General features: G+C 43.6%; 2 protein-coding genes across 9 annotated transcripts; both read right to left on the reverse strand.

The window, feature by feature from the left end:
- Positions 1-6542: 6542 nt before the first annotated feature.
- Positions 6543-7963, reverse strand: CCDC89 (coiled-coil domain containing 89). The gene has a single exon (XM_074981360.1). It carries the CDS (start codon positions 7840-7842, stop codon positions 6760-6762), a length of 1083 nt encoding a protein of 360 aa, XP_074837461.1. The 5' UTR covers positions 7843-7963; the 3' UTR covers positions 6543-6759.
- An 8237-nt stretch (positions 7964-16200) lies between these two features.
- SYTL2 (synaptotagmin like 2) lies at positions 16201-106728 on the reverse strand. Of its 8 annotated transcripts, XM_074983692.1 has the most exons (20): positions 106638-106728; positions 83358-83821; positions 63399-63547; positions 60386-60521; positions 53153-53213; positions 51785-51887; positions 48110-48994; positions 46844-46915; positions 40591-40692; positions 39061-39114; positions 36568-36618; positions 35165-35259; positions 33477-33596; positions 32467-32636; positions 30814-30916; positions 29087-29257; positions 23468-23546; positions 21171-21270; positions 20283-20488; positions 16201-17539 (listed from the first exon to the last, which is right to left on the reverse strand). In XM_074983692.1, exons 2-20 carry the CDS (start codon positions 83456-83458, stop codon positions 17394-17396), a joined length of 2904 nt encoding a protein of 967 aa, XP_074839793.1. In that variant the 5' UTR covers positions 83459-83821; positions 106638-106728; the 3' UTR covers positions 16201-17393. The 8 variants fall into 8 exon arrangements, with proteins under 8 accessions (XP_074839793.1, XP_074839745.1, XP_074839738.1 ...); XM_074983644.1 differs by lacking the exons at positions 46844-46915; positions 48110-48994; positions 51785-51887; ... (3 more) ...; positions 83358-83821; positions 106638-106728 and adding an exon at positions 42296-46821 and having other exon boundaries at positions 36568-36615; XM_074983637.1 differs by lacking the exons at positions 46844-46915; positions 48110-48994; positions 51785-51887; ... (3 more) ...; positions 83358-83821; positions 106638-106728 and adding an exon at positions 42296-46821.
- Positions 106729-134520: the final 27792 nt, after the last annotated feature.

Raw genomic sequence — 134520 nt, forward strand, 5'->3', positions numbered from 1 at the left:
TAGCATGGAAAGAAGGGAAGGCACCTAAGGAATGGCTAAGATCTGTGCTATTGACAATACAAAAGAAAGGAAGTACACTGGAGTACAAGAACTACAGAACAATTGCCCTAACGAGTCATCTAGGCAAGGTGCTGATGATGTTACTGACAGAGAGACTAAGATCACAGCTAAAAGAACATCTAGTGGATGAGCAAGCAGGGTTCAGGAAATATAGATGTACCATACAGCAGATATTGGCACTAAGACTGATAGTGGAGAAAGCTCAATGAAAAAACAAGAACATCTACACTTGCTTCATCGATTTTCAGAAGGCATTTGACAGTATAGATCAGAAAGTGACTTGGGCGGTGCTGGAGTCATATGGAGTGGGTAACAGACTGGTACAGCAAAAGCAAGGAGGGGTCCTGTGGCACCTTATAAACTAACAGAAATGTATGAGCATAACCTTTCGTGGGCAAAGACCCACTTCGTCAGGTGCAGGTCTGATACAGTTGTTGGAGGATATCAGTTACAATGCAGAGGCAGTGGTGAGAACACGCAGAGAGTTGGGAAGTTGTCTTTAGAACAAGTGGAGGTACGAGACAAGGAGATCCAATATCACCGAGTATCTTCATCACACATCTAGAGGGGGTGATGGACATGATCAAGGAAGAGGTAGAAGGGATATCTGTGCACTGGAAAAGAATTAACACCTTGAGGTTCACCGATGACATAGTTATCACTGAGGAAGATGACAAGAAGCTAGCGAAAATTATGCAGGTTCTAAACGAGGAAGGGAAGTAGTACGGACTGATTATAAACATTGATAAAACAAAAACAATGGTATTTGGAGATAAGGATATAAGAAGGAAGATCAGCATAGATGAGATTGAACTAGAGAATGTAGAGAAGTTCACATCTGGGGAGTAACATAATGTATGAGCTAGACTGTAAGAAGGAAATAGTGAATAGAATAGAGAAAGCAAGAGCGAGTTTGAAGGCAAGGGATAAGAGCTGGAAAAGCAATGCAATTCACTTAGGAATGAAGCTGAGCATCTTGAAAACGAGTGTATTCAGCAGCATGTTGTACGGATGTGAGACATGGATGATAAAAGATTCAAAGAGAAGAATATTGGTCTTAGAGAGGAGTTGTTATAGAAAGATCCTGAGAATAGGATGGATGCAGAAGGTCACCAATGAGAAATTATATAGGAAGACAGAGTCAAAAGAGAACCTACTGCAGAAGGTTATGCAACAGAAGTTACAGCTTATTTACAGAACGAACGACGAACGAAAAATCAGGACCTGGTATTTGGCATAATGAATGGTTTGAATAGGAGAGGCAGACCACACAGAGAATGGGTAGATGATATAGTAAATTGGTGCAGAACTAGTCTACAGAAACTAAGCCACTCCACACTGGACAGGGAAAGATGGAAGGAAATAGTGAGAGGCATCAGGTGAGCCCTAGTAGTAGTAGTAGTAGCAGCATCCTTCAGTCTACATAGACTATGGAACGCGCCATTCATAGTTCCGTTTGGCATCCTCATTTGCAGTGTCAGCTGTGATTGTGAAGACCCACACGAGAGTGACAGTCCTTGCTGCATCTGTTGCATATGTAATGGGTGTCTGGCAAGTCCTTGCTGTGCTTTCTGTGGGCTCGCTTCTCCTTTGCTAGATGTCTGATCCTCAACTCGCCCTTCTGAAGGCCCTTGTATAGTTCCTGCCTCCATCTGCTGTGATCGTCTGCCAGCTCCTCCCAGCTGTCTGGCTTGATGTCTACTTCCCTGAGGTCTCTCTTGCAAACATCTTTGTAGCACAGCTGGGGGCGCCCGGGAGGTCTTTTGCCAGAGGCTAGCTCGCCATACGGGATGTCTTTTGGGATCATTCCGTCATTCATCCTGTGGACGTGGCCAAGCCAGCAGAGCCGCCGCTGCCTGAGGAGGGTGTGCGTAGTTGGGATTCCAGCTTGCTCAAGGACGGTAGTGTTGGACACTCTGTCCTTCCATGATATTCCAAGGATGCGCCTGAGGCAGCGCAAGTGGAAGACGTTCAGCCTCTTTTCCTGGCGGGCGAACTACAGGGTCCAAGTCTTACTGCCGTAAAGGAGGGTGCTGAGGATGCAGGCTCTGTAGACTTGCATTTTGGTGTGAGTGTACAGCTTGTTGTTATTCCATACTCTCTCACTGAGTCTGGACAGAGTTGTGGCTGCTTTACCGATCCCCCTATTTAGCTCAGTCTCCAAGGACAGGGTGTCCGTGATGGTGGACCCGAGGTAAAGGAACTCGTAGACGACCTCTAACGTATCGTTGTCAATGCTGATTGATGGAGAATCAGCAACGCCCTGAGCAAGTACATTTGTCTTCTTTAAGCTGATGGAGAGCCCAAAGTCCTTGCATGCTTTGGAGAACCGATCCAGCAGCTTCTCAATCTGGTCTTCTGTGTGTGACACGACAGCAGCGTCATCTGCGAACAGCATATGTCTGATGAGGACTTCCCACACCTTAGATTTACCTTTCAGCCTTGCAAGATTAAACAGTTTCCCGTCAGATCTTGTGTGCAAAACGATGCCCTCTGTTGAAGATCCAAAGGCATGTTTAAGGAGGAGTGCGAAGAAGATCCCGAACAGTGTCAGAGCAAGGACGCATCCTTGTTTGACGCCGCTCCTGATGCTGAAAGCATCTGATAATGTGCCATCGTATTGGACAGTTCCTCTCATGTCTTCGTGGAAAGGCTGGATCATCTTGAGTAACCGTGGTGGACAGCCTATCTTGTGGAGCAGTTTGAACAGTCCATCCCTGCTGACCAAGTTGAAGGCCTTGGTTAGGTCGATGAAGGCAATATAGAGTGGCTTCCTCTGCTCCCTGCATTTCTCCTGCAGCTGCCTCAGAGATAAGACCATGTCAACGGTAGGTCTCTCTGCGTGAAATGCGCACTGTGATTCAGGATACACCCTCTCAGCAATCTTCTGAAGTCTGCCGAGGATGACACGAGCGAACAGTTTACCAGTGATGCTTAGGAGGGAGATTCCACGGTAATTGTTGCAGTCACTTCTGTCTCCTTTGTTCTTATACAAGGTTACGATGTTAGTGTCGTGCATGTCCTGTGGAACCTCTCCCTCTCTCCAGCACGGGCACAGTAGCTCATGTAGGGGTTCCAGGAGAGTGTCTGTGGCACACTTGATTAACTCTTGTAGTATACCATCCTGGCCCAGGGCCTTTCCTACTGCAATGCTGTCAGTGGCTTTCTTCAGTTCATCCTCAGTTGGTTCCTGATCCAGTTTGTCCATTACTGGTAGGAGTTCGACGGCATCGAGGGCTGACTCGACCACAATGTTCTCGCGTGAGTACAGCTCGGAGCAGTGCTCAACCCAGCGCTCCATCTGTTTGGCTTTGTCCGTGAGGACTTCACCAGATTTGTATTTCAGGAGGTGCCATCTTGTTCTGGGTGGGTCCTAATGCCTTCTTGATGCTCTCGTACATTCCCCTGAGGTTACCAAAGTCAGCACTGGTCTGGATGCTGATGCATAGCTCGAGCCAGTAGTTGTTGGCACAGCGCCTGGCCGTCTGCTGTACTGTTTTTCTGGCTGCTCTGAACGCTTGCAGGGTATTCTGGCTCGGCGAACATTTGTACTCCAGGAGCGCAGCACGCTTTTTTTCGATGGCTGCAATCATCTCATCGGAGTTAGCTTCAAACCAGTCATTTGTGTTTCTAGCTCTTCTTCCAAACACCGACAAGGCCATGTTGTACATCGTATTCATCAGATGCTGCCATCTGGATGTCACATCGGCACCCCCAGGGTTGCTGAGCAGATTCTCCTCGAGGGTCACTCTGAACTTCTCAGCTCTCTCTGAGTTAGCCGTCTTTCTGGCATTGATGCAGTGCCTTCCAGTTGGTTTAGAGCGGTGCAGCTTCTTGGGAATCACCTTGAGTTTGGAGCAAACTAACGACTGATCTGTATTGCAGTCAGCACTATGATAACTGCGTGTCAGAAGGACATTTCTCAGGTTATCACGTCTAGTGATGACCACGTCTAGTTGATGCCAGTGTTTTGAGCGTGGGTGTCTCCATGACACTCTGTGCTGTGGCTTGGTTTGGAAAAATGTGTTTGTGATGCACAGATTGTGGTACGTGCAAAGTTCAAGAAGACGCTGACCATTTTCATTCATTTTTCCCACACCGAAGTGGCCTAAGCAGGAAGGCCACAAGTCACGATCGGCTCCAACTCTTGCATTAAAGTCTCCCAGAATGTACAGTTGTTCGCGAGCAGGTATTTGCACTATGGCAGCACTAAGCACGTCATAAAACTTGTCTTTTACTTCCGGTGCGGCGTACAGGGTTGGGGCATAATCGCTGATCAGGTGGACGGGCCCGGTGCAAGTTTGGAGTATGACCTGAAAGAGTCTTTCTGATGCACCCATGACTAATTCCATGATTTGTAGAAGGGTGTTTCTGAAGGCGAAGCCAACACCATACTCCCTGGGTTCTTCTCGGGCTTTCCCCTGCCAGAAAAAGGTGTACTCCTTTTCCTTTAGAGATCCCGAATCTGCGAGACATGTCTCTTGCAGAGCAGCAATGTCAACTTGGAGCCTCTTCAGTTCCTCATCGATGACAGCGGTCTTTTCGGGTGTCGCTGATGTCCTGAAGATCTTCAGTCACACCTGTCAGTATGGTCTGCACATTCCAGCAAGCAAGCTTAAAACTTTGATGGTTTCCTTTTCTTGTTGATTTTCTTATTGGTTTGCCTGGTGCTCAGATTTCAGGTCACTTGTCAGGTTTGGGAACCTTAAGCCTCACGCACCCAGTGAGGCAGGTGAACTGTGGCAGTACAGTACCTTATTGGCTGGGGGCTGCCCAGCTTGAGGCAGGCGGCGACTGTCCAGTGAGATGTGACGATCTCTCCCACCGTCGAAGGCAACCCCTGGTGCTCGTTCTCTACGCCAATCGAGCAAGAGCTTATAACTGGTATCTGTTACCTCCTGTGTTGGTTCAACGCTGTTAAGCGATGCTGGAGCACCTCTCCAGGCACGAGCCTGGGCAATTTTTTTTTGGGACCCTGGGTTGCCCAGATGCCAGTGTCCCCCTCTTGGCTTTACTGATATAGTCCAAAGGAGAGGATAACCTCTACGTCTGGTACCAGCTCAGCTGCAGGACTTGCCGGGTCAATGCCAGAAGTTGGCACAGAACCGCCTTAGGACTCCCCTCCCGATTTTCTGTCAGGGTTTACTCCCTTAGCCTTGCTCCTTTCCAGGATAACCCACAAGGCAGTGGGGCATGGAGAACGTGGGTACGGTCCCACTACCTCTTGCACCTCCCTGGCACCACGTCCCCAAAGCTCCCCGTGATGACCTCCTTGCCTCCCCAGGACCCTCCTCCCCACCCCTCTGCCTCTCATCGACTATCACCCCCAGATCCTCCCTCCCTGTCCCCCTTTCCCCCATCCACTCCCATGTCTCCCGACTGCACCACACAGCCCCCTACCAGTTCTCGTTGCCCCCAGGTCCCCCGGCCTCTCCACACCTGGCCACACGCTGCTGCAGCCCCACGTCCTCCACGAAGGCACCGATCTCGCAGCCCAGCCGCACCCTGGGTCCCAGCCAAAGCTACCAACTCCTCATCTGGCTATGGCTGTCCCTGGAGCCCCACAGATCTGGTGTGGCGCGTGCATGCAGGGAGCGCAGGACTGGGCCTGGAATCCATGCAATCTGAGCCAGCACGCTGCAAGGAGCCTCCATGGGTGCTGCCATCCTCACAGCCGTACCAGACGCCCCCAAACCACTTGCCCACCACTGACATCCCTCAATCTCGCCCCCCCTGCTCCTCATACTGCAGCAGGTCCCTCAGCTCCAGCCAGCAGTTGGGGATGATGCTGCCCCTTACACCTGAAGAAGTAACTAGCTCCCTCTAAGCTCCCCCTCTAAACTCTCCTCTCAAAACTCCCTCCTGTTAGCAACCACCCTGTTCGCATGCTCCCTGGTCGCTTGCCAGCAGGGCTTTAGAGCTCTGGCCTACCTGAGAGAGCCCCTCCTGCTGACTACCGCTCAGCCAATCGGCACGCAGCCTGAGCACATGGCCTTTCAAACAGACAGACAGACAGCTCAGCACTCCAAACACCAAATAAACAGACAAACCCAGGCCCAGAACCCCCAAACCCAGGCACCCACACACTCCAGAGAGCCACTTACCCAAAAGGTGCTGTAGTTTGCCCCCTCCTTCCCCAGGAGAGCCCCTCTCAAAACTCCCTCCTGTTAGCAACCACCCGGTCGCAGGTGAGCCCATGGTTGATGATAATGATGGTGGTGTACTGATGAATTTTGTTCTCCGTAAGGGTAATAAACTGATCTTGGTGCACTCTCTTTTTCCTTTTCAGTTCCATTTTAGTGTATGTTACTTTGTATCAAATTAATCTCTTCCAGTCAGGAGCTTTTTCTTTTTATTTCAGATGTAAAATGCTTATTGTACTTTTAGACACTGTAAAAATTACTAAAAACATGAGGCAAAGAACCAGCTAGAAACTCAGATAAATTATGAATTTTCCACACTAACATCCATTGTTTCTCAATCTTTATTTACCATAACTTGTTCTACTGTTCAAAGTGCCACATTTAGGCTGCTATTTCAAATCAATAGCACGAAAACAAAAAATGGGCTCCAAATCAGCCTTCAGAAAAAGTTTGTAAAGCCTTGGGGGCACCATAAAGAAATCTGATAAAAATCATTGTAGTTCAAAAAGGGTTACTAATAAGCAGGAGTGTCCTATAAGTGCTGAACAGTGAGGTGTTATGACATGAAGTGCCGGAGTTTGTTGTTTAGCTCTTTTTCTTTATTTAGTAAGTCCATGCTGTGTTTCTTGTAAGCATCAAACTGTATCCAGAGCTCACTGTATGCTTGTTCGCTTCCCTCCAGGCGTTGCTGCAGGTCTCGGACCCTTAGGTTGCTGTTCACTGCTGTTACCTCTCTCACAAAGCGCTCCTCTGCTGTAAGCCTGGCTCTCTCAGCAGCCTCCAGCTTCTTTTCCAGCTGCTGAATTTCCCGTTGTTTCTCCTGCAGTGCCTTGCCCCTCTCCATAGCCAGGTGTAGCAGCTCCTCTTTCTCACGGCTCACCCTCTCCAACTTGGCTTGCAGCTCGCTGCCCTCAGCCTTTTGCTGCCTTTCTGCCTGCTCCAGCTGTGCAGCAGTTTGGCGATGCTTCTCCTCCAGGCCGTGCAGCTGACTTCTCAGTAAGTCAGTTTCCCTGGCATGGGCATTGGCTTGTTGGCTCTGAGCTTCCAGTAGCTCCAGCTCTCGCTCCTGGGCTCTGCAGCTTTCTTGAGCACATTTCTGCTTTAAGGAATCTACTTCCTGAGAGAGTCTCTTCTTCTGGGAAGCAAGTTGGAGGACTTCAGACTCTTTCTCCTTCAAAGCCTGGCTAAAAAGGCTTTCATTTTCCTGTCTCAGGTGCTTATTTTCCTCCCTCAGCAGCATGTTTTGCTGCTTGTGCTCATCCTTGAATCGGATCATGTCCTCATGGTTGGCAGCCAAATCCATAAAGCGCTTTTCCAACTGCTGGGCCCGCCGGGTCTGACTTTCAAGCCTTACACTATCTTCCATCCTCAACTCCTCCAGCTCCCTATTGAGCCTCTCCAATGCCTTGCAGCGCACTAGGGAGTCATCTGCTCTCTTCTTCAATATGCAGATGAGCTGAGATTGCTCATGGAGGCGTGAGCGTAGCAGAGCTTTTTCCCCCTTTTCTCCATCAGAGAGCCCACGGAGCTTCTCCAAGACCTCATAGAGATCTCCCATGTCTCCTTCTGTCCCTGATTCAGTCTCCTCTGGATCACTGGTGGGACAAGACATCTCTGGGTCCTTCTCATCCTGAGGCATGGAGCTGTTGTCTTCTGCAGGTTCTGTAACTAAAGCTATATAACAGCCTAAGTAACATTCGAATTTGTTTAATTGCACCCAACAGTTCTAGTTTCCCAGCCAACAGGGCTGCTATTGGTGGAAGTGTCCTGGAAGTTCTATTATATCACTAGTCAGGAGACCCAGACATTCCAAAACAGATAGCATTTTGCCAACACCACAAACATTTTCCTTGGCTTTGCAGATACAAAGCATGAGTTCCTGCTGCACAGTGCAAAATTAAGGAAGCAGCCAAAGGAAAACCTGTAGCCCTCGCCAGAAAAAAAAAACAAAACAAAAACTAATACTCATTGAGGTCCAGCTACCCACTGATGACAAATCCATGATGCATGATTCCAGGCAAATATTTTCGTTTACTAAACTATAACATTAAGACACATACACAATTCTCTTCCCATCTGTTCCCCATGCAATATCTGTTATTAGAAATGCAAACCAAGCTGGAGTTATTAGACTGGTCTTTTAACCGATTATAAATTACTGTAAACAATACATCGCTCCCTATTTAATAGCACCTTTTTGGACCGCCTGGAGATATATGAATGAAAAGGGCTATTTGAGTATTATTGGTACTGAAGGTGATGGACCTAATGATTAAAGCACAGAATTGGAGACTTGGGGTCTAATTTTATCTTTCCTGCTGATAATATATTTATTATCTTGGGCACGTTACCTGTCTGTGCCTCAGTTTCTTCATCTAAGAATGAGAAAATATTTGTATTATTGGAGCAACAAAAATCCTTAATCAAGATCAGGACGCTGCACAAATGTGTGTGAAAAGACGAACTGCACTGAAGAGCTGCCATTCAAGAGGGCACGTGAATAGAGGCAGGTAAAACACTCACATAAATAAGCACGTTGAAAAGCGGCACATTTTGTTAATGATAGGATTTATTTTAGACTGTGAGCAGTAAGAAGAGGATAACAGGAAGTGGGGAGTCAATGCAAAAGGAAGGAAGGAGGAAAAGGGTGGAGGGCAAGGGGAATAAGGGAGGAAATCTGGAGGAGAGAAGTAAGGGCATACAGCTGTCTGCAGAGACTGAATAGGCTCAGAATTGTGTGCTGGTGAATTTCTGCCAAGAGTGCCATCCCCGTAGTTACCAGGCCATGCAAAGCTGCCCCTGCTTTCTCGGCCTCCTGACAAAAGGAAAAAATTGGACTCAGGAGGGAGGCCCAGGTTTGGGTGGGCTGTGTGCAAAGAAGGCAGAGAACAGGCTGAAGAGGGTGGAATGAAAGAAATGTGTAGGAAGAGATCAGGAAAACATTTCCTTACCGGATATTCTCTTTGCTCTGGTTTGTCTGCCACTCCTGCTGTGGAGTTTGTCTCCATGGAAACAAGGGACTAACCCGACTGTAGTCATGCCAGGGTTCATACCTACTACTTGGAAGACTGCCAGGTCAGTTGTCAAGCCAGTGAACTAGTTGGGAGTGCTTCAGAGCAAACAGATGCCACTAACATACTTTTTAAAAGACCCTGTAAAGAGAACCAAATATTCCTGAAGTAGGAATATTGAAATGAACTGCAGCAGGCCTGAAGTCACAGAGAGCTGGAGAGGTCACATTGTCAGGCTGTAAATATCAGGGAAGGGGCCTTGTCTTCATGATGAAGATAATGAGATATGGATGTGGTGGATTGGACCACAGAAGTCCCCTTGGGGTTGTCACCTGGTGTGCTGATCAAGCCACTGAGCCTGCCTTCCTACCCTCTGGGGCTTCCCACCACCTTGTCCTGCTGGATCAGAAGCTCTCCTCTTCCCCAGCTAAAGCAGAGTTGAGGTTACCACCCCCATGCAGAGCAACACAGTTGCTGGACAAGCTGAGAGATCTCAGCTGTAGGGCCATTGAGAGTACCCACAAACCCAACACCCAAAAGGCACCAAAACCCCAAATAATTCACGCTTCTGTATAAAAGTTTTGCACAGGGAAAGCTTCTAGGTTTTCCCCTTTATTAAAGGAAGAATGATAATAAACCAATGTGTTTTTATATAGCATAAAAAGTAGGATTTAAGTGATCACAAGTGAAAACAGATCAAAGGAAGTTACAAAGCCAAAATAAACAATAGGTTTGTGTATCCCAAATGGTATTCCATGGAACCTTGGGGTTCCATGAAGTGAAAATGTGTGTTTCACAAGAAAATTCCATTACAAGAGCATTTTATAATTTAAAAATTTTTAAGCATTTATGAATTTTATTATAAACAATTTTTGCTACAATAAGCATCCCTGTGTAATGTCAGCTTAGCCAGACAGCAGAGACGATGATGTCACTACGCAGTGCTGCACACCAACAGGTTCTGCACCCCATCCCTGTGAGCTTGGTGTACCAGAGCTATGTCCAGCTGCTTGCAGCCATGGTCAGCCTCCACTACTCACCCACTCCATAATGTGGAGGGAACAACATGCGGCCGCTATTTGTGGGACATTGTGCTCCCCCACATCCAGATGGGCAAGGAGGCACCTAAAACATGCCTAGAAGTGGCTGAGGACACACAACCTGGTCCTGGGTTGGGTCCAGGTAGATCACAAATGACCTCATGAGCCAGGGCATGAGGGGTTTAGGCCACGTCCTCCACGATGCAGAGTGGCATCTGCACGTCCCTGACCACCAGCTCTTGGCAGGAGACGTAGATGCCTGCCTCCATCCTCCGACACAGACTGGTGTCGCAGAACACCCACGCATTGTGTGCCTGGCCCAAGCACCCAACATACACATTGAAGAACCATCCCTGATGGTCGACCAGGGTCTGCAGCACAATGGAGTGGCATGAGGAGAAGCTAAGAAGATTGGGACTTTTCAGTTTAGAAAAGAGGAGATTGAGGGGGGACATGACAAAGGTATATAAAATTGACAGACAGGTGTGGAGAGAGTGAACAAGGAGAAGTTATTTACTTGTGCCCATAATACAAGAACTAGAAGACACCAAATGAAAATCAATGGGAGCAGGTTTAAAACTAATAAAAAAGTTCTTCTTCACGCAGCGCACAGTTAACCTGTGGAACTCCTTGCCAGAGGAGAATGTGAGGGCTAGGACGATAATAGAATTTAAGAAAGAGTTAGGTAAATTCATGGAGGTTAGGTCCATAAAAGGCTATTAGCCAAGGGTAGGAATGGTGTCCCTGACCTCTGATCATCAGAGGCTGGAGATGGATGGCAGAAGACAAATCACTTGATCCTTGTCTTCGGTCCACCCCCTCTGGGGCACCTGGCACTGGCTACTGTCAGCAGACAGGCTACTGGGCTGGATAGACCTTTGGTCTGACCCACTATGGCCGTTCTTATGCAATCCCTTCCAATTGATGAACCTGGATACGCTGTGGTCTGGGGCATGGATGGGGATGTGGGTCCCAATCAATCACCCCAAAGCAGATGGGGAACTCCAGGGCAGCATATCTGACCAGAACCAAATCCAGGTCTGCAAGGCAGATAACCCTCTGGAGCTAGATGGTGTTGATAGCCATCATGACCTGCAAGGGGAGGAGACCAAACACACACGTCAGTGATGGAGGGAGGCCTGCTCCCCATCCCCTAGCCCCTGAGCTCTCTGCCCCACCCCCAGGCAAGACACACACCCCCTTGCAGCAGGTCAGAGAAGCTGGAACTGCATGGTTCCCCAGGGATGGGGCTCCCCACCCCTCAAGGTTTCTCTTTGGGTGGGACCTCCCTCCTCACCCCCCATGCAGGGCACGTGGCCTAAGAGTGCCTTACCTGCATGAAGACCACCCCGACGGTGGACTTCCCCATACCAAACTGGTTCCTGACAGACCAGTGGCTGGCTGGCGTGGTGAGCATTCAGAGCGCAATAGCAACCCACCTCTCCAGGGAGATTGCGGGCCACAGCTGGGCGTCCTGTCTCTGGAGGGTAGGAGCAAGCCAGGCAGAGCTCCAGGAAGGTGTACTTTCTATTTCTGTAGCCACTGCTGGTCATCCCACTGCCCCATGACAAGAAGGTCACACCAGTCTGTAGCTCCAGACCCACCTGATCACCCTTCGAGAAAGGCATGGACGGAGCCCTTGGGCATAAAGAGCATGCTCCTTGAGACTGGTGTCAGAAGATGGCCATGATCAGGGTGAGCAGCAGGCTCAAGCAGATGAGAGCAGGTTCAGTGCAAGCCTGGGGGATGCTCTGGCACCATGGTTATCTGGAAACTGTAAAGTCTCTCTCAGAGAGCATGGGAGCCTTGTGGTAGCTCTGCTGTATCTCAACAAGGTAGGCAAGCCTCAGCATGGGCAGGGAACATGGGCTGGGGGGGCCTTTAAGGGCATGCCAAGCTGGGGCTCCCAGAAGCGCTTGCCAGCCATGCAATCCTGTCTGATGGGGTTCCAGGGTCCATTCTCTTGAAAGAGTGGCTGGGCAGTCTGGCCGATCTCCGTCAACAGAGCGGATCAACATAACAATCCACTTTCGTGTGAACATGCTGTCAGTAGAAGTTCTCTCAGATCTTCCAACAGTAACTGTTGACAGATGACTCTTGCATAGACATAGCCATAGAGCGTAGCTTTTTCAGTAGAGTAAGGGGGTAGTGTGGATGGGTGGCTGAGAAGGCTCTGGTTTATAGGCTTCCCTGATGAATTCTGTATTTTCAGGTTCAACTTTATGGGTTAGAAAAGAACACATGCTATCTACAGAGTTGCATGGGCAGAGGCCTGAATGAGAGTAGGATAAGTATAGGGCGCTGTGGCTTCTGTGGAGCAAAGATGGCAACAGAATGAAACGAGAAGAGAGATCTGCAGGAGCCAGAGCTTGCAGACATAGGAAAAAAGTCTCTTTTCCACTTTATTCATGTGCCACATTACTGATTTGGGAAGAAGGAGATAATTATGTCTAGTCATATATGTGGGAATTTATTCCCAGGAGGGAGGATTATATGCAAAGAAATATTTTTAAAATGAAGTGTAGTAGACATTTGAGATTCAGAGGTACTGATGTACTATTGCTCGTGACAGTTTTGCCAAAAGTACATTTCATTGGACTCACAGCTCTCAGGTGTATATTATCTAGAAAAGTGATGGACATTTAACTGCTTACAGATTCTGTTAAATGAGAGTTGGAGTTTAGTTCAAAACAGCTATTGACTGACCGGCATTTGCTTTCCTAGAAGGTAGTCTTTTGCCTTCTTGTACCGTATCTCAACGACATGCCCTTAGAGACCTAACTATTGATGACTTGGAAGCGTTCTTCCCTGTGACTGCAGGGTGTTTACATGTGTATTGGTAGAAAGTCATATTGGGTAGGTGAAGCAGTTTCAAGTGACTTATCAATAAGTTAAGAATTCTGTTAATGATACTTTTAAAATACTTGGTCTTTTCACCACAATTATTACTTAAGTGTTAAAATTCTTCCAGCCTGCACGGTAAGTGCATTGATTTTAAAAAGAACTGAAAGGGGGAAAAAAAAAAACCCACCTCTTTTCCAGAAGAATTTCTGTAAGTAAAGCTATACACCATTTTACTGTCATATGTTTTCTAAAGACAGTTGAATTCCTCCAGTAGTTGATTTGATTTGTTGAGTTCTTTTCACTGCAGTATAGTCCATGGAAAAGGATGAGTGAAAGCCAGTGCATTTTCCTTTTATAAGGTTATGCAGTTAAAAAAAAACAAAACCACACACTAAAGATTAGTAAATTTAGTTGTTAAAAGATATAAAAGTAATAGCCTTTAGGTTCTAAACCAGAACCAATCGGCTGTGAATCAGGGCTTTCATGAAGATAGTAATACAGCCTTCTAATACTGCGCTACTGAGCGCTGCTGTATTTTTAAAGGATACTGTTGCAACTGGCTCAGTTGACCTTGCTTAAATCACTGTAGTCTTAAAGGTGGAAGAGCTTGACAGTTTCATATAATGACTCAGTCTTGCCTTAGTGGGAAAAAAAATCCAGTGCACGGGTCTGGAAAAAGCACTTAATCTTATAGAATGCTACAAAAGCTATTTATTTTCCAGGGTAATAGGGGCAGTTTGATGCTGTATTCCTCACAAGGCCAAAAGATTCTGTTTTGGTACTTTGATTTATTGACCATCCAAGTTAATTTGTACAGGATTTTTTAATTCTGCTGGTTAGCCATGTGATGGCAATTGCCATCAATTATTTGGGCATAGAAAGCTTCTGTATCAGTGTGTTTTTTTTAAATCTAAATCTCAAATAAAATTGTGATAATGATATATTTGGAATACTGGTGAGGACTGGCTTTCATTGAACATACATCATACACCAGTACACCACAGAATCTTAGAATATTAGGGTTGGACGAGACCTCAGGAGGTCATCGAGTCCAACACCCTGCTCAAAGCATGACCAATCCCAACTAAATTAATCATGATTTAAGAAAAAAATGGGATATCCAATTACTATTCTAATTGAACAAAGGTTTGCTTTATCACAGGCTACATATTTTAGTGTGATTCTATCCTAATTTGAGCACTTTCAGATATATCTGTTTTGTACAAAAGGTTACACGGCTCTTGCCTGATGAGTTTCAGTCCAAAGATGACCTGTTCCAATCCTAAATCAAAACGTATGAATTCCTGGAACTATTTCTAAACAAAAGCAATGTATTTAAGGAGTTGTATATATGGTGCATTATTCTGCCTCAGCTGAAGTGTGAATTTTAGTGTTCACAAGCCTGCCACATTAACATCTGTGTTGACTCTGTTGGCTAATAGTAGAAGTTCCCTAGTGTGCACTGATAACGCTTTTTCAAACAGTACTACCTCACTGGACATCTGGAAGCTTGTAGCGCGTGCACACACGCACACACACACACAGGCTGTGTTTACACTGCCCCCCCCACACTTTGAAAGGAGGATGGTAAATAGGGTGTCAGGAGATTATTCATGAAGTGCTGCGCAGTATATGCAGCACTTCACTAAGCTAATTCTCCCCCACGGCAACTCTGAAGAGTTAAAATTTTGAGGAGTAAAGCGACTTCGAAGTTGCCCAGGCACTTCAAAGTACTGGTGGGTTAGCTGCGGCTACACGCAAGCTGGCACGTCAAAGTTGCCACAGGGGAGAATTAGCTTAATGACGTGCTGCATATGCAGTGCAGCACTTCATGAATAGTCTCCCAACACCCTACTTACCATCCTCTCTTCAAAGTAGGGAGGTAATGTAGACAAGCCCAAATATAAGTTAGCCAGTGGAAAGTTGCAGATCACACACACACGAGTACTCTTTTGAAGGGTCAACCTACTGTATAAAAATATGCACCTCCTCTTGTCAGCTTGTCTTGTAGCATGAATACAAAGAAAATAATTATGCTGTGATGGGGATGGGACTTACCATCATAGCACCTCCTGCTGGCACTCCCTGGAATGAGCTCTGCTTCACCAGGGCAACTTCATCTAGCAGTGCCTCACCAGCTGTTGCTTCTGTTTCTAGCACCTGTAATGCCCTCTTCTGGGCACAGCCCTCTGGCTGTGCACCCACTCCAGTCTCACCCGCCTTCCAAGGGATCTAATGTCTTCAGTCCAACCACCTGCCCGGCAAACTGCAGTCCATGCCCCTCCATTGCAAGTGGGGCAAAAGGAGGACCCCCCACCCAGACCTCCCTGCCATTCTGGCACTCTGCCCAGGGACTATATAGCTAACAGCCACACACTGCTCTTCCTCCAACACCCTATCATTTACTGGCCCACTTCCTCGCAGCCCCAGCCCATTCTGTACCTCTGGAATCATGGCCTCAGTCAGGGAGCCATCAGCCAAGAGCTCCTTCATACTCCACTAACCCTGTCTAGCACTGCTCTGCCCATGATGCTTCAGCCCTCCAGACTGCCAGTTCTCACCCTGCAAACTTCAAAGAATTACTGACTCTGCTCAGCAGCCCTTTCTTGTATGGCCCAAGCAGGCCTTGATTGTGTGTAGCCAATAAGCCTTTCCCTAACTAACTGTCTGCCTCTATAAACCTTTTCCCTATTGGCTGCCTCCTCAGGCCACACAGCCTCCCTCAGGGTTGCATTAATTCCTTACATGCTAGTGAGGAGTAGCCACCCCCTCACATATACATATACATTCCTCAAATTCAGAATTTTTTTTAAGTAATAAGCAATTATTGTGCCTCTAAGCTTCATAAATATCCAGATTTCCAAATTAGTAGGAAGTACTACAATCATGACCTTTCGTGGGTGCTTTTGAAAAATTCCACCCAAAACACAATGCACTTAGCTGTTCAATGTCTGTTGAAAGTCAATACAAATTAAGCACTTAACTCCATCTGAAATTCTCAACCCTCCCCCCACTTGCTTCAGATTTGTAATTTGATAAAATATAGGAAGCATTACCAGATTCTAGATTTACATTAATTGCAATAAACAAACAAAATAAAGCTAATGTTACATATACATTTATTTTGAGGGCTGTGACTTTCAATAATACAATATCAAATTTTTTCACAGCTACATGAAGTGTAAATGTATAATTGATCAAATGTGTATTTTAATTGAACATTTCCATCTCTGAACACAACTGTAGCTTTAATAGGCTGCTTTTAGTTAAAAACAGTAAGAATTTGTATATTTTTTACATTCAAACTTTTAGTTACAATACTACAGGATTGAAATTTCTTTGATATTTTGTATGGCATAGGGTCTTTAAACCAACAACTACACAATTTCTGTTGTGTTGGGTTAGTGGCACAAAAGGTACACACAAACATCTGGACATACCCAAAAGAGCAAACCAACAACAAATGAGTACAGATAGCGTATACATTTAAAATAAATATCCAATGTATTCATCAACAATAAAATCAGCAATTTAATGGATAAACAAAATCTTAACATTTAAACACAGTAAATTTAACTTCATTGCTCCATACAAAAGCCATAATTTAGAAATAAGATAACAAGACTACTAGTATATGTTCTCTGTATACAGTCAAACCCTCTTCATAGCCCTGAGCCCGAATGCGTGGAAATTCAACACCTTATAGGATTGAAATCAACATCACCATTAAAGCTCTCCCAAGCCCTGGGAATTTAAAACTAAAGATGAAATTCCCCATCATGAACTCTAGCAAAGGATGTACCAGAGAGACTTGAACATACCATTAAAATTAAGCTACAAAAAACCACACACAGTGAATATGAATATGGGAACTTATCATTTAATTAAAAATACCCCACAAAACAAAGTTGTTGGTGCTTTTTTGGATTTTGTTTTTGGGTGCACTAGTTAGCTTATTTAGTGAATCACCAACATTTTGCACTATTACTGGTGATCACACACAGAGCACACTCCTTGTAATTGGATCACTGAATTTCCATAGTATATTTTTTATTTAATTCATTTTTAATAAGCAAGTAGTAAAAGGCCTTTAATTCAAAATAATCTGAAAGCAGAAAAGTTTAATTTGCATTATATAATATTTAGCAGCACAAAATAATATAGATGAACAGAGGCCATCTACAGATCTACTGTAGTACACACTTTTATAGAATTCCTGCAAGTTCTCTGTATGTCCTCACCCTCCCAAGATCCAATAAGTAAACATTTTGGATACTCGTCATTAGACAATCATCTTATTTTGTCAGCTTTGCTACCATTAACATCCTGAGTGGTAGGGTATCTTCTACCCATGTGTTTGGCAAGTTCATCATTCTCTCCCATAGGCTGATTTCATCTAAAGTGGAGTCCATCCAGTCCACTGCAGTACCGTAGCTTTCACCTTGGAAAAACAATGTATTATTTAAAAGGAAAAGCATAAAAATCACTTAAAAACTGCCACCAGCATGAAGAGTAGACTCTTAGGCAAATCTCTATACATCAACAAAAATCAGCAAATTCCCCACTCTTCTGGAAGCTTTTGAACTATCCTACAGAGTTAACTGTCAATTTGCATGGTGTACTTCTCTATTTTCTATACAACTCCCATCAAACCATTAATGGGAGTTGTGCCTGCATAAGAAACTACATAATCTCAGTATTTTCATTTATTGGTTGGGTGCTATTTTTATTTTTGCTATTTACTATCTCACCTTCTAAAGATCCCAAGTAAATGTGAAAGCAAGCCAAGATTTACAAAAACTTTGGTTCCTAAATTTCAGCATCTAACTCAGTGGCCTGATTTTCCCCACTGATAAAAGCTGTGGTTACTTACTGCCCCAGGGAAGAAGTAAAACAGCACCAGGTCATTGATTTGGACACCAAAATATAAGCTTAGCCACTTAATTTCAAGAGCCAAGTTTTAAATTTGCAATACCAATTTATGTTTATTTTTAAATTTACTTTTAACTACTATAATCCTAATGAACTGTGCTAAGAAATTCTCTTCTCTGGGTAAAGTCACTTTTCCATGAGTTTTCTAAAGAGACCTTAAACACTTTTATTTGTCTTCAGTTTAGGGAAAGAATGCACTTCTCCACAGGTTGCATCATCATTATACTGTGAAATGGCTTCCCTATGAAAGTGACAATATGTATCAGAGTAACAAAATTCTTACTTTTTGGGGGGAGTATTCATATATTTTAATTTCAATTATTGTTTATCAACACACTTTTTAGTTTTTACTGTCTAGAAAACATTGAGTGTTTGGGAGCACATTAGTTTAAGCATAACTGATCATTTCACACAACTGCGATGAAAGGGTGTACTCAACACCAGAAGCACATACAACTATTTCAACACACATTGACATTAAGCTTATTGCACTAATTTTTGATCAGGGGAAACACCAAGATTTGGTAAGTGGTCAAGGGCCACACTATTCTATGGAGGGGGTCTGGGATGGAGGTTGGGTGAAGAAGGGAGCTTGGGTGAGGAGCTGGGGTGGAGGAGTGGGTGTGAGGTCATAGAAGGTATTTGCACAAAGGAGGAGGGTGTGACTTTGGGCAAGGTATTGGGGGTGCAGAGTCCAGGAGGGGTCTGGGTATAGGAGAGAGCCACAGGGAGCAGCCAGCCTCTCTGAATGGTGCTGCTATGTGTGACAGGAGCAGGCTGCAGTTGGATTAAAAGGCTTGATGGATGGGATTTTGCCTACCCCTGCCTTAGTGTCTAGCTGGCCCAAAATTTTAAAAACATTAAGATTTCTGAACATTAAGGCTATGTCTACACTAGCCAAAAACTTCAAAATGGCCATTTCGAAGCTTACTAATGAAGCGCTGAAATACATATTCAGCGCCTCATTAGCATGCGGGCGGCCGTGGCACTTCGAAATTGATGCGGCTCACTGCCACACGGCTCGTCCAGACGGGGCTCCTTTTCGAAAGGACCCCGGCGACTTCGAAGTCCCCTTATTCCCATCTGCTCATAGGAATAAGGGGACTTCGAAGTAGGTGGGGTCCTTTCGAAAAGGAGCCCCGTCTGGACGAGCCGTGTGGCAGTGAGCCGCATCAATTTCGAAGTGCCACGGCCGCCCGCATGCTAATGAGGCGCTGAATATGTATTTCAGCGCTTCATTAGTAAGCTTCAAAATGGCCATTTAGAAGTTTTTGGCTAGTGTAGACATAGCCTAAGTGTTGACACCAATTTTATTTTTAAACTGCAGTTTTTACACGTGTGCTCCAGTTGTCCTTGCTTTTAATTTATACACTGAACATCATACTTCAGTTGCCATAGGAACTCTCTTTGCCATGTTAGATCAGACTGTTAGTGCCACTGAGTTCTGCTTCTGTCAGAAGCAAATACAAAGTCAACTCGGAGGATGGTAAACCCTGCCACAGTGTACCTACTCCCATAGTATAGGTTACATATGGATGTAGATTAGAATTTACTTCCTGACTCCACAAAGTTTGATTTGATTACTCCTATTTTAGCATGAATAACTAATAATTTCAAGACTCTCCAAGCACAGTTAACACTCTAAGACAGATTTCCCAAATGGGGTAAATATCAGGGAAAATTAGTGGGTTCCCCCCCCCCAACTCAAAGATTTAGCAACAAACTTGCAAAGATCTTACTTAACTGTGTTTCCATGCAGGGTAGGGGAACTGTCATGCTAATGGCCAAGAGATGCACACAGGAAGAGTGGAATATGCCTCAAACTATTTTCTTCTGCTTTATATTATAAACTAAATTTCCCATTCTTTCATGAACCCTGCCCCCCAGTCCTGGTATCTTCACATCACTGTGTCTGAATCAGTTCATAAATTGATAGCAAGTTTTTTGGTGCAGACACAGTATATTCTGTGTCTTTGTAAAGTGTGATGTATGTTTATGGAAAAAGAGTTTCTTATCTAACCTGAGATCTTCTTTAACTTGCATGTACCCTTTAACATGACCCTACTGCTAGTCTGCAATTGTACACAGCAATTTGGGATCACCATTGCATGAAAGGTGACTTTGCACACGAAGCCTCACACCTGCAAATTTGCTCATTGACATGCCAAACACAGAGGGGAAAAAAATCAGAGGCAAGTGAATGGTAATGCAGATTGTATTTTGCACGCTAAGAATTAACAGATGATCAGTACCTGTTCCCATTCCTATTCTGATACCACCAAGAAAGTGATTGGCTAGCTTGTTGTGGTCCCAGACTGTAAGTTCTATGCATGCTTCTTTCAAGTCATCAGGTCTAAAGCCATCGTAAACCATTGTGTGGTTGAACACTGGGTTTGTCGTTTTCGCCACTGCTCTTGTTTTTTGGCGGCTTTTTCTACTAGTGTCTGGAAGGACGGTACTTTGGAAAGGGAAAATACTGTGAGATTATATTAGAACACTGAAACCTACATGAACAATATATCTGCAGGTTAACAGACTCATATATATATTATGCACAGACTTGGGGATGGGGGAAGGAGGAAGAACAAGTGCTTATCTCTTCAGAGGATATGCCATCTGGCTAATGGGGCTTATCACCCCTATCTCAGAAGTTGAAAGAAAGATGGACAGGTCAGGGAGGATACCTAAGACAACCTGATCATTGGTTTCCAGCCATAAAACAGCGAGTGCCCTGCTTGTCTTGCTGGGCAATCTTTGGCAGCAGCCACTTGCCTTTAAGGCTCTCCCTATGGTTTTATAATCTGCTTCCAGGATGGAGGAAGGAAGAGGAGTGCCACATGGCTTCCCTCCAAGGAAGGCATCCACCCGCCCCCACCTAGTTTGTTTAAAATGCATGATAAATACATCTAGCTGCATTTAAGGTAGCTCTTGTGCTTAATGGGAGTGGTAGTCGGTTTTGACTAACCAGTCAGTCAACCAGGAAGCTGAGGCATAAAAAGTGCAAGGTTGGAACTTGCCATATTCAGAGTGTCTGATGGGTGGATGAAATGCATCAGGCCTGCAAAACCCTGCAAGGCCACTTCTGGGAATTCTCTCACCTGCACCCATTAAGGGAGGTTTAATCTTACTATTGGTGTTACCATTTAACAAAAGAGTTGAGGCTGCTGCCCCTCAGGATTGGGAGGTCATTGCATTCCTTCACCCAGATGTGGACCTCCCCAGTAGACAGGGTCTTGTTACCTTTAGAAGAGACAAAAACAGGAAACCAATATTCACTCCATTTAGAAATTAAATGCGAGATGCAAAAGGAGGGAAGAAGTAGTCAGAGAGGGTGGCCGTACAAATTTGGGAGGAAATAAATCCACTGCCATCATACCAAAGAAAGGCATGCCCCCACCATTGCATTTGTATCATATGTACACCAAACAAATCCTGAAGAAAGCAGAACTGTTAGGTGCTTGATGGAAGGCAGTCAGGTGCCTTCCCCTGTAGTTTCAGTTGGAGGAGGTTGTTCTAGATTTCCTGTCCCATATCCTCACATAGTTATACTTTGCCACATTCCACCTCAGAAATGCTGAAATTTCAGTGATAGGTGAGGTAACTTCGAGCTGCTACCCCCTTCCCTGTCTTTTGTAGGCAGGGACTAGAAAATAATAAATAGGCACACAATTTGCCCTTATTTTACATACACATTGGCATAGTTGTGGCCAGAATCACACTTGGGCAAACTTACCTGCAAGTATATGGTACAAAATAATACTCAGTGAGCACTGAAAATAAGATTTAAATGCACACTGCTAAAGCACTCAAATGGTCATTGATATGATCTTCAAAGGATTCCTTTACTCTTCTTATTACTCCCTAATTGCTTCCACAGTGCCCAATTCCTCTATAGGAGCTTCTGACAGAAAGGAAGGAATCTGTTTATTGGCAGACCTGTTAAATTAAAACTCCTTTGTTTCACTGCCAGCCGATTCCAGCCAATTATTAATTGTCATAACAACTTGACTCAGATCATTAGTACTATTATAAACTATGTACTAAGCAATTGTCGCTCTTTCCCATATCCACTGCCTAATGACCCCGACAGCAACTAGTGGCAAGGTAAGATCTCACTCCTCATGCTCTATTCAATATGTAATCCAAGTAGTCACTAAAAGCCTAGCTTTCATACAGGTGTAATTCCTAAAATCATGTATTAAAGAAAAGCTGAAAATAGCTGAGACTTTAAACTGAATGGTAAAAGACTGATTCCCAGTGATGACTAAGCTTGATAATATTGTAAACAAAGAAGAGCTCTCAGCCATGTGTATAGTGGCTTACATCACTTCATTCTGATTCAGACATTCTGAACCAGGGCTAGGGAACCTGTGCCCGCACAGCAGATCTGGCCAATGGGCTCTGTGCCAGGAACAGCAGCACAGGGAAGCTCTGTCCCCTGTGCTGTTTGCAGGCTCCACCCAGGAGCTGTGCCAGGTAGGTGCCCTCATCCCCTGCCCCATGCAGGCCAAACCCCACACCCCCACCCTGCTCCTGCACACCTAGCCTGCACATTAGCAGCCCCTACCATACACTGAAACCCTCATTTTGGCTCCACCCCAGAGCCTAAGAGGGCCCCACAAAATTTAGTGGCTCTGAGCCCCCAGAATTGTTAATCAAGCCCTTGGGGGAAGCTGTGAGCCTCAGTGCCGTGCCCTACCCCTACCCCCATCCTGGGACTGGAGGGCCAGGGAAACCCAGGTGCCTGAAGCTGCATGAGTGAGTGAGGTGAGTGTGCTTCTCACTTGCATGCGACCCTGACTGATGTTTCTGTGACTGAGTGGCCCCTGACCCAATAAAAGTTCTCCACCCCGTTCTAAACCTTGAAGTGACAATCTTGAAATCTTATTACAGGTTGAACCTTCCTAATCCGGAACACACTCATCCAGCAACATCTGTAATCTGGCATGATTTTTAGGGGACCAGACAACCACTTATCATGGGTGTGGCCAAGTCTCCCATGGTCCCATCATGTTTGTTTACAGCCACCAGTCCTGCATCTCAGTGCTCTGTGCTGTCATTTAGCTCTAACTTACCCCAAAATGTTTTCTAGGAACCCAATAAGCAGTGGAAATGCTGGTCACGCAGCTAGACAATAGTAACCTCCCATGATTTGGCAAATGCTCTCATTCAGAACCAGTCAGGTCCTACGGGTACATGAGAGGTTCAACGTGTACACAGATTTATATAGTATAACAAGTGTCTTTGCTTCCTTAATAAAAAACACTGAATAAGTTATGGTCCTGAAGTGAGTTCATGGTCAGATTCGCTTGAATCTGTAGACAATTTCTACTCTTTATGAAGAAGACCGTTGAACTTTGGGTTTCCTAGTTTTAATATCCTCATGGGAATATTTTTCCACAAGCAAGCCATGAAGAATGGAAGAATGAGAACTTACCCCCGACAGGCTGTGGGACATACCGAAGAGCTAGTTTAATCTCTCCTCGGTTCTCTAGGTCAAGAGCTGATGTTGGAGTCTGAAAATTAAAACCAAAAAAACCTCGGTCACTTCCTGTTGCAACACAATACTCCTTTTTAATAGCATTTCTTGGGTGTCTCACTTGTAAGGCAGTGATGCCAGCAAGCAGGAAATTCTGCTTTGATTACTTATTAGAAATTCTACTTGACACATGGGTAGGCATTGGAGATGACAGGTAAAAACTGTTGTACAAAAGTTTCCTGCAGGAGCGATACATTTTACAGAATTCTGATGTGAAGCGGAGATTCTCTTCTGCCAACTGAAGATTTTCTTGCATTCTTACCTTTAGATCTTCCACAGTTTGCAGACAAGCAAGAGAGTTTATAAGAGGAGAGCTTCACCCTACAGCGCTCCTTCAGGTGTAGATAGGCCTCTTTTGCTATGGTACTGATAAAGCCCTGTGAATGATTGTAGATCATCCTCGAGAGATTTCTCCAGAGTTTTGCTGCCCTCCTACCCTTCACTGTGTCATGTTTTTTATGGCTACCAAAATAAAACTCAATAGTAATGGGGGATTTCAATTATCCTTATACTGACTGGGTACCTGTCACATCAGGACGAGATGCAGAAATAAGATTTCTCGATGCCGTTGATGACTGCTTCTTGGAGCAGCTGGTACGGGAACCCACAAGGGGAGAGGCAAGTCTTGATTTAGTACTGAGTGGGACACAGGACCTGGTCCACAAGGTCACTATTACAGGACTGCTTGGGAACAGTGGTCATCATGTAATAACGCTTAATATTCCTGTGGTGGGAAGAACACCTCAGCAGTCCAACACTCCAGCATTTAATTTCAGAAAGGGGAATTATGCAAGAATGAGGAAGTCAGTTAAACAGAAATTAAAAACCAGAGTGACTAGAACAAAAACCCTGCAAGCTGCGTGGAAGCTTCTCAAAGACACGATAATAGAGGCCCAACTTAAATGTATACCCCAAATTAAAAAACATAGTAAGAGACTGAAAAGAGAGCCACCATGGGTTAACACCCACGTAAAATAAGCAGTGAGGGATTAAAAAGGCATCTTTCAAAAAGTGGAAGGCAAATCCTAGTGAAGTAAATAGAAAGGAACATAAAACACTACCAAATTAAGTGTGAAACTAATAAGGAAAGCCAAAAAAGATTTTCAGGAACAGCTAGCCAGAAGCTCAAAAAGTAACAACAAAACGGTTTTTTAAATACATTAGAAGCAGGAAGCCTGCTTAAAAAGAAAAAAGTGGGTCCCCTAGACGATACAAATACAAAAAGGAGCAATCAAGGACAATAAAGCCATTGCGACAGACTAAATGATTTCTTTCCTTCAGTCTTCACGGCTGAGGATGTTGGTGAGATTCCCAAAACTGCACCATTTTTTGCGGGGAAAGAAACAGGAACTGTCCCAGACTGAAGTGTCATTAGAGGAGGTTTTGGAACAAATCGATAAACTTAATGTTAACAAGTCACCGGGACCGGATGGCATTCATCCAAGGGTTCTGAAAGAACTCAAATGGGAAATTGCAGAACTATTAACACTAGTTTGTAACTTGTCCTTTGGCTCAGCTTACATACCTAATGACTGGAAGATAAATAGCTAATGTGACACCAATATTTGAAAAGGGCTCTGGACTTGACCCTGGCAATTACAGACCGGTAAGTCTAACGTCAGTTCTGGGCAAATTAGTTGAAACAGTAGTAAAGAATAAAATTGTCAGGCACGTAGAAGAACATAATTTGATGGGCAAAAGTCGAGATGGTTTCTGCGGAGGGAAATCATGTCTTACTAATCTCTTAGAGTTCTTTGAAGGGGTTAACAAACATGCAGACAGGGGAGATCCAGTGGATATAGTATACTTAGATTTTCACAGAGCCTTTGACAAGGTACCTCATCAAAGGCTTTTATGTAAATTAAGTTGTCATGGGATAAGAGGGAAGGTCCTTTCATGGACTGAGAACTGGTTAAAAGACAGGAAACAAGGGGTAGGCATAAATGGTAAATTTTCCAAATGGAGAGGGGTAACTAGAGGTGTCCCCCAAGGGTCAGTCCTAGGACCAATCCTGTTCAATTTATTCATAAATTATCTGAAAAAGGGGGTGAGCAGTGAGGTGGCAAAGTTTGCAAATGACACTGAACTGTTCAAGATAGTCAAGACGAAGTCAGACTGTGAGGAACTACGAAAAGATCTCATCAAACTGAGTGATTGGGCAACAAAATGGCAAATGAAATTTAATGTGGATTTAAGTGTAAGGTAATGCACACTGGAAAAAATAACACCAACTATACTCACAATATGACGGGGGCTAATTTAGCTATAACTAATCAGGAGAGAGATCTTGGAGTTATCGTGGATAGTTCCTTGAAAACATCCATGCAGTGTGCAGAGGCGCAGTCAAAGGCAAATATGATATTATTAAAAAAGGGATAAAAAAATAAGAGTATCCTATTGCCCCTATATAAAACCATGGTACGCCCACATCTTGATTACTGTGTACAGATGTGGTCTCCTCACCTTAAAAAAAAAAAAAATAAGATATGCTGGCACTGGAAAAGGTTCAGAAAAGGGCAACTAAAATGATTAGGGGCTTTGAACAGGTCCCATATGAGGAGAAGCTAAGAAGATTGGGACTTTCCATTCTATAGAAGAGGAGACTGAGGGGGGACATGATAGAGTTATATAAAATTATGACAGGTGTGGAGAGGGTGAATAAGGAGAAGTTTTTACTTGTGCCCATAATACAAGAACTAGAAGACACCAAATAATCAATAGGAGCAGGTTTAAAACTAAAAAGAAAGTTCTTCTTCACTCAGCGCACAGTTAACCTGTGGAACTCCTTGCCAGAGGAGACTGTGAGGGCTAGGACGATAATAGAATTTAAGAAAGAGTTAGATAAATTCATGGAGGTTAGGTCCATAAAAGGCTATTAGCCAAGGGTAGGAATGGTGTCCCTGGCCTCTGATTGTCCGAGGCTGGAGATGGATCTCAGGAGACAAATCACTTGATCATTGTCTTTGGTCCATCCCCTCCGGGACACCTGGCACTGGCCACTGTCAGCAAACAGGCCACTGGGCTGGATGGACCTTTGGTCTGACCTAGTATAGCCATTCTTATGTACATGGGGAAGCCCCTAATAATGAACACTTTAGAGCACTGTGAAAGTGAAAACATCTAACCTCATTCAACATATAGACCAAAAAGAAAACAAAGAAAAAAAGTAACCCTCAAAAATAGGTTGGCTCTAGGAACATAAGATGCTTCTTACTATACTCTAGAACTACTTTAATTAGAAGACCACTTGCTACCTCTGGCTTTTGGCTAAGGCCTTACCTAAAATTTTAAAACACCTTAGTTAAACCAATAGTAAAAAAGGCTATGTGGATACATTTTAATTTAGAAGTAGTGGATGTGATATCTTGACTTTAGCAAAACCTTTGATATGGTCTCCCACAGTATTCTTGCCAGCAAGTTAAAGAAGTATGGATTGGATAAATGAACTGTAAGTGGATAGAAAGCTGGCTAGATCATCAGGCTCAACGGGTAATGGTCAGTGTTCTGAGATCTGGTTGGCAGTCAGTATCAAGTGAAGTGCCCTAAGGATTGGTTCTGGGTCCAATTTTATTCCACATCTTCATCAATGACCTGGAGGAGGAGACGGATTGCAACAATCGGCCAGTTTGCAGATGACAGTAAGCTAGTGAGAGAAGCAGAAGGGCAGGGATAAGGTCCAACATGACCTCGACCAATCTAAGGATTGAACCTCATCAGATTTCTTTTGGTTCAACAAGGACAAGTGTAGAAACCGACACTTGGGTTGGAAGAAACCCCAGCACTGTTATAGGCTGGAGAAAAACTGGCTTGGCAGCAATTCATCAGAAAAAGGACCCGAGGATTACAGCAGATGAGAAGCTGCATATGAGTCAGCAGTGTGTCCGTGCAGCGAAGAAGGCTAATGACATATCAGGGTGCATTAATAGGAGCATTGCCAGCAATCTAGTGAAGTAATTATTCTCCTTTATTTGCACTGGTGAGGACACACTTGGTATATTATAGAAAGGATGTGGACACATTCAAAAGAGTCCAGCAGAGGGCAACAAAAATTATTGAGGGGCCAGAGCACATGACTTATGAGGAAAGACTGAGGGATTTGGTCTTACTTAGTCTATAGGCACATCCTTGGAATATCATGGAAGGACACAGAGTGACCAACACCGCCGTCCTCGAGCAAGCTGGAATCCCAACCATGCACACCCTCCTCAGGCAGCGTCGGCTCCGCTGGCTTGGCCACGTCCACAGGATGAATGATGGAAGGATTCCAAAAGACATCCTGTATGGTGAGCTAGCCTCTGGCAAAAGACCTCCCGGACGCTCCCAGTTGCGCTACAAAGATGTCTGCAAGAGAGACCTCAGAGAGGTAGACATCAAGCTGGACAACTGGGAAGAACTAGCAGACGACCGCAGCAGATAGAGGCAGGGGTTACACAAAGGCCTTCAGAAGGGCGAGATGAGGATCAGACAGCTAGCAGAGGAGAAGCGAGTGCACAGAAAGCACAATAAGGACTTGCCAGACACCCACTACATGTGCAAGAGATGCAGCAAGGACTGTCACTCTCGTGTGGGTCTTCATAGTCACAGTAGACGCTGTAAATGAAGTCCTCAATTGAAACTATAAAGGGCGCGATCCATAGTCTATGCGGACTGAAGGATGCCTACTACTACTACTACTAGGAGAGTGAGAAGGGCACTGATAGCAGCCTTCAAGTACCCTCAGGGGGCTCTAACGAGGATGGAGAGAGGCTGTTCTCAGTGGTGACAGATGACAGAATGAGGAGCAATGGTTTCAAGTGGCAGTGCAGGTGGTCTAATTTGGATATTAGGGGAAAAAAAAAAACAAAACTGTCACCAGGAGAGTAGTGAGGCTCTGGAATGGGTTACCTGAGAAAGTGGTGGAATCTCCATACCTAGAATTTTTAAGTCCTGTCTTGACATAGCCCTGGCTGGGACGGTTTTGTTGTGATTGGTCCTGTTTTGAGCAGGGGTTTGGTGCTGATTACCTTCTGAGGTCTCTTCCAACTCTATGATTCTATTATTTAAACTTTAGCTAGAATTGACTTATGCCAGTTGAAGCAGCTTGAGATTGCCCACACAGCCTTTAGCTTCCAGTACAATATTCTCTGGAAGACATGTCTGTGGATGAAGCGCAGCATCATTTATATATACACGTATATCCTCTCTGTGAGAGTGAGACTGAGAAAAATGCAGATTTTATATAGATGCATTATTCTATCTGCAAGAGGATGCAACTGATGGTCCATACCTCCAGTCTGGAAATTTAACTTGGGATTTCTGCTCCCCAGGTTGATCAAGACAACAGAGTCAGACTCCTGGGGTACAAGCTGCCTCTCTCTGAAAGCATCCCTACTGGTCAGGCACTCACTTCTAAATTGTCACCACAACAAAAGTGCTCCAGCAGGAAAAAAGTGAGTATGGGTGACCTCTGTCTATAAAGACTGACAGAAGTCACATGTCTCATACATATACACAACAAAATGAAGCTTAAGAACTTACCCTAGGTTTAAGTGGGAACCAATTCATCTGCTTGTTCAGTCTGTCATTCCAGTCCCATGTTCCTAAATCAAGTTCCACCTCGCCTAGGAAACTATTGCGCCCAAAGGTGTCATTGTGCCAGACAGAGAGATTCAGTCTCTGGGTTCTTACCAGTGCCTTGTCAATTTTATACTGCAAGAAAAGTAAAGCAAGAGAATTACAATTTAAACAAGGGAATAGAGGCACTAGAATAATTTGTACAGTGGGGGTACTGAGAGTCATGGACTGTAAATCATTTCAAGCCAGGGAATGTAGCAGCACTTATGCAAGGGACTATTTCATTCACCCTCAAGAATCCAGGCGTGACTGAAATTAGGAGAAGACCACTTATACAGACTGTGTGTTCATTCAATGGCCCATTTAGGTCTATCAGAGAGATGTAAACTCATGTTCGTCTCAGATTTGTTAGTAAGAAATACATAAACCAATACACCCAACATTACATCCAAACATACTAAAAAATACTTCATGTAGAATCTTCAAATAGCTGTACACAGTTATTTAATTTTCACAGCACTCTTTTGAACTAGCAAAACATTTTCACAGTTTTGCAGATGGAGATGCTAAGCATAGAAGTTAGTACACTTGCTGAGATCATGCAAGTCAATGGTGAATTTAGAACAGAACTCTGGAGTATCTGATCTCAGTTCCTGTGCTCAGACCACTAGCGCATACTCCTGGCCCCTCTCCTCCCCTCATAGCTGTTTTTTCAGAAACCAAGTCACTATGCAATGTTAATTGAGGAAATACATATATAAAAGTGAAGGGAAAGGATACCTTGGGAGTCTCAAATGATTGGTCCCCACCCATGCCATGATAAGTTAGCTACTTTATAACCTATTAGGATCAAGTGATAGCTGAATGAACAATTGGGACTCATGGAAGGCTTAAGTGTGCTCAGGCTAGGTTGGAAACAGAGGGAGCAAGCAAGCTGATACAACAGGCCCCAAGACAGAGTATGCAAGAGACCAGCTACTCCAAGGGAACCAGTCTGGAGGTAGTGTTCTAGATGGGAGCTGAGGAAGGGCTCAAAGATAGCCCAGAAAAGAACTGACAACAGAGCCTAGAAAATCTGCTGCAGAGAAGCCATGAAGAACAGGACACCCTCTTTGTTCATTGTGATTTTAATTTGCATTTTTTTTTTAAACCTCAGAAGAGGTCACATTTGTTCATGGTTTTCACATAGGATTATGCTACTTCTCTAGTATGGACCTGTGTGAGAAGAGCCAAGGAGACCTCTCTCAAGGAAAGAAACTGAGAGGGCACTGGTAGTACCATACTTGAGCAGAGGGTGGCAGCTGCATCTTATAATATTGAGCAGTAAAAAAGGGCATAGTACCAAGTGAGTAGTTAGGCAGGGGCCTTACAAATGTTTTGCTATTGACTTTTTCCTTCATCTGTGAAATTAAATCATTAGCCTTGCTTTATAAAGTGTTTTATAGCCTACAGTTGTGAAGTGTTAATATTACGGTCTCTCCATTTCTCCAAGTATCGATACCTTAGATTCAGGATGTTAAATGGGAAAAAACTTTCAACACCACTACTCTGAACACTTAATAGAGAATAAAAATGGTGAACTCTATTCTCAGCCCACATAAATATAGGGTCTTGAAAATATATGTTCCTGATATTTCAAAACGTATATTAGCATCATTTATGTGGACATCTAGCGAATATTAAATAATTACCCGCAATATTTCGTTATAGATTGGATTCAATGTTTTCTTTTTTACACAGGTCTTCCTTTTTCCCAGCTTGTATTTCTCTGGAAGCAGGTAGGCCTTTACATATCTAAAAATTCAAACAAACAGACTGATAAGGGCAGCAAACTATTGTGTAAAGCTGGGTATATTTCCCCAAATACACAAATCCAAAACTGAAATGTAAGTTTTACAGAAGATTAATGACACTGTTAGCCAAGTTTATATAAGGGATCCTCTTCAGCGTTTTCTAAGTCATTCAGCATTTATCATTTCAGTAGATCTGAGTTTTCTTTAAATGACTGCTTTAATAATGAACACTGATGCTTTCTACCTTAATCGATAAAAACTAAGTTCTTTAGAATAACAGAAATTAGAGCTAGAAGATAACTCTTGGATCTTCTTGTCCCTTCCACCTGCCAGGGCAGAGCATCTAGACTTTTTTGCTGGGATATCATATCTCATACAAGTTGAGCCTTTCTGACATGGTATTCTTTCATTCAGCAACAGCCATAATCTGGAATGACTTTAGTTAGCCAGACAACCACTTATGATGTGACCAAGTTTCCCATGGTCCCATAAAGTTTGTGTACTGCCATCAGTCCTGGTTCGCAGCATTCTGTGCTGTTACTTAGCTGTAATTTACCTCTAAATCTCTTCTAAGAGCCAAGTAAGTAGTGGAAGTACTGGAGGTTGATCCTGCTTGAAGCAGGAGGATGGACTAAATGACCTCCTGAGGTTCCTTCCAGCCCTATGATTCTATGAAAATGTTGGAAATGCTGCTAGATAATATTGACCTTCCATGGTCTGGCACATTCTCTCATTCAGCACCAGTCAGGTCCTGAGGCTGCTGGACTAGAGAGGTTCAACCTGTGCGTGTGTGTCAATCTAAATCTGGACACACACAAAAGGGGGAATTTACAACACAGATTATTAACTGGCCTATCAAAAACTAGAATTCAAAGTTCCTAACAAATTGGACTTCTTATTGCTATGAAAGTAAATGCAGGCAACATATGTATGCATTGATTTCTGACATGTGTAACAGCTACACCTTGGGGTTTTTAATACATGAGCCTTAATCTATGGTGGGGGTGGATCCGACAGCAAAGTATGGATGGGGGAAAGGAAGCTGGCTTCATGCTCCCAGAAGGGATGGAGATGGCGGGGGGGGGGGCAGCCAGCCCCAGCACTGCACAGAGTGCACCCTGCACACCTCACGCCCAGTGTCAGAACTTCATGGAGCACACAGCGCAGTACTCCAGCAATGATTTCAAGGGCCTGGGCCTCCAGCTGCCATAGCAGCACCACAGTGGCATCCAGGAGCCCGGGCCCCTATGAATCCCCATGCCCCGGGGCAACTCTTACCATCCCCCCTTCATCCCGCATCGGCAGGCCTGCTAAAAGAACTGCTATCTGCAAAGCCAGTCAGCCATTTGCGTTCAATTCAGCGCAAGGAATGAAGGTAGCACATACTATATACTCTCCTGCAGATTTCACTTGTATATTTTCTGTCTTTTTGGGGAGGGGTGGGACTCTTTTTCAAAGACAAAGATAATTGTAATTAAAAAACTGTCTGCACTTCTTGTGTGTGGAAAACAACTGGGTTGCATAGTTTTTCCTAACAGAATTTACACTTACGGGTCTGAACGCTGTTTCTTAACATCTGCAATTGCCAAGTCTTTACACTGGGACACAAAAATTTGGAGCTCTTTTAGAGGTTCTACATAATCAACAGCAAACTGAATGTTGCCTTTCACATCCACATTGCCAAAGTCTCCACTATAGATGCTCATTACACTTCCGCTCACCTGTGTGCACAAAAAAGGAACAAAATATTCTCAGTTCAGTCTATGCTTCTGGGTAAACATTTCTCATTGTAATAACATGTATTTAAGAAATTCATCTGCATTCAATTCAGAGACCATAAATAAGCCAACTGAATTGCACTAAGATGTGCTTTTGAAAAGTGGTTTTCTTTGAGAGATTTAGTCCATCCAATGAGCAATATTTGCATTTAAATAACTTATTAGAAGATATTGTAAGCCTAAAAACATGCAAGTGAAAGGTGCTATGTAAAAGTATAAAGTACTATCTTTTGCACAGCACACAAAAAACAAAGTAAAGTGCACACTATATATACACACCATACTCTAATCAGAGTCTTGAAATATTTTTCTCGTATCTCTATTTTTCCCCCACAGGAAGTGATGCCTCAATACTCTGATGACAAGTACTCTATAAATGCAATTATCTTACTGTTTCCTCATATTCCCCAGTCTGTCAGTATCCATCTGTTTCCTCTACTCTTACACTTAGATTGTAAAATTTTTTTCAGGTAGGAACTGTCTTTGTGGTCTGCATACACCACCAAGAACAAAGATCCATGTCCAGGGGTGCACTCCACTCTGGTAATATAAATCTCCCTGTTGTACCAATTAAATGCATTTGTAATTGCATCAATCCTTTGAAAATAATTGTTCAGTTACATTCATATACTGTCTAAGATCAAAGAGATGGAGCATTAGACAACTTTACATACACTCTGGTACAATAGCGATGGAAGTATAGAGACAAAGATACAAAAGAAAGCACAGCGTATAGGTTTAGCAAAAGCAGAGAGCCGTTAAAACAAGCTTTCATTTACATACAGAAGACAAGGACGCCATGCCAGAAGAGCCGCTAAGATTGGTTAGAGAGCTGGGGCTCTTCTTGATCCTGCCATAAGGATAACTGCTTTCTGATGTTGTGTCAGTGTCTCTGTCATCACTCTACAAGATATCACACAAAGAAAGCTAGCACGGGCATTCAAAAGTCACAAGAAGCACAGTTGTAAGAATTTTAAAAAGCAGACTTGTAAAGAATCAAATTCGGGGAGTCACATCCTGTAGTAGTGCAGTGCAAGCTATTAACAATTTCTGAAATTAGCCATGCTTCTGCCTTTCATCTGGAAGTTAATTGAACTAAAACCAAAAAAAGTTAGAGGGAAACCTCACAAATTTCAGAATTTACTAACTGTCTTACAAGTTGGAATCTTGGTCTTCAGGCTACTTTTACAATTTTCATGCAGTGATTAGTTTAACTGGTCTCAGTTTCACTTTTACATATTACCTCAGTGTAATAATACAACTGATGACTCAAAAATCTTTCAACTACTCTAATTCAAGAAGATTTCAGTTATAGGAAAATGTTCATGGCAGAGGAGCAAGAAAAGCAATAAATGGCTTTTGGAGGATGCTTTAGCAGTTACATAAGGATACTTGAGTTTGGTGTCACTCAGCCAGACGTGCCTATGGAAACACCAGTCCACCTCTTTGCTGCTGTGATGAGCACATGATCTGTCCTATTTAAAACATTAACAGGTGTTTTGAGAGCATGTCCAGAAGGTCACCAAATTCAAGAAATTTTGGACTAGGGTTGGGGCCAAATTTCAGAACATTCTGTTAACTGTTTCATCTCTTCTACAGTGAAATGACCCAGCTCAGGTACCGTATGCTGACAGCAGCTGGAGTAGCATGGCATGGGGAGAGAGGCTTGTACAGGTGGCAACGTGTGTGCTCATTTTTAAGACATTTGTGTTCTTAGACCATTGCTGTTCTGGTGTCCACTAATGCAACTCCATCAGTCATAGTAGCAATTGAAGAAATAATGTAAAAAAACTGCAAGTATTTTTAGATGACAACATGGAGGTTTTGGTTTTGGCACATGCAGATGAGATCCAAAAGGTTCATTCCAGGGCCTATCAACTACTCGTTAAGAAGCCAGAGGACTTTTCAGTAGTTCAGGCACTTTATCAAAAGAGCAGTGTCTCCAACACTGAACGTCTATTAATTTAGGGAATAAGACAGATTTCTAACTGAACACTGGTTTCATATGGAGCACCCACAGCTGAGCCTACATAGCAGTAGGCTGGGGAGAAGTCATGAAAAGGTGCACATCTTATGAGGTCTCCTTCTGCACATGTGAGTATGCTGAAAAAATACCGTACTGTTAGTTTTGCGATAGAAATTATTTAAGGGAAACTGTTGCAAACAGAGTCTGGTCTTTGTCTTAACTGATCTAACTAGCATCAGTTTTTAATGTAGAGATGCATCCCAGGACCTGAGCATTGCTACTTGAACTGAAGAGTTCTGAAAGAGGGGGCTGCCTACTGTTTGTGGCCACCTCTGTTCAAGTGCTGGTGCACATGTAGTGTAAGTAACTTACAACAAAGAAGATACCCCAGCTCCACACCACTGATTCAAATGGAAGCTGACCCAGAAGGCCCCCAAAAGTAATATATTAAATTACTCCTCTTTTTATATATATGTTTAAAAAAAAAACAAGATCAGATACTTGCCTCTTCCTGTGGTAATGCTGGTACTGACTTGCTCAACCTTTTGAGTTTTTCAGGATTTGAAAACTGGTTATCGGAGTCTGAAGGCACTGTGGAGACTAAAGAGCAGTAATGCAAGTTTCAAAAACACCCTGCCTTCTGATATTAACAGAAGTTGGTCCTATTAAGCAGAAATTGGGACAGACTAATTTGGATAAAAATACATCTACATGCACATGCTGCATCAACATGTAACTTTGGTGCAAGATATTCATAGATTTTAATGAGAGAAGGGACCACTATGGCAATCTAGTCTGAGCTGTGCAACAGGATAAAGAACATTGATTCACTATGCTGTGCTGTGCAAAAGCATAATATACTTTTGCATATATTTATATAACACACTAACCCAGGTGCTACATGAATGTTTTTACTACAAACGTTAAAGATTAACTTTAGAAAACATTTTACTGGCTGACAAAGTTTCTGGTTCTCTCCTGCAGCAGAAGGAGGAGCTATGCTTTTTAAACTCAAACAATGTCACTAAATGTAGCTGAGATAACAGAGCTATGGCCTATGGCTCCTGATCAGTAAATAGAGGCCAAACCCTGCTCTACTTACTCATGCAATTAAGTCTCAATCAAGTCAAATGAGATTATTCATACATTAAATGAGCTTGGTTTAGACCCAGGAAAGGAAGTAATTTCCAAATACTCTGATTCATTTACACTTAATGTATTTTGTTAATGATTCAGTGTCTAAAGCATGTCTGTATATCTTCAGAAGTGTCTTCATTGAATTACACTGCCCAATTCTTAATTCAATACATTGTCCATAGCAACAGAGCAGAAACTAACCCTGCAAGTAATGATTTATACCAGACCAGTAGTTCTCAACCTTATCTATAGCATGATCTTTTCCACCACAAGAGTCCAGCTCCCTTTAGGTATATGGAAAAATAAGCTGATCCCCCAATACACATTTAACACCTTGGATCAAGGACTTAGTCATTATACGTGATGTTTGCAAAGCTACACCAACTGCTTTTGCTACAATGTCATGCACTACCATTTCCCATGATGGGGAATATCAATTTGGCAACATGCCAAATAGAGCCAGATAAAATGCGCATGCTAATGTTGTAGCAAGTATGCCTGTTCTCCCCAGATGTCACACACATGCATCCCAAACTTGGCACAAGACATGGTGTCTCAGTCCAATTACCCCTTAAATGGAAATTGTACCTTAAGGTTATATTGAAAACACACAAGACAGTGTTGGCATGCAGTTAGCTTTTTGAGCCACAGCACTTTGAAACAAAAACAAAGTCAAGATGCATTAGTTAGTTGATATTAAATAAAACTGATTTGAAACTGAATCAGTGGAGATTTATATCCCCAGGTTGATGGGAAAATCCTGTTACTCACTTCCTTGTACATATTCATTAATCTCTTGTTGCTGTTTGATTTTCTGATCTGCTTAGAAGGGCAACATTGAAAAGAATACATTGTCATTCAATAATAAAGATAGATACCAGTGTGAGAGGCCCCCTCCTGATGCTTTCTTAAAAATGGGTTTGAAATACAAATATGCATAACCAGAGATGCTTTGGACAAAATGTAGCTTATAAACCTGTCATTTTCAATGGTATAATCTGCTATATCTGTAAATTCCATTTTTTGGGCAAGTAACATTTTTGTAGTTGAAGTTATATGTAGTCTACATATTTGTGTTCTGGATGTTTGTCTATGTGAAGACCTCAACAGGAGGTGTGGCTACCCTATTGAGAGAGTATAATTTGTGAGGAGATAGTGATACTTAGCCAACAAAGGGCCTTTAATTAGGTTTACGATATTTAAGAAAAAAAGGAGGATACCTCTGAGAGGGAATGTCTCTGTATCCTACCAACTCACGTTAGATTAGTGTATTATAGCATACGCAGTACATTAATACAACACGAGCTGGTAGATACCTATACAGATACACTCCCTCACATGGTGGTCCTCTTTTTTGAAAGGTCAAATATGGTAACACTACTTTAATGCATGTCAATTCACATCTGAAGAACTGCTTTTAAGTTCAGACCAATAAGTAGGAAATGGCTGATTGCCTAAAAAGGACCAGGACGGGTAATTTCTCTCTGCTGACAGTCTCCATTTTACATAAAGATAATAGAATCCCCCCGCCAAAGGAAACGTATAAAGCATGACCTGGGGTTCCTCCATCTTTTACCTTAAGCCTGCCTAGGAAATTACCTGACACACCATCAGAAAGATGAGGAACTTTTTAGGAAATCCAAATCAGGGTAAGAGCATTCCTGATTTGAAGTTTTCACCCAATATAAAGGCATCTGTGTAGGGTCAGAATGCACAAGAATAAAACTAGCTATGCACTTTCTCTTTTGTTTGATTGGGTAATTCACTTTGAGCCATTTGTTTTCTTCGAACCACTTAAATCCTACTGTTTTGCTTAATAAAAACTGTTCTGTTTACAATCAACTCCAGAGGAAAACTTATTACCCAGGGAGGGCTACCACTGTGCATATCTCCCTTTCAATGGTAAGGGGGAGATTATCTAATGAGCCCTCCTTGCACAAATATTTTGCACAGAGATTTATTCAGGGTTTTGATCCCTTCTAGAGGTTGATTTCCTGGGTGCTGTGTCTTAGCACTGCACCTGCCCAGAGTTGTGCTTTACACAGCGTCTGCATTGCTTTGCAGTGGGGACAGTAACTCCAACTGTGCCTCAGCTGAGGGAGACCAGAGAATCTGACTCAGCAGGACAAGGTGCCTGATGGGAGCATAAAAATCATGTGGCTGCTTTTAGAGATGAAAAACCCACTCTTTCAGCTAAATTACAGTACACATTTCACATATATTTTCACTGAAATCTACAGCTTTGTCCCCAGTTCAGGTAAATGCGTAAGTGCATGCTTAAAAGTCCCACTGATTACTCTTTGCACCATGAAACAGAAGCAAGATAGGGGCCATAGTGTGCTATGATCAGACTACAGATTAACTACAAATCTCACTGAAGCCTCTAAAATAGTCACTAATAAATACAGCTAAAGTGTGACTTGCTTAAGAATTGTGGTACCACTGTATTGCACTTAAAAGTAATGTGTTATACATCACCATATTCAACATCACTTTAAACTTTAAAGGGCACGATCCATAGTCTATGCAGACTGAAGGATGCCTACTACTACAACATCACTGTTTTAATGTAATCTAGTAATTTTTTGTTTTGTTTTAAATTCAGGATCCTTTAGTCAGCGTTTATAAACACTCAGTCTAATGTCAGTGGGAGATTTGTGCACATATACAATGAAGAATTTGACCCATGCAGCATAACAGATGAATTTATAAAAGTGACCTAGTATATCATCAGTATCAAGAGCAGACAATCCAGCAGCTTCACCAGTGTCTCAGAGTCAGCATTTCCACTTGTGCTTTAAATCTTTCCTTTGCTAGATAGAGAAAGGGCTTCGTATATTAAATAGATGTACCTTTTTCCATTAAAGTAATCTGCATGATATTTTGAACAATCAATAGGCATCATTTTACAGGGCAACAAATGAGCATGCTAATCAGATACTTTAGAAGCCCATTTCTGCATTGACTCAATATCCAAAGCTCACATTGACTTCAGTGGCTACAATCCATGTGTAATGCCCAAATGATCAAGCCCAGACAAACAAAGTGTCTTACACTAATAGTAGGATACACCAATACTATTATATTGCTTACAAATAAAAGCAGAGGTAGAAAAATGCTACCCAGATGTATAAATCATGCAAAAGTTAACTAAATTACTACACACTAGTGACAATTCTGAAATTCACCAGCTCTTTTGCTGGTGAGGAGAGGAGGACACCGACAATAATGCTATGTTCATGCAGACACAAATAAGATATTTACCATCTTCAGCATTAAGTACTAATTCTTCTTTTGGCATATCTACTTTTCCTTTATCTGTGCAGGAAAAACAGAGTAAGACTGCTGTTCAGGAAGACAGTATGGATTATAGCGGGAGCTACAGAGTTTACAAGAAATAAGATCAAAATCAGTAAAGCCACAGCCAAGGTTAAATGCACAAAGCAAAAAGATTAAATGTCAATAAAACACTTTCTACTTGCATTACAAAATTCAACTAGTATGCTATAAAATGGAGCTCTCGTGATTTTTAATGCAGTCTATATAAGTACAGTGCTGCATGGATGCCTAAGGTCCTACAGTCAGTTACTAATAAGCAACAGCACATTAAAATAGAGAATTAAGAGATCTTCTGTCTGTATTTTCAACGAGTGTAAGATGCCTGACATGACCATCTCCCTTCAAAACCCACAGCTCTACTCACAAATATCTACATGCATGAAGTTTCACACATTTTCCCCATTACGTACAGCAATCGATGGTTGTGTAGTTTTAAATATTTTATCAAAACACAGGTAAATGAAATTTTGAATACATTAGATTGCATAATTTAGACAGGAACTCAGAGCCAAATTTACTGCTGGTACAAGGAGGTGTAAGTCAGTGCAGTTGCTCTCCTATGCGTCATTCATTAATTTGTCCCACATCCATTTGAGTGAGAAATTAGTCATCTACCTGTTACCCACCCATCTGGGTGCTTGCACCTCCCCTTCCTGTAAAACAATCAAAAAGCCCACTACTGAGCAAAGTCAGGTTGATTAAGACCCATGCAATGCATATTTCTCAGAAAATGTCTGAGTGGATAAACTTAGACGAACACACCCGTGTAAACTCCATGCAAGTTACTTATAAATAGAGCTGGCCCACAAGAAAAGTAACCATTAAGAGAGCAGTTCAGGAGACTCAGGTCTGCTCTGGCTTTAAAAAACATGCACATGGAAGGACAGGATTAAATACTTCTTCAGTCACAGCCCAAACACATATAGAGTGAAAGCCGGTGGCAAAGAATAGTTAAACCTTCTTTAAAATCTTCTTTAAAACTTGGTAGTGGAAATAGGAATGGACATGGCAGTTGCATCCTGGCCTGCCAATTTCCTGCCACTGCAGGATATAATCACTGTTACAAAGATGGCTATCTGAACAGAATGTGAGAGGAGATAAAAGAAGGGAAAGAGCATGCCTTAATTAAGTGTGCAAAAAGAGAAGCCTAGTTAATATTCAAGCTGTGACGAAGAAAGAAATACAGGAATAAGTGTTCAAAATGAGCATGTAGTACTGAAATCAAAACCTGTTCAAAAGCAGCAGACTAGAGCACTGCTCCTTACTACTTAAATCAGAAGGAGAATTATGATGTATTTACTTATTTTGGATACTCATTCTAAGGATAGTTTTCTACCAAACCCCAGTGTTGGAATATTAGCGAGCCAGTTGGTGAAGATGTGGGGAAGGACAGCATATAAGTATTTTCAAGCTTAGTTGGGGGCATGGAAGACAGCAGACAAGCTTTGTGCTCACTTGATGTGGCTGATGGAATGTCCTCTAGACTTTTGGAAGGCCTTTGCCTATCTGCACTCCTTTTCAGAGCCTTGAAAATAGGATCTAATTCTTCTTTTGAACCTGTCACAAGACAAAATACATGAACACTGCACAAAACAGACAGCCAAGTCTTTTTAAGTGAGAGCCACTTAAGAAATCAATGGCTATTTTTAACCAATGAAGAGATATTTTTAACCCTCAACAAAACATTTAAAAAAAAAAAATCTAATTTTGACAACGGTGAAAGACAAAGAAAAATTAAGGAAAGCAGAAAATATTTAGTCATGGATTTGGAAGCGTAATGGAATTCTAAATTACGAGATAAAAACACATGTACTACCAAAGAGCAGCAGGATCAACTGTCACAGAGTTTAATAGCTAAATTATACTTAGACATAGGCTCCCAGGAATACATGTTTTAAAAGTAATTTAACTTGCGGCTGCCATGGCAGCGTTGACACTGCTTATTTGTGGATACAGCAGGAGCCCAACTAGAAATCCAAGCCCTGTTGTAGAACTGCTTCCTGCTGGGTGCTAACAAAAGGGCTTATCTTAGTAGGAAGCTGTGTTATTTGAATTTTTAAGAAGAGAACTAAAACAACCCCATGGGACAGGTTCAGTTCTTAGAAGTTAATGGGCTCGTTTGTCCCAGTTGGCAGTCCCACGTGCCATCCTGTTCCTTCAAAAATTCCTTTCTACTGCCTTGGCACACTTCCCGTGAACAAAACTGACTCAAAAGGCTCCATTTCAGCTGTGGCGCAAAACCTTAACGCCCTTACTCAGGTTTTACGTACTCCTCACTTGGGCCAGAAGTCTCACTGGCTTCAGTTATGTTTTGCCCTCATTAAAATTGAGGGATTAATGATCACAGGTGGCAACCCCTATAAATTTCACAGGTTTTTCAGCCTCTCCAGTTAAGGGGATCAATCCTGATTTCTCAGAAAAGATATTAAATTAACACCTCTGTTGGAAGTGACTCCAATAATTTAAATTATGTCACCACTGCCTGCCACGCTCTGTACAGGACAGCAGAGGCACTCCAGTGCTGCCTTCTGTCCCAGATGCATCTCTGTTTGAATGCTAACTTCTCAGTAGAAGATGACACTAAGTGAACACAGCTCACGTTCTGGTGCAGCCATGAGTTGATTAAGACCAGGGTAGGTCTTTTCTTTCGCAAACTGTGGTTTGTTTTAAAAACAGGAAAGTACAGATGGGAAAGGAGAAGCAAAGATCTGGTTTAGCCAGATACCCCTTATTAACTTGGTCCCTTTCATACATCAGCTAGTGAAACTGGTTTTTTTGTTTTTTTATTAAAAACAAAAGGCTCTAAAACCCAAAGTTTAAATATCAGAAGCCAGTGATCACAAATTGAGCAAACTTCCACAATAGGAAGAAACAGATTTAGCAAGTCTGACTTTCTCTATGGGCATGCAGTAGGTTTATTCCAGCCTAGCTCTCTGGACTGCGAGCCACACAGAATGCATGTCTTTTCAAAACATCTGCTGACTCAAGCACTGAGAAAAAGATGCCCAAATCCTTCAGTTAAGAAAAAGAATGAGAATCTCACTCATGCTTTTGGTTCACCATTCTTAAGATAGGTTATGAAAAATTCTGCCCATATTTCTTAAATATGTACATAAATAACAAATCCAGAACCCCTGATTAGGAATTTAGAAATGCTCACAGGTTGAATTTGAAAGATCAGAGCCAAAGCTTGTGGTGTCATCTTCATCATCATCATATGGAGATACTAAAAACAGCTCAACTTTACTTATTTTGGAGGAGCATTCATCATCTTTCAGTGGTGTGCTTGCTCTCCTGAATTTAGATGCTGCAGTCACTTCAGATGTTGCCTCACTGGCTACTGCTAAGGAAGTGCCTTTATCAGTCTCTTTTCCTGCTTCTTCCTCTGTTTTATTTTCATTTTTTATCTCCATCTGATATGCTGTGATGATAACCGCACTATTCTCTTTTTTCTTGGGAAGGACATCAGCCAAGGCCTGATTAGTCTGTACTGTTTTCTCAAGTGCTACACTTCTTTCAGGGAGAGCAGAAATTCTCACTTCATTTACCACATGATCTTCTTTTACAGCTTTGTCATTTTGTTTGGAAGTCTCTCTCCTGATTGGCATCTTAAACTCTGAGCGACAGCAATTTGAAGCACTTGGACCAGAGAGTGGCATCTTAATGGCTAAACTTCCCTTTTCTGCTTCAGACACATTGGGTCTTTCCTGTCTTTCCATCTTTGTTGGCAGCTGAGAGGAAACTTCAGATGCTTCTTTGAGAAGTTTTTCTAAGCATTTATTCAGTTCACTACATTCTGGTTTTGTTGGATCAATGTTTTTTTCTACAGTTTCTTTTATTTCTTGAGGATGGTTCATCTCTTGATGGTAAAGTAAGTGCGCACACTGATTAGTCTGTGTCCTACCCTGGATTGCACTTTTTGGTTTAAGAGGCAGAGGAGTTTCAGAGGTTTCCTTAATCAGTTTCTGCAAACTAGTATTATAGTCTCTGAGTACAGATTTGGAAGGAGCAACAGCTTTTTCTATGGTTTCATATACTTCTTGAAGATAGTCAATATCTCGCTCGTAAGTCAAGTCTAAGCCCTGGTTAGGCTGTATCCCCAGACCCTTCTGCACTGTACTGTCCTTGCTTTCCAGTTTATGAGTTTCCATTTCAGAGGCTTCCTTCAGCAGTTTCTCTAACCCAGAATTAAATTCACTGAATTCTGATTTGGAAGGAGCAATGGCCTTTTTGACAGTTTCATTTACTCCTTCAGCATGGTTGATTTCATGTTGGTAAGTAGAATAAACATGACTATTAGGTTGTATCCTAGTATTCACTGTACTGTACATCTCATGGTCCAATCTTTTTGGTTCAGAAGGTGTCATTGCAGAGGCTTCTGTAATGAGTTTTTGCAAACTAGCATTAAATTCACTCAATTCAGATTTGGAAGTAACAATAACTTTTTCTATGCTCTCTCTTACTTCTTGAGTATGGTCAACATCTTGCTGGTAAAGGGAACTCACGCTCCGATTAGGCTGTATTCTATCATGCATCTCATTGTCAAGGCTTTTTTGTTCAGAAGCTGGAATTTCAGAAACTTCCTGGAGCAGTTTCTGCAAACTAGCATTAAATTCATGGAGTTCAGGTTGTGCCCAAACCGTTTTTGCCAGTATTTCAGTCACTTCAGGATGGTTAGCAGTACGAACAGGATGATCAGTCTGATCCTCTAGACGAGAGCTTACATTTTCTTCACTTTTTGCACATAAAGGTAACAGCACTTCAGCTGCCTTCCCATTTGGTTTCTCTGACCATATATTGATTGGACTAACATTATCCTGATGTAGAAGTGCAGTTTTCTCTACAGTCTCAGTCACAATTACATTTGGCGTTCCAACCCTTCCATGGAAAACTGGAGAAGAAGCCCAGTCAATCTCTATGACCCTCTTATAAAATCCATGCTTATCTTCTTTAGGCATATTCTCAGATACTGCTTTTTTACTGTTCTCTATATTGCATGACGGTGAGATCTCAGATGCTTCTGTAAGTAGTTTCTTTAAACCAGTGTCCAGGTCATGGAATTCATCTTTTGGTGGAACAGTGGTTTTTTCTACAGTCTCTGAGATGGCCTCTCCAGGAGAGGGAGACTCATTCTGGGTCAGAGCATAAGCCACTATGCCAGGACACATTGCCTTTTGGGGAAAACCTGGGATGTCTTCTTCATGAGAACTCTCTGTCCGGGAACTCTCATTCCCATCTGCTGTCTGATGCAACGGACAGGAAGAACCAGATTCCTGAAGCAGCTTCCCTAGACCAATTTTAAGTTTATCACGTTCAGTCTTGGGTGAAACAACTGATTTTTCTATACTCTCTTTTACTTCTTGAGGAAGTGTTTCTTCTTTTTGATACTTAGAAGTGTTGAGACTCCGTTCCATTACCTTTTCAAAAAATCTTCTCTGCGCCGGCCAAGAAACTCTCTCTTCAGAAATATTTCCTGGGACATTCTGACTAGAGGAGGGTGACATTTTAGTGGTTTCCTTTAGCAGTTTCTCCAGTCCAGTATTAAATGCATCAAGTTCTGCATTTGATAGGGCAACAGTTTTGTCTACAACCTCTTCTTTAGGGGATTCTGCCTTTTCCTTGTAGTCTGTGGGAGCAGTCTTGCTCTGCATTGGTTTTACAGAAAAAGTAAGATGTTCATCAGTTCCCAACTCTTTTCTTGGAACACCTTTCTCACCAGTTGGTTGGGACAATGGCAAGGGTGGCTCAGACATTTCTTCAAGCAGTTTCTGTAAGCCATTGTTAAATGTGCTGTGCTGTACTTTGGGTGAATCAATCATTTTTTCTATATATTCTTTAACTTCTTGCTCTGGGAGACCCATCTTTTCTTTAGGTTTTGATAACACTGACCCTCCTACATTTTTTCCCATCAACTGGATAGATTCTGCATTTTCTGCTCGTGTCAGATTCACTGACCATGGAATGGGCTGCCCTTCCTGTCTTGGTGACTCAGGTACTTTGAAGTTTATTTTCTTTTTCTCCTCTTGGGAAGAAAGTTGATTTTGCTGTTGAACCATCACCTCTTCCTGGCTTTTCTGTGCTCTGCTTTCTTTGGACTCTTTTTGGCAAGTTACTGAACTACTATTACTTCGGAAAGTGGCTTCATTTTCCACATTAGTCCTATTCTGTGATTTAGCTCCAATATCCCAAAAGCTTCTCAAATTCTGAAATTGCAAAGGGTTGGAAATTTGATCCTTAGACTCCTCATCTATTTTTTCCTTTAAAGACAAAATCTTAAAGTTCAGCTTTTGTTGTGCAGAAGAGGCATTTCTGTCATTTTCTGAAGGCACTTCTTTCCCATCTTCATGATCGTCTGATGAAGCAGGAATAAAACCAATTCCTGATTTCAAATTATTTGCTTTTGGTAATTTTGTAAACTCATTAACTTTACCATCAAACTGTTTTCTGGGCCTCTCAACAGTGTAATCTGCCTTGGATCTATCCATTATATCTGGCCCAGTCTTTGCAGACCTTAGAAATTTATCTTTAGATGGCTCATCATCACTTAAATCAACTTTTCTGAAGTTAACTAAATGATACTTGTTTTGATCTTTTGATTCACTTGGTAAGGACGCTGCAGAATCATCACTGAGTTTTACTCTGCTACTTCCTTTATTGATGTATGATACTGTGCTACTAGCTGTTGGAGTAGTATTTAAAACACCTTCCTTATTTGTATGGCTGGGTCTTGTTTTGTCCCTTTCCCAGAAGGCCCTAATATCCTTTACGCTTCTCTGGTGTTCTGTCTCCTCCCCTGAGATTTGTACCTTAGGTAGCTGTTTGGATTCATGCTGTGGCAAAACAGGTGGATTCATCCTAGAACTGTTTGGCTCTAGCCCCATATTTCCTTGATCAAGTAAACCAAGTTCTTTTCTCTCTATTTCTTTATTATCAAATCCTGACTGAACACGCTCTTCTTGCACGAGAGGTTTGCTAGTGCACGTTTTCTTGTCTTTCTGAATTCCTGTTTGCATATTAGTTTTCAATAATGAACCTTCATTTAGCTTTTCAGGAGAAATGAAATTCAATGAACCTGTCTTGCATTTTCCATCTTCAAGAAATGTTGGTTCTTTACATATAGTACTTTCATCATCTGGTTTGTGCAACCTTTTGCCTTCTGCACTTGATTTTGTAAGGATATTTGTTTCATCTAATTTAGTAACTGGGAGACCAGAGACCTGTAAATGTATCTTTTCTGCACCACTTTTGCTCTTTTCAAGTACAATAGGTTCTTTGTTATAGTCTGTATCTTGAGTCTCTTGACTTCCATTTTCTTTTTTTCCTACTTTTAATATCTGTAGGTCTTCTGCATCCACTCTTGCAGGCAAAACATCACTTGGTTTCCCATTATTTCCAAGTGACAAGTCAATCAGTTGTGTGTTTTCATCTGCATTTACTCCACTATCTTTTCTAGCTCTCCCCCCTGTGCTGGATGGTAAGTTGTTTTCTTGGTGCTCACTTGATAACGAGGGTAAGTACAGTTCTTTGTTGGACTCTTTCCCTTGGGAAGTTACCGATGGAGTTTTCTCATCATCCATACTGGAGCTTCTTTTAAACCAATCTAATACTTTTGATATGGATTCATCAGCTGCTTTCATGAACTCAGCAGCATATTTGTCAGGCTTGGAAGTGGTTTTAGCCCTTTGATCCTCAACAAGAACAGGCTTACCTTGTTGAAGGTCTACAGAGCTGGCATTTGGCATCTGAGGAGATTTTGTCTTAGTAGAAAGTGGATGCTGATCTGTAACATAAAAGTACCTTTCAAGATAAAGGGTTGATTAACATATGATTCTGCTGAAAAAAGTTTTTCATACAACCGCATAAAAAAAAAAAATCTAGTAGGTCTTATCTTTTTTCCTCTTCCCAACACTGCTTGATAATTTAGAACAATTATTTGAGTGAAAAGAGTAATTAAAAGCCAACATAGTGATGTGATTGGGAAGGGAAATGTGGACGGTTGCTTTTTGAGAGCCTATCAACGTTTACAACCAATTTGGACAAAAGGTTAGGGTGCTTTTCCTGCCTTTGGCAGGGATGGGTTAGCAATAGTCTGATGGAGGTAAAATCCACAGGATTTCTTCATGGTGGAGGGGCATAAAATAGTTAAGTGCGATTTTCTTTTTTGTTTTGCTTTTGAAATGCGTCATAATGCTGCCCCAGTATTTATTTAAAAAAATGTGGGTTAAGAGACTCCCTTAAACACCCATATGATGCTTCATTTTCCAAGTCCCCACTACATGTTAAACAAGTTCAAACACAGATATGTCCCATGTGCTTGTTCTTTCAGCCTAGAAAAACATGTCTATGGTAGACTATTGATATACTGGTCTTGGTCCAAATTCAAATGTTACAAAAAGTTTGCTCTGCAGAAGCACATTTGCCTTTAACTATGGAATGGGGATTCTTACTCAGAAGTCAAATTTTCATTATTTCAACAGTTATATTCTGTTTCCATTTAACTGCTGTATTTTTATTTATGCTTAATAAACCAAATCACAGTTCCATTACCACCATCAACAGACAGTATTGGACCAATTTCTTCAGTTCTTCTGCAGGCAAAGCTAGACTTCAATACATGAATTTTGCCTGAACAAGAAGGATATCTTTGGTCCAGTTCTGTCTCTGTCTTGCTGCTAACAAATATGCTTATCCACACTTTAGCCTGGAAAAGTTATTAACCTGTTTCTCTTTAAAAATAAATAAATCAATATAGTATGTTCCCAGTGTTCAGACAACACTAATGTATCTAAGTGGTTTAGTGTGTGAAATTGGTAAGTTAGTAAGCAAGCAGAAATATTCTGGAAAATACAGAGAGCGTGCTAGCTTTCTCTCTCCCTTTCGAAAATTAGGGGGAAGAATTATTTATGATTGTTTTCAAAATTGTTATTTACCCTTGTTAGTATGAACTCATTTGACTTGTGCTGGGATCTCTTACCAATAATGTGTTTGGGTGACTCCAAGTCAGGATTTGGGGAACGTGGAGATATATTTGGAGACAACGTTTCATCAACAGTTTGCACTTCCTTGACATTTGGAGAAATATTACTGGAGGATATTCTTGGTGTTGCAGATTCTATAGGAGGACTTATCTTAAGCTGCAAGGTTTCAGTGACTGGTAGGCTCGAACAGTTAGCATCAGATAAATATGGTGCAGATGTGTCTTCTTGTGAGACACTTCTGCCTGTTGCATTAACATTTAGAACAGAGGATTGCGAGTGGGGAGATTTTACAGGACCGGTTTGTTCATTTTGAAGTGCATCTAACCTCTCAGTGCCATTTTCTCCATTCTTAACATAGTCTGATTCCAGTAAGTCAAACTCTCCTATATCTTTGCCATGCTGTGGCTGAGGGCTCTGAAGAGGTTGTTTTTTACCTATACTGGAGGAGAACCTGACCTGTTTTAGTCTTTCTAGTGAATTTTGTGAGGAGTCTTCTGCAGGAGGGTTTGTTTCAGCTACTCTTTCAAGAGCAGTTGAGGAGGGCAAACCAGTCTTATTCTGATGTTCAATGACCTGATTAACACGAAGAACTTCTGAATCAGTGGAACTTGAACTGGAACTGCGTTTCAGAATGCTCCTAGGTGGCGTGCCAGCACCATTGACCCAGGCAGTCCTTTTAGCAGGTTTGGGAAAAGAACCATCTTCCTCCAACATGGGATCTGTGATTTTGTAGATGACTTTTCTAGCTTTTGGTACAGGAGCCTGATCTGCCTTTCTCTGGGACTCATCAGTTTGTCCTCCAGAAGCCTGCCTATGTTCCTCTGGCCTATTATTTAGTATGTTTCTCTTGGATTGGCTCTCCTTTGAAGGCGACAGTGAGTCTGCAAGACAAGATATGCATACAAGGGAACAGTAAGAACATGCTGCAAAACAGTACTCAGACTTAAGAACATGCATTTAGTCAAAACATCCAGTATTCTACACAGAAAAGACAAGAGAAGACATTCTTGCAGCTCTAGGATGCAATGCAAAAAGACAAGATAATGTCAACAGTCAAAGCATTTAGCAATAAAGTAGTACACATTCTTGGAACAACCTATTAGTTTTCTAATTTACTTATCACACGTTATATATATACACTCCTACTGCAAAGAAACAATTCAAAGTTAGAGCACAGTAAACCTTTAATCAATACAGTTCTAGTACAGCTCAATTTTATTACTGTGTCTTGTGTTTGGACTTTTGTCCATTTCTGTATCATGTTTTCAGGGTCACACGTAACTAAGTAAAGTTGCCAATGTGGAAGAAATATTTTTAAAAAAGGCAAATAGTGTATACTTGTCCCCTTTCCCCTATTGCCAAGCATCATTTCAGAAAGCAGGTCAGTCATTTTCATGCTGGGGGCTTGCAAAGTCTCACTGCAACTCTGCAAGACTGAATTAAGGCACATCATTTTCTAGCTCCTATTCAGCTAGGGAAGGGTATTTTGGAAAAGGGGAGAAATCTAGAAAAAAGAATTAAGAAAGCAAAAATCAGGACAGACCCTAGGTGTTCTTTTTGCCTTCCCCTACAGCACATGGCACAGGTCACTTGCAGGTTTAAACTAGGGTAAAAGGTGAATTCTTTGCAACTTGATGTCTTTAAATCATGATTTGAGGATTTTGGCAACTCAGCCAGAGGTTAGGGATCCGTTACAGAACTGGGTGGGTGAGGCTATGTGACCCGCAGTTTGTAGGAGGTCAGACGAGATGATCACGATGGTCCCTTCCTATATTCAAGTCTATGCATCTAAGAAACAAAATACAAGAATGAGATCACATGTTGGGAACCCAGCTTGATCCCCTACTGCTGAGCTAACAGCAGCAATGATTGAGACTGCTGCAAAACAGGAGGAAAGAGTATTTTAAGCTGCTTTTTTATGCTCAATCACCAAGATTGTTGTAATATGGAAGCAGCCCTTGTCAGCTGGCTGGCAACTGGTACATCTATACTGCAGTTAGGCACCTGCAACTGGATTGGGTCTGCTGACTGAGGCCAAGCATCTTTTAGACAAAGGGTCGACAACTGAAAGAGCAAAAATAGCCATTTTTTTGGAATTTGGTAAAAAGCTCAATAATTCAACAGCCACAGCGCATGTGAATACAAGACAGTCCTTAAAATAAATGACATCAAGCCACACTTTTGTAACCCCTATTCTAAGAACAGTGCACACATATCCCACAATACGCTGCACATATCAAAGGAGGAGTTATCCAACATCTCAAGATCACATATTGTTTGCTATTTAAATGTGAGACATTCATTGTCGTGCTTTTAGAGATTCATCAAAATATTGAAAATACAAAGAAGTCCTTAGAGAGCGGCATGTGGCTCCGGAACTGCAAGTTGCAGACCCCGATCCAGACCATTCCTGACAGGTGGTCAGGGAAACAGCTCCTCAGCAAACATCTCATGAGTTCAAGTCAGTTGACCTTCACCCACTGAGGATTTTTAACACACAGACCTCCTCCAAATGACCTAGTACAGGTTTAGGTTTGGAGGATAATTGAGGGAAAGGAATAGAAAGACCAGATTAGTTAGGTGAAAAAAAATACATTTTCTTACCCCCTTCAGCAGTTCGCACTTTTATATATACAGATTTAAAATGATCAGCACAAAACAGGCAGGAGACAGGCTCATAAAAACAATAGGCAAAATTCTGCTATATCCTGCTTTAGTACAGGGTTTGTTTGTTTTTGTCAGGGCTGATCTCCACTCTGACACTCCAAGTGCAGAAGGTGTGGGCCCACAAGAGACCTTAAAAATACCTTGTGTCTATAGACTCTGCTGGGGAAAAAAAAAAAAATCACAAATTCCCTGAACCTGAGAGGTAGCTGCCACCACCTGAGTGAGAAAACCCCCCTATAAAGCCCAGGAAGACACTCAGGATGTCTCCCTGTGGTAGAACCCCAAGCTTCTACCCCTTTCTTGGGGTAGCAAAAAAAAAAATTAAACTGAAATCTGATAGCTAATCTTTTGATCTAGGCATGCATATACATAGACCTTTCTTTAGGACACAGCTATCAAATCATGGCCTTAAAAAAAAAGGTAATTTATTAACAAAACATTAAAATACACCAAGAAAGTGATAAAGCATACTTAGTTGCTAGGTGTTACCAAGGTTAGTGCACAGAGAATTATTTCCCTGGGATTCAGTTTAGGGGTTACAGTATACAGAAAAAAATACTTCAACCAACCTAAGTAGTCCCACATCAAACCCAAAATAAAAATAAATTGATCACATCTACTTAAATGTTCCTTTCTACTTAAATAGCTGTAGGCCCAGATTACAAAGTGGCTAGGGTATTTACTGGATTCACCAATGCTGTTTAGGATTAAGCATCTCTCTCTCTCTCCCTCTCCTCCATCCAGAGAGCAAAAAGACTCCTTCAGCAGGCAACTGCTTCAGTTCAGAAATGATCCCTCTCCCCCGCCTGGCTGCTTGGTAACAGAGAACACGCTCTATCTGGGTTTAACCCTTTATAGGCATTCATTTATAAATTTTTAAAAAATTTATCCCCCCTAGAAAGATATATTGTGTGAGGAAAGGGACAGTTAGCTTGGAGACAATACCGCCACCCCCCCCCCCCAAATTACATACAAGACATGTACATTTTTTAAAAATGCTTTACCTTCATTTGGCATCAGTGACTGGCCAGTTGTTCCACTTTCTGAGGCCCTACTCTTTATGTTCTGTTTGGATGCAGTAAAGTCATTAAATGGATTTTTCCTTTGCTATGAAAGAATGGACATATGATTTACGTCAAATTTTATAGCACTGTAGTGTCAACAGAAACATGACATTTCATCCCTGCACAAAGTTTAATTGTGCCTCCTTTAAGACAGATAGTGGACATGGAAGAGTGACAGTAAAGGATTTTCAGAACTGATTGGCCTAAATCTGCTCCTTTTGAAGTCAGAAGGAATAGATTTTGGACATTTGAAAACCCCACCTTAGTAAACTAGGCTACATCTAAAAAACTGAGTGGCGCACTTCAGTAGACACTCTATAGCAACAAGAACGATTTGCCCGCTGTCCATTAATCCACCTACCCTAGAGGCAATAGTGGGTTCAACAGAAGAATTTTCATCAGTCTAGCACTGTCTACACTAGGGTTTAGGTCAACTTAACTACATCTCTCACTAGGCATGGACTTTTCACACCCCTGAAGACAAAGCTATGTGCTTGTCTATACTATCATTTAAGTCCATGTAACTTTTGTAACTCAGGCATGTGAAACACCCCTCCCTGCTTTAATATAAGTTTACATTGACTAAAGCACTGTCTATATTGCACTAAGTCAGTGGGAGATGTTCTTCCATTAACATAGCTCGTCTTCACTAGAAGCATTATATCAACACAGCTGCACTGATTTAGCACTGCAGGAAAGACAAGCCCTTAGGCTATGTCTACACTAGAAGCATCTGTCTTCAGAAGTTACTGTCAGGAGAGATGTTCTGACAAAACTTCTGTCAACAGATCCCATCTACACATAAAACAGATAGACCTTGTGATCTACTCTGCTGACAAGAGGTCCCCACCGGGAGTGTCTACACAGCTCTGTCTACAGTTTCTGTCAACAGAACACTGTGTGTAGAAGCTCCACAAGTTTTGTCTATAAAACCCCAGTTTTGCCTACAAAACTCTCCAATGTAGACGTAGCCTCAGAGTCTAGACAGACTCAGTTCAGCCACAGTGACTCCCAAAATGGATTCAGACCCATGGGAAGATTCAAATGAAACTGGAACAAAACAAAATGGAGACAGTTCTCTCCAGAGAGCTACATAGAGGTAAGGGATGAAGATTTTCTCTTTGCCAGACATATGTGCAGAACAGGAATCATACCAACCCACCATTTTATACTTCATGCAACACTGCCTCAGGGAATATCCTGAAGTTTTGATTCTTCTGTTCAAATTCTTCCTGGTTTTTAAGTGGAGTGTCAAAGGAAAAAAAATTAGCTTTAAGAAGTCACTTAGTATACCATTCCTTAACCTACCTTTGCTGATGACACAGCTACCTTCTTTGAGTTTTCCTGAGGTTCATCCAATGCACTAGAACTACAAGAACACAACAAATTGTTTAGCATGAAACTAGCACATTGCTTTAACACTGTAAATAAAAAATTAAGCTGCCATTTGCTTATGAGAACCATAATCAAAATGTGAGATTCCTCTATTCAATATGTCTTTCCCACATAGGGCAATGGGAAATCTTTTACCCATTGTCTTCACTTTTGAGCTCATGAGCAAAGATATTTGAGTACAACACTTAAATTTAACTTTACTTCCATGTCCTCACAGCAAGAACTCTCTTCTTGTGTCTTGTCATGAGAACAACTTGCTAAGTACCAGGCTTGTTGACAGGGGAGGCAAAAGGGGGTGATTGCCACAGACCCCAGTGATTCAAAGGGCCCAGGGGCTCCTGGCCACAATAGCCATGGCAGTGGCTGTAGTCCCAGGCCCTGTAGACTTTGGTTGACACAGCAGTGTAATTGTGAAATAATAGAATCTGGAATACTTATTCCAAAATAGCTTATTTCAAAATAACACCCAGCTATTTCAAAACAGCATGTCAGGACACATACTGCATATTTTGAAATAGTGCCACTGGATGGCATTATGGCTTATTTTGAAATAGCACTATTCCGTGTCTAAACAGCGCCTATTTCAAAATAGCTATTTAGAAATAGTCACTTTCTCCTGCAACGAGGTTTACGAAATTTGAAATAATGCACCCACTATTTCAAAATTTATTCCAAAATATTGTGTACGTATTGCAGACACTAGCAAAGTTATTTCGAAATCACACCTGTTATCTTGAAATAACTTTGCGGTATGGCCGTAGCCTTAGATTGCCTCTGGAATGCTGCACCACATGCTCCAAGCGGCTCTGAGGGTCATGAGGAGTGTACACCGGCGTCTGGCCCTGCCCCTTGCGCCTAAGGCCCTGTCCCTTCTGGGAGCACACAGCCACCACTACCCACACCATGCTTGGAGCCCCACGGAGGCTGTTGGCTCCCCTATCAGGTACTGAACACCTAGTTCAACTTCTAAACTGCTTTAGAGAGTTTATTTCTCTTTTTTACTTAAGTGCCAAAAGCCAAGTAGGCTTTTAGAGATTTGTAACATGAAACTAAAAAGATTCAGAACTTGCCTATATTTAAAATGCTGCAGCTGTGCTGCTGTAGCATTACCTACGCCGAAAGGAGGGGTTCTCTGATCACTGTAGGTACTACACCTCCCAAGAGACAGCAGCCAGGTCACTAGGACAATTCTCGCATTCACTTAGCACTAGCTACCCTAGAAGTTAGGCTGGCTTTACAGCAGTGCTCAAGCATTTTTTTACACCCTTTAGTGATGTGATTATACTGATCTAATTTCCTAGGGACAACCCAGGCTCAAGAGATCTGGAGAAGAAACAAACTATGTCCATAGACAGCCACCCTTTGCATAAAGACTTACATTCCCCAGTTTGGTTTACTATCCATCTAACAGTTTAAGTGCCTCATCTACATCATCTGAAATCATCTTTTCAGTTAAAGTATTATAGAATACCATTTTCAGAGTCCAAATAAATTCATTAAACATTCTCTTGATTGACTGGAGGCACTATAGTTAAGACACAGCAAGTCTTGTGGCACCCTATAGACTAACAGATATTTTGGAACATTAGCTTCCGTGGGCAAAGACCTGCTTCACCAAATGCATCTTACGAAGCAAGTCTTTGCCTACGGAAGCTTATGCTCCAAAATATCTATCAGTCTATAAGGTACCACAGGACTTCTCGTTGTTTTTGAAGATACAGACTAACTCGGCCACCTCTCTGATATAGTTAAGAAGAAACTGAATAGCCAGGAATAGGAGAGCTGACTGTTTTCATCTGTAATTTTTGAAGTAATGCTCATTCATTTGCTAGAGATTTTTAAACAAATTAAGATCATCATTACCCCTAGAGGTTACTAAATTGGCCAGGGATATGAAGCAGCAGTTTTTTTCAATAGGTGGATGCAAACAGTGAGAAAGAGCTCTCTGCAGGGAGATTTTGGGACAGGCTCCCACTCACCATCCTGAGAGCACATGGAGTCCTGGTGCCCTTACAGACATGAGAGCAGCAGGGTGTGGGGGAGCTAAAGGCAAGGGAGAGAGAGCAGAGTGGGGATTAAGCAGCTGCCCTGCACTTAAGAGTAGCAGAGCTCCCAGCTCAATGCAGCCGGGGAGGAATGACCCTCACTGCAGTACCAAGGCAGCTGGAAACAGCCTCCCACCAGTCAGCTTTGCTCCCTGCTCCAGACAAGCTTTGCACAGCAGTGAGAAGCTGCTGCTGTGTGAGGACCAGGAAGAATGAGCACACCCAGCCAGTCAGTAATGGCACTTCTGGCTGCTGTGCTGGATGTTTGCCTGACTACAGCGCAGCTCCTCTGGGAGTGGGAATTCAGAAACACTGCTCCAGATGTATCTCAGCCTCTATTTAAAAAAGGTACCCCTTTTTTTTTCCCCCAAACAAAACAAATCCCGGAATTCTCTCACATACCCTAACAATACATATACCTCCAGTTGAGAAACATGTTCCTAAGGTAATTTGAGGTCTTGAAACAAGTGCCATTCAACCTTTCCAAATTACTGTACTCTTTTCAGGAGTTAGATTTATTACTTACAAAAACATGCAAAAATATCACAGAAGACTACTACTGAAAACTTGGAGTTTCTACCAATCTCATTATCAAATAAATGAGCTGGAATAGAAATATTGTGCTTACGTTTCAGCATAAGGCATATGAAGCAGTAGAAACAAGTCATCTGAATGACCTTTTAGACTGTACTGACTTTAGTGTTTTTTTTATGTAGACTGGTGTGAAATAAGGCAAATATCGAGATGAGCTGATGTACCCCCTGGAAAACCTCAGTGTAGCCCCAAAGGGTACTTGTAACCCTGGTAGACAAATGCTGATCTGGAAGATTCCTGGAATCTGAGTAAAGTTGGAACCATATGCACGGAGCAAAAGTACTCAGATACAAGGTCCCAGATTAACATAGGCTGGGACCCTCCAGGCCTTCAGGTTACAGGGTCCACAGGTTCGGGTCCTAGTTTAGCACAACTGGCACGTGCACACAATGGCCGTGTCTACACTAGCCCCAAACTTCAAAATTGCCGTGCAAATGGCCATTTCGAAGTTTACTAATGAAGCGCTGAAACACATATTCAGTGCCTCATTAGAATGCGGGGGGCCGCAGCACTTTGAAATTGACGCGCCGCCGCGCGGCTCGTCCCGACGGGGTTCCTTTTTGAAAGGACCTCGCCATGGGAATAAGGGGACTTCGAAGTAGGCGGGGTCCTTTCAAAAAGGAGCCCCGTCAGGACGAGCCGCGCAGAGGCAAGGCGCGTCAATTTTGAAGTGCCGCAGCCGCCCGCATTCTAATGAGGCGCTGAATATGTGTTTCAGTGCTTCATTAGTAAACTTCGAAATGGCCATTTGCATGGCAATTTCAAAGTTTGGGGCTAGTGTAGACACGGCCAATGAGTTAAGTTTGAGCCCAAGCTTACACTACTGTGGACATGCCCACAGAAAGTAAGAGACAGTGCTGGGCAGAGCAAGAGTCCTGCCATCTCGGTGGTTAAGCACTGTAATAAATTGCCTACAGAGGTTGTGGAATCTGTCACTGGAGATATTTAAGAGCAGGTTAGATAAACATCTGTCAGGGATGATTTAAATAGTGCTTGGTCCTGCCATGAGTTCAGGGGACTGGACTCAATGACCTCTCAAGGTTTCTTCTGGCTCTAGTATTCTATGATTCTGTTGTAACTAATATACAAAGTTGTTTTGGTAACATGCTCAGATAATGCTGTGGTAACAGCAATGCAATAACTACAAATGGAGAGCAGAGAAGCAGGTTAGAAAAGGAAAAGATTTCTTTATTCCCTGTGGTTCTGTAACTTCACCATAGAGTAGACACTAAAAAGACAGAAGTCAGTCAGTCACAGAAGATGGACAAAGATTTGGTAAACTGGTGGTGGGGCACAATCCTGCATTGGCAGGAGACTGACTAGACAACCTTGTTAGCACGTTTCCCACCCCCCGCCATCTTCAGTCTTCTATGAATCTATGGCAATGGCTCAAATCCAACTCAGATCAGTAGGAAAGTCATTTCTGTCTGAAGGCTGTTCATCAGCAGCTTGTGAATTTTATTAGTCACTATCATCCTCACAAGAAACATCCTAGAATTGGGGTGTACACTGCTGGCAGGCTCAGCGGAGATGTTAAGGATTCAGAGGGCTCCCATCTGCCCTTAGAGGCGAGTCCTCCAAAATCAGGGATTGACCAAAAAGGCAAGTGTATGTGGAGAAGTAAACTGCTGCTGCTCATGCTGTACCTGGATAAGCAGAAGATCTGTCCCTCTTTTACGTACTAAAGCCATGTGCCATTTAAGAATATGTTTGGGGATAGTGGTTTTGAATGTAAGAGGCTCTGTAATTTCACAGTCCAGGGAACCTTTCCAAGATAAACTGATTTTTTTCTCTAATCAAAATATGAGAGAACCTGAACTCTGCCCTTCCTTAGGTTGTATATTTTACACTTTTGATCTGCAGATCATGAGAAAATATTGACAGATTGAATCATTCTATTGAAATTCCCTCTGTGCAAGGTTACACCCCCAAAGACACACTTCACACACCCAATTCAAAGGTTATGATAGGCAAAACAAAGTATCATTGAAATTTACGTACCAAGGCAAGCACTTTTTACAGCTTAGTTATTGGAGTTAGTCATTAAAGAATGCAAAAGAAAACACCCTACAGTTTTAGCATCTAATTCTAAAGATCCATATTTTGCTCTTAAGACCAGACTAGGCCTGGAGTAACATCACTAACGTTCAGGCCTTACACAGAGTTCTCCCAATGAAAAAGGGCTGGTACAAAAAGTCATTCATGGTCACGAGTGCAGTTTGTCTCAAGAACAGAAAAAAGGGTTTGCAATTTTGTTTTTACAATTTCCTGGCTGTATCTTCCCCCATATGCACCAGGTCAGACCTGTAGAGTCAGAAATTGTTTTGTCTGTGCCAAGACTGAAGACTGGGCCTGTAGCCAGTACCATTCACTATACAAACATTGTAATTACTATTATTAAAAATAGAAGCATTTTCAAAAGTACCTAGCACTTGAGGAGCCTAGGTCCTGTTGACTGTCAGTCACACTTTAGCTAAATGCCTAAGCTACTTTTGAAAATGACTCAGGATGTTTTTGAAACATTTACCTTATCATCTTGCAAAAAGATGGCACCAGAATTCAACTTGGCTCACAATTCTGATTATAGCCATGTCTGAGGCTACATCTACACTACCCCAGAATATTGATCTGCTCAGGGGTCAATTTCACACGTCTAGTAGGGATGCACAAAAAAAAAAAAGACCTCTCAGGGGTTGCAGTTGACCCCTACACTCATTGCAACAAGTAAGGTAGGTCAATGGGAGAAACTCCCCCATCAACCTTCCCCAGTAGGAACAGCCAAGTTAGCACAGCGTAGATGCATGGATTCTAGCCACAGCAATTACTGTAGCGGGAATTGCATATCCATGGTCAACTTACTTTGCCTCGTGTAGACATAGCCTGAAAAACTAACAGTCAGTTGCCCCTTCCTTCCATTCTGATGTACATCAAGACGACATGTCTTCAATAACCTTGAAAGCTGAACTGAATTGCTACCAATATACAGGTTCACCCCTTGGGGGCACTGTAAGTAGGCTGCTAATTTCTCATCATACTAATTCAGCAGCTTTTTCTGGCTGCTACTGATTAACTGCATCTATTAGCAATGGCCACATAGCCAGATCAGAAGAGTACTTCAGGGGACAAAAGAAAAGGCCACTTTAAAAGGGTTGGTCTCTCCCTTCATTTCCCCCAAATCAACATTCTGATAAAAACTTGGGTGACAGTTCAAGGGACTGCTACTTTTCCTTGCTTTAGCTGCACATTTTGCAGGGCAGGAGTTGGTGTTTGCATCTACATTACAAAAAACGTTTGATGAAATACTGGGCTTTGGTCTACATATTGAAATTCATTCTCTGGATTCTGCCTGCAAACACTTTCATTAGCCATTCTGTACCATATAAACTGGTTTTAGAAGTGGCATTGTGATTAAATGAGCCCCAGCATGGAGCTGGGAACTAGACTAATACAAAACAACTGAAAAAATGAGAAGTGCTATTCAAGTGCTGAATATTCTAACTGGTTCAACTGCTTGTGTGAAGTGGATGGCTCTCTCTAGCCTTTGGTACTGCAGTGTAAATAGTAATTACAGGCCTATGATCCCCACTCAAGGATACTGCGTAAGGGCAAGTGTCATTGCTCTGAATGTGTCTAAGACTGCATGGCATTTTCTGACATGGCTAGAGCAGTAAATGAGAGACTGATACGGGTTGTAAAATTTATTCAGCTTCACACTAGTTTCGAACTACGACCTGAAAAAGAAAGGTTAAGATCTCCCTCCCCTACACCATGCAAAAAATAAAACAACTCTATAAGAGGTGAATCAGTTGTAGCTGCCTTCATAAATAGTCCTTTCCATCCACAGAGAAACAAAAAAAGAAAACTAAATACCAGAAGTCGTTGCAATGAGCATTTAGGAAAATCCATGCAGCTTTTTAAAAATATTTAAAAATCTTTTTAAAAAGATTGGGATGTTTACTTGCTTAAAGAAGAAAATATGATTTGAAATATGAAAAATGTTTGAAATACAACCAAATATTGGTCTAAATGGTTACTTATACTTAAAGCTACACTAGGGTCAAAGCATAGTTCTCTCACCACATGCTTTCCACAGTCTTATGAGTTTCTCTACACTGCAGTCAGACACCAGCAGCTGATGCATACCAGCTGAGTTAGGCTTGCTGGACTCGGGCTGGGGGGCTGTAACTGTGGGGTAGGTGTTCCAACACAGACTGCAGTCCAGCCTCTGGGCACCTCCCATCTTGCAGGATGCTAGAGCCCAGGCTCCAGACCAAGCCCAGACATTTCCACGTCAAGCTACTGCAAATGTGAATTTTTATGCCAGTCCAAGCAAACGTTAGCACACCATTGCAATTTGATGACTGTGATGTTTGCAGGGCCTCATGTGTGCAATCACAGAAATAGTTATGTGAAATGCTGAAGGAGGAAACAAGTCACAAATTCTATTCAATCCTAATAAATAACTAAAAGTCAGATTACTGATCCATTTCAGAGATCATCATCTTACCTTTGGCTGGATTTCACTTCCCCATCTTCTGTCTCTTCCATGATACCAGAGAGCTTTGCTGGGACATAAGCTTCTTTATTGACACTGTTCACCCAATTGTTCTTTGTTTTGTCTGATTTATCATCACTCCGCTCAGCTAAAATAGCAAACAGGATCAAAGTTATCTTCCAATATATTCATGTGGGTTTCCAGTGCAAGGAAATAGAGGCAAGCAGTACCTATAGGTTTCAAAATTATTTCACAAAACACATTGTATTTGGTTGTCAGGTAAGGGTACGCAGCCATCTTGGCTATGTCTACACTGGCACACCCCCCCACACTTTTGAAAGGAGGATGCTAATGAGAAACTTCAGGATATGCTAAAAAGGCACTGCAATGAATACGCAGTGTCTCATTAGCATAATGGTAGCTGCAGCACTTTCAATTGGGCACAGCTCATCTACATGGGGTCCTTTTCTAGAGGACCCTGCACACTTCGAAATCCCTTTATTCCTATTTGGGGAAATGTGTGGGGTCTTTTCATTGCAGCACCTCATCAGCATATGCCAAAGTGTCTCATTAGCATTCCCCCTTTCAAAAGTGGGGGGAGCTAGTGTAGACCTAGTCCTAGAGTAGATTAGCGTATGGGGGTTCTCATTTTAACATTCCCCACCTCAGCTGCAATACCCACTGCACCAAGAACCCTAAATGTTTAAACAATTCTAATTTGTAAAACATTCAGCAACCAATGAATTAGCAGGTGTGTCCTTGTGCTTCTTACAGCCGTTAAATGTCTGGAGTGTAATATTAGCATCATAAGGGGTCAAACAAGAAGTTCTGTAAAACAACGTTCTTAATGAACACATGCCAAGGTGGAGGGCTCATTTTCCCCCCTTTCTGTATTGCTCATTTAGAGCAGGATTCTGGTACAAGAGCTAGTTGGTGTGTCTGGAAGGGACAAGGGAAGGGGGGTGCACTGGATAGAAGCCACAGAAAACTTCAGTTGAAGAAATATAAACTGATAGGTGAAAACAAACAGTTATGCAACTTAGTTTTTGTTTGTTTGGGCTATTGGGGGAAGCAGGGACAAGGCAATGAGGGGTGGTAGAATTCTAATCTGTTGAAGTCACAAAACATCCCATGAAGTTTTAGGAACATTTTGCCGTATCTTCTGTGGCCTAAATTCTCAAACAATTATTCCAGTGTACAGAAATAATAGAAGTCCCACTTTCAGGTGTAGGTCTTCATAGAGCATAGCTGTGAAGTAAATTGTTTAATCATCTTGTAAGTCACTGAAGTGAAAAAAATTCAGTGTAGTTTACAAATCAGATTCAAGCCAACTTTGAATGCCCTAATAGATAATGTGGCATGTTTAAATAATTGCCAGCTTAAGAATAAAACTACTGCTCTGTCAAGTCATATGGTGGTAGACACCATATTCAGTGTTAAACGTAGAGAAACCATTCAGCAAAAGCTTAAAAACACACAACCTGAAATGTTATGGACCATCAGTTCATCAGCTCTGAAACAGAAAGAAAAGGGTTCTCCTTGCCCATGTCTGGTTCCCTATATTTCTCCTTGTTTTACTCTTTATTTAAAAAGGAGGAGCCAGTACTCAGCTGGCTCCCAACTCTGCCCACCCCAACCCCATTCTGCAGCTGAGGCTGCTGGCAGGTCTCTGCAGCACTGCTGGGGACACCTGCCCCCTGGCCAGGTCCCCAGGGCTGGAGCTACTGGCCAGTCTTCCTGCCCAGGGGACAGGGGGTACCCTGCTGCCCCACAGCAGGGAGCCAGCTGGGGTGCTAAGCACCGCCACCAGCCCCAGGCACAGGATCCCCAGCTGGGGGACAAGAGGGATCCTGCAGCTGACTGGGATGCAGACCCCCAACAGCAGCCACAGCTGCGGGATCCCCAGCCGGGGGAAACCTTAGTTTATTTTGGCAGAGGTACTGCTATGAAGTACCGACATGTACTGCTGCATAAACTCTGACATGACCATTAACCAAACACGATCTCAATATCTGATTCTATTCTTACACTAAAGGATAGGTGAATCAGTTTGATAACTATCAAGAAGGCAGAATAATCTCAGTTTAGAAACAGGGATGAGTTTTAGCCTGGAACTGATGTGGATAAATTTTCTAACAAAGCAAATGACTACATACGCACAAAGATTAATCATAAACAGGGTTTATGCTAACAATAAGCATTACAAGTTTCATCAAATACTGACAAGAAAAATACCTTAGTTTTGCAGCTTCTCCTAAAAAAAAGGACACACTAAACTCGATTATAGAAATAGTCTTCCAATGCTCAGAGCTGTTTCATAACAAAAGCAACAATATGGAGAAAGATACTAAGTTTGAAAGAACATACCCTTTTGCAAATATTAAAAAAAATCAAAGTTTTTGAGATTTGCACTGAGTAATCAGGTGAATATAAACCACTTTACAAACACCTTAACAGGACAGTGCCAGCTGAACCTCTCTAATCTGGCACGATTTTAGTTAACATAATGAACATTTCTCATGGGTGTGGCCAAGTTTCCTGTAGTCCCACAAAGTTTGTTTACAGCCACCAGCTCTGGCTCTCAGTGTTCTGTGCTGTTATTTAGCTGTAATTTACCCCTAAATGTCTTCTAAGATCCCATTAAGCAGTGGAAGAGTTAGGAATGCTGCTAGATAACGCTGACCTCCTGTGAACCAGCAAATTATCTCATTCTCAGACTGAGCACCCAAGAGCAGAGGCATCCCAAATCAGCATTTGTTTGAACCCTTGCGATTGGCTAAGGATCACAAAGAATCATCAGCTGAACTGGAAACACACGACAATCCTTCCCGTTCATATCTACAGTTAGTAGTAACAGGATATAGCACAAGAATGTACTTCATAACAAACACTACTACTACTACCACCACCACCACCCCCCTTGCCTAGGAGGTATTTCATTATGTTTGTTTACCTTAAAAGGGCAAAACACCTTAGGTACGCTAAGAAGATTGTCACTATACCAAGATCCCCCAAGTAAACTTACCCAGTGTTTTGGGTTTCCTTCTTATTGATGCTCTAATGATATCTGCTCCATGTATTTTATCTCTGTGCCTCTTTGACTTTGCTTCATAAAACCACTGCCCACTCATATTCTTAAGCCGATTCTCATTCTTAATTTTTTCTGGTAAATGCCTGCAAAAGGGAAAAGATTGTACTTATTTAATGTGAAGAAAATAAAAAGTCAGATACATTAGTCATGGGTAGGAAATACTAAGTCAGGCAAGAATAACCAAACTTTAGGAATTTAGGACTGGAGGGAAGAAGGAATGAAGGAAGGAGAGAGAAGGCTACTGGCTGTCATCAGTACCAAAGATTAAATGGGAGAGACAGCATTAGTATTAAAAAGCTAAAAGTCAGCTTTCTTGCTGCTTCATCATTCCTTCTACTACTACTAGATTAGGCAGAAAGCTACCTTTCTGAAGACGACCTTTTCACTCATGAAATCCTTGCTCACTCATCTCAAGCAAAAACTCCCACTGAATTGAGCTGGGCACTGAGCAAATTTTCTGAACAAATCATGTATTTAATCAAAGCTACTCATAAACTTAGTCAAATACACTATTTGTTCAGAATAGTCTGTTCAGAAGAGTGCTTTAGATAAGTCTTTGAAATGAGTAATTCAACCTTACACACTGCATAGTGCATCCTGCTCACCTTGAAGTCTCCAACCCCAGTTATAGGATTACCCTTGTTTAGGTCTTCTTTACTGGGATATTTCAATTTCAACTTGTCTGATTATTTTTCATAACAGTCGTACAAGTATTTCATTTCTTTACACACATTCTTAAGAACTAGATTTTCCTCCTTCCCCAATTATTTGGGCACCATGTACAAACAGAGGCCTGATTTTCACAGGGTTGGTTTTGTTTCTCTTTTTTTTTTTTTTTTAAATCATCATTTTGCTGGTCTTTAAAGTACTACATGACTGTTTTGTTTTACTTTCATGGGGTAATTTTGCACAGTAAATCAAAGAAAAGCATGAAGAAAATCTTCAAGGGTGAACGCATGGTGGGAATAGAAATAATGAGAACTGGACATTCAGCTCCCTCAAGTGACTATGAAAAATCCTACCTTTTATTCTCTGCTGAAGAAAGTCAGTCCACAAAGCTACTTAAGTGTTGTCATTTTAGACCCGTAGACAATTATAAACTATCTGCAAATTCACTTGGAGCTTTCTCCAGATTGTGTGGTTAGCTAAATTTCTGGCATTTTGATTTGAGTATTTGCTCCCCTCCCCAGGTGCTCTCACGCATGAACTTTGATCATGTTCTGTGGTCCTCTCTCAAAGCATGCATGGCATGATTACGGTGCATCACTATTCTCTTTAGCTGCAATCATGCCACTAGATTACTTTGTGAGCTCAAATCATAGCATCACAGACATGGAAAGGATCTCAAGAGTTCGACTCCAGCCCCCTGCCCCAAGCAGGATCAATCCCAACTAGGTCATCCCTATGTCAAGCTGGGACTTAAAAACCTCCAGGGATGGAGATTCCACTACCTCTCTAAGCAACATATTCCAGTGCTTCACCACCCAGGTGAAGTAGTTTTTCTTGATATCCAACGTACTCCTCCCCTTGTGTAACTTCAGGCCATTACCCCTTGTTCTGCTGTCTGTCACCACTGAGAACAGTTTCTCTCCATCCTTTTAGAGCACCCCTTCAGGAAGTTGAAGGCTGCTATTAAATCACCCCTCAGTCTTCTCTTCTGCAAACTAAATAAGCCCAAATCCCTCAGCCTCTATCCTCATAGGTCATGTGCTCCAGCCCCTTAATCATTTTCATTGCACTCCACTGAACCTGCTCCAGCACATCAACATCGACATCCTTTCTATACTGGAGGTGGGGGGACACAAAACTGGATGCAATACTCCAGATGTGGCCCCAACAGTGACAAACAGAGGGGGAACAACCACCTCTCTAGATCTGCTCGAAATGTTCCTCCTAACGTACCCCAAAAATGCCATCGGCCTTCTTGGCAACAAGAGTACACCGTTTACTCACATCCAGCCTTTAAACCACCATAATCCCTAGGTCCCTTTCCACTGCACTGCTCCTTAGCCAGTCAGTCCCCAGCCTATAACAATGCTTGGCATTCTTCCATCCCAGGTGCAGGACTCCTCACTTCTTGTTGAACCGCATCAGATTTCTTTTGGCCCAGTCCTCCAATTTATCCAGGTCACTCTGGATCTGCTTTGTACTCTCCAGCGCATCTACCTCTTCCCCTAGCTTGGTGTCATCCACAAACTTGCTGAGGCTGCAATCCAGTCCCTCATCTGGATCACTGAGGAAGATACTGAACAACACCAGCCCCAAAACCAAGCCTTGAGGCACTCCACTTGAAACCAAGTGCCATCCAGATATTGAGCCATTGGCCACAACCTGTTGGGCCAGACCATCAAGCCAGCTTTCTATCCATCTTATAGTCCATGTATCCAATCTATACCTCCTTAACTTATGGGAAAGAATGTTGTGAGAGACTGAAGTCAAGGTATATAAAATCCACCAACTTCACCATATCCACAGAGCCAGTTACCACCTCATCATAGAAGCTAATCAGGTTCGTCAGACAGGACTTGCCCTTGGCAAATCCATGTTGATTACTTTTGATCCATCTCCCCTCTTCCAAGTGCTCTAAAATGGATCCTTGAGGACCCCTTCCATTATTTTCCAAGGTACTGAGGTAAGGCTGACCGGTCTATAGTTCCCTGGATTATCCTCCTTTCCTTTTTTAAAGATGAGCATTACATTTGCCTTTTTTCAGTCATCCGGGATCTCTCCTGATCTCCAAGAATCTTCTAAGGTAATGGCCAAAGGCTCTGCAATGATGTCTGCCAATTCCCTCAGTACATTTGGGTGCACTAAACCCAGACCCATGGATTTGTGGACATCTAGTTTTTTCTAAGTAGCTCTTAACTCGTTCCTTCCCCACTGAGGTCTGCCCTCCACCTTCCCATACAGCATTGTCTAGCGCTATAGTGTGGGAGCTGTCCTTGCCCATGAAGACAGAGGCAAAAAAAGCATTGAGTACTTCAGCTTTTCTTACATCATCTGTCACTGGGTTACCTCTCTCATCCAGTAATGGCCCCACACCTTCCCTGATAACCCTCTTATTGCTACCATGCCTGTAGAAACCCTTCTTGTTACACTTCACTTCCCTTGCCAGCTGCAGTCCCAACTGAGCCTTTGATGTCCTGATTATTGCCCAGCATTTTCCAGGCAAGGCTTATTTATTTTGCCAGTCAATGCTGCCTGAATTTCTGGTATCTGAGCATCGTAGTCAGAGAGGGATGTTTTTGTTGTCTAACCATCAGGCTGGTGACAGGCTTCCTTCAAATGGGGATTTTGGACCCCAGCATTGATGCAGCCCTTTAATTTTCCAAGATAATTAACTAGAATTTATCGGTTAGAATTCTTGCAGATAAGACCTGACCCTCCTCTGCTTTATACATAAGAATTTTCAAGCCACTTTTCTCATGAACACACAAACGGCCTCAGTACCCTGGCAAAGGCATTTCTACTCTTTTACCTCACATTACAAGGACTGCTTCCCTTCCTTTGAGGCTCGTAATTGTCTCAGGCAGGACAATTAACATCTCTCCCCGCCCACATCCCCCTCCTTCAGTCCTATGTATTTGTCAGTTTTTGTTACCTTTTTTTTTTTTTTTGGGGGGGGGGGTCCCTCTGTACTGGAAATGAGATTGATCTGATGAAGTGGGTTAGTCCCACAAAAGCTCATCACTGAATAAATCATTGTTAGTCTTTAAAGTGCTATTTTTTTTGCTGTTTTTCATTTCTTTCTGAACACTGCGTTAAGTGCTAGTTCACCTGGCTGTTACCATCAGTAGAGAAATGATGGCACTTCAGTAGTGGGCACAGCAAGGAGTATGTAAACACAATAGATTAGGTGGATGGAGTTCCTGTCAGCAGACAGGAATAAGGGGATTTCGAAGTTGGCAGGGTCCTTTTGAAAAGGACCCCCATCTGGACGAGCTGCGCAGGAGCAAAAAGCAGCATACTAATGAGGCACTGAATATGCATTTCAGTGCCTCATTAGTATTCTTTGAAATGGCCATTAGCATGGCTATTTTGAAGATTTCTCCAAGCGTAGGCATGGCCATGCAGAGTAGTACATGTTTTGTTAAATGGACAAATTGCTCCTGAAAATGAATTGAACTGTCTCAAGGATATTAAGAGGCTTTGTCAAAACATGAGAAAGACTGTGGAGTTCATGTACCAGGTCGTACCAGTCTACATCCAAAACACTTCAGCAGAACTCAGAGCTGATTCCAGGTTACTACACATTTTTTCCAGTTCACTTATTGGAAAAACAGAGTTTAAAATGGTTTCCACATCACACAGGAATCCAAACACGTTCATGTGCTTTAACAATTCAAAATGTCCAGCCAGCTTCATGAGAGCAGAGCCTAGAGTAATACTGAAAGTCAAATTTAAATCTCTTTTCTGACTTGATCCTCTGCTTTGTAACTGAACAGTTCCTTCTTTCTTTGGACTCTTTTCAGCTAGTGCCATACTTACTGACATATCTTCTGCTATATGTTTAGCAATTAATCTCTCTTCAAATTCATTTTCATGGCAACTCTTATTTCTGTCCAAGTACCTTCCATTAGGTGGTTTTTTCTTTTTTGGGCATCAAGACACATCAAAATGATAGGAAGTGCTCTTCAGTAATGACTTTTGTCTCTTGGACCTTAAACTTCCCTAATGACATTTGTTCATCATGGCTATCAGCTATACAAACCAAAATAATGGAACAAAAAAGCAGTTCTGTAACACCTTAAAGACTAACAATATAATTCATTAGGTGATGAGCTTTCATGGGTCTGTCTCATCACCTAATAAACTATATTGTTAGTCTTTAAGGTGTTACAGAACTGCTTTTTTGTTTTGTGAAGACACAGACTAACACTGCTACCTCTCAGACGATTCACCAAAATAATGGAGTTACATTTCATCTTTATGCTGTTAAAATTTTTACTTGTTACTTCTTAAGATATTTTCAAAATATCATCATCATTTTGTATTGCTGGGCCTAAATACTCATCTTTCTTCTTTATTGAAGAGCCATCTTATATGGCCCTTCATTGCAGGCGCAAGTTTAGCCATCAATTCAACTTGGCCTAAGTATCCATTTCCACACCTCTGCTTTTTCATTGACCCACAGAATGCTAGTTTCCATTCAACTATGTGCAGAATAATTACCACAATTCTTTCAAATACTCTTCAGACATGTTGTTTCAATGTCAAGTAATGATGATGAAGTCCAGTCAATTGCAAATTCGGATTACAATGACAGTTCTAGTTTTCTCCACTTCACTAGAATTCAACCACCATTTGAAGTCACATCTGCAGTAGCACTTTGAGTGAGCAAAGGGTCATCTAAATTTCAAGTATGCCACAATCGCACTACCGTTCGTCTGCTGTACATCAGTTGAAACATCCTTGAAAATACAAACTGAATGTGAGAACCCCTGAAGCTGCAGCTTTTATAGCGTGGTCTGCTACGGCATTGCCTCCAAGGTCAGAACTCTGGAATAGGGTCCAGAGACTTTAAAGCCAGAAGATTCCCTTATGCCTTGTAGTCTGAACTTCTGTATACCGCAGGCCACAACTTTTCATCCACTCATTGTCAAACTGGATCTAATTACTTGTGTTTGGCTAAAGCATACCTTCCAGAATGGCATCCACTCTTTATGAGAGGACTTGGAGAGAATGAGAGAACCCACACCTTCTCTTGATAACTTGTTCCAACATTGATAACTCTCACTATTAACAAGTTGGGCCTTATTTCACTTTCTCTAGCTTTAACAACCAGCCACTGGTTCTAATCACAGCTTCCAGATATTGACACTTCATTCATGCAGGGTAACTATAGGGAAGTTTGCCCTGGCACTGCTTATGCCATTGCAGTTCTGCCGCTCACTGGATTTCCAGCTCTGTGGCTCTCAGCCTGGCACATTAAGTATTAAATTCATATAAAAATCAGTCTGTTGGAGACCCACTGTGCATTATCTGCCAGTGGGGATGAGATACCTCTTGTATGTGTGTGACCAGTCACAAGAGAACACAACTACGTCAGTTAGGGTGAATGAGAATCCAAGTTTAATTTTTTTTTCCCCCGATTTCTATTTGTATCTGTCACATGAACTGGAGGCATTTTACATTCTGTTTTGCAGCCTGCCAAGCAAAACGGTTCTTAGCAAGGTCACCCTGTTTTTATGAATGGCCCTTTTGTGGAACAAAGCATGCCACTGTGCGCCCTTCAGGAGACCTGCTTTATTCTCCTTACAGGCTTGTAACTCGGTATTAACGTACTTGTCGACATGCTAGGACATCAGCATGGGGATTGATAAAGGGGAATTATTGAAGAGGACTTGGAGCGAGTTAGCCACAAGGCTGAACTAAACTCAACCAGCAAGGTTCTAATCACACTATACTCCACCCTGTGACACATCCATTAGAGAGTGATCTCACAGAATGGGCAAAGAAAGAAATCACCCTCCCATTGCACAGGTGTGCAAAATGCAGGCCTTCTAGCCAAATTGAGTCCATATAGCCATCATGTACAAAACTAAGACAACCCCTCCTATAGTCAAGGGCTAAGATGATCAATAGCAGTTTTAGGTTGTTGGCCTGATTAACACAACAGGCTCCTAGCCTAATCAGTGAATATAAGTTCTAGGGCCAGGGTCATATTTTTTATTATGGTTATTGGATGGTGGAAAAGCTGCTACACTCTGTTGCATGCTTCAGAGTCCTAGAGGGGACACGGTCTGTAGATGTTAAACCATCACCATCACACAGGAGCATTTCCCTTCCCTTAGTTCCTTTCTTTGGAAAGGTAGAAATGAAAGGAAGAGTGTTAGGAAAATGGTGGTGAGAAGTGGCAATATAATCTACACACCCATGACCCTGAAATTAGAAGGACCGCAGGGAGGGTCAGAGTGTTATACAGATGCATTTGTCTAAATATCATTGCTATATTTGGGCTAACAGGATGTGAGCATTTAAATATTCTAAACGAAAGCAGATGTAATGGCCAGCCCCTCATGGGATGCAGAAGAGCCATGGTGCCGCCACCTGTCTTGAAGTAACCTTCTACATTGGTTCCCAGCATTTTTGAGATAGGGATACATTCTGACAATTCAGTAAGACTGTGACCGAAGACAATTCAAAACCGGGGGGTGGAGAGGAAGGAGGTTCTGCCCTGGGAAAAATGCACACCCCCACCCCCAAATAGCCGCTGCCTCCTCTGAGCAGCTCCTCCCAGCCCTCCTACTCCCTTCCCCCACCTGCAGTGCAGGGGCCCTGCAGCACTGAAATAAGACACAGTTTAATTGGTTTAATGGCCAGATCCCTCCTGCCAGCCATTAAAACAATTAAACTGAGTTCCATTTCAGGGCTGCAGGGCAGGGATTGGGAGCCAGAATAGTAAGTGGCAGCAGCCACAAATGGCTCCTTAAAGAACCACCTGCAGCCTGTAGCTGCCCAGCCAACAACTCTTAGAAAATCTAATGGAGACTCATGTTTGCATCCCGACCTGTAGATCGGGAACCACTGCTCTAGAAACACTCAGGGTACTATAGCTGAGGCCAGAATTGTACATATTATAGTCTCTAACACCTGGTTGATCCAGATACATACAGTCCAGCTAGCTTCAGCACTATGCTCCTGCCATGATACCAGACATTCTTCCCATGCTCCCACCTCTGTGACACTTCTCCCAGCTGCCACAGACTCCACCCAGTTGTGGGAAAAAGAGCAGCAGTCTATTCTTGCTCCTGTCCTCAACCAACCCCTCTCCATCCAGGCAGTTCATCACACAAGCAATAGAGGTTTTTATGCTAGATTTTTCTCCTTCTCCCTTACGTTTCACAACTCACCACCTGAGATCAGCCATTCCTCAAGACAGGGAAGTATGCTCCCCACCACCCCACCCCTTTTTTTAATCTGTATAGCACATGGGGGCTCTAACAACAAATGGCACTTCTGGTCACTTCTGTAATATAAATGCATAGCTAAATTCATCAGCAAAATGGCACTGGCTCATGTAACAGCATTCTATGTCTCAAAGCTATTAGATTCAGTCCTTTCTGCACCAGACCCCACTAGCTCTTTTCTTGTATGATAAAGAATCCTGACAGATCAAACCTATTTGCAGTTCAATCACTGGCAGGGTGTTAGCTTCTGGTCAAGACTACAATGCCTCTTAGCTAGATCAGGCCTTTACCTGCTGTTGGACCTGCAGTTCTAGCACCAACATAGAATACGTTACATCGAGCACTGCACCTTTAAATTAAAAAAATAGACTTTAACCATGCTTTTAACAATGTTCATAAGACCCTTCTTTCTAGGTCGCCTGCCTGCCCTATACTCCCATAATTCTTTAACTTTAATATTGCTTTCACCCTCACCACTTTCCATTTTAGCTGATCTAATACTTTCACTTTTGCTCACCAGGACTTCCACTCCCTTCATTTGGCTTCAGAGGGGCAGCCATTTAAGTCTGTACCTTCAACAAACTTCGGCTTGAATAAAACATCTTTACTGGTTAACCCATGACAAAGGCAATTTCCCCACCTTTGATATTCAATTTTCTGCATCACATGCTAAAAATGAGACACATCCAGTCTGATTTAATTTGCTGCATTAGTCCTACTAATGACTGGTAACTTTGTATTTTGCTGCTATATATACCTTGGATTCTGTAAATTTCCACTCTAGCATCTGATGAAGTGGGTTTTACCCCAAAAGCTAGTGACCTAACAAATGTATTAGTCCTTAAGGTGGCACAGTACTACTTGTTGCTCAGTCAGCTTGTTAATTCTACCAAAGAGCCAGCAGACAAGAAACCTTAGGAGCACGATAATATATGCACCCAGGCTTCCCCCGCTCCAAGTCAGGAAAAAAAAAAAAAAAAAAGATGAATACCTCACTTAAAAGCTTCTAGGATAAACTGTCCACTGTTGACTCAGCCACTCTGCATGGAAAAGTTGTTCCTCAGTGGCAGCTGCCATAATCATGGTTGTGAATCCTTTAAATTGCTATATGGACAAGTTCTGGAGTTCTGCTATAACCAGTGATGGTATTATCTGCTCTCTGTACGTATTCAGTGTTATATGCGCTAACTTTAAAGTTCCAAACAAATTTATCGGTGCTTGACTGTTCTACATATTCTACTATTTTATTTCCATTAGCATTGCCACACTGCACTGGAAGAATGAGATTGAGCCTATCCTGGATCACCCATGGTCAAAAGAATTGTTAAATTCTGACTGCAGAAACTGTTGCCACTGAGGCCTGAGCCAGAGAGTATCTAGACCGACTGTTGGATTTTGGGTTTAGGTTGCTGAGCTTGGCAGTTAGGAAACAAACAGTAATACAGCTTCATGCATAGACTGAATAGTTTTGTTCTGGACCCACTGAATTGCCAATTACCATGCCACCCGCTGCTGCATTTCACTGACAATTTTCAGAAGGAAACTACATCTTAGTGGTAAGAGTTTGTGCTGGGCTGCCCCTATTGCATCAAGCTTTACAGTCCAGCTCATTAAAACTAGGGAAAAAAAAGGAAGGATACAAAAAGGATAGGAAAAAATTTTAGAGGCGATTTAAAAAACACAAACAAACCACACACGTTAAGAGATAACCTGTTAAGTAACTAGGGAAATATCAGCACAGGGTGGAGTGAATGAAATCGCTCATGACAACTAGATTAAAACCACTCGGGCAAACAAAACATTTCACTTTGAGAGCACATTACACGCAGACCTACACTGAACTGATATGCAACACCAGTGCTAGCTCACACACACATTCTCTCATTGTGCAGAGTCACATCACTGTACAGTAAATACCACACAGTAGGCATCCTTCAGTCTGCATAGACTATGGATCGTGCCCTTTAAAGTTTCAATTGAGGACTTCATTTACAGCGTCTATTGTGACTATGAAGACCCACACGAGAGTGACAATCCTTGCTGCATCTCTTGCACATGTAGTGGGTGTCTGGCAAGTCCTTAGTGTGCTTTCTGTGCGCTCGCTTCTCCTCTGCTAGCTGTCTGATCTTCAACTCGCCCTTCTGAAGGCCCTTGTGTAACCCCTGCCTCCATCTGCTGCGGTCATATGCTAGTTCTTCCCGGTTGTCCAGCTCGATGTCTACCTCTCTGAGGTCTCTCTTGCAGACATCTTTGTAGCACAACTGGGGGCGTTCGGGAGGTCTTTTGCCAGAGGCTAGCTCACCATACAGGATGTCTTTTGGAATCCTTCCATCATTCATCCTGTGGACGTGGACAAGCCAGCGGAGTCGACGCTGCCTGAGGAGGGTGTGCATGGTTGGGATTTCAGCTTGCTCGAGAACGGCGGTGTTGGTCACTCTGTCCTTCCATGATATTCCAAGGATGTGCCCGAGGCAGCGCAAGTGGAAGACGTTCAGCCTCTTTTCCTGGTGGGCATACAGGGTCCAAGTCTCGCTGCCATAAAGTAGGGTGCTGAGGATGCAGGCTCTGTAGACTTGCATTTTGGTGTGAGTGTACAGCTTGTTGTTATTCCACACTCTCTTGCTGAGTCTGGACAGAGTTGTGGCTGCTTTTCCCATCCTCCTATTTAGCTCAGTGTCCAACGACAGGGTGTCAGTGATGGTGGACCCGAGGTAAACGAACTCGTGGACGACCTCTAACGTATAGTTGTCAATGCTGATTGATGGGGATTCAGCAACATCCTGACCGAGTACATTTGTCTTCTTTAGGCTGATGGTAAGCCCAAAGTCCTTGCACGCTTTGCAGAACTGATGCAGCAGTTTTTGAAGCTGGTCTTCTGTGTGAGACACTACAGCAGCATCGTCTGCGAACAGCATGTCTCTGATGAGGACTTCTCGCACCTTAGACTTAGCTTTCAGCCTTGCAAGGTTAAACAGTTTCCCATCAGATCTTGTGTGCAGCAAGATGCCCTCTGTTGAAGATCCAAAGGCGTGCTTCAGGAGGAGTGCGAAGAAGATCCCAAACAATGTCGGAGCAAGCACGCATCCTTGTTTGATGCCGCTCCTGATTCTGAAAGCATCCGATAATGCGCTGTCATATTGGATGGTTCCTCTCATGCCTTCGTGGAACAACTGGATCATCTTGAGTAACCGTGGAGGACAGCCTATCTTATGGAGCAGTTTGAACAGTCCATCCCTGCTGACCAAGTCAAAGGCCTTGGTTAGGTCGATGAAGGCTATGTAGAGTGGCTCTCTCTGCTCCCTGCACTTCTCCTGCAGCTGCCTTAGAGAGAAGACCATGTCAACGGTAGACCTGTCTGTGCGGAATCCGCACTGCAATTCGGGGTACACCCTCTCAGCAATCTTCTGGAGTCTGCCAAGGATGACGCGAGCGAACAGTTTACCAGTGACGCTTAGGAGGGAGATTCCACGGTAGTTGTTGCAGTCGCTTCTGTCTCCTTTGTTCTTACACAACGTTACAATGTTAGCGTCGCGCATATCCTGTGGAACCTCACCCTCTTTCCAGCACAGGTACAGTAGCTCATGTAGGGGTTCCAGGAGTGTGTCTGCAGCACATTTGATTACCTCTGGTGGTATACCATCCTGACCAGGGGCCTTTCCTGCTGCAATGCTGTCGATGGCTCTCTTCAGTTCAGCCACAGTTGGTTCTTGATCCAGTTCGTCCATTACTGGTAGGAGCTCGACGGCATCGAGGGCTGCGTCAACCCCAACGTTCTCGCGTGAGTACAGCTCGTAGTAGTGCTCAACCCAGTGCTCCATCTGTTTGGCTTCGTCAGCAATGACTTCATCAGATTTGGATTTCAGAGGTGCCATCTTGTTCTGGGTGGGTCCTAATGCCTTCCTCATACCACACAAGTCACTGGCCAACTAACTCCCTCCCTGTTACATGGTTTTCACCTTGAGAAGTGCACCATCCCACAACTCCTCTAGTCAACCATCTTGAATAACACTTGCCACAGGTTACCTCTGTCCCAAACTCCATTCCTAGATATACCTGCTTCAGCAATCTTCCCCTGTGCATCCAACCCACAGGGCCCACAAACTCATGTTTCCTTCACCCGATCTTCTTTAGGATCTCAGTTCAGCTATAAATCCCGGTGATTACTTCTGTATTAGTCATGTGTGAGGTATAGGTAAATATATAGCTACTCCCTGTACTCTTTCAATTCAAGGGCAGAAATATTTATGTCTTGTTCCTTTAAGGTCCATGTCTCACACACACGGCAAGATGTTCACGAACAGAGACTGCCCAAGACAGAGAACTTTCTGGCTGAAGAAGAAGAAGAAAGGTTTCAGACCCAAAAGAGGTATGGTGGGCCAAATATTCAATCCTCCAGCGTCAGCAAAAAAGTGCTGAAGAATAGAGAAAGTGATCCATGCTTTTGTGGATTTAACTAGGCACTCCATAACTTGTGGCCCAAACCTCTGTGGGTACTTCTGTGGCTGGGCGGAGCTGATGAAAATGTGATGATGTTGATAAATGCTAGTAGCCCTCTACAAAACGATTTTTGCTTGTTAGTTATCCTGAGGTAGTGAGACAGGACATCTAGGCAGAACACCCAACTGTACAGCAAGCCCCAGTTGCAGGGGATTCTCCATGCTATCCTAGTCCTGTTTTCACTGACTGATGCACTAAGCACTGCTGAATGAGTCACTATTACAGCAGATCCTACATGTGAGAGCCAAGTGAACAGTAATATTTTCATCATGTGCATGGCCCTAGGTCTCATTTACTGCACACTCTTTAAATCTTGAAGACAGAATTATTAATTTTCTCATTGGCTTTTCTATGGCACTCATCACTATGGTATCCGAGTGCTTTACAAACAAATGTATTTACTTCCATGGGCAAATGCCAACCTGAACACAATCCCTTGTGATAAGGTTTTCCTTCTAAGTCCCTACCTTTTCTCCCCTGCACCCTTCCAGAGGCATGCATCACCAGGATTAGAGCTAGTGGTGCAAAGGAACAAAAATACACTGCAGTATTCCCTTTAAGCTGAGCTCTTGGGTGGCCACCCAGGAGAGATTCAGGTGGTGTGCAGCTGACTGGCAGAGCACCCCTAGCCAGCATCATGTGCTTATGTTGTTGGTGCACATCTGCAAATGCCTTGTTGCACACAAAATTCATTCCACACATGGACAGAAAAAAATTAAAGGGAACACTGGTGTCCTATGATATGAAGGAGTGGTGTTATCCCTATTTTACAGATGGGGAAATGGAGGCTGAGAGATTAAGTATCAACTAACTTTTGGGTGCCCAATTTGAAACTCTTGGGAATCAGTTTCTTACAGAGTAGCTATCTTTATATAAAGGGTACATCATACATTCAAATCACAGAACTCAGGGTCTTCAGTTGCTGTTGCGAGGGCTCAATGCGAGGATATCAAGTTGGGCACCCACAAAAAGGCACCCACGCAGTTTGTGGCCAACTGCAAACATTGTGACTTGTCATTTAAAGTGCTCTCTATTGCATGTCATGCTATGTATCCCTTACACACCATCCTCCATATCCCAAGTGTGACTGCATTTCAGTTGTACTGTACGTACTTCATTTGTTGAGAGCTTAGGGCTCTAGTGGGATGAAAGTTACTATAGGCACAGCCACATCTAGCACACAACTGGCTGTTAACATGGTGCATTTCAGTCTTTCACTAGTCAGCACTCTCCCTACACACTGCGCTCCAACCCTGCAACTTCAATATGAAGAATCTAACCTGTTGGAGCAATGGAATACAGAGTTAGTGACAGGAAGGCTGGGACAAGAGAGCCAATCTTATAAAGGTTCTGAGCATCATGAACTCTCAGTGAAAATTATGGAGACAGTTGAGATTGCAAGATACTTAGCAGAATAAAATTGTTTTTTTTTTCTCCCCCGCCCCAAGAGCCCTTAGGATTGCACCACACCAAGATTAATATTAAAGGACTTGGCCCTGACATACTGTACAGCGGGTGGTGGTTGCAAGCTGAGTGCCTGTCACACCAGAATTTCCATACCATTAGTCACCCTCTCAATGTACAGAAGGAATAAACAAATAAGAGCAGAAGTCACGAGAACATCTCCTGTGGTTCCAAGCACGGGTGGCAGGTTTGTAGAATGTCTGGTGGTGCCACGAATGAGTAATGCCCACACACCCCACCTGGCCAAGGCTCTGGGAGGGAGTTTGGATGTGGGAGGGGAGCACGCTCAGAGAGTTTGGGTGCAGGAGGGGACTGGGGTACTGCGTCTGGGACAGAGTTTCGGTGATGGATGCAGTCTCTGGGCTGGGGCAGGGGTTGGGGTGCAGACTCTAGGAGGGAGTTGAGGTATGGAGTGTAGGTTCTGGCTGGGTCAGAGGATGGAAGTGCAAAAGGGATATGGCACTTACCAAAGGTGGCTCCTGTAAGAGACCTGCACCCCAAACTGGCAGCAGTCATTATGAAGAGAGATTTCCATTTGCTGCTGCTTGCAGGCATCACCCCCACCTTCCACTGGCTGCAGGGATGCTTAGGGCTGGAACAGTGCACAGAAATACACAATCCCCTGTCCTGGTGCTGCAAGGACATGCCAGCAGCCGCTTCTGGATTCAGAAGTGGCGCAGAGCAGATAGTCTGGAAGCTGCTTTAATCCCACTGTACCATCAGCAGTGGTCCTTGCCAAGCCCTTTCACATTACTTGGGGGGTGGCAGGCAAGAGATCTGATCCCCAACTTCGGTGGAGCCAAACACCCATGTTCTTATATTGGTGGAGCACTTGCACCATGGGGCTATAGACATCCCTGCCCCCAATTCCATGGGCTTCTGCTGAGGTGGACAAGCACATAGCCAGAACAGGGCATCCAAACATTTTGCAGCTCCAGACACCATGGTGCCAATGGTCAGTCACTCCACCACACATTAGCTCATCCAATCACAGTCTAGAACTTAAGACACAGCATATTTTAGTTGTATGTTACGCTCTGCGGATGGATGCCTGGGCTATATTTATGATGAACCACGAAATAGCAAGGAGTCGTCAAGCATTGCAGGCAATCCTAGGAAATCCAGAGCTCTGTCCTTAACCCACCTTCCCGTCAGACATGGGAGCTCATGCTATGTGGCGACTACACTTGTCTCACTTCTATCCCTAGCCAGAACAGGGAACAGCTGAGACAGAGTTCAAATTTTACTCCCAAATTTGTTTCTTCTGAGGGGGTTAAATTCTTTTTATTTCCTTCTTTCCCATTCCCCAGCAATATTATATTTAGAGAGCAGAATCCAGTCTTTGGAGAGTTCACTCAGAGCTCTCACTGAGCTCACAACTCCATGCTCCAAGCCCCCATGCCAGTGTGGTTGGGACAAATGTGCCTGTGCCCCAGCTCCAAATGGAGTGAGGAAGGGAAGCCAGGGGACACCTCACACACTCGGACAAGGTGGGAGGGGCGACAGCTTTCCACGTCCTGAATCTCAGCACCCACATGGGTGGAAGCACGACCGCCACTCCCCACACACACCTTGCTTCAGAAGGGGCGCTGGAGTGGGGGAAGCACCCACTGCACTCTTTAATGTGTTTTCAGCCAGCAGAGAAAGAGCTGCAAGAGGGGCTCAAGTGTCTGCAGTGCCACTGTGCTGGCTGGGGGGAAGGCAGGAAGGAGAGGAGATGAGATCACTCATCTTACCCAAAGGTACAGAAGTACAGCAAGCATGTACACCGAGTATGTGTGAGGTGGGAAGGGATCATGGGGGAAACACAGGCCAGCCTGCTAATTACCACCTTACTCTTCTCCCCGGGTAGCCTCAGTCCCAGCCAGCAACAGTTGGAGCTGCTAGAAGAGATCAGCTGTGCAGACAGGGTGTTAGGGAATTTTACAGTCTTTTTTTTTTTTTTCTTTTTTTAAAAAAGGGAGCTCAGAGCTGAGAAGTGCTTTTCACTATCAATATACAGATCCTGGATAGACTAATTGCTATCATAGATCTTTCAGAGTGTAGATTCTCTCTCCAAGACCACAAATATCATGTGAAATATAAAACCGTCAATATAAAAATGCAAGTATACACCCAACAAGCACCACTCAGCACCTTGTCAAAGTGTAATGTTTAGTGGACATTGTTCATCTCATCTCTTCAGGGACTTCTACCTCTGAAGGTCGCACAGCCATGAAGCAATAGTTAGCTGGAGACCAAGACCGAGCAGTTATTTACAAAAGGAAGAATCTGAAGTCTGTCTTGGGTCGTCATCTATGTAGGTAACTGAAGGCACAAGCTTCCAGTTTCCTCATTCTGACTTCTGAGAAACCAGTTTCATAATGAGGATATAAAAAACTTACCTGCAGTGAAACATGCCACCTGACACTACTGGATACATTATTCTATTGTCACTCTCATGAAAGCTCACTATCTCAAACGGGCAAAAACAAAAACACTGGAAGCTTATCTGGCATAGTCAGATCACTAGAAACAGCAGTATGTTGGACTTGCAGTTCTTGTGACTGCTGGTTTCCCCATGGTGGTGCCCCTGGGCAAACCCCACCATGAACACATCCAATCCTTCATCTTTCTGTTTTCATTCCAACTCCTCTTTCCCCCCACCTGACAAGGCATGCATCACACAAAACCACCCCAGGATTAGTGCAGATGTGTCCAAAGCACAAATCAGACAAACACCCTTGTTTCCCTAATTCACTGCTTGCAAAAGCAAGACCCATTTCTGAAGCAACAGGGAGAATTCTATGGTTAAGTTTCCCCCTTCAAGTACCATTAAGAACTGGACTTTCAAGAACAACTTGCTAGGAATGTCTTCTAGAACAGCTTTAAAATTCAGCCCTACTGCAAAGTTTCTCATGCCAAGCCTTTTTCACCAAAAGTACTGGTTTGCCCTTACTTTATTGCAATATACGGACACAGATTGTTTGATACTGTACAACCCAAATCTTTGCAGAGTAACTGGTGACTGAGGCAGTAGACCAGCAATTATGGCAGCACTGTTCTGCTGAAGAGAGGTTCAAGGTAACAGGCTGCCATGTCACCCCCTATTTGAGATGCACACTCAGAAAGTTTCTCAAGAAAGATGCCCTGGTAAAAGAGCAGCATCCATTAGCATCATTAGAGAGTGTTTAAATAAAATGTGGGTATCTGAAGAACATGAACTATTGGAAAGAGCTGGAGTCTGAGACACCAGCTGCATTTAAGAACACTTCAAGAATGAAATTCAAATTCCACTTCATTAAATGCAAATGAAAAAAGTTATGTTCATAAAACATGCCAATTTTTCAGATTTTTAAATCTCCATTCCATTTTACTGGGAATCATAGCATCCAAACTGACTTGGATAGTCATAACAATGGCTATACTGGGAGAGACCAAAGTATCCCGTCTTCCAAGAGTGGACAATGCCAGATGCCCAAGAGGTAGTGAACAGAACAGGCAATCATCGAGTGATCCCTCTCTTGTCGTCCATTTGTGGCCTCTGACAAGAAAAGGCTAGGGACACCATTCCTACCCATCCTGGTCAGTCAATACAGTTTGTACACAAGCAATTCTTCTATCACAAAGGAAATTAAGGGCTGATCTACATGCTCATTTCAACCACAGATGTACTCATTAGAGCTGTCGATTAACAGTAGTTGTCTCATGCCATTAACTACTAAAATAATCATGGATTAATTATGGTTTTAATCACACTGTTAAACAGAGTACCAATTAAAATGTATTGAATATTTTCAGATATTTTGCACATTTTCAAATGTTTATTGACTGAGATGATAAAAATGAATGTGTTGGTTTGCACTGGCTCAGGTCATTATCGAGAAGAACCACCTGGTTATCAGCACATCCTCTGGAATAACGGTTGAAGCATGAAGGGGCATATGCAGGCCCATATACAGAAACTTTGGTGGGTGCTTTTTTGGTGAATGTGGACTAACCCCTCCCACCCCAAAAGTGGGCCCTGTCCTTCTCCCCCACAACCCAGTGCCCCTTTCAGCCTAGCCCTGCCCCAGCATCCCTGCTACCCTAATCTTCTTCCCTCTCCACCTGCCCTGCATGAGGGCATCTTGGCTGCTGCACACCCAGGGCTCTCCTAGCTGCCCCCAGCCTCATGCATGCACTGGGGTCAACTGACGGCATATGCAGGGCTGGGTAGCAGTGTTCCCCCTCTAAGATTTTCCATTCTTGTATGAGTTGAATTTTCTTTTGGGCAGGTTAAAATTTCCTACATGTAACACCAGTACTGAGGTAGTATGTGGATGTGCACCACCAGTACAAACAAAAACCTAGATATAAAAGTCCATAGGCATGGTAGAAAATACATTAAAATAAGGGATAATTATCAAGAAGCACATAAATCAAATCAAATAAAAGAAAACAAACTGTATTCTTGGAATACCTGTGTTATTCTTTCTAACAACTCAATCTAGTGAGCACACCAAAATGCATATTATCCACACATAGCCCAGCTTTAAGATATTACAAATACTCCAAAAAATATGAGAGGGAGTATAGGAGGCTTGGGGGAGCATGCAGCATGTGGGTGCAGGAGTCAGGGTTCAGTATATGAAGTGGTCAGGGTATGGGTCTGGAGTGTGTAGGGGTGCAGAAGTTAGAACTGGGTACTGGGACATCAAGTTGCTGGAATCAAGGTTGGGGTGCATGAGGGGCTTAGGGCAAGGTACTAGGGTGGGGGGTATAGGGGGCAGGGAGTGGGGGTAAGGTACAGTGTGTCTGGGGGCACTCCATGGTGAGAGTTTGGGGGGAAGGGGAGAGGAGGCGATCCTCTGCAACTGCTACTGACACTGCCTCATGGCAGTCCCCGACCAGACTGGTCAGGGAGGGGGACCATGGGTCAGGGTGGGATGGATTGGAATAGGGTTAATTGACCGTGGATGGGATGGGGGAGAACACACGCCTCGCATAGGGGCTTCATATGAGCCTTTGGGGCATCTTGTGATGCTGGCTATAATGCCATGTGGGTGCCTGTTATCACATTCAGGTGACATTGCCAACAAGAAGCCAGCAGCATTATCGCCTGTAAATATAAAGAGATTTGTCTGTCTGAGCAACTGGCTGAACAAGAAAAAGGACTAAGGGAACATTTCTATTGTTCTGTTTTTGCATGCATTATTCTACATTTGTAAGTACAACTCATGATAAAGAGATTGCACTCCAGTACCTGTCATGGGAGAATTTAAATATTTGTAATAAAAATAAATATAAAGTAAGCATTGTATATTTTGTATCCTGTGTTGTAATTAAAGTCACTATATTTGAAAACATAGAATGGATCCACAAATATTTAAATGGTATTATATTATTGTTTAACAATGTGATTAATCACAATTAATACCCCTAATACTTAACAGTTTGGGTGGCAGCTACAGTCATTACAAAGTTTGTTTACACTGGCACATCTTCCTCCCACTTAAAACCAGGATAAGCAGAGTCCATGCAAACTGTGGACTAAAGCAACACTGCCCGTCTATGCTTTGGGCTTGTGTTTGTGCATCTGGACCCTCATGGCTGTAGCCACAGGATCTCACAGTTTAGGAAAGGCCTAAGAATGAACTTCCTACACATTGAACCTCTCTAATCCAGCACCCTTGAGACCTGACTGGTGTCAGACGAGAGACTTTGCTAGACTACGGGAGGGCAATATTGTCTAGCAGCATTACCAACAATTCTTTTGCTTACTTGTCTTTAGAAGCCATTTAGGCATAATTTACAGATTAAAAGCAGCATAGAACAGCGAGACCCAGGACTGGTGGCTGGAAACAAACTTTGAGGATATGGGAAATTTTGCCACACCCATGATAAGTGATCCAGCTGACTAAAATCATGGCAGATTACAGATGAGCAGGTTGTAAACAGGTTGAACCTCTCTAATCCAGAACACTCATCTCCCTTGCAAGCAGGCAGCTGCCTCCTGCACTAGCCAAAGACTCTGTGGGCTGGAATCATTTTGGTCTCTTACCTGACTCTCTCCTCTTCGCTTTTCTTTAGTTCTGCATCCCGTTCGAGCACCTTCATTATTGCCCCTTGTTCCTCTTCTGTTAGGAAGCTTAGGTCAATCATCTTGTTAAAGATTTAAAAGAAGCCTAGAGAATCTGCCAAGTCCTGCTGGGGACAGACCTTCTAGCTAATGGTGCAAAAAAAAAAAGACAAAAATCCCAGATCTGTGGGACTCACGAAGCACTCCAACCCTTGGGATTGAGCTACAGTTAATGGGACAAAAAGCCCTGAAGGTTTTTTTCTTGTAGGAGAAAATGCTTCTTTGGGCCAGATGCTCTCTGAATAGAGTGCTGCATTCCTGATTATTCAGATCATATGCATGTTCAGCAAAGGTGCCAGTCTCTCAGCTCTGCTTTCGATAGTAAGGATTCATTGACCAAGCATATGCTGTTAACCCAGCTGGGAGCGGCTGTAGTCAGACATCACCTACAAAAGACAGAAAAAGAAGACTAAGTTTTAGCATTACAAAGCAGAGAAGTAGATTTATTTGAATAGCTCATCACAAGATCTCCAGTATGACAAAAAAAATCCACTTTGCAAAATGATCACTTCAAGTCAAACCTGTTTTTCAAGCTTATAACAAAACGGTCATTAGAATGTATTTCTATCTAACGCCAAAACTCACATATTGGAAGACAGAGAATCAACTCCAAGCGGATCTTAAGTGTACAAATCACAAGAAAAGGAGAACTAAAAAAAATTAATGATATAAGGAAACAAAAATCAATCATAACAACATCACTGCTGACTTTAACGTGAGATGCCATGGTTAAATTGCTTGTCAAGTATGGAACGGGAGTCAGAAACAGGGTCCAATTTCACGCTTCCTACATGATCTTGAGCAAGTCCAGGAGATTTGAGTAGCCATTCACTGCTTGCAAAGATTCTAAGATCAAAGAGGCAGTCAAGTTGGGCAGACCAAACAGTATTGCTAACTCCAAGCATTCAAATACTATGACTCAGGAACCCAAAAAAATCATGAGTTTCGAAAAACACATTTATAGCAGAGGAAGACTTTTTTACTTTCTGGTTTTTGAACCTCAGATACCCTTCAATAATGTTTTCAAGTCCTTCTCTGAAGCTTTGAGTTCTTTTAAAAAAAACCACACGCAACACTTTTGGTTTCGAAATGAAAGGTAAGCTACGTGACTCCAGGACAGTCTGAGGCTTTAGGTAAAATAAGGGGAATCAACAGGAAAGTTTCTCACATTGATGCCCTGCAGTGAAGACATTGCTGCCACTTGACCTAAAGTATGATGACTCCAACTATGTTTTTCATGCAGCTAGAGTCACATACCTTAGGTCAACATTGCCCCCAAGGTAGACCATCTGTACTACAATCTTTTTGTAGTGTTTATAGAGCACCAAGCACATTGGGTCATTGGCCCATGACAGGGGCTTCTAGATACTACCAGAACACAAATAATAAATGTTAACCAGGTCAAAGGACCACTGTATTATAAACAGGAACCCCAGACTGTTAAGTACTAGGGCTATTAATTGTAATTAATCACATTGTTAAACAATAACAGAATACCACAAACATTTGTGGCTGCCTTCTGTTGTCAAATGTATTGGATTTTAATTAAAAAACAGGAACGGATGGATCTTATAGTCCTGACAGCCCTATCTTTAAAATCAGAATATTGCTACTTATCTAGTTCATAGGGATGTGGTACAAATAGGCTAGCATTTGTACCGTACTTTGGAGGTGTGAAGTGCTATATAGACACCAAGTATGAAGAGCTAACATGAGTGTTAAGAAGTGCAGCACGGTATCAGCATTAATTTAACATCAGTTTCTACAGGATTTTACTTTAACTTGAAAACCAAAATGTTAGACTGTATAATTATGAAGAAAGCCTCCCAGGTTTTACTGAGATAGCAATGACTGACAGGTGTATTAACTTCCCAGCCTCTCTCCAAGGGTGTGGTCAAAATACTGCCATTTAATGCCTATATAATTGCCCAATGACTTCTCTGAGAGTTCCTCCTGAACAACAGGGTCAAGTTGCAGGTATGCCAAAACTAAACTTGTTACAGTAAATGTTTTCTACTACACGTGTGAGCCAGTGCTTCTACCAGATGGTGTCAGAACTGCTCATATACATGAGCATATACTGCTAGTGACCACTCTCCCTGGGCTCAAGTGGTACCGGTCTGTGTCTGCAGAGCAGGGGCATCACAGTTCCATTCCGTCTACCATAATGGAGTGCTGAATACCACAGTGCATTAACTGCTAGCTTGCCACGTATCTTTTACAATATTGTTCCACTGTTTTTTATTAATGCATTTATCACCTCACATAATAGAATATGATCAAGGCACCACCTGTTCCCCTCCATTACTAATGAAGGCATATGGAATTTTTAAAAAAGCAAAAATGAACATGGGATCTGTCATCATTTGAATCCCAATTATCTTACATCCATAAAGTACAGCTTGAAGTGATGAATGCAGATTTATTTCTGTTCATTTCAAACATGTCTCCAGCCTCTAGGTCAGAGACAACCAGGACAGAGGACAACTGGAGAATGGTTTGCTTGCAGGATAATTCCTGACACCTGAGACTAAACACTAGCCAGACACACAACCCAGGAAGGAATGAAGATAAAGGGCAAAAGAGATGGCACTGGTAGAGAGCCTACTCTCCAGCCACAACTGGTCATGCTAATGTACTTAGAAATAGGGAAATAAATTGGAAGACCAGTGGAAAAAAACCTCACATTATCCAGACAAGTCTCAAACTATCAAGAAATTGGAAGTCAATTGGCCTCCTCCCTTGGGACAACTGCCTTTATTGGAGGACAGAGTCATTATGAGTTTGTGCCTCTCCCATCTTCTTATACAAACATCTGGCAGGCAGAACTGCCAAATCTGTCATGATATAATCAAATCAGTCATATGACTGATCAACAAGTTTGCTCGCTCTGACAACCTAATCTAGAAACAGCTGAAACAAGAGATTAAAGCAAGATAAACATGTTAGCAATAAACAGGAAAACTTTATCTCAGTAGAAAACAGTCCTTATTCTTACAGGCAAAAGACACCCACAACTAAGCTAATGCCTCCTTGTATTTCAGAAAGTGTCAATATAGATACCATATTATCCTCTTTCATGCACTTCGTATCAATTTTGCTTCACTTACAACTTTCCTGAACAGAGTTCATTGCAAAACAGCCTAAAATCTGAGGTGGGGTGGGGGAAAATAGTCAATGCCACTAGGAATAAAATTCAGACATTAGATTTGGGCATCAACTCTGTTGCCAATGCTCTGATGTGAAAAAATCCAAGTCAATCATCCGGTACAGTAGAAGATTTTGCTGTACTAACCAAACAAAAGCCTGTCTCTCTGCTCCACACCTGCCAACTCCAAACAAACAGTGCTGAAGCAAACAGGTGGAGACTCGGTCTAAATTCTTTGAATTCCAGAGAAGAACATGCCTTTTCCCCATTTTTCTAATCATAATTCCACTTTAAACATAGTGAACAATCTAGAAGGAGCTTATGGCAGCCATGTATGGCCTATCTATGTTCTGGTTAAGACGCTCTGACCTAGATATTTCACAACTCACCATTTAGGTCTCCCTTCCCAGGTAGATTGTGGGTCTCAGGAATTTGCCATAGCTCCACGGACTGATCTCACAGAGAATATTTACAGCTCAATTCAAATGAGTCTTTACTCCATTCACTTCAAAGGAACAATCATTTAGTTTATAAACAAGCAAAGATATCAGCAGTTGAGACGGTCACAGGTGAAGCATATCTATCATAATATACCAAGATCCAGCCAGCATCTGTAATGTTTACATCTAAGGCCCTTGACTTAATTGCAGATGTGCATCTGCCAACACAAAGAAGAAATTATGTTGCAGTCATAAACCCCAGACAGCTTTGAACTGTAATAATCAGGTAATTTTCTATAGGCCTTAGGCCAACCAAGACATATGTTCTCATAAAAGGCCATTACAGAAATAACACAAGAGAAGACAGGTGAAGAAGTTTTATGCTAAATCCTTTAAATCAAAGTATAAGAAGATAAGCAGACAGTACTAAGCAGGTGGGACTTCTTCATCCCTCTCCCCTGAGGTTGTAGTTAAAGTTGTGGAAACCAGAAACTCACCTCTCCCCATTAAAATGACAATTCTGCAAGGCCTGAATCTCTACACAGCCCTGCTGACCAGGCTCTGGACAGTGCCTAAAAGCAGATGCTCACTGCTTTGTAGATACAATCTCAGTGCTCTATCAAAGTCTTCTTTCCCCTTAGGAGATTTCCTCTCTGATAGGTGACTTCTGAGTAATAACGAGCTCCTGTTTTTAAAAATCTGCAAAAGAACACCAATCATAGAACAATACTAACACTTTTCTTTCAAGAATGTGGCTCCAGGAGAGAGTACTGGCTGCATGGAGATAGCTGCAATATAATTGTGCATGTCTTTTGATGTTTGTGTTAGACCAGCTGATCTTCCTCCAAATAGCATAGGGGCAAAAAAAAAAACAAAAAAAAAAAAAAACCTTTAAAAGAATGCAGCTCTGCTAAAACATGAACCGCATTTCATTTTTCCTGATGTTTTGTTTACTTAGAACCTGTTCCTATTCCAACTCAAGTTAGTAGCAAAAGCTTCCCTGGAATTAAATGGTGCAGGATCTTTAAGTGCACTCTTATTGACTTAACACTTGGATTAGCAATGAAGTGTGATGATTCACATAAGAAATGGACACTGGAAACCGTTCAAGGGTCACTGAAGACATAGTTGTAAGTAACCCAAATTGTAAGTAATTTCTCTGAACACCGTGGAAGGTATAAACCCTGCTTTACATTTGCCATAATGCAAGTCAGTAGCTCACTGGAGACATACTGATTACCAGAAACAACTAGTGCAGGGTTCAGCAACCCCCGGCATGGATGCCAAGAGTGGCATGCGAGCTGATATTTATCAGCACACGAGATGGGAGCTCAGCCCCTCCCCTCCTCCTCCATGCACTCAGGAGCTTGCTCAAAGCCCTGTTGCCTGTGAATTAACAAAAGACTAGCTAATGCTACCAACCACCACCTAAATTAAGATGCAGAGATTTACTATTTATTTATTAATGAAGCTGTTGTGAGTAGGACTATTAGTGACTTTAAAAAGTACCATCAGCACTTGGACAGTACATAGAGGTCAAAAGGTCAAATTTCAGCACTATGGCTCAGAAAGGTTGCTAACTCTTGAACTAGAGCATAATAATACAGATATAGTTTCCCAGAGTTAGCAAAGAATACCTGGCTAGATACACAGAAAATACTGTGTTCATTCAGTGCAAGCTAGAACTAGAATGAAATCTGTTGCAGAACTCCTCTCCTGCCCTTCCCCTCTGACAACATTTCATTGGAGTAAGTAGTGAAATGGTTGCCTTAGATGTATATCAAATGCCATAATTTAAAGCCAGATTTCCTAAACAAGCAATATTTTAACACATCTGTATTTCAAATCTTGCAAAAAGTCATTAAAAAAATGACTTTTGCTACAAACATTAATCCACCAGGTCATAAATTCTGAATAAGGGTAAACTCCTCAGGAAAAAAAAAAAAAATCACAGCTATTTAGCATAGCCAGAATGATTTCAGAGTATTTTGTAACTAATTCCTTGCCACCCATATTTATGATGATGATTCAATGATTTCTGTTGGAAGGATTGACTCAAAGGAAGACAGCAACATTTAAAAGTCTTGTGCAAATTATAGGAACAATTCATTTGTGACACAAAACTTCATACTCCCTTAAAAATGCAGGGTGCATCAGTGCAGGTAGACCTGGTGCATGCCAGAGAATACATGAAAGTGTACATCAGGCATGATTTAAAAGATTCAAAAACCAGAACATAGAGAACCCAGAATTTACTTTCAAGCATTTGTCTTAAATATCCATGAATCTCAATTAGGATGGGGACTGGGGCAAACATGATTTTTCTGAGTGCTTTGGGGCTGACAATACTATAGACTATATTGCCAAAAACCTAGTTCTGCCTTTTAATTATTCATCTATAGATTTAACTGGCTCCAAACACCATAATCAAGTTAGTCAGGAGAATCCTTGAACACAAGTTAGATCTAGCCATGTTTCTTTTTTCATCCCACAGTTAAATGGAAGACCTGAATTTGGCTACCCATGGTTCCAGACCCCTACCCTGTGTCCACACGAGCCCCTTCTGAAAGGGGATGTTAATGAGCAGGTTCAGAAGATGCTAATGAGGCACTGCAATGAATTGCAGCACCTCATTAGCATAATGGCAGCCACAGCAATTCGAAAGTGAGACTTTTCAAAAGCCCCTTCTTCCTTCGTATCTGGTCCATCTCATGTAGACTCAGCCTAAGAGATGCAGTAAGCCCACACATCACACAGTATTAACTTTCATAAACTACATGTGTGTGTATTGTGGTTTCGGGGAAACATAGTATTGGAACAGTTAGTAAGGACAGACACTAAACTTGACAGTAGGACCTGAAATTGAGGAGCAAAGCCCTTAGCATGTTGCCTTTCACCCAGTTCAACCAACCCAGTGTCCCTAAGCTTGTTATGTTGGAATATCATTTTTCAGATATTCCTTATGTGGCTGAATACAAGCCACGAGCACTTCACTTGGGAAAAGCTGCCCTCCAGACTCTACCTTCTAACAACACAAGCAAATTGAAAGCCATCCTACACTTCCTGGCTGCCGGGCTTTTGGCAGGGATGCTGCTTCACAGAGCAGCCAATTCCTGTTAATCTGAACACACACAGGACTTACAGATAAGCAACTCTTGTATCTGTGTCCAGCCCCAGTGCACTCACACGGTCTCTCTCGGGTTCCCTTATGAAAAGAAGAGCTATGTTTATTCAGTCTTAAGTAAAGCATTTCCTTTGTGAACTACTTTGCTTCTTCAATTCCATGAAGTCCCAGTGCCAGTAACCAGGATAAGCTGGAATCTAAGGCTACATCTACACTTACTGGGGAAGATCAAGCATTTCTGTTCGATCTTCTAGGGCGCAGTTTCGTACATGCACAGGCTCAATGTTGACTCCTTGCGAGCCACAAGGATTAAGGAACATTGGCTGGAGGAGTGCTTCCCCCATCAACATTCTTCAGTGAGGACAGGAACCAATATCGACAGCTGCAAAAGCAATTTTAAGTATGCAACTGGTATACCTAAAATTGAGGAGCAGCCATCGACATTCCCGGTAAATGTAGCCCAAGTGTATTGCAATTAAGGGAACAAAGCCAGGAGCAGAAGGAAATAAAAGCATGCCATAACAATTTGCATCTATGTAGCAATGTCTGTTATCAGGATAAACTTTAACAACTCTTGCATAGGACACCACCAAAAAGAGGAAATAAAATTGTCCCTGCATCACAACTTACAGAAGCCAAGAAAGAGAAAAAAGGGTACTTCATAAATTGGGTATGAACCAGCCACCCACATTATGCAGGTGGTCAGATTAGATTATCTGTTCTGGCATTAGAGTAAAGGCAATCACTCCCTTGCCCTGCAACTCCCTTGAATCTCCAACTATCAGCTATTTCTCCTGTCTAGTTTTCTTTTTCAGAGAAACTTTTGCGCTACAGCCCCAAATAATCCAACAAACAGTGGGTTCCCAAACCTTAAAAGAAAAAGAAAAGCAAGAGGTACACCCAGATACGCACTTCGGAACTAATGCTGCTCTTTCTACATCTATCAAGCGTAAGCAGTTATCAGAATGCAAACATTCCAATAAAATCCAAATACTGTGTTAATACAGCCTGCACATCAACCATGCCTTAGGTTATCTTGCAGTATGTTGAGCACCAACACACGTTTAATCAAGGGAAACCAAATTACTTCCTAGTGGCTGGCACTGAGATGGAGGAAGCAAGGAATAGTGATGTTTCTTGCATAGCTTGACATTGCTTTTTAAGCCAAACTGTAATAAGCTCTGAACACACACATGCTGAAATATTTCATTCAGCTTTAGTGTCCTAGTACAAAACTTTCTATTTCCTATGCACAGAACATGTGCTTTTTTCTACAGTTGTGCCCAGCAGAAGTCTGCTCACGATGGCCATAAGAAAGAAGAGTGCTAAACTCTCAGCAATAAGCCTTAACCCGACTCAGCCATAATGAGTACTGCTGTTTAAGAGAAGGCTCAGCAATATCATGATATAAACAACCTTTAAACTGATGGAATAGAATGTTATTGGTAGAGCTGGATGAAGAGTGGATTTTGCAATTTCTACTGAAGATGTTTAAAAAAAAAAAAAATACCTGGTCAAATGGAACATTTCATTTGGACAAAAATAAAAGTCAAAACCATCTTTTCATTCCGGCCATTTAATATTGTTACATTTTTAAAATAAGCGACTTTTGAAATGAAGAGTCACTTAAAAAATCCAAAATGTTTTGTTGGAAAAAAAATGGAAATTCAGCATTAGAGGCATGGCATGGAAAAGTGGATCTGAATTAAACAACCTGATGCATCCAAAAAAGTGTTTGGTCAAAAAATTTTACTCTGCTTTAGTTACTGACTTTACGGGACTGGATATTCAGGAACACTGGTCAGTCAGTGTCAGTGCTGAAAGCAAAACTAGGCCAGCAGCTGATTTATTGGAAAATTCCACTCGAAACCCTGTTCAATATCATTACTTTACTGGTGCATCCAGGAGATGTTTGCCTTCTAGGTTACTACTTTTCTATAAGAGCAATGTGTTCACCATATTGAGAGTTGACAGGTAAGCCTATGCAGCTTTGAGGAAAAAAAGTTCTCTAATACAGAGGACAAAAAGTCATCTTGTCATTTTGATGGATTTAGAAGGTATCAGGTGAAAACCTAAAGATGGAAAGAACAAGGCATTTTGGTCTAATTCCTCTCAGGAAGTTATGGTAACCTGCTATTTCTTTCTATACTTTGGACAACATTTGGCAGAAGTGTTCAAGAACAGAGCTGGTGCTAGGCATAATCGGACTAAGCAAATGCTTAGGGCCCCAAGTGGCTCAAGAGCGCCCTTGCTCTTTGTGTGTTGTGACAGGAACTCCCTAAAAATATTCTTGCTTAGGGACCCTAGTGGACTAGTATCACCTCTGTCTAAGACCACCACCAGTGGTGCCAGGAGCCTACATGGGTCCCTGGCAAAATATGGGGGATGCCTCCCACTCCACAATTCAGGCAAAAGGGGCAGGGATGGAACAGCCAGCCCTCTGCACTACCCACAGTGCAGCACCTGTCCCCCCAGACCATCACAGCTGCTCGGGGTGGTGCTCTGGCAGCAGTTTAAGGGTCTGTGTCTCCAGCCCACCATCCCTGCCACAGTAGAAGCAGCCACAAGTCCCAGCCCCTCTGAATCACCGGGCCCTACAGATCAACTACCCTCTTCCTCCTCCCCACCCACAACCTCACCATCAGTGGGCCTGAACATCAGTTTCCATATCCACTGAAGAGCACATCATTAATCTACTGACTTTTGGAAGTCACGAACCTGTCCATTTCAGAGATTAAAAAACAAAACAAAAACAAACCAAGAAAAAAAGCCAGCTATAAGAAAGGACATTATAATTTACACATTTTCCTGTAACTTAGACATGCACAAATAATTATCGAGATAATGGAAACTTATGTCAAAGCTAGGATCTTGACAACGGGTAAAAATTCCTATTATAGACAGATCTATTATGCAAGTAGTGGGAAGCAATAAGTTAAGTCCTAGAACATGAGATAGTGGAATGCTGCTAATTAGTTTCAAGGATCAATTACATTTCAAGAATATGGGCAGCACCGGGCCTTTTCCTTGGCAACTGTAGTACCTAGGAGGTGGCACAATTTAGAGGTCCTGCCACAGTGCAAATGAGGAGAGGCAGAGAAGAACAGGAGAGCATCAAAAAGTGCCCACACCCCCCCAGCAGCTACCAACATTCACCCCTCATGTGGTAAGATCTGCGGCTCCACAACTGGGCTGATCAGCCATCAACGGACTCACAAATAGGAGGGTGACATGAAGACATCCTTCTTGTTATTGAGTGACCGTCAAGAAAGAGACTATCCCAGGAGGGACCATGTTTTTTTTAGGAAAAGTCTGCTTCTTTCTCCTGCAAGTTGAATTCTTAACCCTTAACATTAGCTCTAATATCCAAATTGTATAGTACAGATTATTCAATATATTGTTATCATAGGTATATTCTACCTAATTCCAGCAACTGTAGATATGGAGATGCCTATACCTCCCCCCAGGGAGATCAGTTACAAGGTACAATAGGAACAGATGAACCAGTTGACACAAACTAACCAGCATGAAATTTTAAAGTGGGGAAAAAAAGGTAACTATGATTTTAAAAGTTATAGTTCTGCCTATGCAAGTCTTAATTCCAAGCAAAGCAGAAGCTGAGACACTATGCAGACTGCTGTTCCTTTTGGATTTATGGACTTTATTACAGTAGAGAGATTTTAAAGAGAGAGAGAAAAGTAAAGAAACAGTTATGTCAAAAGCCTGTTCATTATATTTGGAGCCTACAATCTTCCTTCTGAGAAGTTCAGCTTTCTTAAATTATGGTAGACCACAACCAAAATGGCCCCATCACAGTAGGTGGTGAACACACACACGCACCTTCTAATGTGGCAGCTCTTGCAGAGAATGCTTGGAATCTAAAAGGTTGGTGTGACAAATGGCAATCTCCTGGACAATCCCTACTGACTTATGTTTAATATTTTAGAAGTTTACTGTAATAAAGATAAAAACATTACTGGGGGACTGCATGTAACTCCTTTAGAGGAGGAGAGTTGACTAATCCAAACCCTGGGAAATGTTATGAGCTCCAGAGGTCAAGCTGAATAAAACATGAATTTTAAAGTGAAGCGGGTTTTCCGAGAAATTTTTAGGAGGATGTGTGCACAAATGTAAACCCTCTGGTCAAAACAAGAATTCAGCTTTCTAAAGCTTCACCCTATGCTTCACCTTTTATCCATTTATCACAGGTTACCTGAGAACTGATCAAAGACCCAGACCATATGAAGAAGTGACTCAGGCTAAGTCTACATTTGCTAGTTTTACCACAAAAAGTCAGGTGGAAAACAATGGGAACAAAACCAGCACATGACTTTTAGTGATTTTCTTCCACCAACAAAACTGTTGGTGAGAAAACTCTGCAAGTCCAGGCATGGCCTTAGTTTCCTGAGTGCGCTTGCTCTGAGCCAAAACAGTTAACCTGTAACTACAGCAAAGCCCATTGGTGTGACTGGAAGGACTGTCACCTGCCTGAGGCCAGGTGAGCTGTGAAGATCTCTGGTCAGCTCATTAATATGCTTGTAGGTTTCTATGTTTTGGGGTTTTTTCTGCAATGCTTTCATCTCAAGAATACATGTGCTTGCTTAGGAAGTGCTGGGGGACAAGTGCTGGGCAGTGATGCTGTTTAATTGACTCTGGGGAAGAAAAACAAAGCAGGCCTGTTGAGGCCAGGGCCAGATTTACACTTTACAAACCCCCATGTGCCACATCTTCAGTGTCCCTTCTCCAGGTCCCCCTTCCCTATGTGCCCACCTCTACTTCCTAACCTGGCTTCAAGCAGGCAGCTGTGACTTTCCACTAGAGGAAAAATTGCCCCTTCCACTCTCCCTGCTAGTTTGCTGCCATGCTTCAGGCCAGTCAGCCAGCTCAGGCTGTTCTGGAGCCACAGTGGCCTCCAGAAGCTGAAAGGTGGAACTGCAGCATATTTTCTCTAGGGAAAAAAATTCTGCCTCAATTGGACAGGAAGTCTGCACATGCTGCAAACCTCACCTTAGGAGAGGGGTACAACGTGAGATAAGCAGCACATGAAGCAGCTTGGCAGGTAGTGAGGCAAATCAGGAGGCTCCCTCCTTGCAGAGAACTACCAAAGTGTGTGGTCAGCTTACTGATCTATTAAGAGTTCTTTGAAATGGTCAAACAAACATGTGGACAAGGGGGATCCAGTAAATATAGTGTACTTGGATTTCCAGAAAGCCTTTGACAAGGTCCCTCACCAAAGGCTCTTCTGTAAATTAAGTTGTCATGGGATAAGAGGGAAGATCCTTCCATGGCCTGAGAATTGGTTAAAAGACAGGAAACGAAAGGTAGGAGTAAATGGTAAATTTTCAGAATGGAGAGGAGAACTTAGTGGTGTTCCCAAAGAGTCAGTCTTAAGACCAAACTTATTCATAAGTGATCTGGACAAAAGGGGTAAACTGTGAGGTGCCAAAGTTTACAGATGATACTCAACTGCTCGAAATAGTTAAGACCAAAGGAGACTGAAGAACTTTAAAAGAGATCTAACAAAACTGAGTGATTGGGCAACAAAATGGCAAATGAAATTGAAATGTGGATAAATGTAAAGTAATGCACACTGGAAAAAATAAACCCAACTATACATACAACAGGATTTAATTTAGCTACAACTAATCAGGAAAGAGATCTTGGAATCATTAACAGCAACGAAGGGTCCTGTGGCACCTTATAGACTAACAGAAAAGATTTGAGCATGAGCTTTCGTGAGCACAGACTCACTTCATCAGATGCTGGTCTTGGAAATCTGCAGGGCCAGGTATAAATAAGCCAGAGCAAGGGTGGGGATAACAACCTTGCTCACGAAAGCTCATGCTCAAATCTTTTCTGTTAGTCTATAAGGTGCCACAGGACCCTTCGTTGCTGTTACAGATCCAGACTAACACGCCTACCCCTCCGATACCTGGAATCATTGTGGATAGTTCTGTAAAAAGATCCATGCAGCAGCTGTCAAAAAAGCAAACAGGATGTTAGGAGTCATTAAAAAAGTGACAGAATATCCTATTGCCCTTATATAAAATCACAGTACAGTAAACCCTCAAGTTATGCAGGGGTTGCATTCTTGCAACCCCAGCGTAACTCAAACTTTCACACAAGTCAGGAGGGCAGGGGACAGGGAACCAGGCTGCTGCTTGGCTGTTAGTGCCCCTGCACTTGCAGGACTGGGAAACTGACAAGCCACTCCACTGTGGGAAGGCAGAGGAAGCTTCTGAAGCTGTGAAGTTGGTCCCGTGTTCTTCCTTCTCCACTGTCTATGGAGAAATGCCAATTTCCCTCATCTTCCTCTTGCTGTCACAAAAACCTGGTTCACTACTGATCTGTAAATTGAAGCACGCACACACATACCTTTATTTAAGACTAACTTTTTTTAACCATTTCTGTCTAACTGAGGTTACCAAAATCATTCAGGGAATTCATAACTTTACAAATAATGTTGCTAGATACTTTAATGATATTGTTGAACAAGTTTTCAATTAATACTTAACAAGGAATACCATACACAAAGATTATTACAATAATGTGCAGGGTGTGACTACAGGGATGCACCTGGTCTCACTGTGGCAAACAATAAAATACATACATGTCTTATTAGAGTCAGACTGACTGAGTAGTGCATTAACTAGCCTATGCCATGGTGTCACCTCACCCTCATTAGCCTATTGCTAGTGGTTAAAACCTACTTACTGCATCTTTAAATTAGACTAATCACTTACAGTCAAGGTCTGTATCTAGTTATGTACTTGCACAGCATCTAACACAACACGGGCTCCACGCAGGATCACGATTGTTGGGCACAACTGCAACATATTAGAAGAAAAATAACGCAGCATGTGGGCTCCTGGCCTGTCACCCCAGCCCTTGAAGGGCTCACTACCATGCTTGTAATTCTTCCAGGCATCATTTTATTAATACACACAAAACATCAAAGTAACAGAGCTCAAAATAGGCTGCAGGAACCCAAAGGGTTTTCACTCTACTCCATGCAGGTCACAGAAGCCAAATTCCTTCCTTCCCCTTTCAGCTGAGGCTTCTCACGCCTTGATAGGGAACATATGCCCCCTTTCCAGCCGGGTATGATAATGGAATTAGGCTGATTTCTGCCCCAGGTGCACCAGCTAATGCTGTTCCCAAGTCATCACTGTTCAACCAGTGAACAGTCCAACTGCTAGGACCATGTGAAAAATTAGGCTGAACTGCAAAACACAGGAGAAAGTGAAACTCACTGAAGTTTGAGACCCCCCAAAGATGCCAGCCTCCTTTCCTTGTCTTTTCCCCTTCCCATTAGGTTGCCACCTATTTAAGTTATCTTGGAAGGACTTTTAATTATTACTCCTTTCCCTCCAAGAACCTTCTAGTATAGTGACCTGCTCTTTCCACACTGGACTTACAGCTTCATATAAATCTTCTGTTCTCCCTCCTCCAATGGGAAGACACTTGAGATGAGTGGAACTGCCTGCTAACCCCATTCCTTCCCTTTTTCTCACCTCACCCAACCTCTTTTCAGCAGCAGGACAATGAAATGTTTCTCCAGTCTTGTAGTTGGCCATAGCCAACACCCAGTTATATGCTCTGAGATTTTAGACTGGGTCAGTGGGTGGACCTGCCCAGACCTTGAAAAGCAAACCCAGATGAGTCCAGCTGAGCAGGATTCACAAAGCCATAAGCACTAACTTCATCATACTTGCAGCACCAGAATCAACTCTTGCATTTAGCTTAAGTTTCCCCTAGGAGTTCTGGAGTCCTCAGGAATGAGACTATACAGCAATCTGAGAAAGGCCTTCCCAAAATTATAGAAACACAAACCCACATTATTGATCAGCCTCTAATTTTCTCTGCCTTCTTATAATTTTGAAAAGTTTGTGCTTTTAATTTTTAAAATAATTGCTTCCAGACTCTGGTAGCTGTTGCCAGAGTTCAGCCTCAGCAAATTACAGTCAAGTTATATGATGATTCTGCAATATATCACTCTACAAAGTGGAAGTGCTGATAGAAGTGGCCCCACGCCCAATAGCTAAAATGCAGGCTCTTTTCTGCTTGCACTCTTAATAGTCAATCTGACAGTTACAAGCATCAAGAATAGCAACATGCAAAACAGAGGAAAGCAGTTAGTTATCAAGAAGTTTTTATCAGAAGCTACTGGGAAATGAGACATTTCCTGCATTTTTGTTTTCCATCTTAAAAGCTTTTGTATGTGATGGGGAGATTAATCAGTTCAAGTTTCACAGAATCATAGAATTCTATGGCTTGGTGGGACCTCAGGAGGTCATTGAGTCCAGCTCCCTGCCCAAAGGCAGGATCACCCCCAACTAAGTCATCCCATCCAGGACCATGTCAAGCTGGGATTTAAAAACCTCTAGGGATAGAGATTCCACCATCTGTCTCAGTAACACATTCCAGTGCTTCACCATCCTCCTGGTGAAATAGTTTTCCCTAATATCTAACCTACACCTCTCCCTCTGTAACTTCAGACCATTGCTCCTTGTTCTGCCATCTGCCACCACTGTGAAGAGTCTCTCTATATCCTCTTTAGAGCTCCCTGTCAGGAAAATGAAGGGTGTTATCAAATTGCCTGTCTTCTCTTCTGAAAACTAAATAAGCTCAAATCCCTCTCAGCCTCTCCTTATAAGTCATGTATTCCAGCCCCAAAATCATTTTCCTTTCCTCCGCTGAACCCTCTCCAATGCATCCACATCCTTTCTATACTGGGGAGCCCAGAACTGGATGCAATACTACAGATGAGATGTTACCAGTGCCACGTAGAGGGGAATAACTCCTCTGAATCTGTTGGAAATGCTCCTCCTAATGCACCCCAATATGCCATTAGCTTTCTCAGATACAAGGGCACACTGTTGACTCATATCCTGCCTCTCATCCACTGTAATCCCCAGGTCCTTTTCTGCTGCACTGCTACTTACTCAGTACCAAGCCTGTAACAATGCTTGGGATTCTTCTGTCCCAAGTACAGGACTCTACACTTCTCCTGGTTGAACCTCATCAGATTTCTTTTGGCCCAATCCTCCAATTTATCTAGGTCATTCGGGACCCTATCCTTACCCTCCACCGTATCTACCTGACCCCGCAGCTTAGTGTCATCGGCAAGTGTGCTGAGGGTGCAATCCATCCCCTCATCCAGGTCATTCACAAAATATATAGAACAATACCAGCCCTAGAGCCAATCCTTGGGGCACTCCACTTGAAGCCAGCTGCCAACCAGACAATGAGCCACTGACCACTACCCTTTGGGCCCGTTTACACAGTCACTTGGAACAAGAGTAGAAAAACAAGCACTTCCACTACATGTAATACACTGGAACCTTCCATTAGAAAAGGGCGTTTTTGTGTGGGTTTGACGATTAGTTATTATGGGTGGGTATATGTTTATAGTAGGGAACCCACCAATGCTGACACCAGTTCTACGGAAGCAGTGGCAGTGTCTTTCAGAAAGTTTCCTCCTGCAGATGCAGGTTTGGATGACAGTTCTGAAGACCTCTCCACTAAATGGTAACTGCTTCACTCGAAGTGGATTGTCAGTGTGGAACCCAGCTATAGCAAAATGAAGAGTCACTACAAAGACTTGCCCACAGATGGGAAAATTTTAGACTTCATAATATTGCTAATGTAGTATCCCCCGCCCCATACCCGTGCTCCACAAAGGATACATCTATTACGTATCACAGCTAGAGAGCCTGGTTCTTCATATCAAGCTGCAGAAATATATGGTTTCAGCTTTGGAGGTCCATGGTTCAACCTATGTTCATGATGACTGCCATCATACTGTCTTCACTTCAACACCATTGATGGTTAATAGATAAGGACAATACCTCCTTATCTAAGGGTGTGTCTACACTTGTGTTCCTCTTTTGAAAGAGGTGTGTAAATGAGGTAAATAAAATGCAAATCAGGTATAAATCTGCATATTTGGTATCTCATTTGCATATTCTAATTTCAAAAGAGCCTCTTCTAAAAGAAGAAAGCCAGTTTAGATGCTGCTCTTTTGAAAGTAAACCCATAATTGAAAGAATCCTTCTTTCCCTTATTTAATGGGAAAGAAGGATTCTTTTGACGATGGGGTTTACTTTCAAAAGAGGAGCATCTACACTGGCTCTCGTCTTCCAAAAGAAGCTCTTTTGAAATTAGAATATGCAAATGAGGTGTCAAATATGCACCTCTTTTGAAAGAGGAATGCAAGTGTAGATGCACACTAATGGAACCATAGCTTGGCAGAATCAGTGGAGTAAAAAGACCTTGTCAAGCTCAATTCTAATCCAACGACAGAAGACACAAGAAGCACAGCATAAGTTGGAGGCCCCAAGCTACCAATGAAATATCACCAGCAATGTCAGCAACATCATAAACCCTAGTGTAAATGGGTAGCTGGCATCAGTCTTTACACCTGCGGTAAGCAGAGTCAATGGACAGGAACTTAGAACAATGGTGGCAGCAGTTGCCTTACCTATGGCTGTTTCTACACAGGCCACTTTCTTTGAAAGTGGCATGCTAATACACAGCCTGAAATATGCTAATGAGGCATGGATGCAAATTCCCCACACCTCATTAGCATAAGTTCATGTGATTTGGAGTTGAGAAGACCGTTCTTCCGGACTCCAAAACGCCATTTAGAAGCGTGGCCCCCCAGAGGGGGTCTTCCGGAAGGAAGTCCTTCTTCCAGAGGCCCCTTCTTCTCACCCCCTGGGGGGCCATGCTTCTAAATGGCATTTTGGAGTCCGGAAGAACAGTCTTCCCAACTCCAAATCACGTGAACTTATGCTAATGAGGTGTGGGGAATTTGCATCTGTGCCTCATTAGCATATTTCAGGCCGTGTATTAGCATGCCAGCCTGTGTAGAAACAGCCTATATGTGGGTATCAACACAGTTGACACTCATGGAGCTGAGCTAATGTTAGCGAGGGTAGGAAATTGCTGCCAAAGTTTCTCTATCATTTATAAGACTGAATAATGAAGCTGTAAAAACAGAGCCTGAGGCCCCCTTCTAGGTAGCATATCTTGGATATGGAGATATATATCACTGCAAGCCTATTGCTCAGATTATCCAATGCCCTGCCCCGATGGCCTCATTTGTAGTCATGCAAATTGAATGCCAAACACTATCAACTCAGAATTGGTAGCATTTTATACCCATGTTTGCGTGCATCTCTGTGACTATAGGTGGACGTGACTGCAAGAAGGGGTTGATTCGCCACTGCCTTGCACTTAAATCTCACTATTCAGCAGAGGGACAGAGTAGTTTTGTTGCGGCATGGGACTAAGCTGAGGTTATTCATTATGTTGCCAAAGGCCAGTGTGCCACTATTATACATGTTTAATTAGGTAGGAGGCAGAGTGTGGCTAGCTAGATTATGCCATACCATCCCATTTTATCTTTTTGTTATTGCCATCTTGTTTTGCCAGCAGAGCCACTGCTTTTGTTACTGACGCTACAGCTCTGTTGTAACCGATGACTACTCCATGAACCAATGACTACTCCATGCAAATAGTGCAGAGACTGAACCAAGTTCTCTGTCTGTTCGCTCTCACGTGAGGCTGAGAGATACCGGAGCCTCCTCTTGTAAATGTTTTTTTTGAGACAAAACATATATGCAGATTTATGGGCAGGGGGGAGAAAAAAAAAATCAGTGTTGCAAAGTTTGTGCATCCCTTTTCTGATCTGCATAGAGCAGTGGTGGGCAACCTGCAGCCCACTAGGGCTTTACATGTTGCCCATGAGACATTTTCTTTACCATGCCCCATGCGCAGGGTTGCCAGATTCTTCTGGTTTTCCATCTGTGTAGGGCTTCCCCCACCCCCGTATTACTTAAGTGACAGAAGCACGTAGGACACAGTCCTGTGAAGTGAGAGGAGTGCTGACGCACACAATGTTGTGTGAGCTGCGTGCTCCCTCTGTATCCAGTCATAGCGTTGCTATAGTTCAGCCAGCACACCCTGCAAATTCTAGGTATGCAAGCACAATTAACAAAACTACCCTATCCCAAGAGATTGTCTTGGTTAAATTGTGCGGCCCACTGCAATGAAGGAGGGACACTCGTGGTCCACCCACTAGTCTAGGCTGCACATCACTGGTATAGAGTAAATCTAAGTTCAGTGCTAGTGCTTCAAGCACTCACCTACTCCAACAGTAAGACTGCCTAGAACCAAGTTAGCAGTTGAGACTGACAACAGCACAAGGGTGATAGTCTTCAAGGTTCTAGTAACTGGCTTCAGAAGCAAACAATAATACGGCAATTGCAGAGCAGAGATGGGAAACAGTAAATTGATTTAGATCGTGACTCAAAGCAGCATTTCAGAACACACAGTCTGCTAAAAACAACACTTTGATACACAAACCTCATCTTGTTCTGAGCAGAACTTTACTACGAACTGTCCAACAAGACAATTGGATAGTTCAGAAAGGTAAAAAGTTAAATAGTACTATGCCAGCCATAATCCCTTCAGTGGGGAAAATCTGCACTGATGCACATGGCACATTTATGCTGCACACCATGATTTGGTATTTCCCTAGACTGTGGATTCATTCTGGTGCAAAAACTGAAAACAAAATTGAATACTGGAGCACCAGCCCCCTTAATTGTGATTTCAGATACTGAGCATAACATGAAGTCAGTCAACTGTGAAAATGTCACTCCCAGCAGCTGGGTGTTCGAGTTTCCCAAGATGTTGTGCAGCTCAGCAACCCAAGTGTTTGTCTGAATTACGGTCTCCATTTTTCAAATAATAGACTTTTCCTCTGAAGCAGGCGTTCACATTTAAAACCCACTTTTGAAGCAAATAAGCCATTTACGTTTAAAAAGGCAGTGTGGTGAGAAAGGGAAGAGAGATCTATAACCACTGTGTTTGTTTTCCCTCATGATGCAGAACTAAAGCATTTATCTAACCCAGTAGCTTTCAAACTTCCTAATCTAGCATAACACACAAAATTCAGACTATTTGGCACACCACTGCTTTCAGAATTACAGAAACTTTAGTTATAATCAATTCTTATAAGCCAGACTTGTGGGCCATGACCTTTAGTCATGGCCCACAAGCCACCAGGGATACAAAGTTTGAGCAGCTCCCAACTTAATCAGAATACACAAATACAAAGCCTACTCCAGCTTCTCATTAAGTCAACAGCAGATGTTCCAAAGGCTTTAGGGACAAACACACAGAGTGTCTGTAGGGTTTGAAATATTTTCAGAAGTTCAGTACCGGATAGTGGGGGATTTAGACTCCCACTGATGCAACAACTCAAGTCTAATGGTTAAGAAAAAGTGAGTCAGCAGAGCTAGGGGCAAAACTTGACATTTCCTTACGTGTTCTAAATGTGAAGTTTTGCTCAGGAGTGCAGTTTTGCTCAGAACTTCAGGAAAATTCATTTCTGTAAGGTACTTATGATTGTTTGCTAAAATGCTGTGAAAGCAGAGAAAACTTCTTTCAGCACTCTTCTTCCTTTTACCATCCTCAGAGCAATAAATGGCATCAAATTACAGGGCCTAAGCAATCATATACTTTCAGTGAGGTGAGAATCCAGCAGAGCTAGTTGCTGTACCTGGGTGAAGTCAGATGACTCCCTGCCACAGGAATGAAGCACTGAATAAATCTGTTTAAAAAAAAAAACCTATGCCAGCAGCCAATCCTCTGAATCACCCATAAACCAAGTAACCGGAAACTAACCTCAGCCCATCGCTACAAAATCCATGTCATGCGCTTCACATGCAATGATGTCGAAACAGCCTAACATCTGAAGACAGGATATTGAAGGCTTATTAAATTGATTTGGTATTAAAAACTTTCCAACCTTACATGCAATAGCTGGTGAACTGAAAATGAACTACTGCCTAAGGAGCTTGGATAGCGAGCAGCATCTGAACTGAAGGCCACCACCTGACTAAGTACAGCACATCTTTATTACAACAGCTAACAATAAGCTTGATGAGTAGACGTCACCAGTGCCAGCTAGAGAGGGAAATAAAATTAAATATTTCCTTCAGGGAGTATTTCAGCATTATCTTTACATTTCCCTTCAGATAGTGGGTGCTTGTCACGGCTTTATTTTAAGTCTGATTCATAAAGAATGTCTGGTACCTTTACAGAAGAAAGAAGTGTTCCATTAAGCATGGACAATCCAGATTCCTTTCATTCATCAGCACAGGAAATTTGATAGAGGGCAGAACACAATGGATTCCTTTGACTTCCTCCTGTTCAGTTTCTTGATTAATCTCCATTACTAACTGTTGCACTTTGTATTCCACATTTGGTGCTACAGAAAAATCTTTGAACCTAAGTACTAACCTAGAACCACATTTGCATATGCAAGTCCTACATTGCAGGATAAAATTAATTTAATACAGAGCACTGATCTGTTTGGTACCTGCCACTGGCCAGGGTCAGTATCTTATGTTCACATGAAAGAAAGCCACTTTTTAAAAAGACATGAGAAGTGAGACACAGATCAAAGAGTAATGTTTGCCTCTCTCTTACATGACAGCAGAATGACCAATTCCACTCTTTTTATAATCAAGTGCACTTTGAGGTTTTCAGTGCTGCAAATATTGCCAAGTATGCCAGAGGACTGTTTCCTTAAGTAGTGTGTCTAATAACATTGTCTAAATATAGAAGTATTTTTGCTGGCTTTTTGGATTTGGAAGAGAAAGTAAATGAGTTTGTTATTTACCTCTAAGTTTAGAATCCATTTAAACCTCTGCTTTAGTGTCTCTCCCTTCTTTACAGTGAGCGTAAGACTTTACTACCTACCTAACAAGGGTGCCACAAAGTTTAAAAGCACCAATCCTGTAAATGTGATTCATCTTGACAGACCATTTCAGCTGCAGAGATTAGATTTCATCATTGGGCCAAAGTTCATAAAATACAGAAGACAGTGCGATATACGAATTTTTTTTTTACTCTCTCAACTAAGGATTTAAGATTTCAGAAACTAACAACCCTTATGAAAGTATTATGTAACTCAGTACCATTCTACAAAATGTCACTTCCATTCTATTTAAGTTCTTACATGATTCTTATCACTGTAGCAGACATGCCAATTACAGTAGTGCAATAAATGATAAGATTAACATGTATAAAATGTAAAAAAGAGAATGAGGTTCTTAAGAGTAGGCTGGTTTCCTAATCCTATACAATCATATTCGCTATTAAGTTCAGGTAGAATTCTCCCAACCAAAGTGGAAAGTGCATTTCCATTTGGTTTGTTTAGCTTAGTTTACAGGTGAGTTAGTATAAAATATGCCACATTTCTGTTTAATGTTGTTAACAGTAACTAATACACAAGCTACACTACACATTCAAACATTAAAAGGTAACTTCCGAATTCCTAACTTAAACTTCAGCAGAGAGGACTTTCAGAACAACTGTGCACCCATTCAGCAGCTCACTATTCTCCCTTCATTTACAGAAGGGAATGAAATTAGCCTATATTTGCATGTTATTAGGTTCTGTGGTTTTACACCATTTCTGCTTCTCTAGGAATGCATGATTATGCTAGGTTAAATAAATGGTGTTTTTTATTAGGATAATGGGGAGCTGAAATGAAGTAAGTGATAAACTCCCACAACCTGGGCATTTTGACAATCAAATAAATGCCACAGTCCAAAGCATGTAAAGTTGTTTCTGGACACACTCAACATATCATAGTCAGAATCCAAAACACTTTTCACCTTGACCCAGAAGAAAGATCCTGGCTGCCAAAGTCAGGAACGCTAACCTTTACTGGATATTTGAAATAACCCCACAACATAGCAGATACCATGTTTCTAGAGAAGTACTTCTAATAAAGTCTTTAATTTCTCCTACCATGCAGATTTGTTTTGCATCTGGAGAAAACACAACTTGAGAGTGTAACCCTTAGATTGAGGGTGAATGGAAAAAGCCACAAGACTGGAGTTCATCCACTATCAAAACTTCTCACCACACCCAATTAATATCGACTGGAGAGAGAGACAGCATAGTAATGTATTTGACGCCATTTAGCACCTGCACGGGTAGTAAGAGCGAGGCACCGGGGAGCTCAGTTTTTCTGGTCTCTGTTCGGACTGTAGCAACTCAGTGAGAAAAACCGGTCGCGCTGCACACTCAGAAGACACCCCCAGCTGCACTTCCAGGACCACTTTCCCCCATGCAAACCCCACAGCTTCTGCACCCACCCACCGGGCAGCTCACGGCGGGAGGAGATCAACAGCTGCTTCTGGAACAGCCTGGGCAACTTCTCCGACTGCGGGCGGGGAAAGCGTTGGAGGGCAGCGGAAATCGCCCCACTGCAGCCCCTAACAGCCGGGCAGCGCCCGGGAGAGTAGCCGGGGGACTGCTGTCCCTCCGCTGCCCCCCACGCAGGGCGCTCGGAATCGGGGCGCCGCCCGCATTTCCCTCCTGCAGAGCGAGGTTCTGCGCGGGCCCTGCCCGCCTCTCCCGGACCACCCCGCTGCCCGCACTAGCCGAGCCGAACGCCTTACCTCCGCCCAGCCGCCCGCTCCCCCAGCCGCCGCTGCCGCAGCCTTTGCCTCGGAACCGGGAAAGGTGCTCGCCGCGCCCAGGACAGCTGCCGCCGAGCCGTTCGCACCAATGGGAGCAGAGCATCTCCCCGGGAAGGGGAGGTTCCCTCTGCCACGCCCTCCCGTCCTGCCTCCCTCCCCTCAGCGATCTAGTCAGACTGCCGGGCTTGTGCCGGGCTCGCCACCCACCCCTCCTCGTTCCCTTCCCCAGCTCCATCCCCCTGCCCACACCCATCCCTCCTCGTTCCCTTCCCCAGCTGCCCTTCCCCTGAGCTGCCCCACCATTCCATTCCTTTCCCCAGTTACCCTCCCCCTTCCCTTCCCTCCCCCATCTATACCTCCATTCCTTTTCACTGCGCCTCTCTTCCTTTCCTCTGCCCTGTTCTGTCCCTCTTCTCCAACCTCTCTCTCCTCATTCCCTTCCCCAGCAATCCTCCTCCTTTCCTTCCCCATCTACAGCTCCATTCCCTTTCCCAGCTACTCTTCCCCTGCTCCTTCCCACCAGGCCACCTATTCTTCCATTCCCTCCCCTTCCCACAGCCTGTCCTTCCATTCCCTTCCCCAGCTACCCTCCCTCTTTTCTTCCCTCTCCCCTACCTACAGTGTTGGGTGTCAGAATTTTATCATAATTTTTTTCTGGCCTGGTCATCATTAGAGATATTGAGTTTGGTTCCCACATCTCAGGGCTTAACATGCCCATTTTACGCTCTTCAGTTGCTTTTTTGCTGTTAGGAAGGCCAATGACAACTGAGTCTGAGGGTGTGTATTTACTTTGAGAGAGAGAGAGAGAGAGAATGCTAAAGAACTAGCGTGATGTAAAATCTGAGGCAAAGCAACTTAATTTTTATCTCTACGTTGCTGGTTGAGGTAAACCGCACAAAACAGGAAATAGAATTCACCTTGACTAGCTACATCAGGGAATAACTGATCTGTGTTTTGTGTCCCCTGAGATTTCAAAGCAAGATAGCTATCTCGGTATAAAACAGTGAAGATACAGCCATAATTAGCGCACACAGCTGATCTAGTCCTATCACTGAATGTAAATGGAGCTCCTCACTCTTCTTGCCAGAGCTATGCAGAATGGAACTCTCAGCTGCACCACTGCCATGTTTCTCAGGGTGCTCAGGACATCTCATTTATAGCATTGCAACTGAAGGCCATTCCTGAGTGTAACTTCCCACATGTGCATTGCACCAGCACTGGCCTCGTGCCCCTTAGAGAGTTTTCAGGGTGGCATGTTCAGGTTATGTACATTCTTTTCTGGAGTTTATAATAATTCAGTGATTGTATTTAACCTTATATTTTAATTTTCTGTACAGTGCCCAAAACAGCTTATATGAATATTCTTGTCATGTTCAAATGTTACCATGATTGAGGCAAAAATTAAGGATTTGGGAAAATTAATTCAGTGTTTAAGTGCAGAAGGGACCATTAGATCATCTAGTCCAGTGGTTCCCAACGTTTTCACTAGTGTGGACCTCCAATCACCCTCCCCAACCGTTCGCAGACCCTCATCAAAGCCTATTCTAGCTGTTATGTATGTACTGAGTGCTGAGTTACCATCCTATTCAAGCCCCCATTCAAATATAGAAATCAGGAAGCAGCTCAAGGGAGATATCTGAGCAAGTTAAATATTAGTGAAGTAGGGCACTTTAAGATTATGGAACTTATTTCCCTGTGAACATGAAATCTGTTTTTATAGTGTACATCATGGGTGCATCTACACTTGCATTCCACTTTCGAAAGAGGTATGCAAATTAGGTAAATTGAAAATGCAAATGAGGTATATATTTGCATGTTTGTCACCTAATTTGCTTATTCTTATTTTGAAAGAGCTTCTTTTGAAAGAAGAAAACCAGTGTAGATGCTGCTCTTTCAAATGTAAACCCCACTTTTGAAAGAATCCTTCTTCCCATTAAATAAAGGGAAGAAGGATTCTTTCAAAGATGGGTTTACTTTCAAAAGAGTGGCATCTACACTGGCTTCTTTCGAAAAAAGTTCTTTTGAAATAAGAATATGCAAATGAGATGCCAAATATGCAAATTTATACCTCATTTCCATTTTGATTTACTAATTTGCCTACCTCTTTTGAAAGAGGAATGCAAGTGTAGATGCACCCCCTGCTATGAAGAATTAAAATGAAGCCATTAAACAATCTAATTGGGAACCACAACTTTGTCCTCATCATGTTCCCTTGCTTGGCTTACACAGCTAGTGATTGAGCATGCTGGTCTTGTGGTTTGCATTCTGAGGCACCTCTTTGCCCCCATTCATTGTATAGGTACCCAGGTTACCTAACTCAGGCTATGTCTACACTAGCCCAAAACTTCAAAGTGGCCATGCAAATGGCCATTTTGAAGATTACTAATGAAGAGTTAAATACATATTCAGCACCTCATTAGCATACAGGCAGCCACAGCACTTTGAAATTGCCGGGGCTTGCCGCTGTGTGGCTCTTCCAGAGAGGGGTCCTTTTCGAAAGGACTCCACCAACTTCAAAATCCTCTTATTACTATCAGCAGATAAGAATAGGGGGATTTCGAAGTTGCTGGGGTCCTTTAGAAAAGGACCCCCGTCTGGATGAGTGAGCCGCAGCAATTTTGAAGTGCCACAGCTGCCCGCATGCTAATGAGGCACTGAATATGTATTTCAGTGCTTCATTAGTAATCTTCTAAATGGCCATTTGCACGGCCACTTCAAAGTTTTGGGCTAGTGTAGACACAGTCTCTATGTCTGTGGAGCACAAGCTATGTCTGTACTTGCATTCCTCTTTCGAAAGAGGAATGCAAATTAGGGAAAATGACAATAAAGCACTGATTTACATATCTCTTCATTTGCAGAATCTCTTTTCAGAAGAGATTATTTGCAAAGAAAAAAAGCAGTTTAGACAGGGCTCTTTCAAAAATAAACTCCATCTTTGAAAGTATGCTTCTTCCTGAAACAAAATAGGAAGAAGGGTTCTTTCAAAGATGGGGTTTATTTTTGAAAGAGCCCCATCTACACTACTTCTTTTCTTTCAAAAGAATCTTTTCCGAAAAGAGATCATGCAAATGAAGCAGGGGATATGTAAATCAGTGCATCATTTGCATTCTGATTTCCCTTATTTGCATTCCTTTTTCAAAAGAGGAATGCAAGTGTAGACATAGCCTCAGTGTTGTTCCTGTGATTGTCTGTACACCTAAAAGTGCCCTTTTGGATCCAGGTCCTAGAACCTGTTCCTGATGTTGCCAGGAAGTTCTTTCTGATGATCGTGTTCCACATAGTGAGAACCTGAGAGCCCATGTGGCCATGAGTTTACTCAAGTAAATGAATGAGAATAATTGTACCCCTACAAACAGTGCTGTAATTAGCTAATTTTGAGCCTGAGACAAAAATATAAAATTGTGCCCCTTCATATCTTGGTAGTACTTATTTTGTAGAAAAGGGGAAAATAGATAAACAACAAAAATAATAGTAACAATAATGATAACAATAACAATAATAATAACTACAACAACAACACAGTGCTTACACTGGCTGGGAGGACTGTGTCTGGTTTTCACCAGGCTTGCTGGAGGGGCGATTTGTGTGTGGTGGACCCACCACATCCCCCTCTCTCCCGCCTCAGTGAGGCCTGTGCTCCTAGCAGCCATTCCTGGCGGGCTGTGATGGGGCTTCACAGGCGGCTGGGCCACACAGGAGGCAGGGGAGGGCAGAGGGTGGGTGGGTGTGCTGACAGCACTGGTGCAAAGCCGAGATAGTAATGTGGACGATGGTGCGGTGTGTAGGGCCAAGAGTGTGTGGAGGTGCTGGTAGTGCTGTGTGCAGGCAGTGTGTGTATGTGTATGACGGTGCAGTGCCTATAAGCAGTGTGCGTGTGTGTGTGTGTGTGTGTAGAAGCTAGTGGTATTGTGTGTCGGGCAAGGGTTTGTGGAGATAATGAAGTGTGTACAGGCAGGGTGTAAATGGTGGTGGTGCTGTGCCAAGAGGAAGGTGTATGTAAGTGCTGGTGGCCCTGTGTGTGTAGGGGCAGGGTGTGCAGAAGCAGGGTGATGTGCAGGGGCAGGATGTGTGGAAGTGGGGCAGTGTGTAGGGCACAGTGTGCATAAGTGGGGTGATGGGCAGGGCAGGGTGTGCAGAAGTGGGGTGATATTTAGGGGCAGGGTGTGTGGAAGTGGGGTGATGGGCAGGGTGTGCTGGTGACACTGTGTCTGGACAGGTGTGTATAGTGGTGCTGTATGTAGGGATAGTGTGTGTGTGTGTGTGTGTGTGTGTGTGTGTGTGTACACAGCCAATGCTGTACACAGGGTGTGCTGCTAGCAGAGTACCTGTGTGCTGGGGCAGGGAGGGGTGTGACGCTGTGCACAGGGGAACGGTGTTTGGAGGTTTGTGTGTATATTATCAGGGAGTGCAAGTGGTGTTGTGCGCAGGGGTAGGAGTAGGAAGGGTGGGTGGCACTGTTTGCAGGGGCAAGGACAGAGAATGTGGGTGGTGCTGTGCACACCCCAGCCCCTGCTCTAACCCCATCACCCTGCCCTGAGCTAGGTACCTCCAGGCCCCTGCTCTAACCCCAGCACCCATCGCTCCCACAGAGCCAGCAACCCCAGTCCCCTAATCTAACCCAATCCCTCTCCCCATCTCCCAGAGACAGGCACCCCCAGCCCACCTCTCCAGCTGTGTATTCTGGCGATTCACCAGAATGGAACCAGGAGTGAAGGCGCCATGCCTGGCCGCAGCCACTCAGGCAGCATCGAGCCACAGGAGCGGTGCCAGGGAAACAGCAGTGACAGGGGTCGCCCCTGCTGCCATGGGCTTGTCCCACCATGTGGTGGAACACATGCGCAGAGCAGTGGGAGGGGCGCCCCACATGTGCAGCTCTCCTGCACGCAGCACCCAGGGCAGGGAACGGCACATAGCTGGGCTGTGAGTGGCTACCCGGCACAGGTTCCAAGGTCCCCTCTCCCCGCCAGGACCCACTGCGTGGCTCCATGATTGGGAGCAGCCCAAAGCAGCGTAACAAAGGTCACCTCAGGCAGCAGGAACTTCTTGGGTGCCCTGAATGGCATCCTGTGGCCCCTCTGCCCTGCACCCGAGGCAAGTGCCTCATTTATCTCACCCTTGTTACAGCCCTGCCTACAAAATAAGTCATAGAAACACACTTCCTTTCATACAAAGTCAGCTTGCGATAGTGAGCAGTTCCTGAAATAGGCCCCATGGAAAGCATTTTCATGTGAAAAAGTTATGCAAGTGTTTGAGATTTGCAGGTGTAGGCCCCTTTGTATGTGGGAACCTCTAGCTCATGGTTTCCCAAACTGGGGGGGTGTGAAGAAATTCCGGGGCGGGGCATGAGGCAACCCAGCCTTCACGTCATTCTCCCCACCTGAAGAAAGAGCTGGCCTTTGCTTCTGGCTCTCAGCCCCTGCCATTTTACATGGATGACCCAGCGCAGCCGCTGTAAGAACCAGGCAGCTGGCAAAGACCCACGTGGAGCTAGCTGCCTCCTGTAAAGATGAGTGAATGTGGATTGGAGCAGGAGGAGGAGGAGGATGGGGTTAGATGGGGAGTTGGGGATAGGGTAAGAGTGGGGGCTAGTGGTTCCTGGCTTTGTGGGAGAGGAGGGGCTAAGGTGGGTGGCATGCAGGGCTTGTGGGGCTCGGGCAGCTTGGGCTTGGACAGCTAACACATGGCAGGGTTGTGTGCTGAGCTCTCAGTTAAGAAAGTTAAACATACCGAATACTGTTGAAATGGCTGACACTTTATGAAGAAGAGGTAATTTAAATCACACTTTTTCTTACCTCAGTCTTTCTCTCATATAATCACAATCCCCAAAGGTCATTAAATACCTGCTTCCCATTGATTCTGTAATTTATGTAGGCTAGGGTTCCTTTGTTAGTGTCTCTCCACCACACAATAGAACAGATGTATGGATTTGTTGCATATGTGTTTGATGGATAACATTTTATCAGAGTGCCACTGGGAGATGGTGTCTTCAGAAATGGTTAGAATCCACAGCATCCTTTCAGCATCCACAATGCAGTGTCAATATTTCAGTATCAATTGTCATTCCCCTGCTGTTCTCTAAGGCAAAGTGTTCTTTTGCCTATTTTCAGACTTTCTGCAAAGCAGACACAAAGCCATGTCATCTTCTTCCCCTATTCTACCATGAAAGGCTGACAGACCTGTAAAGGAGGGACAGCTCCCATCAATCCTCTTGCAACACCGTATGCCTTTTCTCCTGGCTAAGTGGAGGCTGTTTACCATGCTGTTTGCTTGAACAGAAGAGGCTGGAGTGGAGAAGTCACCTCAGGCTTTGGGCTTGAAAAGCTGTGACTCTCAACTGGACTGTCCCAGAAACCCAAACAGGAACCATAATTGCTCACTTTCAACTGTAGCTGTTTGCACCACTGTGTAGCTAGTATATTTGTAACCTTTGCTTTTCCTGCCAGCCTTACTAAAAACCTTTTCCTTAAGCATGTGTCTGAGTGGTTTTGGGGGGTCACCAGGGCATAACCTCTCAAGGCCTAGCTGCAGAAGTATCTGAAGTGCTTTCATCTAAGATGCAGTATACCAGACATGCTGCTGGAACCATTGGAGCTTGAGGTACAGAGTAATCCGAATGATTATGGTAGGTAAATGAGTTCTGCTATGGCATTGTTACAGATCAGCTGAAATGAGAGCACACTAATAATTCCCAGGGAAGCAAATAAAACTAACTGAAGGAGCTTTCTCTGCTCCATCTTGATGAAGAGAAAATTGGGATCTCTTTTTAAACCGGTTGTTCTTAACCTGAGGTGCATGCACCTCCTGGGGGGGGGTGTGATGCTCTTTCTGGGGGTGCGAGACATGCCAGAGTTTTTTAGAAGATAAATCATTGAAAACACAAATTAAGCACAGGTATGTAAGTACAAATACTTTGTGTCATCAAACCTATGTATTTATTAACATTATACATTTTTAACGATTACTGTAATATACACACAAAACATTTATTTGCAATTTTAAGCTAATTGTAGTGAAATTATCTTGCTATGAAATACAGTGTACTACCACATTGTGGGGTATTTCTTGACACATGCGCAGATGATGATGTGGCAGCACAGTGGCTTTGTTTGAATTCAGTTAGCTTCTAACTGTTGGTGTGTCCTTTGCAGTTTACTTCCACAGCAAAGCTCCACAACATCTCTGGGGGGTACTTGCGCATTTTTGTATGCCTACTGTACTATTATTTGTGGTGAGTAATCCATAAAGCTATTTACATATATTTAATATGCATTTAAAAGTGTATAGCCCCCGATCTTGATTTTTGATAAGGGGTGCAAGAACATACTTGATTTTTGATAAGGGGCGTGAGAACATATTTTGAGAACCAAAAGGGTGCAGGCTGCAGTAAAGGTTAAGAACCACTGTTTTAAACAGTTAGCCACTTCCTGGCAAGTGCTGACATTAGGGTCCAATTAGCCCAGATACTACTAATTTCACCGTGGTAAATAATTTTTCTGGCTCGTCTTTTTGACCACATCACCCTCGCTTTGCATCACCCACCTTCACTTTGCATACCTTCTTCACATGGACACAAAGTTCTTGTCTTCTCTTCTAAAGTCCTTCATGGCCTGACACGGTGTCACAGAGTCAGAGGGTTTGATCTATGCCCTATTCTTTTAACTAGTCACCTGGCTGCTAGACCTCAACAGTTGCCACTGTCTTACAGGAGCAGACCTGTGGTCTTTATAGCTCTTGGATCTTCTGGACCCAGCAATCCCTGTCACTCTCTGTGGCTCTCTGCAGCTAGTGCAACCAAGCCAGCCTCCTTAGAACACTTCAGAGTACAGTGTTCTTCAGTCTTTAACTATAGTGACACCAGATAACAATTTATTACCTACCTAGAATACAAAATCTGAAAACATTTGAGTTAGTGTGAGAAAGTCAGTCTTCAGATAGAGTTCTTCTTCAAGTGATTGCTCATGTCCATTCCATGCTGGGTGTGTGCGGGCGCATGCCCAGTCACTGGAAGTTTTTGCCGTAGCCTGTAGTCATAGGGTTGGTGCAGCACCCCCGAGAGCAGCGCTGATATGGTGACCAATATATGCACCGCCCAACCCCCACCCGCTCAGTTCTTTCTTGCTGCACTGCTGGTCGTTGGAGCTCTTGCTTTCTCCTTTCTAATTAAGTAGCTAGTAGCCTATTGTAGTATAAATAGTTCTCAAAGTAGTGTAAATAGTTTTAGAGTTTAATAGCAAGTCTTTAGTGTCTTCACTAATAGCAGAGACGGGGCTGTCCATCTGTCTCAGCGCTGAGGAATGCCTGGCTCCCCAGGCCTTAAGAGTTGTTCAGAGTGTGGCAAACGTATGCCCAAGAGCGACCTCCATTCAGCTTGTCTGATTTGCAGATGGAAACCATTATCAGTTCACAGTCCTGCCTTTCAGTCTGTCTGCAGCCCTAAGGGTCTTCAGCAAATGCATGGTGGTAGTAGCAGTGCACCTACGCAGGCTGTTGCAGGGAGTGCAGCCACTCCCCTACCTGGACCACTAGCTAGTCAAAGGTCGTTCCAGGGAGCAGGTGATTCAGCACATACAGTTGATCTATCAAACCTTTGTAAACCTCGGCCTCTTGATCGATGGGGCAAAGTCGGCGTTGGTAGCTTCTCAATTAATAGAGTTTGTAGGGGCATGACTGGGTGCCAGGTGTGCCAGTGCGTTCCTGCTGGACAACAGGTTCAGGTCCATGGGAGCCATCATCTGAGACATCCTGGCAGTTCCCACCACAACGACCAGGTGCTGCCCAAGTTTGCTGGGTCACATGGCAGTGTGCACCTTCATGGTGCAGCACACCAGGTTAAGGATGTGCCCTCTACAGCTGTGGCTGTCATCGATGTATCGCCCTGTGAGAGACAGTTTTGACTTTGTGGTTATGATGCCGACACAGACTTTGTCGACCCTGCACTGTTGGTTAGACGAGGAGGTGGTCCTTACATGAGTCCCCTTTGCCCCTCAGCAGCCCTCACTTTCCCTAGTAATGGATACTTTGGACCAGGGGTGGAGAGCATACGTGGGTCAGCTATGAATCCAGGCTCTTTGGAGTGTCTCGGACCTTCAGCTTCACATAAATGTGGGGGAGCTCAGGACCATCAGATGAGCATGTGTGACTTTCAAGGCCAATCTGGTGGGACAATGCGTGTCAGTCAGTACAATCAGCATGACAGCAATGTACTGTATCAACAAACAGGGGTGCACGCTCCTCACCCCTCTGCCATGAGGCCATGGTGCTCTGGGACTTCTGCATACAGCACAGTATCATGCTGCAGGCTCTTTACATGCCATGTGTGCACAATTCACTGATGGACCAACTCAGCGGGTCCTTTACAGATCACGAGTGGTCTCTCCACCTGGAGGTTCTTCATTATATTTTTCAGAGGTGAGAGTATCCCCACATGGACTTGTTCGCCTCCCACCTCAATGCGAAATGCGGGACGTTTTGCTCCTACCTCAATCAGAGTCCGGGGTCCTGGGCCGATGCCTTCAGTGTCCCCTGGTCAAGCAGGCTGATGTGTGCATTCCCTCCAATCCTGCTAGTTCACAGGGTCCTCCTCAAGGTTCACTCTGAAGGGGCATTGATCATCTTGTTGGCACCGGCATGGGCCCATCAGCACTGGTACTCAGCACTTCTGCACCTGTCCATCCGCAAACCGATGACATTGCCGATCCTGCTGATCCTGCTGACTCAGCAAGAGGGGAGAATAAAACATCCCAATCTCCAGTTGCTGCACCTCACAGTGTGGATGCTCCATGACTGAGAGAGAGGAGCTGGCCTCTTTGGATCCCATAAAGGAAATATTGTTAAATAGTAGAAAACCCTCCATGAGGCTGACTTATTTGGCTAAGTGGAAAAGGCTTTTGGTTTGGAAAAACAGTGAGGGGTCCAGGACCCCACATTGCTTTTGCAGATCCAGACTAACACAGCTACCCCTCTGATACTTGACTTTTGGTATGGGTGTCTCACAGAGGGCTATCTCCCTCGCAAGCCACCATCCCATTGATTTTAGATTACCTATGGGGTCTGGTACGGGAGGGCTTGTCTCTTTCCTCTGTTAGGGTGCACGTAGCTGCTATCTTGGCCTTTCAGCCAAGTCATGGAACGTTTTCTGTGTTCTCAGGCCCCATATTCAAAAGGTTGCTCAAGGGTTTAGAAAGAATCAAGCCCCACGTTTGGGCTCCACTGCCCCTATGGCATCTCAACTTAGTATTAACCAAGCTTATGGGGGCTCCCTTTGAAACCCTGGCTACCTGCTCCCTGCTGTTTCTGAGTTTTACAAAACAGCATTTTTGGTGGCTATCACCTCAGCCAGTATCTGAGTTGAGGGCACTTTCAGTGGACCCCTTATACACAGGCATCATCTGTGGTGTATTTGGCACAGGTGCCTATCCAGGACAGCTGTAGGGCGGTCACCTGGTCCTCAATTCATATGTTTACAGTGCATTATGCTTTGATACAGCATGCATGGGAAGACGCTGTGGTGGGCAGGGCTGTCCTGCAGTCCGTTTGGGGCTCCGGCCCCACCTCCTAGGCATTGACTTGTATTCACCCAACTTGGAGTGGACATGAATGATCATTTGAAGAAGGCAGTTACCTGTTCTGTAACTGGTGTTTTTCGAGATGTGTTGCTCGTCTCCATTCCAAAACCCTCCCACCTTTCCCACTATCAGAGTAGCCAGCAGGAAGGAACTGAGCAGTGGGGAGAGGGGTTGGGTGATGCATATATTGGTTGCCATATCAGTGCCACTCCAGGAGGCACTGCACTAACCCTGTGGCTATTGGCTAGGGCAAAAAGCTTCCAGTGACTGGGCATGAGCCAGTGCACACCCAGCTTGTAATGGACATGAGCAACACGTCTCAAAGAACACAATTTACAGAACAGGTAACTGTCTTTTCCTGTGAGTGGAAGCCAGGACTTCACTATCCCCTGGTTTTCCTCATTTTACATCCCCTCACAAGTCTCTCAGTCCCCACAGATCTGCTGTGAATCTGCAGACTCTGTTTTTGTCGCAGGTTCCTGATCCCCCCAGTCCATTTTCTTCCCACTGCAAAACATGCTGAGTTTGCATGTTCAACCTGACTGAGCTGCCCCTGCTAATCATTTGATCATTGTGGCTTCCATTGTCTTCTGATCTCCGCTAATATGTAGAGACTCCATCCTGCACGCATTCACACCACCCCAGACAACTATGTGACACAAAACACCTCATGCTTTCTCTCTGTCCTAAAAGAAAGACTTTTGCCCATCTGCACCCACTGGGTACCAGTACCAAGCCAAATGTGTCAAGTAACATTCGTAATGCTTATAAAAATGTTACAATAATTCCTCTTTCAGCTGACTCCGCCCTTTCTAATAAACTACAGAGATGTAGACTTCTGCCTCTCTTCTGCCAGTGATGCCAATCTTCCTCACCTCTTTGAGAAATTCTTGAACGAGCACCTGGGTACTTTTTTAAGAGCTGCATCGCATATTTTGGAGGAGCTCCCTGGAAACCAAGTATCCTTTCCTCCAAAAAAAACAAACCCTGGAAAGTATGCTTTGACTGCAGCTTATCATGCTGACTACAGCTGGTCAGAATTTTTTACCACTAAATGTTCCAGTTGAAAAATGTCGTTTTGCCATGTTTTTAATTAAATGTTTTGATTTTCCTACTGGAAAATTTACAATGGAAAAATTGCGCTGATCAATTTTTTAAGTGATGTGGAATTTTCCATTCCACTCTTACTTGAAAGTGTGGTTTCAGAAAAGGAAAATTGGTTTTGATTTACTTGTTTCTGGATTTCTTCATTTCTTTCTTCTACTTTTTCCTCTGTACCTACTGTAAAAAGAGACATGGCTTGAGTATAAAGGGGATTCTTTATTGAGTGTACACAACACAAACAGGGGTCAGGGATAGAATCTTATACTTTTCTCTGGCTCTCTTGCTCCATATAAGCCAAACATAGACTACCTATGGCCGTCACGCAGGCTTTCCCTACATTTTGACTTAAGTGTAGCAGTCCTGCAAAATAATTGATTATAGTACTTTGCTTAAAAGACCTGAAGCCCTTGCTGACCTTTGCTAGGAACTAAAGAGGAACATGAGGGAAAAGCCACTAGTGTTGCCTTAGGGTTAAATGTCCTAGATTGTGGTTGCTCCTGCGATTTCCAGGAGGCTGTAACTCATGTTTAATCTTCAGTCCTGTCCGTAAATATTTTATTTTTCACCTAGAATCAACTTGTTCTGAGTCATCTGTTTGTGGGCCCTACCCAAGTCATCTGGCTGGTGACACATGCTGTTGTGTCAGTAGCTCTGAAGTTATGGTGCTTCCTTGCTTTCATTCTTGTAAAAACCAGAAGGGGTATACGTGTAATGATTTAATCAGAAGTCCACAGTGTATGGTGGAATAGTGATGGGGAATGTTACATTTTAAAATGGTTCAAAAATTTTTTTTGCTTTTGCAATTTCAAACTCTCTATAATATCAGTCCTCAGGATGATAGGAAAGTTTAAAGAGATGAGGTTTTAAAAATCAGTGACCAAGTTGTAGCTCAAAACAATGACCCTGCTTTTTTCTGTATACTGTATCTTTAAATTTCTAAGATATGTCGATCTGCAGAGACGGCTTCTATCTTATTCTTTTACAGTTGCTAACATAAGAACATAAGAATGGCCATATTGGGTCAGGCCAAAGGTCCATCCAGCCCAGTATCCCGTCTGCCGACAGTGGCCAATGCCAGGTGCCCCAGAGAAGGAGAACAGAAGACAATGATCAAGTGATTTATCTCCTGCCAGCCATCTCCTGCCCTTGTACTGAAGGCCAGGGCACCATACTTTACCCCTGGCTAATAGCCATTTATGGACCTAACCTACAAAAATTTATCGAGCTCTCTTTTAAACCCTAATAGAGTCCTGGCCTTCACAGCCTCCTCTGGCAAGGAGTTCCACAGGTTGACTGTGCACTGTGTGAAGAAAAATTTCCTTGTATTAGTTTTGAACCTACTACCCATCAATTCCATTTGGTGTCCGCTAGTTCTTGTATTATGGAAAAAGGTAAATAATTTTTCTATATTCACTTTCTCCACACCATTCATGATTTTATATACCTCTATCATATCGCCCCTCAATCGCCTCTTTTCCAGACTGAAAAGTCCCAGTCTCTCTAGCCTCTCCCCATATGGGACCCATTCCAAACCTCTAATCATCTTAGTTGCCCTTTTCTGAACCTTTTCTAATGCCAATATATCTTTTTTGAGGTGAGGAGACCACATCTGCACACAGTACTCAAGATGTGGGCGTACCATAGTTTTATATAGGGGAAGTATGATATCTTTTGTCTTATTATCTATCCCTTTTTTAATAATTCCTAACATCCTATTTGCTTTACTAACTGCCGCTGCACACTGTGTGGATGTCTTCAGAGAACTATCCACTATAACTCCAAGATCCCTTTCCTGATCTGTCGTAGCTAAATTTGACCCCGTCATGTTGTACGTGTAATTTGGGTTATTTTTTCCACTGTGCATTACCTTACACTTACCCACATTAAATTTCATTTGCCATTTTGCTGCCCAATCACTCAGTTTGCTGAGATCTTTTTGTAGTTCTTCACAATCCCTTTTGGTTTTGACTGTCCTGAACAACTTGGTGTCATCTGCAAACTTTGCCACCTCACTGCTTACCTCATTTTCTAGATCATTGATGAACAAGTTGAACAGGATCAGTCCCAGGACTGACCCCTGGGGAACACCACTAGTTACACCCCTCCATTGTGAAAATTTACCATTTATTCCAACCCTTTGTTTTCTGTCTTTTAACCAATTCCCGATCCATGAAAGGATCTTTCCTCCTATCCCGTGACCGCCTAATTTACATAAAAGCCTTTGGCGTGGGACCGTGTCAAAGGCTTTCTGGAAATCTAGGTATATTATGTCCACTGGGTGCTCCTTGTCTGCATGTTTATTAACCCCTTCAAAGAATTCTAATAGATTTGTTAGACACGACTTCCCTCTGCAGAAACCATGCTGACTTTTGCCCAACAATTCTTGCTCTTCTACGTGCCTTGCAATTTTATTCTTTACTATTGTTTCTACTAATTTTCCTGGTACTGATGTTAGACTTATCGGTCTATAATTGCCAGGGTCTCCTCTAGAGCCTTTTTTAAATATTGGCGTTATATTGGCCGTCTTCCAGTCATTGGGTACAGAAGCAGATTTAAAGGATAGGTTACAAACCACTGTTAATAACTCCGCAATTTCACATTTGAGTTCTTTCAGAACCCTTGGGTGAATACCGTCTGGTCCTGGAGACTTGTTACTATTCAGCTTATCAATTAACACCAAAACCTCCTCTAATGTCACTTCAATTTGGGAGAGTTCCTCAGATTTGTCACCTAAAAAGGCTGGCTCAGATTTAGGAACCTCTGTAACATCCTCAGCCGTGAAGACTGAAGCAAAGAAATCATTTAATCGCTCCGCAATGGCACTGTCTTCCTTGATCGCTCCTTTTATATCTTTATCGTCCAAGGGCCCCACTGCTTTTTTAGCGGGCTTCCTGCTTCTAATGTATTTAAAAAACATTATACTATCATTTTTTGAATTTTTGGCTAGCTGTTCCTCAAAATCTTTTTTGGCTTTTCTTACTACATTATGACACTTAATTTGGGAGTGTTTATGCTCCTTTCTATTTTCCTCACTAGGATTTGACTTCCACTTTTTAAAAGCTGCCCTTTTCTCTCTCACAGCCTTTTAACATGGCTTTTAAGCCATGGTGGTTCTTTGTTAGGTCTCTTACTGTGTTTTTTTATTTGGGGTATACATTTAAGTTGGGCCTCTAGTATGGTGTGTTTAAACAGTTTCCATGCAGCTTCCAGGGATTTTAGTTTAATTACTCTACCTTTTAGTTTCTGTTTAACTAGCTTCCTCATTTTAGTGTAATTCCCCTTTTTGAAATTAAATGCCGGAGTGTTTGACCGCTGCGGTGTTCTTCCCAACACAGGAATATTAAAAGTTATTATATTGTGGTCACTATTTCCAAGCGGTCCAGTAACAGTTACCTCTTGGACCAGATCCTGCGTTCCAGTCAGGACTAGATTGAGAATTGACTCTCCCCTTGTGGGTTCCTGTACTAGCTGCTCCAAGAAGCAGTCATTTAAGGCATCAATAAATTTAATCTCTGAATCCTGTCCTGAGGTGACATGTACCCAATCAATATAGGGATAATTGAAATCTCCTATTATTACTGTGTTTTTTATTTTGATAGCCTCTCTAATCTCCCTTAACATTTCAGCATCATTATCACTGTCCTGGTTAGGTGGTTGGTAATATATTCGTAATGCCATATTCATATTAGAGGAATGAATTGTTATCCATAATGATTCTATGGAACATTTTGATTCCTTTGGGATTTTTGCTTCATTTGATTCTATATTATCCTTCACATATAGTACCACTCCGCCACCTGTACAACCTGTTCTGTCTTTCCGATATAATTGATATCCCGGTATGATAGTGTCCCACTGATTGTCCTCATTCCACCACGTTTCTCTGATGCCTATTATGTCAACTTCCTCCTTTGATATGAGGTACTCCAGTTCACCCATCTTATTAGACAGACTCCTAGCATTTGTGTAAAAGCCCTTTAAAAAACTACCACTATTTATATGTCCGCCTTTCATAGACGCCTTGGATTTTTTTATATGCGATTGTTTCACATCTGATCTTGCCCATATATTATTTCCCACATTCCCTATCTGACTAACTTCTAGGGAATCTCTATCTATGGAGCCTCGTGTAAGAGAAGTCTCCGTCCAATCCAGGTGCTCCCCTGCATCAATCGGCTTTCCCCCACCTCTTAGTTTAAAAACTGCTCTACGACCTTTTTAATGTTTAATGCCAGCAGTCTGGATCCACCTTGATCTAGGTGGAGCCCGTCATTCCTGTATAGGCTCCCCCTACCCCAAAAGCGTCCCCAGTACCTAATAAATCTAAACCCCTCTTCCCTATACCATCGTCTCATCCACACATTGAGACTCTGAAGTTCTGCCTGTCTATCTGGCCCTGCGCGTGGAACATACAGAGGAAAACAAGGTCACTGTAGTCTGTTATAGAGACTTTTATTCTTTCTTGTGGATATTTTTCTTAATCCAAAATAAATAAACAAACAAATAAATAAATAAACAAATAAAGTCTCTAGACTGATGTACCTGTTTTTATATACTTATATGGAACCTTGGTAAAGTGTTCCTGACTCTGTTATACATATAGGAGCAAGATCCAGATTATTTGTCTACCCTACTTTACACCAGACAGAAAGTAGATTGGCTACTTATCTAGTCCCTGCTTATATGGTAAGTGATGCTTGATGTATTTCTTTTCAGCGCACCCCTTTGAAATAGATAAGACCCCATTTTTCAGATGGGGCAAGGATATGCAGAAAGGTTAAGTGACTTACTAATGCTACACAGGAAGTCTGTGGCAGAACAGACTTGAAACAAGGTATTTTAAGTCCTGGGCTAGTACCTTAATCACCAGGCCATTCTTTCTGTGGCTTTCTGGAAATACCAAAGTAGAACATCAAAACAAAAAGCAGTCAAGTAGCACTTTAAAGACTAGCAAAATAGTTTATTGGGTGAGCTTTCATGGGACAGACCCACTTCTTCAGACCATAGCCAGACCAGAACAGACTCAATATTTAAGGCACAGAGAACCAAAAACAGTAAGCAAGGAGGACAAATCAGAAAAACATAATCAAGGTGAACAAATCAGAGAGTGGAGGGGTGGGGGGGAAGGTCAAAAATTAGATTGAGCCAAGTATGCAGACGAGCCCCTATAGTGACTCAGAAAGTTCCAAAACAAAAAGCAGTCAAATAGCACTTTAAAGACTAGCAAAATGGTTTACTAGGTGAGCTTTCATGGGACAGACCCACTTCTTCAGACCATATGATGTTAGTAGAGGAGCATGAGAAAGTGCCCGTGATTCTGTGAGTAACCTGGTTAGGTCCAGTGATGGTATTTCCAGAGATTTGTCCACATATCTTCTCTGGAAATACCATCACTGGACCTAACCAGGTTACTCACAGAATCACGGGCACTTTCTCTTGCTACTCTACAAACATCATATATGCCATCATGTGCCAACAATGCCCAAATGCTTTGTATATTGGACAGACTTCTAACTCCCTTAGACAAAGGGTCAATGGGCACAAAACAGACATCCAAACACTCCAGATCCACAAACCAGTTAGTCAACATTTTAATGGCATGGGGCATTCTGTCAATGACCTAAAGGTATGTGTGTTACTGAAAAGGAATTATCGCACCGTTCTGGAAAAGGAAACAGCCGAGCTGGCTTTTATATTCAAATTCGGCACATTAACACATGGTTTAAATCGTGATGGGAACTTTCTGAGTCACTATAGGGGCTCGTCTGCATACTTGGCTCAATCTAATTCTTGACCTTCCCCCCACCCTTCCACTCTCTGATTTGCTCACCTTGATTATCTTTTTCTGATTCGTCCTCCTTGCTTACTGTTTTTGGTTCTCTGTGCCTTAAATATTGAGTCTGTTCTGGTCTGGTTATGGTCTGAAGAAGTGGGTCTGTCCCATGAAAGCTCACCCAATAAACTATTTTGCAAGTCTTTAAAGTGCTACTTGACTGCTTTTTGTTTTGATAGTGTATAGACTAGCATGGCTTCCTCTCTGTTACTATTCAAAGTAGAACATGCTCTTGAACAGGTGTCAGCTCTGAATTGTTAGGGGTTTTCCAGTTTGGCACAGGAAGGTGGAAGTTAATGGGAATCCACTCCATTAAGACCTTGCTATTTAAATTATGTGAACTGACATAGTTATTTTTAAGGGTGAGGAAAGAGAAATAATTTATAATCAGCTTTTATGGGTCCTAACTTACAAAAGCCACTAACAATTAATAGCATCGTTCCTGCAGTATTATTGGTGTTGTAATACAACCGGAGAGTTACTCTGATATGCTTTCCCTTCCCCAGCACATTTGGCAGGACCAAGCTCTGCACTGACTTAAATTCTTGAAATGATGTTAAAATCAGTGGGGTTGCCTGTGTGTCGGGTGGAGGTTGCAGAAGTTTACTCTGGTACTTGGGGTCTGACACTGAGCTCCCCTGTACTCCATCTTCTTTTACCAAGTGTGGGAAAGAGGGTATCCATAGGGAAAATGCCAGATTCTTAATCCTTATGCCCAGTCTGTGGAAGTGCTGAGGGCAAGATGGAACCTAAAACATTCATTCCATTGTTAGCTTAAGAGACCTGGAGACCATAATAACCCAATTAATGGCAAATACATGAATTCTTTCAAAGCTCTACCCATCCTCATTTCTGAGAAGCTGTGTAAATAGTTTCACTGTGTTCAACTAAAGAGCAATTAACCTTTGGCAAATATTGACATTGTAGGAGTGGAATCTTGTAGAGAATGCAGCAGAGCTGGCCAATATGCAATGTAGATTTTTAAATGAACGGTCAGCTTGAATAAGTAATAACCATTCAAATTGGAAGCAAAGGAGCCAAATCCATCCCATGGATGATACAATTTTATTTTTAATTAAGCAACAGAGTACATTCTATATCCTAGTAAATGTTTTCACCAGATTCTTATTGCTGCATTTCAACTAATCAGGCTTGCAGTTATATTGTATTAGCAAATTTACCTGGCATTGCTCAGGACCGTAACTCAATTAAGGGGATTTTTAAATAAAAGGAAAATGTACATGATTTACTTAAATGATTATATATTTAAAACTGTTATTTTTATGAAGTTACTTTTGTTTTGGATTTCTTAAAAAAGGGTTCTTAAATTTCTTTTAAAAAGGGACTGTTAATTGTTTCCCATTTAATTTTTTTAGTAAAATTTTTAAAGGGAATTCCATCAACTATATTTTTTCTTCATCACTATAAAACATTTGCTTTGTTTTAACAAAAGTGGCTATAGTCAATTTGTTTTCCAATAAAGATTTCTTCTAGTTTTTAAACCTTAAAGATTATTTTAGCTGTGCAAAAACAGAGCACTACTCCAAATTTCTCCATGTTATCTCTTTTCTGTAAGTTTTATTGGGAAGTGATCCTATTCCAGGTTCATCCTATTTTTTTTCACTCAGTCAATATTGCAATATTCACTCAGTTATATCAATTTTGCAGACTGTACTTGGTTTGGTGATTGTCTCTTTTCTGTTAGGGTTTCTGAAAAGCAGTCCCATACCAGGCACATACTGTTTTCCTGGAACAACCAAACTCTTACATTGTGTTAAGTTGTGATAAGAGGAAACTGTATACAGTAAACCCTAGGTTTAACGGACTAATAAGTGGGAATGGGAATCCGTTAATGCCGAAAGTCCATTAAATCTGAATCTGCAGGACTGGAGACCCAAGCCACTCCAATTGCTCCTTCAGCCCTGGCAGCTGCCCCGGCTCCTCCAGCCCCGGTGGCTCCTCCGGCCCCAGCGGCTCCTTCAGCTACCGTGGCCCCCGCTGTTCTGGCGGCTCCTTCAGCTCTGGTGGCTCCGGCAGTGGTGGCTCCAGCAGCTCTGGTGAGTTGTTGGCACTTATTTGGGAGAAGAGGGGGCTGACAGACAGTGTCCATTGTTTCCAAAGTCTGTTAAATCAGGTGCATTAAATTGAGAGTTTACTGTACTGAATTTGGTGGTTCTAGCTCTTACCATTTAGGAGGAGTTCTTGATCAAACAAACTCTCTAACATATATATATATATGTTAACATATATGTTACATAATATATATGTAGCAGATTATCTAAATTAGCCACATAACCTTTGTAGTAGGCCCTTCAAGATATGTTTACGCAGCAAAGTTATTTCAAAATAAGTTGCTAACATCTATGCCATGCAACTTTATTTCAAGATAGATAAATCTCATTGCATGAGGAATAACACCTATTTCAAAATAGCTATGTTGAAATAGGGGCTGTTTAGACAGGAATAGAGCTTATTTTTAAATAAGCCATACTGCGTCCAGTAGCTCTATTTCCAAGTAGGCTTTATTGCGTATATATGTTGTATTTCAGAATAGCTAAGCGCTATTTTTAGATGCATTTGGTGAGTAGCAGCATTATTTTGAAATAAGCTATTCCAGAATATCTCTTCCAGAATACCTTATGTAGGAATAATGCTGCTATGTAGACATACCCTCAGGCCATGTCTACACATGACCCTCCCTTTTGGAAGGGGCATGTTAATGAGATACTTTGGAACAGGTAAATGAGGCTCTGATGTGCACATTCAGTGCCTTATTAGCATAATGGTGGTAAGGCACATTTCAAAAGTGCCGCTTTCAAAATGCAGACTTGGGCCATTTCTACACAGGCCACTTTCTTCGGAGGTGGCATGCTAATACACGGAGCAAAAGAGGCTAATGAGGCGCAGATGCAAATTCCCCACACCTCATTAACATAACATTACATGATTTGAAGTCCAGAAGACCATTCTTCCAGACTCCAAAACGCTGTGTAGAAGCATGGTCCCCAGGGGGGCTTCCGGAAGGACGTGCTTCTTTGGGGGCCCCTTCTTCCCACAAATTTTTGGGAAGAAGGGGCCTCTGGAAGAATGACTTCTTTCCGGAAGCCCCCCCGGGGGTCACGCTTGCACGCAGCATTTTGAAGTCTGGAAGAATGGTCATCTGGACTTCAAATCACGTGACGTTATGCTAATGAGGCGTGGGGAATTTGCATCTGCGCCTCATTAGCCTCTTTTGCTCCGTGTATTAGCATGCCACCTCCGAAGAAAGTGGCCTGTGTAGAAACGGCCTGGCTGTATAGACGCAGATACTTTGACATAAACTCCACACTTCAAAATTCCCTTATTCCCAATTCTTTTTGGGAATAAGTGTACCCAGACAAAGTCCCCCCTTTTTGCTCTACTCCATCTTGTCTCTCCTAGGTTCTTCAGAGCACCACAGGGTTAAAAGAAACAGCTCAGTCCTGGAATGCCTGAGAGCACAGATGTGCTTATCTCAGGTGCAGTCTTTGATGCTCCGGAGCAAAACTGCAACATAACAACCCTGAATAGGCCAAAACCAGACACCAAGAGACAAATGGGCTGACAGACAGCTGGGGCCTTGGGCTGCCCTTGGCTAGTACCATCAGTTGATCCGCCTACACAAATGTCCCGGACGAGGAAACCTCCAGCCCATAAAGAAAAAATGCCCTAAAATTATCTCCACCTCACAGGTGTGAACTAGATCCTTGAACTCCCTGTAGGAACTAGTGTAATGAGACGATCTAATTCAATTGGCATCTTTTGAGATAAGGAAGAGTGTACGTGACCCAATGGGTATAAAGTAGGTCCTGGCAGCCCCCTCTAACTGAGCTCCAATTACCTCTACCTGCCAGTTGGGAGAGTCTTTGCCTCCCGAGGTCCCAGGGGATGCCCTTTCCTCACATTGTTTCTTCCCAAGGGATTGAGTGAAAACGCTGGTCACGCCACATTGGGTAAAGAAGGGGTGAAAATAAGACCTGTTAAGTGTATTGCTTTTGCTTTTCTGCACATTCAATAATAGATCTATGAATTGTTATATGCTAGCTATTGGTAACTAAAGAAGGGAAGTACAAACCTTGTAATCTTGTAACCAAGTATAAACCTTGTAATCTTGTAACCATAAGAGTTAAGTTCCTTAGTCAATAAATAAGTAACTGGTTAAGTTTTTAACCTGACTCTTCCTGTTACTGTGCAAACCGAACACACAAAAAAGAACTCAGCTGCTTTTCAGCTGTTTTAGCCTGGTCACTGGTGAGGCGTACTGAGAGCTGAGCGCTGAGTCATGCTGCCTCCACGGAGCAGACTCTTGGGGCACCTGTCAGCCTCCCCAGCTGCCCACTGCAAAGGGACTTTGTCCTAGCAGTTAAAGACTCGGGTGAAGGAGGATCTCAGTACAACCCTTGGGGCACCCGTTAGCCTCCCTGGCTGCCCGCTGTGAAGGGACTTTGTCCCAGCAGTTAAAGACTTGGGTGTTAAAACCTTGGGGCAGCTGTCAGCCACCCCTGGCTGCCCTCTGCAAAGGGACTGTCTGTCCTAGCAGTTAAAGACTCGGATGAAGTGAGAGCACACTGGTATCTCATCCTGACCATTGGCTAACAATAAGGGAATTTCAAATTGTGGTGCTTATTTCGAAGCACCTGTGTCTATACAGCTATTCTGTGTGTCGAAAGCAGCACTTTTGAAATGCTGGCCACCATTATGCTGGCCGGTATACAGCCTGGCCACCCTTATGCTGATGAGAAGCTGAATATGTATGTCAGCGCCACATTAACCTGTTCTGAAGTGCCTCATTAACATGGCCCTTCCGAAAGGGAGGGTGCCGTGTCGACACGGCCTCAGTGTATTACCTAGCCTCAGGTCAGACCAGAACTTGGAAGAGAGACCACCAATGAAAATACAGCTGCTGCAAACAATGGTGCTGAAGATACAGTACATGACTCAATGCCCCACATGCTGGGAAGGGCTCTGCTTTATTTTTCAGAAGAGTTTCTGACCTCTTGTGATTATTAAAGATAATAGCACAATTTGCATAAGAATTGTTACTGTTCTCCTGTTACTATTCTAATTTGAATAACTGCATTTGACCCACACAAATCTCTGCTGGACTTTCACTTGCTTTGTGGCATTCTTCTCTATTTCCTGTCCTAAGCTGCTGGGGAGTTTTGCTCCTGGACGTCATGCCAAAAGAACCTACATTTCAGAGGCCAGTGAAACAACTTTTAAAAGTACATTAGGAACAAAAAGAATCCTAACAATGGTATTGGTCCATTACTAGGTGGAAATAGTAAAATTGTCGATAATAATGGAAAAAGGGCAGAAGTGTTCAGTAAATATTTCTGTTTTATATTGGAAAAAACTAGATGATATACTCAAATTGCATAACGATAAAGCACTTTCTATTATGCTACTACTTCTGGAGGCTATTAAACAAGAACTATTCAAATTAGACATTTTAAAATCAGCAGGTCCAGAAAATTAGCATCCATGAGTTTTAAAAGAGGTGGCTGAGGAGCTTTCTGGACTATTAGGGTGTGTCTACACTAGCTGGCTACTTTGAAGTAGCCGGCACAATGTCAAAATAGCATGCATCGTGTCTACACACGCCATGCACTATTTCGACGTTGAAATCGACATTAGGCGGCGAGATGTTGAAATTGCTGTTCCTGTCCAAAGATGGGAATAGCACCCTACTTCGATGTTCAACGTCAAAGTAGGGCATGTGTAGATGATCCGCGTCCCGCTACTTTGAAATAGTGGGGTCCTCCATGGCTGCAATCAGCTGAGGCATTGAGACGCTCTGTCCAGCCCCTGCAGGGCTCTATGGTCCCCACACACAGCAGCCCTTAAAGCACCACGGACCCGGATTTCCTGTGGCAGGAAGCTGAGCGCGTGCAGGCAGCAGCACATGCACATGCTAGCCCTGCACGCCCTCTACAAACCCTGACCTGACTACCCAGCACCATGGCATCCAGCCAGCCCCCAGTGTGCCCCCAGGGCAACCCCCCTGAGGGGACCCAGGCACTCCCAGCAGCCAAATGGGGGGCCAAAAAGAGGCGGGGCCCCTCCTGGTCGGAGGCTGAGCTCCGAGACCTGCTGGGGCTCTGGGGTGAGGAGGAAGTGCTCCACGTGATGGGGAGCAAGTGGCGGAACGTGGAAGTGTTCGCCCGAGTGGCCAAGGGCCTGGCTGCCCAGGGTCACCCTGCCCGCACTCTGGACCACATCCAGAGCAAGGTGAAGGAGTTGCGGCAGGGTTACACCCAGGCCCGGGACTCGGCCAGCCGGTCTGTGGCTGCCCCCACCTCTTGCCCCTATTACAGGGAGTTCAGGGCCATCCTGGGGCCCCGGGACACCTCCTCCCCCGCAGCCACCCTTGACACCACGGCCGATGAGCCCAGCAGGTCTCGGAGCCAGAGTCCGACCCGGAGGCCAGCCCTGAACCCCAGGGCCCACCTGAGGATCCCCTCCTTGGGACAGCAGAGGAGGGGTCCAGCAGTGAGGAGGGGGTACTCCTCATAGACCTCCCCTCCCTGAGCACCAGCTGGGCGTCTGCCCACCGGGGTTCCCCCGACCATGCCAATGGACGGTCAGCTATGTACCCCACAGGGCACACACCCCCGGGCCACGGGGCGGGGGCACCAGACACAACCAGGAGCCTTACACACTCCCAGTGGACCCCGTCCTGCAAGTGCCCAGCCACAGCATGGTCCCAGGATGGCAGCATGGCCATCAGCACCCGCACCCATGGACAGCACTGTACCCTAACCCTGGGGGCGAGGGGCCATGCAATGGGGACACCCAACACGGACATCACACCCACTGATGGGGACAGAGACCCAGCACGCAAGGTGGGGGGCGGGGAGAATGGGCCACAGGCCAGGGCGCAGTACTAACAGCCTTCCTCTCCCTTTCTCCCTCTCTGCAGCTGCACCATCCGAGGCCCCAGGCAGCCAGGCACCCTCCACGGTCCCTGACAGCCCGCCGGAGGTCAGCCACTGCCAGCGCCCAGGGACACCCCCAAGGCCAGCGGGACAGTCACGCCACCAATGGACCGAGGGGGTGGCCCCCCTGTATCCCTAGCTCCTAGCAGCTCTCCGGCAGCAGACGGAGGTGGCCAAGGAGAGATTCTGCCTTGACTGGGAGGAGTCCACCCGGCGCTGGGCGGCGTGGCAGGAATTCATGGGTGTATTCTGGGACATAGGCGGGTCGATCCGGGAGGCTGTTGCCCGGCTCCTGCCCCCTGCTGCCTCCCATGCTGCCCTCCCCGCTGATCCACCCGATGCACCCCTGCTGCCCCATCTGCCTCGCCCCCTGCTGCCCCACCTGCTGTGCCGCCTGTCTCGCTGCCTGCTGCCCCACCTGCTGCACCGCCTGCCTCGCTACCAGCCACCCCATCTGCTGCACCGCCTGCCTCGCTACCAGCCACCCCACCTGCTGCACCGCCTGCCTCGCTACCAGCCGCCCCACCTGCTGCACCGCCTGCCTCGCTACCAGCCACCCCACCTGCTGCACCGCCTGCCTCGCTACCAGCCGCCCCACCTGCTGCACCGCCTGCCTCGCTACCAGCCACCCCACCTGCTGCACCGCCTGCCTCGCTACCAGCCGCCCCACCTGCTGCACCGCCTGCCTCACTACCAGCCGCCCCACCTGCTGCACCGCCTGCCTCGCTACCTGCCGCCCCACCTGCCTCGCCACCTGCCGCCCCACCTGCTGCACCGCCTGCCTCGCCGCCTGCCGCCCCACCTGCCTCGCCTCCTGCCACCCCACCTGCTGCGCCGCCTGCCTCGCCGCCTGCCGCCCCACCTGCCTCGCCTCCTGCCACCCCACCTGCTGCACCGCCTGCCAGCCCTCAAGGACCAGAGCCCACTGGGGCTGAAGACTGGCTGGTGGAGGCATCCCGGCTGTACCTGCTGGTTCTCCTGGCCCCCAGCCGGCTGCACCGGGGACTGCAGACAAGGGGGAGGTCACGACCTGTACCCGCTGGGGGTTGTGCCCCTCTACACCCACCCCAGACTGATGGGCCAACGATTGAACCATCCACTGGGCCCCCATTTGTATATAGCTGTCCCCCTTGTGAATAGTTGTTCCCCTTGTATATAGTTGTCCTCCTTCGTATATTGGTTGCAGTTTTGGTTGTGCACATAACACAGTTACCAGTTTTCAATAATTCAAATTTTATTTTCCAAAGAACATGAGACGTGTGCTTGCTGGGGGGATGGTGTGCAGGCAGTGCAGGTGGGGGGGCCCTCCAGGGAAGGCCAGGGAGGTGCTCGGGGTCTCCCTGATCAAAATGACCCTGCAGGGCCTCACGGACCCGTACCCCCTCACGGTAGGCCTGGTGACTGGGTGCAGCAGCCGGCTGGGGGAAGCCCGTGCTGGCGTCAACTGCCCACCCCTGGATGAAGGCCTCCCCCTTGCTCTTGACAATATTGTGGAGCGTGCAGCACGCACCCACAACCTGGGGGATGTTCTGGAGGCCGACGTCCAAGTGGGTAAGGAGGCACCGCGAGCGGCCCTTTAGGTGGCCAAAGGTCCTCTGCACCATCTGGTGGGTGTGGTTCAGGCAGGTGTTGAACCGCTCCTGGCTGGCATTGAGGTGGCTGGCATATGGGCGCATGAGCCAGGGCTGGAGGGGGTAGGACGCATCTGGCATGAGGCAGAGGGGCATGGTGGTGTCCCCCAGAGGGCTCTCCCTCTGGGGGATGTTGGTCCCTGCCTCCAGCCGGCAGCACAGGCCTGAGTTCCGGAAGACGCGGGCATCATATGTGCAGCCGGGCCAGCCCATGTAGACATCCTGGAAGTGGCCCCGGCTGTCCACCATGGCTTGCAGGACCACAGAGTGGTAGCTCCTACAGTTGATGTAACTTCCCCCCCGTGCGGCCTGGGGTGCGAATGGGGATGTGGGTCCCATCCAGGGCCCCGAAGTAGTTCGGGAACACCATGGGGGCAAATCTGGTGACAGCTGCATCCAGGTCCCCGAGTTGGATGATCCTATGGAGCAGCATGGCATTGAGCAAATGGGCCACCTGTGGGGAGGGAACACAAGTGCCCATGAGGATGTGCAGGGTGCCCCAGGCCCCTCCCGGACACCTCCCCAGGTACCTTCCTGCAGCTCCTCCCTCCCCAGCACCCCTCCCGCCCCAGCCCCACACCCACCCCCTCCCTCCCCGGTACTCCTCTCACCCCAGCCCCACACCTGGGCCCCCCTCCCCAGTCCCCATCTCCCCAGTGGATGCGTGCCCAGGCCTCCTTACCTCCATGACGATGGCCCCGACCGTGGCCTTTAACAATCCAAACTGGTGTCCCACGGAGCAATAGCTGTCTGGAGCAGCCAGCTTCCAGATGGCTTTTGCGACCCTCTTCTCCATGGGGAGGGTGCACCACATCTGTGTGTCCTGGTGTCTCAGTGGGGGGGTGAGCCACTGGCAGAGCTCCAGGAAGGTCTGTTGGCACATGCAGAAGTTCTGCAGCCACATGTCGTTGTCCCACTCCCCCATGACCAGCTGCTCCCACCACTCAGAGCTGGTGTGGTATCTCCAGAGGTGTCGGAGCACCCAGAGGGGGAGGAAGAATGGAGCGTGGTGGTCTGCCCCCTGGGAGGGCTCCTCTGCCAGAAGCCACTGAGCGGCCTCCCATGCAGCACCTAGCAGGGCACTTGCTCCCTGGGTGACTACCTGGAGGGCTTCCAGCTGCTGCTGCTGCTGCTGGGAATCCATAGCTGCTGTGCCTCAGTCTGCAAGAGTGTGGGTAGCACTCTACAGCTCTCTTGCTGTGCAGGCCAGGTGTGTCTGGGAGGGGGCCCTTTAAAGGAGCAGCTTGCTGTTGCCCCGGAAGGGCTAGTCCAGCCTGTGACCCTGTCCGTGGGGTTTCCTGGCCCCTTATTTTCGGTCTTCACTGAGAAGTCTGATGAAGGAATGCCCAATATAGTGAATGCTAGTGGGAAAAGGGTAGGGTTACAAATTGAAATAAAAAAAGAACAAGTTAAAAATCACTTAGGAAAATTAGATGTCTGCAAGTCACCAGGGCCTCATGAAACGCATCCTAGAATACTCAAGGAGCTGATAGAGGAGATATTTGAGCCTTTATCCATCATCTTTGGAAAATCATGGGAGACAGGAGAGATTCCAGAAGACTGGAAAAGGGCAAATACAGTGCCTGTCAATAAAAAGGGAAATAAGAATAACCCAGGAAACTACAGGCCAGTCAGCTTAACTTCAGTGCCAAGAAAGATAATGGAGTAGGTAATAAAGCAAGCACTTTGAAGGTGGTAAGGTGATAGGGAACAACCAGCATGGATTTGTAAAGAACAAATCATGTCAAACTAATCTGATAGCTTTCTTTGATG

The sequence above is a fragment of the Carettochelys insculpta genome, chromosome 1 (genome assembly GCF_033958435.1).
Source record: "Carettochelys insculpta isolate YL-2023 chromosome 1, ASM3395843v1, whole genome shotgun sequence".
Taxonomy (NCBI): domain Eukaryota; kingdom Metazoa; phylum Chordata; order Testudines; family Carettochelyidae; genus Carettochelys; species Carettochelys insculpta.

Excerpts from the sequence above, each read along its gene's own strand:
- SYTL2 (XM_074983637.1), bottom strand. The coding sequence starts at position 46,772 with ATGAAAGCAGCTGATGAATCCATATCAAAAGTATTAGATTGGTTTAAA. Across the intron at positions 39,115-40,590 it reads CATTCCATCAGCCACATCAA|ATAAAGGAAAAGTAGATATG; the intron begins GTGAGCACAAAG and ends TTTCCTGCACAG. Across the intron at positions 17,540-20,282 it reads CAGAATAGGAATGGGAACAG|GTGAAAGCTACGGTACTGCA; the intron begins GTACTGATCATC and ends TGTTTTTCCAAG.
- CCDC89 (XM_074981360.1), bottom strand. The coding sequence starts at position 7,842 with ATGCCTCAGGATGAGAAGGACCCAGAGATGTCTTGTCCCACCAGTGAT.